General features: G+C 41.4%; 1 protein-coding gene, 1 long non-coding RNA gene, 1 other non-coding gene and 2 pseudogenes across 8 annotated transcripts; 3 read left to right on the forward strand and 2 right to left on the reverse strand.

Annotated features, from left to right (window-relative positions):
• Positions 1 to 6,481: 6,481 nt before the first annotated feature.
• On the reverse strand, positions 6,482 to 72,092 carry PRP4K (pre-mRNA processing factor kinase PRP4K). 6 transcript variants are annotated; one of them, XR_011470286.1, is made up of 16 exons: positions 71,937 to 72,092; positions 61,045 to 62,241; positions 57,690 to 57,866; positions 48,909 to 49,064; positions 47,855 to 47,936; positions 45,200 to 45,410; positions 37,139 to 37,212; positions 35,647 to 35,737; positions 21,502 to 21,649; positions 17,986 to 18,123; positions 16,504 to 16,657; positions 12,695 to 12,809; positions 11,963 to 12,114; positions 9,936 to 10,022; positions 7,506 to 7,783; positions 6,482 to 6,527 (listed from the first exon to the last, which is right to left on the reverse strand). XR_011470286.1 is itself a non-coding variant. In XM_070405794.1 (15 exons), exons 1-15 carry the CDS (start codon positions 72,065 to 72,067, stop codon positions 7,580 to 7,582), a joined length of 3,114 nt encoding a protein of 1,037 aa, XP_070261895.1. In that variant the 5' UTR covers positions 72,068 to 72,092; the 3' UTR covers positions 6,482 to 7,579. The 6 variants fall into 6 exon arrangements, 2 of the variants coding, with proteins under 2 accessions (XP_070261895.1, XP_070261894.1); XR_011470284.1 differs by having other exon boundaries at positions 6,482 to 7,175; XR_011470283.1 differs by having other exon boundaries at positions 6,482 to 7,175; positions 7,417 to 7,783.
• LOC139004600 (U6 spliceosomal RNA) lies at positions 58,135 to 58,233 on the forward strand (annotated as a pseudogene).
• A 5,954-nt stretch (positions 72,093 to 78,046) lies between the features above and the next one.
• On the forward strand, positions 78,047 to 84,645 carry LOC139003661 (uncharacterized). The gene is made up of 3 exons (XR_011470287.1): positions 78,047 to 78,857; positions 83,583 to 83,820; positions 83,965 to 84,645. It is a non-coding gene; the product is annotated as an uncharacterized lncRNA (long non-coding RNA).
• Positions 84,646 to 101,432: 16,787 nt separating this feature from the next.
• On the forward strand, positions 101,433 to 101,722 carry LOC139001969 (barrier-to-autointegration factor pseudogene; annotated as a pseudogene).
• A 25,680-nt stretch (positions 101,723 to 127,402) lies between these two features.
• LOC139004702 (U2 spliceosomal RNA) lies at positions 127,403 to 127,593 on the reverse strand. The gene has a single exon (XR_011470543.1). It is a non-coding gene; the product is annotated as a U2 spliceosomal RNA (small nuclear RNA).
• Positions 127,594 to 144,179: the final 16,586 nt, after the last annotated feature.

A 144,179-nucleotide genomic window follows, 5' to 3' on the forward strand; every position in this document is an offset into this window, starting at 1 on the left:
AGTGGATAGAGCGTCGGCCTGCGGACTGAAAGGTCCCGGGTTCGATTCCGGTCAACGGCATGTACCTGGGTTGCAGGCACATCCCCAGTGGGGAATGTGCAGGAGGCGGCTGATGGATGTTTCTCTCTCATCGATGTTTCTGACTCTCTCTCTCCCTTCCTCTCTGTAAAAAATCAATAAAATATATTTTTTAAAAAATGTTAAAATAAAGCCACATACGATTGAAACTCCAAACATTACCCCCCAAAGGTAAAAATGAAAAGTAAAAGTCCTCTCCCCATCCCCAAACCCCACACAAAGGCAGTCAGGGATTCTCACTCTCACACAAACACACACACACACACACACACACACACACGATGGAATATTTGTGGTAGAGATGAGATGAATAAAAGGATAATTCAAATAAATGTTGAGGAGAGCAACTATAGTTTAAATCCACTCTCTATAGAGAGAGTAGGGAGGCGCATTTTAGAGGCAGTGGTAATCAGGGACCAGTCTGTCAGGAGTTACATGAAGTTGATCATACACTAAAGGACTGCTTTGATTCTTTGGACTGTGTGTGCGTGCGTGTGCATGTTGGGGATGGGAAGGGAGGGAGGTGTACAGGGAAGATAAGGACAAATTTTTCTTTGGAAACAACCAGGCTACTTTATCTAGGACAGTGATGGCGAACCTATGACACACCTGTCAGAGGTGACACACGAACTCATTTTATTGGTTGATTTTTCTTTGTTAAATGGCATTTAAATATATAAAATAAATATCAAAAATATGTCTTTGTTTTACTATGGTTGCAAATATCAAAAAATTTCGATGTGACACGGCACCAGAGTTAAGTTAGGGTTTTTCAAAATGCTGACACGACGAGCTCTAAAGGTTTGCCATCACTGATCTAGGATGTCATTAGACCTAAATAAAAGGAGCTACTGCAATACCTTCCAGATCATTAAAATATATTAGCAGCATTGATGATTTCAATTATGAAGCAAAGAGACAAATAATTTTAATATCATGATCACTTGGTAAAAATATAGTCACCAGGAATCTTTTTTCCGTTCAAACTGAGCTCTAAAATGAGGCCAAGTTGTGTGTAGGAAGTGCATGTAGCCACCTCAAGTCCATTTTGTAGGGTGATAGGGGAAACAACTTGGTTCAAACAGGCAACACATACGACTTGGAGAAACTCACCATGGGTGATGGGATGAGGGGGATGTAGTTATAAACAAATTCAAATATTTGTCTATTTACCAGTCCTGTTGAGACACACTTTCATGATTATTTTTGAATAAATACTTGGAAAACTTTGTAACAGAGACATATAATAAATAATTCTGTTCAGGAAATGTAAAACTTGGCTTGCTCATAAATTCCCACGTTTAGATCTCCAGACCTAAACTTAACTTTTTGGATCTTAACAGAGAAATTCTTTTTCATCAATAACAGAAAGCACATGTAGAAAATGGCTTTTCTCTTGAAGGTTTGCAGCAATGTCCTCCCTAACCCAATAAATACTCTGTGAATTACTTTCCCTAATAAAAACAGTATCTCATGGCCTTTGTCAACCACTTTAGATAATTATACAGCTCTTAATCTTCTGCCAGCCCAAGGAGAAAACTACACTCGGGGCCTTTACAAGGCTAGCCAGAGCCACTGCCTTTTAGCCCATTTCTTTTAAAAATCAAAGCTCAACCAAACTAGTCTACTGGCCTCTCGGTGGCGGGTAGCTCATGGTGGTCAAGTATATTCTACAAAGCCAGACACCGGCCCTTCAACCTCCAATCCTGCTTTGCATGTGTTAAAGATGCACAGGACCTCATAAATATTTTATTTACTGTTTTAAAACATTGAAGACATTTTCTTTTCTTTTTTTTTTAAATATATTTTATTGATTTTTCACAGAGAGGAAAGGAGAGGGATAGAGAGTTAGAAACATCAATGAGAGAGCAACATCGATCAGCTGCCTCCTGCACACCTCCTACGGGGGATGTGCCCGCAACCAAGGTACATGCCCTTGGCCGGAATCGAACCTGGGACTCTTCAGTCTGCAGGCCGATGCTCTATCCACTGAGCCAAACCGGTTAGGGCAGAAGACATTTTCTTAAGAAAAGAAAATGAAGAGTAGACTGAGGATAAGCGTCAGGCATCCCCATCTGCAATAAAGTAATTTATTTAAATCATTACAGAAAGGGAGTTATCTCATTGCTTATTATGCTTCTATTACTAAGAAAGCCAAATTAAAAATACATGTAAAAGAAAATATGAACACAATTCCCTTTGGTGTACGTTCTGCACTTAGTTGCTTAGAAAATGTTTTGATGTCTGAAAAGCTGATCATACTAAATTGGCTGATTCCAAGCTGCAGGTTCGGTGAAAGGACAGATTCTGCAGAGTAGTTTGGTAAGCTTCTCTCCCACCTTTCCTCATCACTGAGACTCACATAGCACATCAGATGTCTTCTGAGAACTTTTAAAGTAAATATTTAACTTTAATTTAACCTGGCAGCTCCCAATCATATTTTAGCACAGAATAATTTTCAAAGCACATCTGTGACCAGCAGTGAAACAGCACCTAAGAAACATCAGGTAAGAAATGGTGTCTTTAATTTAAAACTTAACATAACCAAGCAAAGAAAAAAAATCAGGAGACAAGATAGTAACAAGTGGCATATTTTATTATATTTTCCCCAATATGTTGATTGGGAACATTGCTGCTAAAATGCATGTTACAATTCAAATGATACCACAAACAATTAGAATGCATACTGAGTATTTTCAGATTTCAGCTTCCATATCTTGATCACTAAATGGAAAGATTCTTCAGAAGAACAGTCCCTTACCCTACATATAGAAGGAAAAGAACAATTAAAGATGCCATGATGATATCTATCAAAATAACTGGAAAACATTTTAAAACTCAATTTAGTGTAAGTTATTGACATGTGAAAAGCACAGATGAATGTGTACTGAACATTTCTATAAGGAGGACCTTCTATCTAAGACAATGATACAATTCATGTTGAATATCTGAACTGAACTAGGATACTATGAAGAAACATTTTATGAAGCCCAATTTTAATAATGTTACTATAACTAAGGGAAGGAGGTTACACATTTGAATAACTGGCTTCTTTCTTATCTCCAACATTGAAAAGGGCATTCTGTAACTACTTGGCATAACTTTTCAGGTATGTGATTCCTTTGTTTCATTTCAGAGATTTTATTTCTACTTAGCCAGGTAAAGTTCTGCTACAAAATGATAGATTAAGTATAGTATTTGTTCTCAGTCATGGAACACATCTGAGAACATTACATTTCACTGCCTCTACCACATATCATAAAACATAGATTTTCATATTAGAAAAATGGCCTGAGTATTTGTTTTAGTTAGGGGGAAAAGTGGTGATTATAATGGTAAAAAATAAAAAAATTCTTTTAAAACATAAAATTATTTTTGAGAAAAAGTAGAGTGGAATGAGGCAGGCATTGTGGAATGAAACAGGATGCTAGCAATGAAGATTTAAGGGTAAATAAAAATACTGGATGGTTTTAAGATTTATGACAAGATACTTTATCCTTTCAAAGCCTCAAAATTCCAACCTACTTTCTGATAACCTTCAAGAATAAGGTCTACTTAGGACAGTGATGGTGAACTTATGACACGCGTGTAGAGGTGACACCCGAACTCATTTTATTGGTTGATTTTTCTTTGTTAAATGTCATTTAAATATGTAAAATAAATATCAAAAATACAAATCTTTGTTTTACTATGGCTGCAAATATCAAAAAATTTCTATATGTGACACGGCACCAGAGTTAAGTTAGGGTTTTTCAAAATGCTGACACGCCGAGCTCAAAAGGTTCGCCATCACTGACCTAGGACCTTATTTAGAACGGTGTCCAAAATGTATATGCTTCCTTAAAATCTCAACTATTCCTCCAACTACAGAAAGAACTATGACACCTTTGAGAGTTATGTCCTAAGAAGTACGAGCCCTGAAGTCTGACAATCACTTGATATACTTGATATCACTTTTGCCATACAGTGTGTAATAAAGCAAATCCTTCATGAGGTAATTATATTTGAAAACTATATAGCTACTCTGAAACATGAATGCAGGTTTTTAAAAGATTATTCACTAAATACCTCAATCCAACAGAGGTCTTAAAGTTCTAAATTTCTTCCTCAGCAATATTACAAATTCAAATAATGTCATTTATATAGACTGTTTACAGGGTTCCTGTTTAATAGATTAATCTAGGAATACTTTATTTGGGAATATAAAAGATCAAAATTATATCACCTCTCGTTTCCCTTAAGAAGAAAAACTGACAATGGCTCTAAATATTTTGCCTACTTTAAGACCATGTCTGGAGGAGCACCTGTTAAGAATAAAATTACTGTCCTGACCGGTTTGGCTCAGTGGATAGAGCGTCGGCCTGTGGACCCAAGGGTCCCAGGTTCGATTCCGGTCAAGGGCATGTACCTTGGTTGCAGGCGCATCCCCAGTGGGGAGTGTGCAGGGGGCAGCTGATCAATGTTTCTCTCTCATCGATCTTTCTAACTCTCTGTCCCTCTCCCTTCCTCTCTGTAAAAAATCAATAAACTATATTTTATTTAAAAAAAAGAATAAAATTACTAAAGGGCAAATTGGAGAATAGGGTATTATAGGAGTTGAATAGTGTTCTTAAAATTCCAGTTTCTATTCTTTTGCATTTGCCAAGGAGATAAGATACCCAAAGCTAAAGACTACGTTTTATGTAAACTATTTTGATGTTTGCTGTTTTCCTAGTAATCCTTAGGAACCAAACTTAAAAACCATGCTTATATAAGGCAGCTCACCATTCAAGAGTCATATATCACTAAATTTGACCACTATTTTTATTTTAGGAAAGGGAAGATGAGGGAGAGCCAGAGCATGATAAAACAAGCACTTTACAAATGAGCACAATAGCACTACTAATCTAAGTACCAAACATTAATGAGACCCAAATCATAATGCTGAAAACTAAAAAATTAGACAAAAATTAAATGGAGTATTTTTTTTAAATCTTTTATAGAACAGAAACCTTAGCTCATGTCTTCTGGTTGTCATCATCTTCCACTGAGCTGCACCTAAAACACAAAGAACAAGTAACAAGCAACTTTGTTTTTTAAGTAGTATGTAACAGTTTCGAAGGCATAAGATGAACTGTTTCTAGTAGAAGTTAACTTATTAAATAATTATATAAAATGAAGCCATGAAAATCACCAGAAGCATCAAAATGTTAACTATTTTGAGTGAAAATAACTACAAAAGACTTGAATATGCAGCATATTACTACCAAAATAAAGTAAGTAATGGTGGGAAATCTCTACCCATTCCATTAGGTAGAAAGCTGCACCTGTGATGCCTCATTTACAAGGCTCACTCTACCTGAAGATGAGCACCACCTTGTATTTAGTTTAGTTAGTCTAAACCGTGAAGAGATGGGGTGTAGATTCAAAGTTGGCTTATTATATCATCTATCGCTTTCCTGGCTGTAGTTCATGTCTTTAAGTGGAGCAAAACCCACCAGAAGAATGCTGCTATTCTGATTTTCCATTCTTGAATGCACCAAAATGTGCATGCTTGTTGTAATTAGTGCCTGGGTGAATAAAAAAATCCCATTTACAATTTAAAAATATTATTTAAGCCCATAAAATCTGATTATTTTCCATATTCCTCAGGGAGACAAGAATTAATCTTACCACCCAAAGGAAAAAGATTTCATAAATTTCTGAAAATTCTCTTCCACCATGCTAAAAATATAAATTCCTTTGTGTTGCAAAACCAAGCTGATTTACATGATTTTTGTTTTAAACTGTTGCTAAATGTTTATCTACACATGCTGTCAGAAATAACCTTGTTAAGAAGGTGAAGCTGGTGTCTCAGCAAATCAGACCCCCTGGAGAAGGCGTTGAATGGCCTGTGCCCCGTTTTCCTTTTTTCTCTTTCCGCACCATCAAAAGGAAAAGTGAGAAAATAGCAGAAACATTAGTTAAATCCTGATTTTATATCCCCTAACCTACAGGAATTATCTCACTACACTGAAAGCTGACAATATTTGTAGAATTTTTTGATGAAATAATTAGGATCCTAATTAGTAATAAAATAATAAACTTTGGCTAGGCTTACATCTTTAGCAAATAATTCTATTAAAGACTTTAAGGAAGAAACAAAGGTTGCTTTTAACTATTTATGGTTTACCTGACTTACCAGCACTGAAGACAAAAATTTTTAAAAATGGCTACAAATGCCTTGTTCACAAAAGACTTTATTATCTAGTGATGCATACTGAGAACATACAGAAATCTGCATGGCCACTTCACATGCAGTAGAACAATCTTCACTTTACAATAAGTGAGTGTCAACTGTTTTATGCAATAGACAACACTTTAAAGTCACATTCTTAAAGAAAAGCTTCATTTACAAAAGAAATAAAGGTAAAGAAGCAATTACCGCTTTTAAAAAGCAGCTGCTTTGTTCAAGAGTGGAAGGTTTATGCCTGTATTGAAAGACAACATGATCACAAATAATGAAAACAATGAACAAATGAAAAGCACTTTTACCATAAAGCAGTACACTTTCAAAATGACATACAAATAGTTAAAAATTTCATTAGGTTGTCTATGTAACTTTTAAATATGAGGACTTTCAGAATTATGCCTCAACATTTGTAATTTAGTAAATGAAAACTATGCATTGTTTCTATCTCACTAGGAACTGCATTTAACAAAATGTATATAAAGTCTATAGCAAGTTGATTTTTAAAAATTAAAGTTAATAAGAAACAGTACACTGAAGGCGCTCTATCCATCAAGCGCATACTCTTCCAATTTTAAATGTGATGAACAGAACAGAAATTGTAACTATGCCACAGTTGCAATGCCAAAAAATAAAACAAGATCAGGTATCACACATGCAGGGAATTCTGCCACAAAGCTAATATCCCTCATTTGTCAATTGTTCCAATAAAATAACATCTTAAAACACCAGTGATGTTGATGGTTTAGCTTACCTTCAGTGTACTGAATGTTGTACACAACCTGCTTTAAAAGAGGAGACCATCCCTGCAGGCAGGCTCAAGAAGGAACAGACCCCTTTCGGCAATGACTACACCAAGGGCATGCTGCTGTGGCCTGCACACACATACCTAGGAAAATGTGAATATAAACAGCATTTATGCTGGCCATTTTACCTGAAGACCAAAATGAAGCCAAGTCTGCTAAAAATAAATCAACCACCCAGCATTACTACTTATTTTATAACAAGATGCTTTTGTCTTTTATGTGAACTGCAACCATATACATTAGCACTATAATTTTGTGCAGTCTTGGCAGTTAAAACAGTTCTACAGTGAAATTTCACGTAAGACACAAAACAGATTAACTAACATTTCTAAAAGAAACATCACCCTTGGTGTTAATTCAAATATATCATGCTTCCTCAAATTTGATGGAGAAATATTTATAAGTTTATATACATTAATAAACTGCTGTGAAATTTCTTCAGTCTTTGTATTTAATTACTCAAACCATTGGAGCTTCTTCATCTCATTTAAATTTTTTCCTGGATAAAGGCATGCTGTAGGGCCTGGTTGATGCTAATCCGTTTAGCTGGGTCCAACATTAGGATCTGGTCCAACAAGTCCTTTAGCTGGTGTACTTTTTTACGTTGGTCTTCAGGAAGTCGCTGGCACCCAATCAAGTCAGCCAAAAGGTCCTTAGTTGGATTAATGGTGCTCATGACAGTAACTTTCTCCTAAAAATAATTTTTAAAATGCGTATCTCTAAATAAAGTTACTAAAAACATATAATACATCAGACTTTTGTCTACCAAAATATTAATTTATAAGAATAACCATCTACTCATTTAGAACTTTTTTTTTTCTTTTTAAATATATTTTATTGATTTTTTACAGAAAAGAAGGGAGAGGGATAGAGAGTTAGAAACATCGATGAGAGAGATCGATCAGCTGCCTCCTGCACGCCCCCCACTGGGGATGTGCCCGCAACCAAGGTACATGCCCTTGACCGGAATCGAACCTGGGACCCATGAGTTCGCAGGCCGACGCTCTATCCACTGAGCCAAACCTGTTCGGCCTCATTTAGAACTTTTACGTGACTTCCTATATCCTGTCTTTTCAAGAAGCAATAAGAAAGCATAAATGAAAAAGGTTAACCATAAGTTAGCTATGAGTTTTGTTTGTTTTAAATCATACTGTAATATAATTTTATAAAAATAACAAACTTGCCCTAACCGGTTTGGCTCAGTGGACAGAGCGTCGGCCTGCGGACTCAAGGGTCCCAGGTTCGATTCTGGTCAAGGGCATGTACCTTGGTTGCAGGCACATCCCCAGTTAGGGGGTGTGCAGGAGGCAGCTGATCGATGTTTCTCTCTCATCAATGTTTCTAACTGTCTATCCCTCTCCCCTCCTCTCTGTAAAAAATTAATAAAATATATTTAAAATAATAATAACAAACTCTAAAACTTAGTTAAGTACTTAAAATTTGAGAATTCAAAAATATTGTTAAGTAATTGAAAATAGCATGGTAAGTACTTGCTGTTAGAGAACTGTACTTTTCCTACTCTGAAGTGGAAACAGATAGACCTGTAGACGAGTTGATACCATGAAGTGGTAAGTGCTCTGACAAAGTTAGGGATATCCTATATAATAAAAGGTTAATATGCTAAGTGTCCAGCCATTCGTTCAACCAATCAAAGCATAATATGCTAATGTATGCTAAGGCCGCTCAACCGCTTGCTTTGACATGCACTGACCACCAGGGGGCAGACGGTTAACCAGTCACTATGACAGTGATGGCGAACCTATGACACTCATTTTTTTGGTTGATTTTTCTTTGTTAAATGGCATTTAAATATATAAAATAAATATCAAAAATATAAGTCTTTGTTTCACTATGGTTGCAAATATCAAAAAATTTCTATATGTGACACAGCACTAGAGTTAAGTTAGGGTTTTTCAAAATGCTGACACGCCGAGCTCAAAAGGTTCGCCATCACTGCACTATGACGTGCATTGACCACCAGGAGGAAGATGCTCTGACCAGTAGTTGCTGCTTGGGTCTGGCCAATCAGGACTGAACAAGATGGGCCGGGCATGCCCAGGACCCCTCGGGGGATGTTGGAGAGCCAGTTTCGGCCTGATCCCACAGGCCAGGCCGAATGACCCCACTGGTGCACAAATTCATGCACCAGGCCTCTAGTATAATATAACAGGGCCAAAATAAAGAAGTCGTTACTTCAACCTGGAGGTTTTGGAAAGGCTCACACAGAATGTATATTTCATATGAGGCTTGAAATAGAATAAATTGAATACATATTCTTTTTAGGGGATGAGGAAATACAGTAAACCAATAAGATGAGGATGTTCTGTGAACAGAGAGAGGTCTTAAAGGTCATGCCCTTTAGCTAATTGCCAAGTATGGAATGATAGGATTTACACAGTTCAGTGAAGAGAGGGCACACTGTTCATATCATAGAAGACTTAGTTTGTCATTCTGAGAAATTTAAATATATTATCGTCTAGGTAACAGAAAGCCAATGAAGGGTTTTTAAGCAAGGAGAGTAACATGATCAGATTTGTTTTCAAAAAAGATCACTATGACAGCAATATGGAAGGTAGGTAGATGGTGGGCCAGGCCAAGAGTGATCCGAAAGAAGAGATGAGAAGGTCCTAAATATGACCTATAATAAAAATAAACTCATACTATACAAACATTTTTAAATTTCTTCATCTTTTTCACAACTTGATGCATTTTATTCAGGAATCAGCCAACACCAAAAAGAAATTATTTTAATGTTTCAAAATATTCATAGCTCCTAGTATGACCCAGGTCTTTTGTTAACAATAAGATTATCATTTAATCTTGCACACTTAAAAGAGACTTACCCTCTCTGTTACTTTATCAACTTCTATGTACATGAAATTGAGGTTTTGATCAAAATGTTGGTCTTTGAATACACCTTTCCGAATCATCTGGAAATAAAATAAAAAACTTAATTTTTGAACTTATGCAACAGTCTGGCTTACTAACAATTTAATACATAACAAGTCACAGATATTTAGTCTCTCTGGGTTTACTTTCTCTTTTGAAAATGATCTCATATTTCTTGCTCTCAAGAGTTTAACTCTTTTATTTCATTTTTTAAAATTTTTTTTCTGATTTCAGAGAGGAAGGGAGAGGGAAAGAGAAATAGAAACATCAATGATGAGAGAGAATCGTTAATCGGCTGCCTCCTGCACACCCTCTACTAGGGATCAAGCGCACAACCGCATCCCCAGGCATGAGCCCTTGATTGGAATCAAACCCGGGACCCTTCAGTCTGCAGGCTGACACTCTATCCACTGAACCAAACCAGCTAGGGCAAGAGTTTAACTAAAAAGCAAATAAGTCCTAGTCAGTTGGTTCAGTGGACTGAAGGGTCCTGGATTTAATTCTGGTCAAGGGCACATGCTCGAGTTGAGGCTCAATCCCCACTAGGGGGTTAAGTAGGAGGCAGCCGATCAACGATTCTCTTTCGTCATTGATGTTTTTCTCTCTCTCCCTCTCCTTTCCTCTCTGAAATCAATAAATATATATTAAGAAAATAAAAAGCAAATATAATTGTCGTGCCTAAAACAACTTAATAATATGAAATTATTATTATTTTTTTAAATATATTTTATTGATTTTTTTACAGAGAGGAAGGGAGAGGGATAGAGAGTTAGAAACATCGATCAGCTGCCTCCTGCACACTCCCCACTGGGGATGTGCCCACAACCAAGGCACATGCCCCTGACCGGAATCGAACCCGGGACCCCTGAGTCCACAGGCCGACGCTCCATCCACTGAGCCAAACCGGTCAGGGCTATTATTATTCTTTTATATGAAATTATTACATTTCCCCTAGGCAGTGACTTAAACCAATTATGATATGAAGTTGTGCTTTCACTATTTCAAACTGAGGATTAAGCAAAGACTTAAAATCATTTGTTCTTAGATAGGAAAACGATTACACAATTTGGGCCTTTTCTATTGGCAGTTAAGTAACCTAATGACATTTTACAAATTATGCTCGAATAGCTCTAAAATGAAACGGATTAGATCTCAGTAAAATAAATACCAACAGCTAATTTCTGTGTTGTTTATTCTAAATAAATCCAACATAACATAAACTGAAACCACAAAAGTCTAAGATATGGCTCTCAGACATTTTTATAAATCTCTAAAGTTCTTGCTTTGTGTTAATCAAACAGGAATTGATATGATAGCTGAAGCACTACAAATAAGTTTTATGTCAGAAAGATGTCATTTCAAGTGAATTTTCTTGATACCTTCATTTCCCAACTAACTTCCAATCTTTAATAAACTGATGGCCATCAAGTTCCTCTTTCAATGTTTACCCTTTCCTCCCTGATGACTGAGTCCTTCCTTACATCTAACTTTTTTCATTTCAGCTCTCAAGCATGTTCATGCTGTTACCAATAAGGGTGTGTTCTTAAGTACACTGTTGTTTCTGGAAGAACAGACACATGAAAAAAAAAAAAATATATATATATATATATGTATATGTGTATATATATATATATATATATATATAGTGCTTAACAAATTTATGTTAATCAATTCTCTCTTCCTCAATTACAATTCTACCTTAAACTATAGGTCCCTACCATCTGCTTAATTCAAGAGGGTAGAGAAAAACATAAGACAGACTTTAGAGGGGAAAGGAAAAGAGTTCTATTCTCTTTTGATAGTTCTTGGCTCATTAGAACCACTAATGAGAAGGAACTAAAGGAATCAGAGTAGCCACATACCTGCCTCTCTCAAATCGTTTTATAGCCATTAGTGATGAGTTAAGGGTCAGCAATCGGCCAGTCTATGGGAAACTACTGCTGAGATCTTCAATAAATACAAGTTCAGATTAATGTCCTACCTTATTTGGCATCTTTCCTTTGAGATCCATGGCGAGCTTCAACATATGGTTGTTGGTTTTGCCGGGAAATAAAATTTTTCCAGTATAGAGTTCATATAAGGTACAACCTACAGACCACATATCTATTCCATAGTCATAGCTTTTACCTATAACTGAAAACAAAAAAGAAGTTAAATATAGGATTAAAAAAATCAACTACTATTTATTTCCATTAATGGGATATTAATTTTAGCTTGAACTACATAAGCACAATCTTAATGCCACTTATGGCATTAGTTTCATGTTCTTTCCCATTAGTTCTTAATAGAATCACAAACTTAAAACCTAAAAAAATGAGGACGTGGGGAAGGAATTGAGGGGCAGAGAAAAATGTGTATTTATTCTTTTATCATTTCACCTTTGGTGGAGGTGCTAATCAGCCTCTACCAAGGAGAAAAACCAAAGGTCCCACACAATTCATATATTTGATAATCAGACCTTGAGTACTCAAGAGCAGTCTTCTAAAGTCGAGGATTTTCCACAACTGTTTTTGCTACTCTTGCCAGACAAGACCAAGACTCCTGTCCCAACTACCATCATTCCACCTGAGGAGGATGAACTTGTTAAGGTTCCCTTCCTCGTGAATGACCTCGTGCAGCTGCTAAAGTGCGATGAAAACAGTACTTAGACATTAAATATGCTGTTTCCACCACATATGATGGCCCAGGTCAAAAACCATTTGAAGAAACTTACTGATTTCAGGAGCACGATAAAATCTACTGACAAGATAAGGAGTTATGTCATTATCCGCAACATGTGAAGCCGACCCAAAATCACAGAGCTTTAAAATAGTTTTTGATTCATTAACCTGAAAAACATTTTATCATGGAAGTTTAATTCATGCCAGGAATAATTAAGACAAGTAATCAGATAAAAATAATTGGCTTTGAGAAGTTATTTCCAATATTGAGAACAAAGTCACTCTTTTTAAAATTCCTTTTTAAATTATTTTAAACCTCAATTTCCTAATTATGAAAAATTAAGGGATACCAAATATTTGATTATCATTAGTAAAAGAACTTTTCTCAGTGAAGAAATTTGAAATAATACCAAGTAAAGTTAATTTTAACCAACACTATTTAGAAAAGGATGGGGTAGTAAGAGAAAAATCTAACTGACGCAAAGCATCTTCTAAAAATCCCCAGAACACCTGCATAAAGTCAAGTTACTATATAAAGGAACACGAAGACATTCATTAATAAGGGCTCAGACTTAGATCAACTTTCATTTGATTTAAGTTAACTTTCAGTTGCCAAAAAAGTATGATGGCAACAAAAGCAAAATGCTTCAGATTAAATTTGGACAAAAACAATAAAAATATTCATGGGAAGCTGCTAAGACCATCCCAAATTTAACAATCACTTCAAGTCTAAAAATTATTAAATCCCTTAAATATAAAGAAAGTTATTAGTCAAGAAAATGTTAAATATATTTGGCAAAACTGATAAACATGAACTCTATATTAGTCATTTGTTTCTTTTGTCCTTTGTAAATACTTCAACATACACAGTAACAGTGACATCTGCTGAGAAAGGCTGGAGCTGCTCCCATGACTGCTGCCACTCATGAGTCAGAAGCATGTTCAGGATTAACAAGTGAAGATAATTCATATTCCAGAGTCCCTACCCCCTTCAAAAGAGACACACACAAATTCCGAGTTGGGACTTGAACTTGGCCTACTGTTCCCACCCAAAAGAAACATAACGCTTTAAATAAATAACTCTAGTACTCTCTACTGGGATGTTGTAAAGCTTGATCAATGTAACAGACTGGTCCATTAAGATGATATCCATGGAATTAAACTAATGATAGAAATGATTAATTTTAACTGTCACATCCATATCTCTTCATCTGGGGGATCAGGAAAACAGGTATCTTCAAAAGGGAAAGTACTTTCAAAGCCTTTTAAAGTATAAACTGCATTTAGCTACTTAAGAATGCAGTTGCAATACCCAGAAATAAAACCAGGACCATTTTAAAATGAGAAATCTACCAGTGGAACTCTTGGTCTAGGTAAAATGCCTTAAATAGTAGCAGGCTATCCACATTTATGTGCCCTTTAGTTTGGCTACACAACTACTACCCCCTCATGAAGAATATGGTATTTCTACCACACTAGTTGTTTAAAGATTTGGATTTTCATTAAACAGCTCCATGTGGTCTCTGATCATCTATTTTTTCCTTCTTCAGGAAGAAGGGAAAATATATTCCATTTCAGAATCCATGTGAAATCTAGTTTAGCATTAACTCAAAGAAAAATGAAGTTTTAAAAGCAAGAGCTTCTAACATACTAGCACATATGTTATTCTTTAACCTCCATGGTGGTTACACAAATGTTCACAGTCTATCTTTAGACTGTTTATATTTTATACATTCTTTCATATGGATGATATATTTCACAATTTAAAAATGAGAAAGTTAAAAAACTGAGGTAAAAATCAACTATGAAGCTGACTAGGCAAGTCTATAATTCATTCATAATATACCTACTATTTCACTGTTATAACTCAGCTCCTCTAACCAAGTTATATTATATATGTAATACATTATAAACTCAGACTAAACATATCAAAATGGAATGCCTCATTATTAATGTGATAGTGTGAAAGGAAATACTCTAATCGGATCATAATTTTTCTAAAGTGTGGAACATGTGATTAGAAGATAAACTTGGAATTACCCACATTTTGCACATGCCCCAACTCTGAAAACCTTAGAACAGGGTGAAGAAATGGGGTCAGGGAGCGAAAGAGGTTGTGTGTGCATTAATCACTCCACTATGATGATATATATTTCGAAATTTCAAAAACATAAAATTATATTGTAAATTTGCATGCTACCACATCAGCAGTCTTAAGCTAAAAGAGGTCAAGACAGCCCTGACTCAGAGTTGCAGGTTCAATTCCGTCAAAGGCAAATACCTGAGTTGAGAGTTTGCTCCCCAACCCCTGCCTCCCATGCAACATGCGGGAGGCAACCAGTCTATGTGTTTCTCTTATTTGATGTTTCTCTCTCCCTCCTTCCTTCCCTCCCTTCTTCCACTCTCTCTGAAAAGCAATGGGAAAAATATCCTCAGGTGAGGATTTAAAAAAAAAAAGATGTAAAGACAGTTTTAGGAGAGTGAGCTTTACTGTGTTAGGGCTCCCAGAAGGCACTTTTTTTAAAAAATATATTTTATTGATTTTTTACAGAGAGGAAGGGAGAGAGATAGAGAGTTAGAAACATCGATGAGAGAGAACCATCGATCAGCTGCCTCTTGCACATCTCCTACGGGGGATGTGCCCGCAACCCAGGTACATGCCCTTGACCGGAATCGAACCTGGGACCTTTCAGTCCGCAGGCCGACGCTCTATCCACTGAGCCAAACCGGTTCGGCGGCACTGCTTCTAAAACAATCCTATACAATAAAAACCTAATATGCTAAGTGTCCGGTCGTCTGTTCAACCAATCAAAGCGTAATATGCTAATGATATGCGAAGGCCACGCAACCACTCACTATGGCGTGCAATGACCACCAGAGGGCAGAAGCTCCAACTGGTAAGTTAGCTTGCTGCAGGGGTACAGCCAATCAGGACTGAGCGAGACAGGCCGGACACAGCCTGGAGCCCTCCTATGGTCCCCAATCGTGCACCAGTGGGTTCCCTTGGCCTGGCCTGCGCCCTCTCACAATCCAGGACCCCTCAGGGGATGTCGGAGAGCTGGTTTTGGCCCAATCCTGCAGGCCAGGCCGAGGGACCCCACTGGTGCACGAATTTGTGCACTGGGCCTCTAGTAAAGAATAATGGAGCCCTAGCCGGTTTGGCTCAGTGGATAGAGCGTCGGCCTGCAGACCGAAGGGTCCCAGGTTCAATTCTAGTCAAGGGCATGTACCTAGGTTGCGGGCACATTCCCAGTAGGGAGTGTGCAGGAGGCAGCTGGTCGATATTTCTCTCTCATTGATGTTTCTAACTCTATCCCTCTCCCTACCTGTCTGTAAAAAATCAATAAAGTATATTTTTAAAAAAAGAATAAAGGAAAAAAGAATTACCCCTGGACACCTTTAAACTCAACTTCTTATATCTGCTTAAGGCAATTCTCTTAAATGTCCCAAATTCCATCAGTCTATAAAATTCCCTTAAATGTTCTTAACTCCATTAGCCTACAAAATTAAAGAACACAGAAGTGTAACACACCTTATTTCAAAACAGCAAAACATGCAGCATTTTTTATTCACTACCAGAGGAAACCCATCATTACTATATTAAAGCACTCTTGGGATTTGCATGTACTCTAAATTCACAATAAAAAGGAAAAATTTGAGACAGTGGCCTATCTCTTCTTTCTTCTTTCTTTATACTTTAAAATTTCATGGCTCAATTTCCAAAAAAGTAAAAATTGGTCATTTATAATGGGTAATAAATATATAATTTAAGATGTTATTTTTAAAATAATACAGTGGTAATCTCACATTACTGAAAAGAAAATACATGGATATACAATGCAGCCTTAACTGTTTCACTTACCAGGATATTGTCTGGCTTGATATCAGCATGTAGAATATTGCATCTTTTAAGGAGTTTCAATGCCAAGAACAACTGCTGACTATAGGATCTTACAGCTTTAATATGAAGACCAACATCCTTACCATATTTTTTTAACACCTCTCGTAAATTCATGCTTATAGGAGAGAAAAAAAAACTAAGGGTTAAAATACAAAATGGACATTTAAAAAACGCAAAAACATTTAAGCATAAAGTAAAATCAAGCCCAAAATACAAATTACAATTAAATATTCTGTTCAAGAATACCTCCTCATATATTTGATAAATTTTTCTACACTGAAATGAGAACATATGAAATTGTGTGTACATAACACAATTTTCCAATAAAACTCAATTTTTAAAATAAATTGAAGGAAAGCTATGCAATGGTAAAATCTGTATTGATTTTAGAACGGATTTATATTTGAAAGACTAACAATGAAGCTATACTTTAGAAGATCAAAACTGTATTTCTTCCACGATTCCCATTTCTTATCATTCTGGCTTAATCCTTCCTTGAAATATTTAATTTCCGGAGAATTTCTCTTGTTGAGCTGAAGGCTAAAAGCAAGTAGTAAACTGGTACATAGTATGCAGTCAATTAATGTTAATACATTAATAACTATCAAGAAACCAACTCTTAATACAAGGTTAAAAAACAAAAACCAAAACTAAATTAAGTCTATAATAATAAAACATAATATGCAAATCGACCAAATGGCTGAACAGTGGAACAACCGTCTGGATGACCACGCTGACATCCACTGGTGCTAGGCCAGCCAAGGCAGGTGCAATGCGACTGGTCAGGGGCCCAGCCATTGCACCATGATCACCCTGCAGAGGGAGGCCCAGGCCACCAGCTGGTGGGATGATCAATCGGGAGGTTCCATGATTCCCCACAGAGGGAGGCTCAGGCTACCTGGCAGCGGTGCTGCAGTGAGTGGGCAGGGCCTCCCTCTATGGGGGAGATCCATTGCAGAGCCCAGGCTGGGTAGGCAGGGCCTACCTCTTTGGGGCGATCAATTGCAAAGCACCGCGATTGATTGCCCCAAAGAGGGAGGCCCAGGATACCTGGCCAGCGGCACTGCAGTGGGTAGCCTGGGCCTCCCTCTGTGGGGGCAATCCATTGCGGAGCCTCGGCTGGGTGGGCAGGGCTTACCTCTTTGGGGTGATTGATCATGGAGCCCTGCAATCGACCGCCCCGCAGAGGGAGGCCAGGCTACCCAGCCGGCGGCGCTGCAGCGGGTGGGCGGGGCCTTCTTCTGTGGGGCAATCAATTACGGGGCTCCCAGACTGTGAGAGGGCACAGGCCAGGCTGAGGGACACCACCCCGCAAAATGCATGAATTTCGTGCGCTGGACCTCTAGTAAATAATTAAGTAAATAAAAATCAAACACCCAGAAAATCTGTCATTTCAATGAAGAAGCTAAATTTTCAGTTTATGTAGAGATTCTGACACTGTACCTGAGAGGCTCAAATACGAGACAGAGATGCTGTTTGTGATAAAAGTGTCTGAAGAGCCGCAAACAATGAAATTTGTCATCAGGATCAGCATCATTAAGTTTTTTCAAGAATTCTAGTTCTTTTAAACCAGTTTTCTGCCTGAAATAAAAAAGAAAATTAGGTCAAAATTAAATACATCCAGAATTTATAAAAACTTATATGATTTTCTGAAGTTAATTTCCAAAATAACCAATCAACAAAACAGAAACACTGAGGAATAAACTACCTTGCTTAAAGGGAAATCAATAATTTTATTCTCATTTTATTGAATAAATAAAATTTATTTATTTTATTGCACATTTTATTCTCAAGTCTTGATGTAAATACTATCTATCTATCATCTATCTATCTATCTATCATCTATCTGTGGTTCTCAACCTTCTGGCCCTTTAAATACGGTTCCTCATGTTGTGACCCCCCAACCATAAAATTATTTTCATTGCTATTTCATAACTGTAATGTTGCTACTGTTATAAATCTTAATGTAAATATCTGAAAGGCAGGATGGTCTTAGACGACCCCTGTGAAAGGGTCGTTCGAGCCCCAAAGGGGTCGCGACCCACAGGTTGAGAACCACTGATCGATCTATTTTATCTATCTATCTATCTATCTATCTAACTGTTTATCTATTCTATCTGATAAAAGAGAAACATGGTCATTAGCCGTACATCCGCTACCCTTCCCATTGGCTAATCAGGGCGATATGCAAATTAACTGCCAGCCAAGATGGCGGACGGCAGCCATGCACTAAAGCGAACAGGGAGGCTTGCTTGCTCCAGTGACTGCGGACTCTAACGTTCCCCACCTGACTTGCCGGCCTCTCAGCTGCAACTCTCAGCAACTATGTTGCAAATATAGAAGCTAAACAAAACCCCAGAAACCTGCTTTAGTCAGCCGGGCTTTAGCCAGCCGACCGCAACATTGTATCAAATAGAGAAGGTAAACAAAGGCCAGAAACTTGCTTTCAGCAGCCAAGGCCTCAGAGCTAAAGCTGGCCCAGAATAAAAAAAGAAAAAAGAAAAAAAGGAGCGGTTGGGAGCTTCAGTCACCCAGCAGCCTGAAAACGGCCCTCAGCCCCTCACCCAGACTGGCCAGGCATCCCAGTGGGGACCCCCACCCTGATTTAGGACACCCTTCATGGCACACCAGCCGGCCCCCACCCGTGCACCAGGCCTCTATCCTATATAGTAAAAGGGTAATATGCCTCCTGGCACCGGGATCAGCGTGACAGGGGGCAGCGCCCAAACCCCCTGATCGCCCTGCGGCTCTGTGACAGGGAGCGGGGCCACAACCTCCCTATCCGCCCTGCTCTGTTCGTGACAAGGGAAGGTACCCCAACCCCCTGATCAGCCCTGCTCTGTGCCTGATAGGGGGGAGCTCTCCAACCCCCTGATCGCCCTGCGGCTGTGTGTGTGACAGGGTGCAGTGCCCTAACCCCCTGATCGGCCCTGCTCTGTGTGTGACAGGGTGCAGCGCCCCAACCCCCTGATCGGCCCTGCTCTGTGTGCGACAGGGTGCAGCGCCCCAACCCCCTGATCGGCCCTGCTCTGTGGGTGATAGAGGGCGGCGTGCCATCCCACCCCCCACGGGCCCTGCTCTGTGTGTGACGGGGTAGGGCCATAACCTCCCCATTGGCCCTGCCCTGAGTGTGACAGTGGCCGCCCCCCAACCCCCTGATCGGCCCCACTCTGTGGATAGAGGGCAGCGCCCCAACCCCCTGATCCACCCTGCTCTGTGTGTGACAGGGGAGAGCTCCCCAACCCCCTGATGGGCCCTGCTGTGTGTGTGACCGGGTACGGAGCCCCAATCCCCCTGATGGGCCCTGCTCTGTGAGTGACAAGGGGCAAACCCCAACACCCTGATTGGCCCCGCTCTGTGCATGACAGGGGGTGGCGACGCAACCTCCCCATTGACCCTGCCTTGAGTGTGACAGGGGGTGGTGCCCCAACCACCCAATCGGCTGTACCCTGAGTGTGACTAGGGGTGGCATCACAACCTCCTGATCCGCCCTGTTCTGTGCATGACAAGGGGCAGCGCCCCAACTCCCCAATCGGCCCTGCTCTGAGCCCGACCAGGGGCTGCACCTAGGGATTGGGCCTGCCCTCTGTCACCCGGGAGCAGGCCTAAGCCAGCAGGTCATTATCTCCTGAGGGGTCCCAGACTGCGAGAGGGCACAGAACGGGCTGAGGGACCCCCTCTCCTACCCGAGTGCACAAATTTTTGTGCACCGGGCCTCTAGTCTATCTGAGGCTAAGCGATCCTCTGACTGATAGCTATGACGCACAATGACCACCAGGTGGCAGACAACACAGAGGCTGCAGAGCTGCAGTGACTTGGCAGTGGGGATTCTCGGATGATGCACCCCGGAACCAGAGAGGAGGGAGCCCGATTCGGAGATGTGTCACCCGAGAACTGCTCTCTCACAATCCGGGACCCCTTGGGGGATGTCGGAGATCCGGTTTCGGCCCGATCCCCACAGGCCTGGCCAGGGGACCCCACCTGCTAGAGGAACCCCACTCACTCCGCAGAGGCCCTTTGAGCCATGGCACTGTCCCAGGGGCAACCGGCTGGGGAGTGACCATAGGAGGTTGGCTCCAGGGCGTGTCTGGCCCGTCTTGCCCAGTCCTGCCCCACCGGCCACCTTCTAATTAATTTCCTTTCAATGTGCACGAATCTGTGCACCAGGGCACTTGTGTTTAATAAAAGTGGAACCACATTGTATACAGTTTTGGTTCCTTAAGGGTCTAAGTAGGAAATGTCTCACCAAATACTAATATTTGGTTATCCTCTAAAATGCTTGTTATAATTTGTCAATAAGCTACATTTTTTAAAAGTTTAGTGTCTATAAAACAGGGGTTGGGGATAACCATCAAAACAAAACAACAAAAAACTTTCTAAGCATGGGGCAGCTTAAGACTTTAGTATAAATCTACAACATTTCTTTCCAGTCGTTCAAAACCAATACTAAGTTGAGTTTAACACCAGCTCAGTGTGTGGTATAAATTATGCATTAAAACATGTATGTGACAATTAAGTAACCCTAGTCTATTAAGAAAAAGGCAACAGAAAGATACAAATAATTCGACAAACTGGCTGTCCTTTTTTTGTAGGCCACTTTATGCTAATCAGTGACAGCTAATTAATATAAACCTTTTATTCCTCACCTCTGGTCTTGAGTTTAAGATATTCACAGCAAAAGATGGCCATAAACAAACAGTAGAAAGAAGTAGTCTAAGTTAACATTACTGCACAGTAGGTACTGAAATGCACTGAAATGAATTAAATACAAATCAGCCTATATAGTTCTAGTACTTCACATATAACACATAGCTATAAATATCCAGTCAAAAAGGAATACTACAGTCATTTTATAGTTACAGCACTTATTTTTACAGAATGTTACTTTTTTTAAATGGCATTTAGAAATATTTTCATTTGAACAAAACATGTGTTAAAGGTTTCATCACATTGACTTACATGAGTTCATTGTTTCTGATGATCTTTACAGCCACTTCTTGGTTGGCTCTTGCATTATCTCTGGCTCGTACGACATTACTGAAAACACCTTGACCAGTGTAGCCATACACATTATAGCGCTTATCTAACACTTCACCTATGTTCACACCTAAAAGAGTAAATTAAAACATTAAAATTTTGAGTAAATTATCAAAACTATGATACACAGAATAAATTAAAAAGTAGGAAACACAGTGCAATCACTCAAAATGCATGTCAAATCCTACTTCATGCTTGATTTCCCAGACATCATAGAGAATCAAGCCCATGCCTCCACTGTCACTCTCTTCCATGTGGTTAATACTGCATGCCCACTTCCAATGATTACAAGGACAGTTTTTGCTGTCTTATCAAATGCTAATGATTTTAACATTGAATATGGGAGAAATGTGCTGGTTGAAGTGTTTCCAACTGCAGTCCTGTATGACTAGTACCCCAAGTTCCTTGTATGTTGTTTCTCTTGGTTTCAGATCAAGATGAGCAAGTGATGTACTAACCTCTTCCTTTTGGAGGATTATCTCATAGCTAAAAATAACTGAATAAAATTAGGTTGCAAATCAAGTCTTCACTTGAATTTGCAATGCTTCTGGGGCTGCCTACATAAATTCAGCAGCTGCTAGATGAGCCAAACTTTTTAGGTGATGGCACTATGAAGAAGCTTTTACAAAATGTTACAATGAACGCTAGAATTAATAAGAATTGTGAAGGAAGGGTAAAAACCATCTAGAGACTGCTAGGAAGGGTGCGGTCACAAGAGGGGCTGGCCCAGCTTCCAAAGGCAGCAGGCCAAGAGTGAGGAGAGAGTTCTCGGCTGCAGAGTGGGGTTTTCCCTGTGAAGATCAAGGCCTGGATCTTGATCCAGAGTCCAGAGCACCAGAGCCAAGAAAAGTAGCCCATGTAACATCCAGTTGTGAAAAGGTGGCGGGGTTTCTGGACCCTGGGGAGACTGGAACCAGTAAGAGATAAAGCCATCATTTTGGTGTGTTTTTTTAAAAATCACAGAGCAGCCTGGCTCGCATGGCTCCGTGGTTGAATGTCACCTATGAACCAGGAGGTTACAGTTTGATTCCAGGTCAGGGCACATGCCCAGGTTGCTGGCTCAATCCCCAGTGTGGGGTGTGCAGGAGGGAGCCGATCAATGATTCTCTCTCATCATTAATGTTTCTGTCTCTCCCTCTCCCTCTCCCTTCCTTTCAGAACTTAATAGCAAAATATGTATTTAAAAAATAGTAATAAAATTAAATTAAAAACCCAGAGCACAGGGTTTTCCTTTGCAGCCATTCACCTGAGGCTTTGGTGGAAAGAAGGCAGTGTGGGCTGGAATTACCTGAGGAGTGGCTAGGGTCGGAAGCATTGAGGGGAAACATGGAAAACTGGTGGCAGAGAGGCTTGAAATCAGTCATCCCATGGCCATACAGAAGGGGACATTGTTCCTGATAGTCACAGACCCCTCCCAGCAGCTACAGCTGGAGGGGAGGGGAAATGCAAATATCCTGCCCTAAGGGATACCACTGACCCCACACTCAGGAATCCCACTTGTCACACCCTACATCTTGACCCCTGCACAAGCTACAATAGCAGAGGCCAAACCTATGGGTCTGAACAATCTAAGAAGCATCACTGGCTGGCTTGGGGGTGGAGTCATCTACCCCACTGTCCTAGGAACCTAACTACTACTTCTTCCTCACAGGAGAGCGTATAGAAACTCCTGGATGCCCGGTGATCTCCCTGTACTCTATATGAGATCTATGCCCAACCAAGGGAAAATTTCTGGGGCACTCTCAGAGGAATAGCTATAGAATGGAGAAAAACACCCACCATTTTTCCTGAAATCTGAACATCCCTACTCATGGGAGACCCAAGGTCACATACGACCAATTCCACCAAAAGTCCTTTTGTAAACAGCCTTTTCAGTGATTAAGAGACAGCTGGCCAACAGGAGAAAGTGGGTGGAGGTGGAGACCAAGGAACAAGTTTGCTGACCTGAACCTGGGCCCTGTGGTGCTAACAAACTGGCCCTAGAGTGCAGCTTGGTCCCTTCTGCCCATAGCCAAGTCCTGTGAAGACAGACACAAACTGTGGATCACTTGAAACTTCGAACAGACTGCACAGAGCCAAACATGGACAGCTTCTGAACATGGCTAGCACCCAAGTACCTCCCAGGAGGCCCAGAAACACCAGACAAAACAGTCAACATCAGTCAACAGAAGACCAGAATACAGAGGCACTAACTTTGCTGAGATAAATAAATGTCACTTTTTTTCTTATTTTTTGCATTACCTTCTTTTTATTTATTGCTCTATTATTTTTGTCTCTCCTTTGTGTTGTATCTCTTATTTTTCTCTTCCCCATTCTTACTCTATTTTTCTCCTTTCTACTAGTATTTCTTTTTTCCTTTTTGTAATTTTTTAAATTAAATCTTCATTGTTCAAATTATTATATTTGTTCCTCTTTTTTCCCCCTATAACTCCCCTCCACCCAGTTCCCACCCCACCCTCCTCCCTCACTCCCCATCCACAGGTGCGCAATTTTTGTCCAGTCTCTTCCTGCATCCCCCTCACCCTTTTCCCCCCCAAAAATAGCCAGTCCACTCCCTTTCTATGCCCCTGATTCTATTATAATCACCAGTTCATTCTGTTCATCAGATTATTTATTCACTTGATTTTTAGATTCACTTGTTGATAGATGTGTATTTGTTGTTCATAATTTGTATCTTTACCTTTTTCTTCTTCCTCCTCTTCTTAAAGGATACCTTTCAGCATTTCGTATAATACTGGTTTGGTGGTGATGAACTCCTTTAGCTTTTCCTTATCTGTGAAGCTCTTTAACTGACCTCCAATTCTAAATGATAGCTTTGCTGGATAAAGTAATCTTGGTTGTAGGTTCTTGGTATTCAGCACTTTGAATATTTCTTGCCACTCCCTTCTGGCCTGCAAAGTTTCTGTTGAGAAATCAGCTGACATTTGTATGGGTATTCCCTTGTAGGTAATTGAGTCTCTTTCTCTTGCTGCTTTTAAGATTCTCTCTTTGTCTTTTGCTCTTGGCATTTTAACTATGATGTGTCTTGGTGTACTCCTCTTTGGATTCCTTTTGTTTGGGTTTCTCTGCGCTTCCCGGACTTGGAAGTCTATTTCTTTCACCAGGTAGGGGAAGTTTTCTGTCATTATTTCTTCAAATAGGTTTTCAATATCTTGCTCTCTCTCTTCTTCTGGCAGCCCTATAATTCGGATGTTGGTACGCTTGAAGCTGTCCCAGAGGCTCTTTACACTATCTTCGTATTTTTGGATTCTTTTTTCATTTTGCTTTTCCAGTTGGGTGTTTTTTGCTTCTTCCTATTTCAAATCGTTGACTTGATTCTTGCAATCCTCTAGTCTGCTATTGGGAGTCTGTATAATATTCTTTATTTTAGTCAGCGTATGCTTAATTTCTAGTTGGTCCTTTATCACAACATCGAGGGTTTCATTAGATTTCTTGTAGATCTCATTAAGTTTATCGGCAGTTTCTAGAAAATTCTTGAAAAACCTTAAAAGTGTGGTTTTGAACTCTATATCCAGTAGTTTGCTTTCCTCCATTTCTGTCATTTGTGTCTTTTTTCTTTATCTCCGCATTTTTTATGCTTCCCGTGTTGATAAAGTGGTTTTCTGTGCTGAGTGTCCTCTAGGGCCCAGTGGTTCAGCCTCCCCAATTACCTGAGGAGGACACTCTTGGTACACCCCCTTGTGGTCTTTGTGCACAGTCTTGTAGTAGTTAAGCCTTGATTGTGGTAGTTGTCACTGGGAGGAATTGACCTCCAGGCCAATTGGCTGTGAGAATCACTGTCTGCAGTGGGAGAACTACTGTGCTGGAGACACCCCTCTGGGGCAAGACTTGCTTCAATGGGGCTTTGGTGCTCACTGAGTCTGCCCCCTGAGTGTGTCCTTTATGGATCCGAGGAGCTGCAAACTGGATGGTCCCACTCTGACCTCTGGGTACACTGGCTCCTGGATCTCTAGGGAGGTGCTAATCTAGCCTTTGCCTGAGGCTATCCAGCAAAAGCCTCCCAGCAGGGCTTGGGCGGGGCGGTTCCCACGGGATCAACAGGGCAGGGCTAGCAGTTATGGTTGCTCTCAGCCCAGCCCTCAGAGGCTCTGCCTCTCAGCGTCCCGGTAACTGCTGCAAGCCCCTCGGAGAGAAAGCTGCCCCGAGTTCCGACCGATGCCAGACAGTCCCGCTTCTCACGTATGAGTCTGGGTCCCTAGAGACTCGCCAGGAACTGGAGCTCAGAGCCTGAGACTCCCTCCTGATTGAAAATGACAACCGCGCCCTCAGCCTCCAGCCCGCTCCACATGCACCTCCGCACCTTAGTATTTTACTTCAGCACTGCGCCTCCTCTGAGTCTTGGTATGCTTTTCTCTTTCCTTCTAGTTGTAGAATTTCCACTCAGCCAGCCTTCCTGTGGTTCTGGATGATGTCCATTCCGTCTTTTAGTTGTATTTTTGAAGTGGTTGTTCGAGGCAGCAAACTCCGGTGTTTACCTATGCTGCCATCTTGGTTTCTCCCTTTTTGTAATTTTTCTTCCTCTTCCCCTTTATACCATTTTCCTTCTCCTATCCTTTATTCTTATTTTCTTTCTGGGTTTCCCTTCTGCACTTTCAAGTTTTTTGCTCTCCCCCTTGCTCTTTTTCCTTCTCACATTTTTTTTTCTTTCATTATTCTTGCTCGCTCTTCTCTTTCCTAATTCTTTTTTCTTTTGTGGTATCTTTTGTTGTTCTTGTAGGAGTCATTTTTTTTATGTTTTTGTTTTGTTTTGTTCTGTCAGCACCTGCACAACAGCTTGCATGATGTGGTCGGGGTGAGCCTCATAGTCAACCAGCCTGTGAGGAGATCCCAACAACGAATGGGACAACAAATAATACCCAATTACAATGGCAGATTCCAAATAAGCCACACAAGGGACATGCCTAGAGCATCCAACTCAGGAAATAAGAAAATCTGCATTATTGGGCACCACAGAACACTTACTATATAAGGCCACCCAAAGAAGATTGGGAGGCATAGCAGTTTGATCTAATAACATAGAAACAAATACAAAGGGAAATAAAAAATGGAGAGACAAAGAAACAACCTCCAAATAAAAGAAAAGAAGTATGCTCTAGAAGAATAATATCTGATATCAAAAATACATGAGAAGGAATCAAAGGCAGAAGTTCCAATCAGTGATTTGGAAGATAAGGTAGAAAAAAACACCCAATTAGAGTGGGGAAAAAAATTAAAAAGCAGGAACTTTGGGACACCATGAAACATAATAACATTCACATCATAGGGGTAACAGAAGATAGTGAGCAAAGAATCGAGAACTTGTTATAAGAAAAACTGACATAAAACTTCCCTAACCTGGTGAAAAAAAAATCATACAAGTTCAGAAAGCACAGAAGATTAAGGATCCTGAACCAAGATTGCGGCATAGGTAAACACCGGAGACTGCTGCCGCAAACAACCACTTCAAAAATACAACTAAAAGACGGAACAGACATCACCCAGCACCACAGGAAGGCTGGCTGAGGAGAGACTCTTCAACTAGAAGTAAAGAGAACAGCATACCGAGGCTCAGAGGAGGCGCAGTGTGGAAAATTTAAAGGTGCGGAGGTGCACATGCAAAGCGGGCTGGTGGCTGAGGGCGCGGTTGTCGTTTTCAATCGGGAGGGAGTCTCAGACTCTGAGCTCCAGATTCGGGCGAGTCTCTAGGGACTCAGACTCAGACGGGAGAAGCGGGATTGTCTGGCATCAGTTGGAACGTGAGGGCAGCTTTCTCTCCGAGGTTTGCAGAGGTTGCCGGGGTTCTTAGAAGCAGAGCGCCTCTGGGAACGGGACTGAGAGCAGCCATAACTGCTCCCTCCACCCGCCCTGCTGATCCCGCCCCGCCCAAGCCCTGGGCAGAGCCATTTGCCAGATTGCCTCAGGCAAAGGCTAGATTAGCACCTCCCCAGAGGACAGAAGTTTTCCCACAGCTGATTCTCACAGCCAGTCGGCCTGGTGGTCAAATCCCTCTAGTATTAACTACAACAATCAAGGCTTAACTAGAACAAGACTGCGCACAAAGACCACAAAGGGGTGCACCAAGAAAGCATAAAAAATGCGGAGACAAAAAAACATGACAGAAATGGAGGATATAGAGCTAAAAAACGCAATTTTGAGGGCTTGCAATAAACTTGAGGAGAGCCTCACAAAAACTAATGAGACCCTCGATGCTATGAAAAGAAACAACTAGAAATTAAGCATACACGGACTGAAATAAAGAATATTATACCCAATAGCAGACCAGAGGAGCGAAAGAATCAAGCCAAAGATTTGAAATGCGAAGAAGCAAAAAACACCCAACTGGAAAAGCAAAATGAAAAAAGAATCCGAAAATACGAAGATAGTGTAAGGAGCCTCTGGGACAGCTTCAAGCGCACTAATATCAGAATTATAGGGGTGCCAGAAGATGAGAGACAGCAAGATACTGAAAACCTATTTGAAGAAATAATGACAGAAAACTTCCCCCACCTGGTGAAAGAAATGGATTTACAGGTCCAAGAAGCGCAGAGAACCGCAAACAAAAGGAATCCAAAGAGGACCACACCAAGACACATCATCATTAAAATGCCAAGAGCAAAAGACAAAGAGAGAATCTTAAAAGCAGCAAGAGAAAGAGACTCAATTACCTACAAGGGAATACCCATACCACTGTCAGCTGATTTCTCAACAGAAACTTTGCAGGCCAGAAGGGAATGGCAAGAAATATTCGAAGTGCTGAATACCAAGAACCTACAACCAAGATTACTTTATCCAGCAAAGCTATCATTCAGAATTGAAGGTCAGATAAAGAGCTTCACAGATAAGGAAAAGCTAAAGGAGTTCATCACCACCAAACCAGTATTATACGAAATGCTGAAAGGTATCCTTTAAGAAGAGGAGGAAGAAGAAAAAGGTAAAGATACAAATTGTGAACAACAAACATGCATCTATCAACAAGTGAATCTAAGAATCAAGTGAATAAATAATATGATGTACAGAATGAACTGGTGATTATAATGAATCAGGGACATAGAAAGGGAATGGACTGACTCTCTTCTTGGGGGGGAAAGGGGGATGGGAGATGCGGGAAGAGACTGGACAAAAATCGTGCACCTATGGATGAGGACAGTGGGTGGGGAGTGAGGGCGAAGGGTGGGGTGGGAACTGGGAGGAGGGGAGTTATGGGGGGGGGCGGGTGGAAGAGGAACAAATGTAATAATCTGAACAATAAAGATTTAATAAAAAAAAAAAAAAGTTCAGAAAGAACAGAATTCCAATCAAGATGGACCCAAAGAGACGCACTGCAAGACATATCATAATTAAAATGACAAATATTAAAGACAAAGAAAGAATCTTAAAGGCAGGAAGAGACAGAAAGTTACCTACAAAGGAATACCCTTTAGAATGTCAGCTGATTTCTCAACAGAAACACTTCAGGCCAGAAGGAATTGGCATGGAACATTCAAAGTAATGAAAAGCAAGGACTTGAACCCCAAGACTACTCTATTCAGCAAGGTTATCATCTTAAATTAAAGGTAAAATAAAAGGCTTCCAGGACAAAAAAAGACTAAAGGAGTACATTACCAACAAACCAGCACTGTAAGAAATGTTAAAGGGAGTGCTTTAAGAAGAAGAAATTGAGAGAGGGTAACATGGGTATAAAGAAAAAAATGTCAGTAAGAAGGTACCTATCTATCTATAATAATAAAAGCATAATATGCTAATTAGACCAAACATCCTTCCAGACAATGCCAGGACTGCGAGGGAATACCGGGTTCTGGGTGCCTGCCGGCGTCCAGAGGGAAGCCTGGGTACCTAGATGCCAGAGGGAAGCTGGTGACAGCAGCCAAGGGAAGGAAGGCCTACTCTTACATGAATTTTGGGCATCGGGCCTCTAATCAATAATAACCATAAATATAAAAGAACTAAAAGCTCCAGTCAAAAGACATGATAGCTGAATGGATAAGAAAACATGACCCATATAAATGCTGTTTAAGAGACTCATCTCAGAACAAAAGATACACACAAACTGAAAGTGAAGGGATGGTGAAAATATTCCACGTAAATGAAAATGAAAACAAAGCTGAGGTAGCAATACTCATATCTGACAAAACAAACTTCCAAATAAAGACCATAACAAGAAATAAAGAAAGATACTACATAATACTACATGATCCAATACGAGGATATACCAGGTAACCCTGGTAAACATATATGCACCCAATATAGGAGCACTTTACATATATATATATATATATATATGTATATATATATATATATATATATACACATATATATATATATATAAACACTCTTGGAAGAATTTAAGGGAGAGATCAATAGCAATACAGTCATAGTAGGGCAATTTAATACCCCACTAACATCATTGGATAGATCTTCCAGATAAAATATCAACAAGGAAACATCAGCCTTAAATGACACACTAGATCAGAGATGGATTTCACTGATTTTTAAAGAATATTTCATCCAAAAGCAGAATACACATGCTTCTCAAGTGCACATGGATCATTCTCAAAGATATACATGTTAGGATTCAAAACAAGTCTCTACAAGTTCAAGAAGAATGAAATCGTATCAAGCATATTCTCAATCACAATGGCATGAAATTAGATATCAACTACAGTAAAAATACTAAAAACATTCAAACACATGGCGCCTAAGTAGCATGGTATTAAACAATGAATGGGTTGCCAATGAGATGAAAGAAGATATCAAAAACTCCCAGGAAACAAATAAAAATATAAGCACAGCAACCCAAAACCTATGGGACTAGTGAAATGAATCCTGAGAGGGAAGTTCATAGCACTAGAGGCCTACCTCGAGAAACAAGAAACATTTCTAATAAATTATCTAACTGTACAACTTAAAGAATTAGAAAGATAAGAAAAGCCCAAAGTAGAAGGAAGGAAATAAAGATCAGAGTAGAAATAAATGAATATAAAGACTAAAAAACAATACAAAAGATTTTTTTAAAAATATGTTTTATTGATTTTTTTACAGAGAGGAAGGGAGAAAAATAGAGTTAGAAACATTGATGAGAGAGAAATATCGATCAGCTGACTTCTGCACACCTCCCACTGGGGATGTGCCCGCAACCAAGGTACATGCCCTTGGCCAGAATCGAACCTGGGACCATTCAGTCCACAGGCCAATGCTCTATCCACTGAGCCAAACCGGTTAGGGCCAAAAGACTTTTAAAAAACAAGAGCTAGTTCTTTGAAAAGAAAAGATAAATAAAATTGATTAACCTTTAGCCAGTCTCATCAAGAAACAGGACCCAGGCCCTAACCAGTTTGGCTCAGTGGATAGAGCATCGGCCTGCAGACTGAAAGGTCCCAGGTTCAATTCTGGTCAAGGGCATGTACCTTGGTTGCGGGCACATCCCCAGTAGGAGATGTGCAGGAGGCAGCTGATCGATGTTTCTCTCTCATCAATGTTTCTGACTCTCTATCCCTCTCCCTTCCTCTCTGTAAAAAATCAATATAATATATTTTTTTAAAAAAAGAAAGAAAGAAACAGGACCCAGTAACAACTGACCCCACAAAAATATAAAGGATTGCAAAAAAAAAAAATCATACACCATGACTGAGTGGTATTTATCAGTATTCCAGGGATGCAAGGCTGGTACAATATTCGCAAATCAATAAATGTGATACATCACATAAACAAACTCAAAGACAAAAATCACAGTATCATATCAATAGACGCAGAAAAGGCATTTGACAAAATACAACACCCATTTTTGATAAAAACTCTCAGCAAAATAAGATTAGAGGGAGCAATACCTCAACATAATAAAGGCCATATATGACAAACCTATAGCCAACAACAATGTGCAAAAACTAAAACCATTTCCCCTAGGAACAGGAACAAGACAGAGATGTCCGCTTTTACCACTTTTATTCAATGTAGTAATGGAAGTCCTAGCCACAGAGATCTGACAAGAAGAAATAAAAGGCTTCAAATTGGAAAGGAAGAAGTACAATTATCATTAATTGCAGATGACATGAAACTGTACATAGAAAACCCTAAAGACTCCACAAAAAAAACCCTAAATTTAATAAATAAATTTGGCGCCCTAGCTGGCTTGGCTCAGTGGATTGAGCATCGGCCTGCGGACTGAAAGGTCCCAGATTCGATTCTGGTCAGGGGCACATGCCCGGCTTCTGGGCTCAGTCCCCAGTAGGGGGAGTGTAGGAGGCAGCTGATCAATGATTCTCTCATTAGTGATGTTTCTCTCTCTCCCTCTCTGAAATCAATAAAAATACATTAAAAAAATAAAATAATAAATGAATTTGATGATGTAGCAGAATACAAAATTAACACCCAGAATCGATGGTATTTTTATACACCAATAATGCACTCTCAGAAAGAGAAACAAAAAAAAATATCCCATTTTCCACTGCAACAAAAGAGATACTTAGGAATAAACTTAAGCAAGATGGTAAAAGACGACCTGTACTCAGAATATGACAAGATGTTGAAAAAAGAGATAGAGGAAATTATAAACAAGTGGAAGAATATACTGTATTCATGAACTGGTAGAATCAACATCATTAAAATGTCCATACTACTCAAAGCAATTTATAGATTCAATGCAATGCCTATTAAAATACCAATGGCATATTTCACAGACCTAGAACAAACATTCCAAAAATTTATATGGAACCACAAAAGACCTCGAATAGCCACAGCAATCTTGAGAAAGAAGAACAAGGGCATGGGAAATATATTACCGGATATAAAGTTATGCTACAAAACCACTGTAATCAAAAGAGCCTGGTCTTGGCACAAGAACAGACATATACGTAGATCAATGAAACAGAACAGAGAACTCAGAAACTGACTAAAGCCATTTTGTGTAATTAATATTTGACAAAGGAAGCAAGAGCATACAAATGAGTAGAGTAAAGATAGTCTCCAATAAATGGTGTGGGAAAATTGGAGAGATACATGCAAAAAAATTGAAACTAGACCACCAACTTATACCATACACAAAAATAAACTCAAAATGTATAAAAGATTTAAATGTAAGCCGTGAACCAATAAAAATTTTAGAAGAAACTATAGGCAGCAAAATCTCAGACATTTCTCATAGAAACATGTTTATGGATACATCTCCTAGGGCAAGGGAAACTAAGGAGAAAATAAACAAATGGGACTACATCAAAATAAAAAGCTTCTGCACAGCAAAAGAAACCATCAACAAAACAACAAGAGCGCCCACTGCATGGGAGAACATATCTGCCAATGATATATCTGATAAGGGGTTAATTTCCAAAATAAACATACAAAGAACTCACACAAATCAAAAGACAAACAGACTACAGTAAGGAGAATCGAAGATGGCGGCATAGGTAAACACCGGAGACTGCCGCTGTGGACAACCACTTCAAAAATACAACTAAAAGTCGGAGCGGACATCAACCAGAACCACGGGAATGCTGGCTGAGGAGAGTCTCTTCAACTAGAAGCAAAAACAACAGCATTCCGACGCTCAGCGGAGGCGCAGTGTAGAAAATTTAAAGGTACGGCGGTGCGGTGGTGAGGGTGCGCACGCAAAGCGGGCTGGCGGCTGAGGGCGCGATTGTCGTTTTCAATCAGGAGCGAGTCTCAGACTCTGGGCTACAGATCCGGGCGAGTCTCTAGGGACCCAGACTCAAACGGGAGAAGCGGGACTGTCTGGCTACGGCCCCTCCGAGGTTTGCAGCGATTGCTGGGACAGAGAGGCAGAGCCCCTGGGGAAGGACTGAGAGCGGCCATAGCTGCTCCCTCCCCCCCCGCCCTGTTGAGCCCGCCCCGCCCAAACCCTGCGCACAGCCATTTGCCGATCGCCTCAGGCAAGGGCTGGACTAGCGCCTCCCCTGAGGACTGAAGTTTTCCCACAGCTGATTTCCACAGCCAGTCGGCCTGGTGGTCAAATCCCTCTAGTGTTAACTACAACAATTAAGGCTTGGCTAGAACAAGACTGCGCACAGAGACCACAAGGGGGTGCACCAAGAAAGCATAAAAGATGCGGAGACAAAAAAACATGACAGAAATGGAGGATATGGAGCTAAGAATCGCAATTTTGAGGGCTTGCCATAAATTTGTGCAGAGCCTCACGAAAACTAATGAGACCCTCGATGCTACGATAAAGAAATTAGAAAGTAAGCATACACGGACTGAAATAAAGAATATTATACCCAATAGCAGACCAGAGGAGCACAAGAATCAAACCAAAGATTCAACAAAAAACACCCAATTGGAAAAGCAAAATGAAAAAAGAATCCGAAAGTGTGAAGATAGTGTAAGGAGCCTCTGGGACAGCTTTAAGCGGACTAATATAAGAGTCATTGGAGTGCCAGAAGATGAGAGACAGCAAGATATTGAAAACCTATTTCAAGAAATAATGGCAGAAAACTTCCCCCATCTGGAGAAAGAAATGGACTTACAGGTCCAAGAAGCACAGAGAACCCCAAACAAAAGGAATCCAAAGAGGACCACACCAAGACACATCATCATTAAAATGCCAAGAGCAAAAGACAAAGAGAAAATCTTAAAAGCAGCAAGAGAAAGAGGCTCAATTACCTACAAGGGAATACCCATACGACTGTCAGCTGATTTCTCAACAGAAACTTTGCAGGCCAGAAGGGAATGGCAAGAAATATTCAAAGTGCTGAATACCAAGAACCTACAACCAAGATTACTTTATCCAGCAAAGCTATCATTCAGAATTGAAGGTCAGATAAAGAGCTTCACAGATAAGGAAAAACTAAAGGAGTTCATCACCGCCAAACCAGTATTATATGAAATGCTGAAAGGTATCCTTTAAGAGGAGGAAGAAGAAGAAAAAGGTAAAGATACAAATTATGAACAACAAATATGCATCTATCAACAAATGAATCTAAGAATCAAGTGAATAAATAACCTGATGTACAGAATGAACTGGTGACTATAATGAATCAGGGACATAGAAAGGGAATGGACTGACTATTCTTGGGGGAAAAGGGGTGTGGGAGATGCGGGAAGTGACTGGACAAAAATCATGCACCTATGGATGAACTCAGTGTGTGGGGAGTGAGGGTGGAGGGTGGGGTGGGAGCTGGAAGGAGGGGAGTTATGGGGGGAAAAAAGAGGAACAAATGTAATAATCTGAACAATAAAGATTTAAAAAAAAAAAATCAAAAGACAAACAAACAAATTAAAAATGGGCAAAGGATCTGAACAGACACTTCTCCAAAGAGGACATACAGATGGCCAAGAGACATTAAAAAATGCTCAATGCCTCTAATCATCAGATGAAAATTAAAACAATAAGGTTATTACTTCATACCTGTCACAATGGCTACTATCAATAAATCAACGAACAACAAGTGCTGTCGAGGATGTGGAGAAAAGGGAACCCTAATGGACTGCTGGTGGGAATGCAGACTAGTGCAGCCACTGTGGAAAACAATATGGAGGTTCCTCAAAAAATTTAAAATTGAACTGCCATTTCAACCAGTGATCCCTCTTCTCGGAATATATCCTAAGAACCCCAAAAAATCAATCAGAAAGAATATATATACCCCTATGTTCATAGCAGTGCTATTTAGAATTGCGAAGTCTGGAAACAGCCCAAGTGCCTATCAATTGATGAGTGGATAAAAGAGCTGTAATAACATTTACACAATGGAATATTATGCAGCTATATAAAGGAAGGAGCTCTTACCCCAGGAGACAGCATGGATGGACCTGGAGATTATTATGCTAAGCGAAATAAGGCAGTTAGAGAAGAATAAATATCATGTGGAATGTAATGAACAAAATAAACTGATGAACAAAATAGGTCCAGAGGTATGGATACATGGAACAGAATAACAGATCTCAGTGCAGGGAGAGGAAGAGATTAACAAAAGAGCATATATGTGTAACCCATACACAAAGACAACAGTATGGGGAAGGCCTGAGGTGGGGCAGGGGTTAGGGGAAGAGGGGCAGAAAGGGAGAAAATGAGAGACTCCTGTCAACAATAAATACATACATACATACATGCATACATAAAATTCATAAGAATTGTGCACTTACGATAATAGCCTTCTGCATCAGTCCAGTTATCCCTGAGGTTAGGATTCTCTTTGAAGTCTTTTCCAATGCCAGCAGCCCGAAGACGAGCACTCTAAAATTAAGGAGGCAATATTAGCTATTTACCCATTAAATCAGGTTGACATTTCAAGTACTTTCCTTAAACAAAAATGGGTGAACCAGCTATAATTTAATAAGACATTTGATGCTAAATTAAATAAACTCTTACTGTCACTCATGTAAATGTGACAAGAATGAAATATGAATACCAGAGTCTTCTGCATTATCATAATATCACTTAGGGGAAAAAAAGTAATGAAGTATCTTTAAAAACTTTTGGAAATATGATGAAGACATTATAAATAAAAATAAAAACTCAAACCAGATCTGATTTTCCTTAGCTATTGATAGAGGACAAAAATTACAGATTGGCACTCGGTTAACAGTAAGTGTACAACTCTCTCTCTACCAGTTTTCACATTTCTTTTACTGCCTTGTGCATATAACACCCCTTGCTTGTCTTCCCATATATGTATATGGAAGGTCACTGGCTGTACTAATTAAACCTGCAAGGGAAATTAGAGTATCGGGTACTTCTGAAGAGTCTATCACACATCATTCTCCAAGATATCCAGAAGATGCCTTAACATCAACCAGACAAATGATGGTTCAATAATAATTTTATCCTCTCTTAACCCATCTTTTTTTTTTGGGGGGGGGGGGGGGGGGGTAGGGGGATCCTTTTGCAAAACATGAATGTGATACATTACTTAAGCTAATTACCAATGTCTGCTGGGATCTGGGCACTGGCTGCTTATCCTATTCCATTTTAAAATTCTGTTATATGCTTATCCTTCCCACCTCCTCTTACCAAAGCTTCCTATTTCTCAAGTTTCCCTATTTTTGAGTATTAGTTTTAAAACGTTTTCAAGAAAAGGCACTGATAAAAATGACTAAAGGACCAAAATTTCTTAACCCATTCCTTATAACATTTTTAACTCTTCAATGAACTTTATTAGGCCCCAAATCCTTAAGTTCTCCATTATGTACAATATAAAAGCACAAAGTGAATTCTGTTTTAATAAAGGCCTGGAAATTATTGATATCATCTTGTCTCACCTAACTACCTCCCCCCACATACACACAGTTTGTAAATCTAAGAAAAAAGTTGTTTCAAAAAATTAAATATACCTTTAAGTAATTAGGCATTTAACTTTCATGAAGCTCTCAAACTATTCTGCTGTACCTGTTTTAAAATTGTAACTTAATTTCAGAATTAGAGAAAAGTTACAAAACTAGTACAAAGAGTTTCCAGGTACCCTTCACCTAGTTATCCAAATGCTAACACTTATTAATTTGCTCTACTCATCTCTTTATCTATCCCTGTCTCTGCACACACACGCGCACACACACACACACACACACACACACAAATACAAATTTGTTATCTATATTTTTTGGTTTAATAACTGTGTTATGATTTAAAATTACTTACATCAAAATATGCAGCAAACATATCATCAGATTCTGTAAACATATCAGGCGCCAACAGCTTTTTCTGAGCTGACCCTTAATGGAAATTAACATTAATATTTGAAAAATGAAGAGATACAAATTAAAGTACAAATAATGGAAAAACCCAATAGCAATTCAAACTTTTTTTCTTCTTGTACATGAGTTTTTCATTAATAATCAACTTAAAATCACTTTATAACACTTAAGATTTATAAAGCCATCCACTTTTTACTAAAAGGGAACCCTATATAAAAGAGAAACGTGCAAATTAGCTGTCCCTCTGCTACGCACAAGCCATGCCCACAAGCAAATCAGTGATTATGCAAATTAACCCAACAAAGATGGTGGTTAATTTGCATACGCAGGTGTCAGGCGCCCCAGGAGGCGATGGCAGCAGCCAGCTCCCAGGACCATTGCCAGCACGGGAGGCAAGGCCTACTGCGCCAAACCACGCCTGCGTGTTCCCAGGACTTTCCCCAGTCGGGGAGCCAAGGCCACCCACACCTAGACACGCCCAAGGGCTCCTGGAACCTTGCCGGTGGAGACTGGGAGGTTTGGAGGACTTGGCAGAGCAGGAGACCACTGGATGTGGAGTGGAGCAAGAGAGGGGGCAGCTTGGCGGGCGTGGCTCCCTCTGTCTCCCCAGCTTCCTCATCACAGCTGTGGAAACTGACAGCAGGGTGGAGGAAGTCCACCCCCACAGAATCAGCCAGAATCAGCCTTTGGTCAGACAGCTCTCAGTGGCCTCATAGCCAGGACTCTCATTCACCTGCCTCTGAGACCGTGACAATAGAGAGGTGGGACTGTGTCTAAAGAACAACTGTTGATATAATGTAGCTCTGCAGCCAAAAGATGCTGGCATTATCAACAGAAAGTGTCTGCAGAACAGCATGTGTCTGATCTTGAAAGAAGGTGGCGCCTGCAACAGAATGCGGCGCCTTCTCAGCAAAAATGGAGTACATGAGGATGCAATTCTCGAACATAGTTGTGGTGGAATGACTGTTCGATGTGAATTTTGCCTATCATTAAATTGCTCTGATGAAAAATCATCAGATGGGAAATTTACTCGATGTTGTAGCAAAGGGAAAGTTTGTCGAAATGATATACACTTTCCAGATTACCTGGCATATTTAAAAATATTAATGACAAATGAAGATTCTGACAGTAAAAATTTCATGGAAAATATTCATTCCATAAATAGTTCTTTTGCTTTTGCTTCCATGGGTGCAAATATTGCATCGCCATCAGGATATGGGCCATACTATTTTAGAATACACAGACAAGTTTATCACCACACTGGAATTTTACATCCTGTGGATGGTGTTTCTCGGAAGTTTGCTCAACTCTATATTTTGGATACAGCCAAAGCTACAAGTAAAAGTTTAGCAATGCCAGAAAATCAAGGCTCCTCAGAAAGACTCATGATCAACATCAACAACCTCATGCATGAAATAAATGAATTAACAAAATCGTACAAGATGCTACATGACGTAGAAAAGGAAGCTCAATCTGAAGCCGCAGCAAAAGGTATTGCTCCCACAGAAGTAACAATAGCGATTAAAACGAGTGTAACAGTGACCCGGGTAGATATAATTCTCCCCGTGTAACCGAGCTTGCTATCATAATCAGAAACGAAGATGGAGAACCTCCTTTTGAAAGGGACTTGCTCTTTCATTGTAAACCAGATCCCATAATCCAAATACCACTAAAATGAAACGAATCAATATCCTGTTTCCTACATTAGATGCAATAACATATCCTATTCTTTTCCACATGGTGAAAAAGGCTGGGGAACAAGTATTGCATTAAGACTCAGAGACAAGAGTGTAATCAACAATGATACTAGACAAAATGTAAGGACATGAGTCACACCAATGAAGTATTATGGATTTCATCTCTCTGTGCGGGACACGTTCAATCCTATTTTAAATGCAGGAAAATTAACTCAACAGTTTATCGTGGATTCATATTCAAAAATAGAGACCAGACCGAGAGAACCAAGATGGCAGCATAGGTTAACGCCGGAGTTTGCTGCCTCGAACAACCACTTCAAAAATACAACTAAAAGACGGAACGGACATCATCCAGAACCACAGGAAGGCTGGCTGAGTGGAAGTTCTACAACTAGGAGGAAAGAGGAAACCATACGAGACTCAGAGGAGGCGCAGTGCTGAAGTGAAATACTAAGGTGTGGAGTGCATGTGGAGCGAGCCGGCGGCGGCGGAGGGCGCGGTTGTTGTTTTCAATCGGGAGGGAGTTTCAGACTCTGAGCTCCAGATCCGGGCGAGTCTCTAGGGACCCAGACTCAAACTGGAGAAGCGGGAAGGCAGCTTTCTCTCCGAGGTCTGCAGCGGTTGCAGAGCCACTGGAAACGGAACTGAGAGCAGCCATAACTGCTCGCTCCGCCTGCCCTGTAGATCCCCTGGGGACCCGCCCCGCCCAAGCCCTGCACAGAGGCATTTGCCGGAGAGCCTCAGGCAAAGGCTAGATTAGCACCTCCCTAGAGATTCAGCACAGTAGCGCTCTCACTGCAGACACAGCTGACTCTCATAGCCAGTTAGCCTGGAGGTCAATTCACCCCCGTATTGCCGGAAAACAATCAAGGCTTAACTACAACAAGACTGCGCACAAAGACCACAAGGGGGTGCACCAAGAAAGCATAAAAAATGCGGAGACAAAAAAACATGACAAAAATGGAGGATATAGAGCTAAAAAACGCACTTTTAAAGGCTTTCAATAATTTGCTAGAAACTGCCGATAAACTTGATGAGAACCTCAAGAAAACTAATGAGACCCTCGATGTTGTGATAAAGAACCAACTAGAAATTAAGCATACACTGACTGAAATAAAGAATATTATACAGACACCCAACAGCAGACCAGAGGAGCGCAAGAATCAAGTCAAAGATTTGAAATTCGAAGAAGCAAAAAACACCCAACTGGAAAAGCAAAATGAAAAAAGAACCCAAAAATACGAAGATAGCGTAAGGAGCCTCTGGGACAGCTTCAAGCGCACTAATATCAGAATTATAGGGGTGCCAGAAGATGAGGGACAGCAAGATACTGAAACCTATTTGAAGAAATAATGACAGAAAACTTCCCCCACCTGGTGAAAGAAATGGACTTACAGGTCCAAGAAGCACAGAGAACCCCAAACAAAAGGAATGCAAAGAGGACCACACCAAGACACATCATAATTAAAATGCCAAGAGCAAAAGACAAAGAATCTTAAAAGCAGCAAGAGAAAGAGACTCAATTACCTACAAGGGAATACCCATACAACTGTCAGCTGATTTCTTAACAGAAACTTTGCAGGCCAGAAGGCAGTGGCAAGAAATATTCAAAGTGCTGAATACCAAGAACCTACAACCAAGATTACTTTATCCAGCAAAGCTATCATTCAGAGTTGAAGGTCAGATAAAGAGCTTCACAGATAAGGAAAAGCTAAAGGAGTTCATCACCACCAAACCAGTATTATATGAAATGCTGAAAGGTATCCTTTAAGAAGAGGAAGAAGATGCCGAAACCGGTTTGGCTCAGTGGATAGAGCGTCGGCCTGCGGACTGAAAGGTCCCAGGTTCGATTCTGGTCAAGGGCATGTACCTGGGTTGCGTGCACATCCCCAGTAGGAGATGTGCAGGAGGCAGCTGATCGATGTTTCTCTCTCATCGATGTTTCTGACTCTCTATCTCTCTCCCTTCCTCTCTGTAAAAAATCAATAAAATATATTAAAAAAAAAAAAAAAGAAGAGGAAGAAGAAAAAAGTAAAGATAAAAGTTATGAACAACAAACATGCATCGATCAACAAGTGAATCTAAGAATCAAGTGAATAAATAATATGATGTACAGAATGAACTGGTGATTATAATAGAACCAGGGACATAGAAAGGAAATGGACCGACTATTCTTGGGGGGGCGTGAGGGGGGAGGGAGTGGGAGATGCGGGAAGAGACTGGACAAAAATCGTGCACCTATGGATGAGGACAGTGGGTGGGGAGTGAGGGCGGAGGGTGGGTCAGGAACTGAGAGGAGGGGAGTTATGGGGGGAAAAAAGAGGAACAAATGTAGTAATCTGAACAATAAAGATTTAATTAAAAAAAAATAGAGACCAATGGGATAAATTTCATCAAAGCAAACCAATATAAGTTGAGAGTTGAAAAATATAGTGGTTTGATGGATTATCTCAAATCTAGATCTGAAAATGACAATGTGCCGTTTTATCAATGGTAAAATGATAATACTTCCATCATCTTCTGAGGGTAGTCCCAAAAATATGCAGCAGCGATATCAGGATGCTATGGCAATTGTAACATAGTATGGCAGGCCCGATTTATTCATAACCATGACATGCAACCCCAAATGGGCAGATATTGCAAACAATTTACAACACTGGCAAAAAGGAAAACAGACCTGACTTGGTAGCCAGAGTTTTTAATATTAAGCTGAATGCTCTTTTATTTATTTTATTTTATTTTTTTAAAAATATATTTTATTTATTTTTTACAGAGAGGAAGGGAGAGAGATAGTCAGAAACATCGATGAGAGAGAAACATCGATCAGCTGCCTTCCGCACACCCCCCACCAGGGATGTGCCCGCAACCCAGGCACATGCCCTTGACCGGAATCGAACCTGGGACCTTTCAGTCCGCAGGCCGACGCTCTATCCACTGAGCCAAACCGGTTTCGGCTATGCTCTTTTAAACGATATCTATAAAGTCCATTTATTTGGCAAAGTAATAGCTAAAATTCATTTCATTGAATTTCAGAAACGCCGACTGCCTCACAGTCACATATTATTGATATTAAGATAGTCCAAATTACGTGCCTCTAATTAATTCCCTTCCAATGTGCATGAATTTCATGCACCGGGCTAATGGTCTCTATATATAAAAGCCTAATATGCTAAGTGTCCGACTGATTGGTCGACCACTTGCTATTACACACACTGACAACCAGGGGGGACAGATGCTCTGACCAATAGGTTAGCTTGCTGCTGGGGTCCGGCTAATTGGGACTGTATGAGAGGGACCGGACACACCCTGGAGCCGTCCTGCAGTCCCTCCCCTGCTGGCCGGCCCCGATGGGGACTGGGCAAGACGGGCCAGACATGCCCTGGAGCCAACCTCCCACATTCCCTCCTCATCCTCTAAAATATTTCTTCTAATTAATTTCCTTTCAAAGTGCACAAATTCGTGCACCAAGCCTCTAGTATTTCATAAAGTTCTACTATATAATACCAATTCTTTCACCAACATGATTATGTATTAAAGTGAAAACTCCTCTTTAGAAATTGTATTTCTGCCCTGGCCAGTGTGGGCTCGGTTGGGCATCATCCCACATGCACAGAAAGGTTGCTGGTTCAATTCTTGGTCAGGGCACATGCCACAGTTGCAGGCTCATTCCCTGGTAGGAAGCATGCAGTAACACATTAATGTTTCTCTCTCTCTTCCTCTCTTTCTAAAACAGTTAGACATTGGTTGTGGATGGCAATTAACTGTACCTCCATTATATAGGGGAATTTAGAAATATACAGAAAAATTATATATTCATTCATTCTTCTGGCTCATCTATCCCATTTCTAGGAAACCATTTCAAAGGTACAGTGGCAAGCATAAAAAGAAAATGACTTAATGCACAACACTATTCTAACTAATTCTCCAATGAATAACCAAGTGGACACACCTCACATATACACCATTAGAAGACAGGTTAAATAAACTATGTCACATTCATTTCATTGGAATAGATCACAGTTATAAAAAGTAAAGATATTTTCATACAGATGAGTATATATAGTATACTTTTAAAAAATATTTATTTTTATTGATTTCAGAGAAGAAGGGAGAGGGGGAGAGAAAGAGAGAGAGAGAGAAACATCAATGATGAGAGAGAATCACTGATCGGCTGTCTCATGCATGCCCCTACTGGGGGTCAAGCCCGCAACCAGGGCACGTGCCCTAAGTGGAAATCGAACCCGGGACCCTTCCATCTTCAGGCTGACCTTCTATCCACTGAGCCAAACTGGCTAGGGCTTTGCTATAGTATGCTTTTGTTGTGCCTGTGTAGGTAGATTAAATAAACTATAGCACATTCATTACATTAGAATAAAATGCAGTTAAAAAAGAAGTCAAGTTATTTTCATAAAGATGAATGTGTATACTAGTGTGCTTTTCTTCGTGCCTGTGTAGGTAAAACACAAATAATACACTGAAAGATTTTTTAATAATTTTTAAAAACCCAGAAAATTATTAAAAAGCAAAAGCAAATAAATCTAAACCTATCAAATTGGCAGTACAACTTTAAAACTGTTGTGACTATATATCTTGGAATGCATTACAAGAACAAAAATAACTATTACATTTCAAATTGCATTCAGTACATTTTATATCAGTAGTCATACTGACAACTCTGTATATATGAAAGTTTGAAAATAAAAACCTGAGTTATCAGGTTATTGATACCAAGTTTTTCACATTAAAAGAGATAGAAATTGAAAATCAAATTATTTAATAAAAAGTCTATAATCTCAAATTTAATTGGCAATATCAGTATAAATTCCTCCTTTCCAAAAATGTATATATTTTTTAGCTTTGGCTGCAAAAAAGGTCCAGGAGTAATGAGCATCTCAAATTGCCCTATGATCTCTAAATATCTGCCTACTAAAGGAACCAGGAGCAATAGCTGATTCTGTTCTGGGTCAAGATATGCACAAGGTGAAATATCTTACTGTGATAGAACAGGAGTCAGAAAATAAAAGACTGGGCCAAATTTGGCCCCTGGCTTATTTTTGTATGGCCCATTTGTACATTTTTAAAGGTCTGGGGAAAAACATGAAGAATATTATGTGACATGTGAAAATTTTATAAAATTCAAATTTCGGTGTCCATACAGCTTTTTTAGGAACATAGCCATTCATGGTCATTCATTCGTTCTGGCTGTGGCTGCTTCTGTATTACAGCAGCAGGGTTCAGTAGTTGGGACAGAAAACAATAGTCTAAAATAATTTACTACCTGACCTTTTACAGCGTTTGCTGAACCTAACCTAGAAAATATTAAATACTGCAGGATTTAGGTCAAAAAACATCAGAAACCAACTTAAAAGGGCTCCTTCCCTACCTTAGGTCAAGAGAGAAAAATCTGAACTTCAAAAAGAAAACTGACACATGTATTGTAATACATGTACAAAATGATACCAACTAAAACGCAACAAAAATCTCATTGGTCATCTGTGGAAGCACGATGGCACCAGCTTTATTCAAAATTAAAAATTGTTCAATAAAGAAAAATAATCAAGCATTTATCCTGCCCTTTCCTGTACAAACTACACTTTGGGGTAACCAACGAATGGAAAACTTAAGACAACCACACACATCACTTGATGTAATGATGAAAGTACACACCACCACTTATGAAATATTTTTGCCAAAAAAATTAAACCTAAATCCATTTACCTCTCTAACACTAACCACTAGTTTTCAAGAAATACTGAGGACACAGGAAATGAAATAAAGGACATAAGAATGTGAACAAACAAAATCAGAATGGAAAAGTTTACAGAACACATGGCCCTGGTATCCTCCATAAGTAAATGGGGGGTGGGATGGGGTGGGGTAGGAAATGGAGGAAAAAAACAATTAAGAATAAGAAAGACTTAAGACATTAGAAATCAACTATTTATATACCCCAAATATATGTGCATCTTATTTGGGTTTTGATTCAAACCAGCCATTAAGTCTTTATCTAACAAAGATACAAACTGAAATATGTACAGATGAAGTGAAATCATGGCTAGGATTTGCTTTAAAACGCTCTATCTACCAAGTACACCACAAGGTTATGAATATGAGGGAATTCAATATACTGCTGAGGTTATACAAATAGAAAACATCACTGTGATACATTAATACTGCATTACTGTAAGTTTGGCAGGAGTAACATTCTTAAATCCTTTCACTTTCCCCATCCCAAAACAATCTCTCTCAATCACAGAGCTAAAAATTCAGAGAAAAGCATGGTCAAAACAAGAATCTAACTTACTCACCATTATTTTGTTCAACTGTCATTAGATTATGCTTGGCTTTTACTGAGGCCTCAAATGTATCAACATTTTCCCGTTCATACTCTTTAACATCAGCAGCTACCCTTTCCAGAATGTCGTCTGGAGAAGGTGACCGTGTACGAGTACTACTCTGGGGGCTGCTGGGTTCAGATGGCACAGACATATTGCTATCTTCGGCAAGATATTTATATTTCTGTAATAACAATACAGTATGTTATTTTCATAAAATCTGATGCTATCTAAACGTATCTGCTAAGAGGTGCTATATTACAAAGTCAATGTTAAAACTTTTAAAAGGTATTGATGCCTTCATTGAATCAGATCCACAATCCCTTACACAATTCCAAAATCCATTAAACTCTAAGATAGTTTTTTTTATGTATGGTGCACATTCATTAGGTGGCAAAGCTGATTAAAACAGTAATGACACTATTTATAGTCTTATTTATTTCTCCCAAAGTAAACATAATAAGCCTTACTGCAGAAATATTCATGTATTTGATGATGGAGTGCTGTTCTAGACCCATGGATGGGGCTAATGTACATAAATGCACCATATTATCTTTCTAAAATTCAAATATTTCTGAGTTCTGAAGCACATCTGGCCCCAAGGGCTGGAGATAAGGGATTGTGGACCTGGGCAAAACCAAAAAAAATTCAACCAAGTCTTTAGGAATATCAGTTCAATAACAACAATTTCATCAATGATCCACAAAAGGTACGTTTCCTCTGGAATTCCAGTTTTGCCCTACAGCCTCTGGTGATTTAAGTTATTTCCGTCACTCTAACATACCGTTACCTGATTTATGGTTTGCCATGTGTGTTTAGGTGAGCTGCCATGACTGTTCTTTACTTCTGTGTACTGTCCTTATAGTATAAAAAATATCTACTCCCTCTGTCCCGTAATAATAGTAGCAAGTAAATATTTAAACAGGAATTATTGGTGAATGTAGGTGTAAGTTATGTTGTAGCGCAAAATTGCGAAGCCTTCAAGCAAAATCAATGTTTCATGACATCTGTCATTTGTTTTGACACACCTTTCAATTTTTAGGTTAATCTAATTATTACGAATTATAACTATTTTTCTAATTTCATCCACTGATCAAAATCAGTTGTTTTATTTCAGTTTTACCCATTGTAAAAGTAAGATGAAAAAAAAGAGAGTTTTCAAGCAAAGATCGAGTTGCGATTGTCCAGTTCTTGATGCATCAAAAGAAAAAGTTGCAGAAAGATGCGATGACATTAGCTGCAAAACAATTTAAGTGCAACAGAATGACCATATCAAGAATTTGGAAACGTGCTTCCGAAAATAACTGTCAAGGAGAATCTTATGCTAATGTTGATTCTTTGAAAAAACAAAACTGTGGACGTAAATGCAAAGATTATGGAGAAAAACTTGAAAAACTTAGACATATTCCTCTTAGCAGAAGAGGCACCATATTAGCCTTTGATAATATTTCTCCCGAAATACTGGATAATATGTTTCTGTCACTTCAACAAGTTACGCTGGAAGCAATGAAGAAGGATGGCTCCAATAATTTTAACTCACGCATATAGAGAAAGCAAAGCTTCGCAGCCAAGGGATCCTACCTACAAGTTTAAAATGCAGTAACGAAATTATTGAAAAATCCAGAAACTATCAGAACACTCAAAATAAAAATTAGGAGTACTATTTTTAATTTATTGTTTAATTTAATCTAGTTTTTTGATAATAAATGTTGTGTTCTATATTTATTTTCTTTTGCTACTATTATTATGGGACAAATTACATTCATTAATTGCTACTATTATTATGGCACAGAAGGAGTATCATTTTTCATGTATTTCAGAATTCTTTCAACTTCTTCACTCACCTTCCCATCATTAGAAGAAAATTCTCCTAACGATGATGACAGAAGGCACTTTACATGGACCGATATCCACAAAGGATCTAGTGGCCATGGCTTTATCTTAGGATGGCCAAGGAAGAAGAGACAATCTTCCAAGGCAGCTCACCTTATCATTAAATTACTATATCAAGGACAATGTATAGCACTTTCCACTCATTTTTTAAAAAATATATTTTTATTGATTTCAGAGAGGAAGGAAGAGGGAGAGAGAGAAAAATATCAATGATGACAGAGAATCATTGACTGGCTGCCTCCTGCACGCCCCCTACTGGGAATCGAGCCCACAACCCGGGCATGTCCTCTTGAACGGAATCGAACCCGGGACCATTCAGTCTTCAGGCCAACGCTCTATCCACTGAGCCAACTGGCTAAGGCTTTACCCATTTTTTAAAATAACCTAGCTTTAAACTAGTCTTAAAATTATTTTTTAGATGTTCCATTTAAATAATCACATTTGGATTAGAAAATCTGTCATTTTATTAAACATTAAAGTTTTTTTTTCCTTTCAACTAGTAACAGGTATAATTTTTTGCTAAATGAAATTCCTCCAATTTATTTTATATTCATTTATGAGGGTTTTCGTATTCATTACTTTAAAAAGGGGTAACTATTTCAATTTTATTAAGAAACTTCCATTTTTTAAGACCTATTGAATTGCTACTATTGTCACTTTTTTAAGTAAAAAACCTTTATTTTACTAAAATATTATTTAAGGAGGATTGATCAAAACTGTACTAAAATCACATACCTGAACAATTGCTTGCCTTTGTATTCTTCTCTGCTCTATTAGGGCCTCTTCATCTTCTTCTTCTACATCAAAGTCTTCGAGGCTTAAAAAAATTACACATATATATATGTCATTAATTTTAAACATCCTTAGAGATTCCAAAACCATAATTTTATATGTTTTAAAAATAAAAACTGAAAAATCCTCCAGTACAAAAAACAGCCAGTCGGTCATTTGTAAATTTGAGCCTAAGTCTTAAGCTACCTTAGTCTCTTTGTTTCTAAACTGTCTTGTCTCGGTGCCTGGTTTGAAATCCTGGCAAGTAATTTAACCTTCTGTGTCTCCTTTTTCTCATTTGTTTCATGGCACCAAAATTGGGAACAAAAGAAAGATTCTTAAATTTAAAAAATGTCATCACTGGCTCTGCCATGACCTTAGTATTAGTAAAGTCATTTCACCCCTCTATCTTCAATGTTCACATCTATAAAACAAGAGGGCTAGGACAAATAAATAAATTGGTACCTTTTCTGGACCATAGAACCCTTTGAAAGCTATATATCTTTCCCCATCAAAATGCACATGCAAACATTTACATACAATCTGAAGGGGAATGTAGCCCTATCTCCAAACACTGACCCTGACTGATCCCGACTACCCACTAAAGAACTCCTACAATCTTTATCATCCCTTCCAGTGCAGCCTTTTCTACCATCTGTTAAATGTCCACTGCAGAAGAAGCAAACTGGACCCTGAAGGTGTTAAGATCTATGTGTAACACTTTTTTCCAATTCAATTTTCTCATCACCTAGTTCTAATCAGGGTTTCTTGACCTTAGCACTGTTGACATTTTGACAATTCATTATGGGGGCTGTTTTTTGTACTGGAGGATGTTGAAGAGTATCCCTGGCCTCTACCTACTGGATGGCCTAAAATGTTTTCAGACATTGCCAAATGGAGAGGCAAATAATTCAGAAGCAAATTAATGAACTCACTTACAATATTCAGGTAGAAAATAAAGATTAAAGTTAAACAGTGTTTCTCTAAAAAGATAATTATGGGAAAATTCCACTCTTACTTATCTTCAGATGAAGATTCTTGCTCAACTTTCATTCCTTCAGAAAGACTTCCTTTAAATTTATCTTCCTTTACTTTGCTTCTGCTCCTACGTCTACGACCACCCCGTGATCGAGACCGCCTTCTCAAACGTGATCTGCTTCTGCGACCTCTGTCCCTATTTGAGAGAAGATGACACATATATATTTTTTCAAAAGCTCAATTTTCCTGTGAATCTAAAACTGTTCTAAAAATAAAGTATTAAAAAAGTTGATTAACATTTAAAATAACATAGTATCAGAAAGACTGGAATAAACAGCTTAACTGAAAATAACTGAAACATAGCTACCCTACTTACTGACTACACCAGAGCACAGAGAACTACAGGGGTGATAGAAATGTTCTATATTTTGCCCTAGCTGGTTTGGCTCAGTGGATAGAGCCTCGGCCTGTGAACTCAAGGGTCCTAGGTTTGATTCCAGTCAAGGGCACATGCCCTGGTTGCGAGCTAGAAGTTAGAAGTCAGGGTCGTGCAGGAGGCAGCCAATCAAAATTCTCTCATCACTGATGCTTCTAACTCTCTCTCCCTCTACTTTTCTCTCTGAAATCAATAAAAATATATTTTAAAAAATGTTTACATCTTGATTATGGTGGTAATACAGCTCTTTGTCAAAACTCATAAACTGTACACCAAAAAGGGTGAATTTTATTTTATGTAAATGATGCTTCAATAAACCTGATTTTTAAAAAGAGTGCTGCTGATAAGGTATGGGAAGGATAAATATGATAAAATTCCAAGTTTAATTAATATAGCCCTCAGATATTTTTATAAATACCTAAAGGTAAAATGCCTCATATTAAACAAACAGAAACTATTATAGTTCAAACATTAAGGGTCTAATTTATGTTAGAAAGATGAGGCACTCCAAGCACAAAGGTGTGAGTCTCTATAAAGGATCAGCAAACTCCCTATTAATCACATCTAACCACCATGTTTATCTCAAATCTCTTCAGAAACCTCACCAAAAGGGCAGTAAAAGGAACAATTAAAAAGAAAATCTTCAGGCTAAGAAAATGTGAGAGACATGACAACCGAGATGCCAACTAAATTTTGAAATGTGCAAATCAAAAAGAGTAGTTAAAAAAAAAAAGTAGTTACAGATCAGATCTAAATATTAGTCCAATAGGAATGGACAAGGTAAAAAAGAAATAAGTCAATGTATGCCACAAAACCCCAGAAAGCCTCAAGAATTGGAGATACTATGTCCTCTGAAGGATAAAACTTGAGATAAAAGATAAAAATAAGCCGAAACCGGTTTGGCTCAGTGGATGGAGCATCGGCCTGTGGACTGAAGGGTCCCAGGTTCGATTCCGGTCAGGGGCATGTACCTGGGTTTCGGGCATATCCCCAGTGGGAGATGTGCAGGAGGCGGCTGATCGATGTTTCTCTCTCATCGATGTTTCTCTCTCATCGATGTTTCTAACTCTCTATCTCTCTCCCTTCCTCTCTGTAAAAAATCAATAAAATATATTTAAAAAAAAAAAGATAAAAATAATTGTTTGAAAGCCTTAATTCTGTCTAGTCCCCTTCCTGACTCAGCAGAAAATGCACTCCCCACTTCACATTCTGGCAGAATACTTAACATTTTTTTATTATAGAGGTGCTAAGACTTATTTTATAGAGCAGTGCTGGTTGTAAAAACTGGCCCAAGGTACAGGAGAGACACTCTACTGAAAATAGGATTAAAGGCAAGTTGACGTTATGAAGGACCAAAACTTCAGGGTAGCCACATCTATCCTCTTCAGCAGGAGATGAGAGGATTCTGGGAAACTCACACACCCAAAAGAAAAGATACATAGTTGTTGATATGATCAAGTCCCCACTTCATCACCCTCAAGTGATACCCACTAATCCACAAGTTGCACACTGTCAAAATGGAAGAAAGCTTCTGTTCAGCAGTGCCTAACTTTCAAATCAGAACAGGCAGCAAGGAAAGATCCAGCTATCTGAGCACATTGACTGGTTGCCTCCCTAATGTGCCCCTACCGGGGCTGGGGAACCTGCAACTGAGATATGTGCCCTGGATCAGAAATCAAAATTTCGAACTTAGGTCCAGAGGACAAGGCTCTAATCCAGTGATGGCGAACCTTTTGAGCTGGGCGTGTGAGCATTTTGAAAAACCCTAACTTAACTCTGGTGCCATGTCACATATAGAAATTTTTTGATATTTGCAACCATAGTAAAACAAAGACTTATATTTTTAATATTTATTTTATATATTTAAATGCCATTTAACAAAGAAAAATCAACCAAAAAATGAGTTCGTGTGTCACCTCTGACACGCATGTCATAGATTCACCATCACTGCTCTAACCACTGGGCAAATGGGCCAAGGCCAAAACATGTTTTAATCAACTGTTTATGTTATCGATGAGGCTTCCAGCCAAGAGTAGAATATTAGTAGTTAAGTTTTTGGAGAACAGAAATTTATACATGAATTATCTATGCCCCTAACACCCATGTTGATCAAGAGTCAACTGTATAGGTAAGAGAAGACTATAAAGAAAAAAAACTGCACAAAAATTCATTATTATCTTTGACATTAGAGGCACTATTTCCATAAAACAAAAGTAAAATGTTATATATAAAAAAATAAACAGCCAACAAAATCTTGGGAATATATATATATATGGGCTTGGTGGGGGGGATCAGTAGAAGGGTAAGAAGGCAGAATGAGAAAAATCTAGACTGAAAGTAGAACAAAACAAACAAAAAGAGATGAGTAAAAAGAAAAAAAAATAATGGAATAATACAGAAGGTCCAATGGGGGCTAGAGGAGAGAAAACAATGGGAAATGGGGAAAGAAAGCAAACAAAAACAAAAAAGAGAGAAAATTTCCCAAAATAGGAAACCATAATCATCCTGCATTAAAGGGCCTATCTAGTGCCCAGAAAAATCAATGGAAAGAAAAAGCACACACGAAGGCACATTATAGTGAAATTTCAGAACACAGGGCATATATATATATATATGCCTAAGCGACCGTCCAACCACCTGACCGTTGACCCGTAGCTATGATGTGCAATGACCACCAGGGGGCAGACTCTCCGACCAGTAGCTGTGACACACATTTGGCCACCAGGGGGTAGACACTCAACGCAGGAGCTGCTGAGCTGCAATGATTTGGTTCTTGGGTGACGCACCCAGAACCAAAGAGGAGGGAGCCCCATTCTGGGGTGCGTCACCTGAGAACCGCCCTCTCACAATCCGGGACCCCTCAGGGGATATCAGAGAGCAGATTCGGGCCCAATCCCTGCAGGCCAGGCTAAGAGACCCCACCAGTACACGAATCCATGCACCGCGCCTTTAGTTTATTATAAAAAGAGATGGAGAGGGGGAAGAAAACAAGTCCTGTAAAAACTAACATCAGAATAAGACCTAATAGCAATATTGGAAACTAGAAAACAGCAGAATAACAATTTCAAAATTCTTTTTTTTTCAGAGTAATAAAAAACAATATCAAAATTCTAAGAAAAAATGACATCAACCTAGAATACTATCCCTTGACATACCAGCAATGAGAATAAAGGACATTTTTTAGAGACATGGACCCCAAAATATAAGTCCTTTCCACATACTTTTCTCAGGAAGCTCCTGGGGATTCATTTCCAAAGCAAAGGGGTAAAACATGGGTGGACACTGGATATGGGAAATGGAATCACAACACAAAAAGAAAAACAAAGGAACACCAAAAGGAGAAGACAAATTCCATAATGATAACTGCATAAGGAGGCCTATCAGCAGTCAGTTTGGAGCCAGAAGGTTAGAAGCATTAGAATGAAGGTGCTCTCCTCCCCCAACTATTTGCTCCGCAAGGAACAATATGCTTATCTACACTAATAAAAGAGAAACATGGTAATGAGTGTACGACCGCTACCCTTCCCATTGGCTAATCAGCATATCCTTATGCAAATTAACTGTCAGCCAAGATGGCAGCCAGCAGCCAGGCAGCTGGAAGCGAACATGAGGCTTGCTTGCTCCAGTGACTGCAGACTCCAACTTTCCCTGCCTGACTTGCTGGCCTCTGAGCTGCAACTCTAAGAAACATTGTAACAAATATAGAAGCTAAACAAAACCCCAGAAACCAGCTTTCAGCCGGCCGGGATCTCAGAGCTGGAGTTATACATTGTTTCGATTATAGAATGCAAACAAACCAGATACCTGCTTTCAGCAGCGGAAGCCTCAGAGCTAGAGCCAGAGCTAAAGCTGGCTCAGAATAAAAAAGAAAAAAAAGAAAAAAAGGAGCGGTTGGGAGCTTCAGTCAACTGCCAACCTGAAAGCAGCCCTCAGCTCCTCAGCCAGACTGGCCAGGCACCCAGTGGGGACTCCCACCCTGAAGGGTGTGTGACCAGCTGCAAACAGCCATCATCCCCTCATCCAGGTTGGCCAGGCACCCCAGTGGGGACCCCCACCCTGATCCAGGACACCCTTCAGGGCAAACCAGCCGGCCCCCAGGCCTCTATCCTATATAGTAAAAGGGTAATATGCCTCCCAGCACCTGGATCAGCAGAGCCATGAGGCCTCCTGGCACCGGATCAGCGTGACAGGGGGAAGCGCCCAAACCCCCTGATCACCCTGCGGCTCTGTGTGTGACAGGGTGCGGCGCCCCAACCCGCCCCCCCCCACAGGCCCTGCTCTGTGTGTGACAGGGTAGAGCCATAACTTCCCCATCGGCCCTGCCCTGAGTGTGACAGTGGCGGTGCCCCAACCCCCTGATTGGCCCTGGTCTGTGGGTGATAGAGGGCGGTGCCCCAACCCCCGCCCCACACGGGCCCTGCTCTGTGTGTGATGGGGCAGAGCCATAAACTCCCCATCGGCCCTGCCCTGAGTGTGACAGTGGCGGCGCCCCAACCCCCTGATCAGCCCTGCTCTGTGGGTGATAGAGGGCGGCCCCAACCCCCTGATCCGCCCTGCTGTGTGTGTGACAGGGGGCGGTGCCCTAACTCCCCTATCGGCCTTACTCTGTGAGTGACAGGGGGGAGCTCCCCAACCCCCTGATTAGCCCTGCTCTGTGGGTGACAGGGTACAGAGCCCCAACCCCCCTGATGGGCCCTGCTCTGTGCGTGACAGAGGGAAGCACCCCAACCCCCTGATTGGCCCTGCTCTGTGCGTCACAGGGGGTGGTGCTGCAACCTCCCCATCAACCCTGTCTTGAGTGTGATAGGGGGCGGTGCCCCAACCCCCCAATCAGCCCTACCCTGAGCGTGACTGAGGGTGGCATCGCAACCTCCCAATCCGCCCTGCTCTGTGCATGACAGGGGGCGGTGCCCCAACTCCCCAATCGGCCCTGCTCTGAGCCCGACCAGGGGCTGCACCTAGGGATTGGGCCTGCCCTCTGCCACCCAGAAGCAGGCCTAAGCCAGCAGGTCGTTATCTCCCGAGGGGTCCCAGACTGCGAGAGGGCACAGGCCGGGCTGAGGGACCCCCCCCTTTCCCCCCGAGTGCACAAATTTTTGTGCACCGGGCCTCTAGTTATCATAATATTGATTATATCTGGAAGCATACAGAAAGGTGATGAAATTAGGCAGAAGAGAAACATGTGAGGTTAAAAACAAACTGTCCAAAGTAGGAAATCAATAGATAATATGGCAATAACTTAAAAAAGTGTAAACATACACATGCTTAGACAAAGCATTTCTACTTTAGGAATTTAGGATACAAAATACTCAGAGATATGTAAAGATATATCCAGTAGTTGCAATATAAGCTTCTGGTGCACTATCTCTTTAAATGTTATTCTTATATTAGTTCAATTAAAAATGTTAAAGATTAAATAGATCCAGAGACATAGAAACATGGAACAGCCTGTGGAATCTCAAAGGGAAGGTCGGGGAGGGTGGGTGGGTGGAGAGAGAACAACCAAAGAACTTGCATGCATATATGCTTAACCCATGGATGCAGACAACAGGGTGGTGATGGCTTGGGGTGGGGGTTGGGGGCTGGAGGTGGGCTAGAAAAGGTCAATGGGGGATAAAAGGGGACATTTGTAATACTTTCACCAATGAAGATTTTTTTTAAATGTTAAAAGATTGGCAAATGAACAATCATTTATGCTTTAGGTTAAAGTATTTAATGTATATGTGTTATTTTAAATGGATTCCCTGTTTTAAAAGCCAACCTTTTCGATTAAACAACTAACTACTGACTACATTGCTTCATATAAAATGATTTCTACTACGGTAAATTAAATAGGTTTTTGCCCAAAGAGTCTTTCATGCCTACTGAGAATATCATCTTGAGGCCATGTTCTTAAGGTGATCAAATACAAGTTAACAGAAAAATAAGTTCAGAACTGTAAGACAGACAGAAAACTGGGCTAACTATTTATTATTCTACTAGTAGCCCAGTGCACGAAATTCACGCATTGGGGTGGGGGGTGGGGTGGGGAGAAGGGGCCCCTCAGTCTGGCCTTCACCCTCTCCAATCTGAGACCTCTCAGGGAATGTCCAACTACCTGTTTGTGCCCACACTTTTAACAGATAACAGCTCCATTGTTGTTCCTTTCTTATGCTTAAAACCATTGGAATTAGTAGGTATTCAAAGTGTGTATACATTTTGGGGGGACACCCTGTATATCTCTAGTCAGTGGTGAAAGAAACCAACAGCAGATTTGGAACCCCCAGACAGGGAACCTTGCTCATTCCCCACATGTCTCCCCACTGCACTTTCCACCTTCGTGGGCAGCAGGAGAATCAACGTTCTCTCTCATTACTTCGGAAAAGCACGTCCTGTCAGCCGTTGCCTGGCAGGAGTGCGCTAGGCCCCAAGCAAGCAAGGCTCAGTCAGGGCAGCCTTCATTCATGGGTGCTGGCACCGAAAGTGCACATTCCTCCTCTACAGTCGCCCCGACTATCCCACTGTTTCACTGAGAGGACGGAATTCCTCTCTGCCTCTGGGCTCTTGATCTTGAACGCTGACCGAAGGCACCTCAGAGAGGACCGCCCACACCCACCAGGTGTGTCTGTCTGCACCTGCTCCTGCCTCAGCACCTGCATTAACTCCCCAGAGGTGATCTCGTAGCTGCACTGGCCGCCGTGGGAATAGGGCATCACCACTCCGCCCTCTCACTGTCATCTCACAGGCACCCACTCTCAGCACCCAGAACACCCAGACACTCTCCAAAGGACGTGAGCTCATGAGAGGGGATGTGTGCACATCCTGTGGGGGTGTTAGGCATGCCGGGTTGATGGAAGTGCGGTGGAGAGGCGGGGGGAACTTGTGCACGCCTTGGTTTGCAACTGTTGCAGGCGTGGGAGGTGACAGTGTGCTGGGAGATGTTCGCACGCCAGGGGATATGTGCACACCGGAGGCCACTGGCTTTGCAGATCCGCAAACCCCCGTGGTGCGGCCAGGAGGACATCAGTCTGGCCCACCACAGTGGCTGTCCCTGGGATCCTGCACCTTCTGGGCCAGGAGGCGGATCTTGCACAGTCACTCCTGGGCGCTGATGGCTGCCTCCCCACCGTGAAGGGTCACGGATCCAAGTCCTGGGACCGTGCACAGCCTGAAGCGTTGCCCCCCCACCTGGCAGGGTCACAGATCGGTGTCTTGGTCCCGTGGACAGCCTCAAGCACTGACCCCCACCCGGCAGGGTCACAGATTTGGGTCCCGGACTGCAGACAGCCTCCCGTGCTGCCCCCCTGCCCACCAGGTCACGGATCCGGGTCCCGGGACCACAGAGAGCCTCAAGCACTGCCCCCCACCCAGCAGGGTCACAGATCCGGGTCCCAGACCGCAGAGAGCCTTGCCTGCTGCCGCCTGCCTTCAGTATGCAAATTAGCCGCCATCTTTGTTGCTTCAGGGTGGGGGTCCCCACTGGGGTGCCTGGCCAGTCTGGGTGATGGGCTGAGGGCTGTTTTCAGGCTGGCAGGCGACTGAAGCTCCAAACCTCTCCTGTTTTTCTTTTTTTTTTATTCTGGCATTTATTTACCTTCTATGCCTATCACTGGAGCTGAGAGCTGGCTTTCTCTCTGAGGCTCGGCTGCTGAAAGCAGGTTTCTGGCCTTTGTTTACCTTCTGTATTTGAAACAATGTTGCGGTCTTGCTGGCTGAAGCCTGGCTGACTGAAAGGAGGTTTCTGGGGTTTGTTTAGCTTCTATATTTGTTACAATGTTTCAAACTGAAAGCTCAGAGGCCGGCAGCAGCAGGCGGGAACACTGGAGTCCTCCCTCACTGAAGCAAGCAAGCCTCCCTGTTCGCTTCAAGCTGCCTGGCTGCCGGCCGCCATCTTGGTTGGCAGTTAATTTGCATATCTCCCTGATTAGCCAATGGGAAGGGTAGCAGAGGTACGGCTAATTACCATGTTTCTCTTTTATTAGAGAGGATGATTTATCCTGCTAGTTAAAAAAACACACCTAAGCCTAGCTCATTTAATATTTATCTCTTAAAAAAAATAAAAAATGTCCTACTTTTAAAAGATTGAGTTTTTAAGGAACAGTGATTTATTTAAATTTAAAGGAAAACTATATTAAACATTCAGATCAGCGGTTCTCAACCTATGGGTCGCGACCCCTTTGAGGGTCGAATGGCTCTTCCACAGGGGTCACCTAAGACCATCGGAAAACACATATATAATTACATATCATTTTTGTGATTAATCACTATGCTTTAATTATGTTCAATTTGTGACAATGAAATTGGGGGTCACCACAACATGAGGAACTGTATTAAAGGGTCACGGCATTAGGAAGGTTGAGAACCACTGATTCAGAGTTTAAAGAAACAAAAGGGTAACATCTTTACCTTCTCCGAGGGGACCTGCTTCTTCTTCTAGGAGACCTGCTCCGCCTAAGTGGGGAGCGAGACCTCCTTCTAATGGGAGATCTACTTGCTCTTCTTCGGGTTGGAGACCACCTACTAATCGGGCTGGCATCTTTTGATCTCTCGCGTCTACTGAGGATATCGTCACGAGGTCGTGTTCTTAAGGGCACCAAATACAAGTAAATAGGAAAATGAATTAAGTCAAAATAAATGAATTTCATCTACATGTAATGGACATCTTTAAAAGGGCACGGTATTACAGTGACTTTTTTAAATCATTTTTTGTACTTTTAGGTATTATTCTAATTTTCTATAATTAATGTTTATATAACTTTTAGAATCATGCAAAAATATTATTGTGAAAAAAATTCTATCTTTCCAAAATGTTTATTAGAATGAAGACAACCTTTAAAAATAAATATTCACAGTGCTTGCTTTGGCAACACATACATTAAAACTGGAACTAAAATCAGCATGACCCCTACATAAGGATGACATGCAAATTCATAAAGTGTTCCATATTTTTTAATATAAATAAAAATAGATGCTCATAAACTTAAAAAGAAAAAGAAATGGCATACTTTACTAGAGATACTAAACAAAAATTAACATGTTTCGTAATAAAACTTAAATTCAAATGATAATGATATCTGGGTGTTATGATAGGCACACACAAAAAGACCATTTACTCTGGTCTCAGAATTTGAAGAATTATTAAAGATTATTCTTAAGGTTAAAGCCACTGACTCTAATTCCAGATAAATAATTCAAAACTTCCCCAAGTGAGTGATAATATTCCATTTCCTAAGTTTAAAGACTTGTATTTCTAAATTTTGACATTTTTGCAATTAAGAGTCTTATTTTTAATATATCAATTACATATAACAGCATCTTACAATCAACACCAACCTTAGAGCAAAGAAAATATAAAAAGGGCAGTCCATCTAGTCATGGAAGTATATATTGGTATAAATTTCCTACAAGGAAATTCAGCAATAATTTTCTAAAATGTATAAATGTACATAACCATAGACTTTGCAGTTTCATGTCTGTGAATTTATTCTACAAAGAAACCTCACACATAACCCATGGATATCTTTGCATACAATCATGAAAAACTGTAATCAACCTAAATTTTCATGAATATCAAGTGAAATGCATAAGTGGAACAACAAATCGTTTCTCCCTTTCTCTCTTGCTAAAGGAAAAAAATATCAACCAATTTAAAACATTTTAAAAGATCTGTATGTATTAACAGAGAAGTGTTTGATGAAAAAAGCAAATCACTGTTAACATGAATAGTATGACTCCATTTTTGTAAGAAAAAACATTAATATAATTGTATGGGCATAGAAAAAGGGCTAGAAAGATTCCTCTTAGGAGTAGCAATGGAAAAAGAAGAGAGAGGGAAAGAATTTATATGCTTCTGCATTTTTTGAATTTCTCTTTAATTAATATTTCTTCTGTAATTAAAAAAGTATTTGTTTTAAAAAAATTCAACTCTAGCCCTAACCGGTTTGGCTCAATGGATAGAGCGTCAGCCTGCAGACTGAAGGGTCCCAGGTTCAATCCGGTCAAGGGCATGTACCTTGGCTGGGGCACATTCCCAGTAGGGGGCGTGCAGGAGGCAGCTGGTCGATGTTTCTCGCTCATCGATGTTTCTAACTGTCTATCCCTCTCCCTTCCTCTCTGTAAAAAATCAATAAAATATATTTTTTTAAAAAATAAAAAATAAAAAATAAAAATAAAAAATTCAACTCTAGTCCTTAATAAATTCTTCAAAATAGCCTTCACAAACTGAAAGCAAATTGACAGAGACCAGGATCATTAACTTTACAAAACAAATCAGTAACACTAACAACTGCCTCAATGCAAGAAAGCTAATGGGGCCATTTCATTACAATGTAACTTAGAAGTAAAGAGTCAAGAGTATCTCTTTAAAATAGAGCTCTTTAGCTGAAACCGGTTTGGCTCAGTAGATAGAGCATCGGCCTGCGGACTGTGAGGTCCCAGGTTCGATTCCGGTCAAGGGCATGTACCTGGGTTGCGGGCACATCCCCAGAGGGAGATGTGCAGGAGGCAGCTGATCGATGTTTCTCTCTCATCGATGTTTCTAACTCTCTATCTCTCTCCCTTTTTCTCTGTAAAAAATAAATAAAATATAAAAAAAATAAAATAAAATAAAAATTAAGAAAATAGCCCTTGAGGCCTTTAAAAAAAAAGGACATTTAAAAAAATAAAAAATAAAATAAAGCTCTTTAAAAAAAGCATTATTGAAATTTCTTGAAAAATATGATAAACTGAGTCTAGCTTATTTATTTAAACCCATAGACTGTAAATGTTAATATGTAATAATAAATGAACAGGAATTCATATCCTTACACAGAATAAGCCAATATTCCCTTAAGTGAAACTTGGCCGATAATTTCACATGCCTAATCACTGAATATAAAGATAGCTAAAAATCTGTTTCTAAAGTACTTTAGAGTAGTCTAAACAATTCTCCAACCCCTCCCTTCCAAAATCCTTTCTGTGTCTTAACTATTTATTACTTCTATAATCCTAGTAAGTAGGATCAATCTATTTTTTTCCCTAGTAAATAGGATCAATCTATTTTTTCCATTTATAAATTAAGCATGACAGTCACTTTCCTGAGAGAATCACGAGAATTTGAGAAAAGAACTGATGGATCGAATGTATTATACAAATATGAATTATTTTCATTATTATTAGTAGTAAAAAATAGTTTCTTATACCATTCTTACTAAACTCAAGAGGTTGTTTTTTTTTTTTGCAACAGATTATAAATATTTAAATTAACAAAAAAAATTTCCACTTTCAATTTCATTGTGTTTGGGGGCCAAAAGCAATTATAGTTTCAATTAATATTGTTAGAACTCAAAATCATGCCAATTCAAGAGAATAGATCACAAACCTTAAAACTGATACCTCTTTTTTTAACTTTTTAAAGTTGAAAATTTCAGCCTATATTGTCCAATGAAGTAATAATCCCCTCTAGGAAATATACTCCCTCCCCATAAATGGGTATACAGAGCTGTCAATTTACTTGGATTTAAAGGAATGAGTCTGCAAGTTAGATACTAAATTAAGAATTTGAAAACATAAAGGTTTCTATCATCAAGTTCAGTATTTATAAACTGTCCACAACCAAGATACACAATGACAAAAGTACAAATGTAAATACAGTAAATGGAATGGATTATATCTAAAACTATAAAACTCATTACTATCTCATCTTTCATTGTCACGAGTTCTAGTTTCTCCTTTAAAATTTGGTGCATTGGTAAAAAGCACTAACATTTTGAAAACAAGTTACCTTGGGGAAGAAAGTCGTCTCCTTTCTGGTTCTCTTCGTTTTCTTTCCAAGGATCGGCTCTTAGCTCTTCTACCGGGAGACAGAGTTCGAGAAGGTGACTTGCTCTGCTTAGACCTTCTATCATTTAAAAGTGGAGATCTACTTCTTCTGGATTTATCACGTTGTTTTGGAGACAAACTTCTTCTTTTAGGACTACGACCAGGTCTTCTACTGGGTGACCTATTTTCTTTCCCAGAAGAAGCATCTTTAGAGGGAGATTTAATTGGCTTCTTTTCTTTATCAGTTTCAGACCGTTTTGATTTTCTCTCTTTGGACCGTGACCTTCTGTCTTTGGATTTACCTCTTAAGTCAACTGGGGATCTGGATTTTTTGCCTCGATCACGACTTCTTTCATTTATAACTGGGGATTTTTTTCTATCTTTTGACTTACTTTTATCTTCAATCTTAACCTTGTCATCAGTAGGAGATCTGGCCTTCCCAATTTTCTCTTGAGATCGCCTTCTAAGGGTAGGAGATTTTGATTTTCTTGCTTGATCTTGAGACTTACTTCTTTTGGATGGACTTTTAGACTTTTTCCTCTCCTTTGATTTGCTCCTAGTTGTCTTCTCTTTAACTATTTCAACACCTCCCTTACTTTTCTTTTTATCAGACCTATGTCTAGTCCGTTCTTTGGATCTGCTTTTACTTCGCTTTTTTGTACTATTTTTATTGTCCATAAGTTCAAGTTTCCCCTTGGTAGTGGAAGATCTAGTACTAGACCTATTTCCATTTCTTGCCTTTTCATGAATTTCCCCCTCTTCTTCAGAGCCAGATTCATAACCTTGTAATATGAGCCCCATCCCTGACTGGACCTTTCCTTCCATTAACTCATTATCAAGTTCAGCTTTAATCAAGGCTCTCTGTTTTTCCAAGTCTTCCAGCAACGCTAAATCATCAAGTTTAGTTCTTTTTGCTGGAGACAAACCTTCTTTGTCAGAAGCATCTATAACTTCTTTTCTTTTGTGTTTCTTATGTTTATGCTTATGTTTATGTTTTTTATCCTTGTCTTCTTCTAAGGAATGTTTATGTTTCTTATGTTTACTTCTGTGTTTATGCTTCTTTTTTTTGTGACGACTGTGCTTATTTTGAGATTGGTCTTCTGATACTTCTCCATTTTCTTCATGTATACTCTTTTCAGAATTATCAGCATCTTCCATCCTATAATGTATCAAACACAATTTAAAATCATGTAATTTATCAAGCATTCATGATCATAACCAAATAATGATAAAATACATTTCAATCGAATACACAAAGGAATGCCCCATTTTCTTTCATTAAACACACAGACCTATTTGGGAGACTAATCTCTTTTTCCACTTTAAATTCAGAAGCATACTTAAAAAAAAATCTCTGGGGCCAATATTGAGCATACCCAAAATAGCACTTCATCATGTGCACTGGTGGCTGATGTTGATAGTATAAATACACCTTCCAAGTGTTAAAACTTCATAGTAAACTAACCAGGAGTTACAGACTCTTGACCTGTAGCAGCCACTGAGAATCATGTCATTGAGCCATATCAAAGGGTCTTTTGCAGGTTAATAATAGTTCAAATCAATAATAGTTCAAAATCAGCAATTTCACATGGTCTAACCCAGTATTTGCTCAGCTAAGTTTCAAATGAAGAGATTATTTTCCAAAAATATGTTCAGTGGCTTTTGTACTTAATTGTTTGAGCTACGCTCAGTTAAAGAATTTATGATTCTAAATTATTTTGCTAAATCCATGCTGTTCAGTATTCCCAGGTAAAACACAGGCCACGACAACAATATTTAAATTTATCCTTTAAAGTCACTCCATACTGTATTATCACATCCTAGAATGAGATCAAAACAAGACTTTAATTTATCTGAATTAATGAACTCATACTATTTTTGGAGGAAAATATGAATTATTTTGTCAAAATCCTTCCAATTATACACTCCTGTACTTTCAGTAAGTTTATCAAATAGCTCCTTGCAAGTTATGAATAAATCTGTTCATTCAATCTCTTTTACCATTTTTTAAAGATCACCTATACTTAAATGTAGATATTAAGGTGGGTAGCAGGAAAACAAAGATGTACAAGACCAATACCTGCCTTCCTCAAGAAAATGATAGTCCAGAGGAAAACAAAGTGTAATGATAATTACACAAATAAGGGCATTATGGGATAATGACATGAATAAAGGAACACCTAAAATCATTTTGAAAATGGTCAAGGGAAGTATCTTGAATGAAATTACAGAAAAAAAGCCCAAGCTATTTGTTAAGCAGGTACTTTGGGTAGAATAAGAAATGTTTATCGGGAAGGTACATGAGTTGGAAGTAACAGTGTAACATTCTCCTAAAGAATGAGTAAAAAATTAACCGGAAGGAGAAAGAGGTACTTTAGGGTGAAAAAAAAAAGTGAAAAAGGTAAGTATATATAGTTATATATAGCCAACTGTAAGCAGATCAGTGCTGTCAGGGCATCAAACATGTGGAAATAAATGGTCTAATGAAAGTTAAGATCTCAGTGGACCAATTCCAGATGACAAGATATAGCACGAGATTCTGGGAGGGAGTGGCTGAGATACAGTTATAGGCTCACTGTAATAAAAGGCCTAGGAACTGCAAGGTAAGGTTGTTGGATAGATGGTCTGTAATGACATTGTCATTATGGCAGGGTTGAAGAAGAGTCTGACCTTCCAGCCAAGTCTGTGCTCAATAAAGGACACACTGGAGTTTGACTGAAAAGTTTTCAATTAACAATGAGGGGGGTGCAGAATATGGAGAACATAACTACCACATGGCAAGTACTTTGAATTTTTTAGGTGCCAGATTGCCAATATCCATTTCTGGTACTATAGACTCTGGGAAATAAAAAAAAATATTAAAATAGAGCTGCAGAGGAAGCTGTGTCTTCTAGTGAGAGTCAGGTTTTAGTTTGAGCTTACTTCTAATAGGGTATAAGAAGATAGAATAAATATAGTAGTGTTCTCTGGATCATCAAATGTTCTCAAAAGATTTGGAAAAAGATAGTGTAATATCTTTGTATTAAAACAAACAAACATAAAAACATAGCTTGATTGTGGAGGGAAAAATCACAAAACTAGAAAATAGGTTACACCTTTGTATAAGGCTATACCCTCCTATAGGCAATCCTTGCCCAGAAATCTTTCATGCCACAATCCATGTGAGATATATGAACCTTGACTCACAGGGAAAAAAGTCTGAGACAAATTGAATTAGGCTAATTCAAGATATGGGGGTAGGTACGGAGAACCTTTTAAAAGGTTGAGAATGATTTTCAGGTAAAACACTAAGTGCTCAAAGTATAAAATTCAGATCAAGCTACTAGTAATTGAAGACCCTTTAAGTAAAGAAGAATAGTTGGATGGTTAGGCAGTTTCCACAGACAAACTACCTGGATTCAAATCCTGGGTTCAACTTACTAGTTGTGCAGACTTAGGCAAGTTTAAGATTTCTCTGATCTGTAGGCACCTCATGTATAAAGTGGAAAAATTATAAAAATAATAGCATCTACCCCAAAGCTTGTTGTGAAGACTGCACAGGGCAATAGATGTTAAGGTTTACAACAATGCCTAGCACAAACCAAGTGCCAAAAAAGTAAGCTGTTATTATTGTTCAGATACTGGATAAAGAAATATATTTACTCATCATGACACTGGAGCTGGCAAGACTAATACTAAGAATGTTATTTTAAGGAATACTATCAAAGATCATGGATGCTCGAGTCAAGCTATCTTATTAAAATGTCATCTCCAACATGGCACACCTAGTATAACCTTAAGCAAGTTACTTCTGTGCCTCAGTTTCCTCAATTGTAAAAACTGGGGAAATAATAGTATTGACAAATCAGAGATTTGTCTTGGCAATGGTTCACACAAAGTACTCAAGAAATATTGTCTCTCCATATGTCTCCAAGACAGATGAGATATTAAAGTTCAAGAGACTTAAGGAATGTGCCTAAGGTCACACAGCAAGCTAACAAGAAGGCTGGTATTACATTCCAAAATTAGTCAAGAGCTCTTCCTTATGATGGATGCTTTTAAAATGAGAGCGTTATCACTACTCTGCATGACACTTGATTGTTGCCTCCTACTCCATTCAGAGTCAAAACTAAAATTCTTTACAAGGCCTCAAAAAATCTGCCCAACTTCAATATTTTGAACCTATTACTTTCCTCTCACACTCATCCACTTCAGCTACACTGCTCTCCTTGAACAGGTATATCTCAGGGCCCTGGTACTTGTACTTACTGTTTCTTCTGCCTAGAATGCTTTCTCCAGTTGTATATATTGCTGGTTCTTTTGCCAACCTCAATTCTTTGTGCAAATTATACTTCCTCAGTTAAGTTTCCCTGATCAATTCATTTTAATCGCAACACCCACCCTACCACACACATATTGCCTTTCTTTGCTTAATTTTTCTCCAAGTTGCCACAACCTAATATTTCTGTTGGTCTCTTCCTATTATAACACAAACCCTATGAGAGCAAAATTTTAATGTTTAATCCACTGCTCTATCCCTAAGACCTAAACAATCTGATGCGCACTAACCACCAGGGGGCAGACACTCAAGGCAGGAGCTGCCCCCTAGTGGTCAGTGCACTTCCACAGGGGGAGCGATGCTCAGCTAGAAGCTGGGCTCATGGTTGGCGAGTGCAGCGGTGGTGGCGTGAGCCTCTCCCGGGTCCCAGACTGCAAGGGGGCGCAGGCCAGGCTTAGGGACAGCCCTCCTACCCTAGTGCACAAATGTCATGCACTGGGCCTCTAGTTTATATAGAATAACATATAAAAACTGTATTCAATACACTGCAGATGGTTTATACTGGCTATACCAGTGATGGCGAACCTTTTGAGCTCAGCGTGTCAGCATTTTGAAAAACCCTAACTTAACTCTGGTGCCATGTCACCTAGTCCCATACAGAAATTTTTTGATATTTGCAACCATAGTAAAACAAAGATTTATATTTTTGATATTTATTTTATATATTTAAATGCCATTTAACAAAGAAAAATCAACCAAAAATAATGAGTTCGCGTGTCACCTCTGACACGTGTGTCATAGGTTCGCCATCACTGGGCTATACCATACTCTTACCTTTGACAGCAAACACTTTGTTCTTGCTCAGGTATATTTCCAGTGCTTCACAGTACACATACCTATTTCTTGAATGCAGTACCCTAAATGATTTAATCACCTCCCTCACCAAGAAAAACCTGCTCTTTGAACCTTTTTCTAAAGCTTTCTGTAATTTACAAGTCTGCCAAGTTTCATTCAAAATTCTTAAGAATTTACCAAAAGCTTTTCTAGCTCCTAATGCTTCTGAGAATCAGGATGTACATCATGATACCCAGTGTTTGAGAGTCATTCCCATGAGTGACACCGTTTCTATTGTAATTTAATGTTATCTCAAGAAATGATTAGGTTACTGATAAAAATGCTACAAGCATCTTAGGGTCAGCTAGGTTAACCTTAATAATCCTAGAGTTCTCCCACACTGGAATTAGGCATAGAGCAGACATTTACCCTCCTCAGTTGATCTCTAAGGCAAATTTCATAGAAAATAATAATTGCAGTCTGACAAGGTAAATCAGGAAAACTTGAACTCAACAAGTCAATGGCATATTACATGTAATGACCTTGTGCTAAGGCAGCTAATTTAGGATCATTAACAACTTTCTTCTAAAGCTTTAGGGAAAGGTTTCTTGTAAGGTAATAGTATCATCACAAGAAGGGTGAATACAGTAAGTAAAATATTCTGAGAGCTAGAGACCACACTCACATAACTTTTACTACAGTATATTGTTATAACTAGAGGCCTGGTGCATGAATTTGTGCATGGGTGGGGTCCGGCCAGCCCACCCCAATCAGGACTAATCTGACCTGGCTAGCTGGGAGGAGGGGACACAGGAGGTTGGCCGGCCCCACCCTCTGGCCAAACTCCTGGTTGAGGGGACAATTTGCATATTAGCCTTTTATTATAACGGGCTGTTCTTTTTTATTATTAGTTGTTATTGCTAATCTCAAGTTTTTCACAGATATGTATGTATAGGAAAAAACATAGTACAGGTATACCTTTGGAGATATTGCAAGTTTGGTTCCACATCACTAAAAGAAAGTGAATGTCACAATAAAGACAGTCACAATGCTTATAAAAGTTATGTTTTAGCCCTAACCAGTGGTTCTCAACCTTCCTAATGTCGCAACCCTTAAATACAGTTCCTCATGTTGTGGTGACCCCCAACCATAAAATTATTTTCGTTGCTACTTCATAACTGTAATTTTGCTACTGTTATGAATCGTAATGTAAATATCGGATATGCAGGATGTATTTTCATTGTTTGCGACCCACAGGTTGAGAACTGCTGCACTGGTTTGGCTCAGTGGATAGAGCATCAGCCTGCGGACTGAAAGGTCCCAGGTTCAATTCCAGCCAAGGGCATGTACCTTGGTTGTGGGCACATCCCCAGTAGGAGGTGTGCAAGAGGCAGCTGATCGATGTTTCTCTCTCATCAATGTTTCTAACTCTCTATCCCTCTTTCTTCCTCTCGGTGGAAAAAATCAATAAAAAATATATATTTTTAAAAAGTTATGTTTACACTATACTTTAGTCCAGGGGTCCTCAAACTACAGCCTGTGAGCCACATGCGGCCCGCCGAAAACATTTGTTTTTTTACTTCAAAATAAGATATGTGCAGTGTGCATAGGAATTTGTTCATAGTTTTTTTTAAACTATAGTCCGGCCCTCCAACGGTCTGAGGGATAGTGAACTGGCCCCCTGTTTAAAAAGTTTGAGGACCCCTGCTTTAGTCTATTAAGTATGCAATAACACTGTCTTTAAAAAACAATTCCTAAATTTAAAAATATTGCTAAAAATGCCATCCATCAGCTGAGCTGTACAGTACTAACATCAAAGATCGCTGATGACAGATTACCATAGTATAACAACAGTAACATTTGAAATAGTGTGAAAATGATCAAAATGTGACATAGAGACATGACATGAGCAAATACTGTTGGAAAAATGGCACAGACAGACTTGCTCAAGGCAGGGTTACTATAAACCTTAAACATGTAAAATGCAATATCTGTGAAGTGCAATAAAGTGAGGTATGCCTGTATATGTAGAATTTGATACTATCTGTGGTTATGGCATTCACTGGAGGTCTGGGAATGTATACCCTGTGAAAAAGAGGGACTACTATATATAAATTCCATATGTATAAATTTACATTTTGCAATTTAACACACATTAGCAGGTGTATAGGTCTATACCAACCTGGTCTACAACAGTTTTGTCATAAAACAATACTGACTGAGAGCTGATTAATGTCCTTCAAATCACATTATTTGGAAACAAAGCTAAGTTAAAAGTTCAGGCAATATGAAAGGGTTTAACAGTATTTGTTCATTTGTTTTGTCAAATGCAATGTACCAGTTTCACCCTTCAAACAACCCAGGTCTTGGGGCATTTGGCACAATAGCCGTGAACAATTTTAAAATAAAGTGACCAGTTACCAACCACAAGTGTTATTTTAACTTCCTTTTTCACACTGTTTCCCCCTCCTCCCCTAGAATATTCTTTTTGATATCTTTTTTGGGGGGCATTCAGTAAATGCTTTGGAGACAAATGGTTAGCAAAGGGAATGCAATTGCTTCTTTATAAGTAATTAAGCCTGTTTCTCTAACAAATTAAACTACTTTAATACAGAACTAATGGAGAAGTAAAAATAAGAATGAATCCCCAAAGACTTTCTTTTATGTGCATATGTACACATACACACACACACATATGCACTTTTACTGATTTCAGAGAGGAAGGGAGAGAGAAACACTGAGGAGAGAGAATCATCAATTGGCCACCCCCTGCATGCTCCCACTGGGGATTGAGCCCACAACCCAGGCATGTGCCCTGATCCAGAATTGAACTGAGACCTCCTGGTTCATGGGTCAATGCTCAACTACTGAATCTCACTGGCTAGGCAAGACCAACTATTCTTAAAACAATTTCCTTGACCCACTTCTTTTCTAAATCAGGTTTGGGATTATATTTCAAAGAATTAAAACTATCACATAAAAAGTGGATCTTTCTGGGACAATGGAAATAAATGAAAATTATTTCAAGCCTTAAAGGCTATTTTTAAAATGTATAGTGGCAGACCAGACTATACAATAGATAGGAGCTGGGTTCTAAAACCAGACTGCCTGGGTTTAAATCTTGGGTCTGTCACTTAGTACAACCTTGGCCAAGTTAACTTAATTTTTCTGTGCTTCAGTATCATCTGTAAAACATGGGAAATAACAGTATCTACCACCATCGGGCCATTATAAGGATTAAATGAGTTAATATTTGTTCAGTGCTTTGAGCAGTTCCTGGCTTGTTAAGTACAAACAAGTCAATGCATGTAAAAATGTAAATATTTAGCCCTGGCCAGTTTTGCTCAGTGATTATAGAGCATCAGCCTGTGGACTGAGAGTTCGATTCCGATCAAGGGCACTGACCAAAGGCACGTACCCCAGTCCCTGGCTCTGGTAGGGGCATGTGTGGGAGGCAACCAATGCGTATATCTCTCACATCGATGTTTTTTTCTCTCCTCCCCACCCCTCCACCATTCTCTCTCTAAAAAAGGGGGAAGGTAAATATTCTTGGGTGAGGGTTAATATATATATATATATATATATATATATATATATATACACACACACACACACACACACACACACATATAAATGTATTTTTTATATAACACACGCACAAATATATTTTTTAAAGTAAATGTTTAAAACCATCCAAAAGGCTGAGTTAGCTAATGAGCGACAAATGTAAAAGCCCTAGAAAGCCTTCAGGAAGCTTAAAACTGTTTTTTTAATATTTACTTTTTCTAAATTAGAACTTTGAATAGCATCCATATAAACTATTCAGTATCCTCTAAATAACTGTTCAGACACTACAGTATATCCAGCATTCAGTATGAGCAGCATACATAGTACTTGCTTTCATATCAAACCGTTTTGTTAAACATCTTCAAACAATTGAAAATGGAACACATTTAAACCAAATATTCCATTTATACCCAACGTTCTGTGGGGGAGGGGAAGTAAAATTAAAGACTACCTCAGTATCACTCACATTGCAAAGGCCTAAAAAAGTTACTTATTACTATCAAATCTAGTATTTGAATATGTAAATAAAATGTAGCTGAATGACTCCTCAATGTGAATCTGAACTGTTCCTGAAATAAAATGAACCATGATACTATAGGACTTTAATTTTTAAAAATGTTTTTATTGATTTGAGAGAGAAGGGAGAAAGAAACAGACACTGAGTGGCCAGATTACTATGACCACCCCATCAGTACAACGAAGTGAATTAGTTATGCAAATAATAATAATAATAAAACCTTGCGAGTATTTGCTTAGGAAGTTTTCAATATTCAGTATTTTTGGAAGTGTCAATGAAGTACTGATGGGGTGGTCATAATAATCTGGCCACTCAGTATGGATGAGTGCACAATCTGGGCTGGTGCCCTGAAGGGACTCAAACCCCGACCTCTCGTTCAACCACTGCACCGCGTAAGATGTGTACTGCACTGGCAAAAACACTGTACCGGTACCACACTGTGACCTCGCGGAGGCACAAAATGAGGCAAACTCTAGTTAAAACTTTAGACTCCATCTGCTGTCCTCTCTGAGTCAAATGTGAAGATAATAAAGCAGCTTTCAATAGTCCTTCATGAAAAACTTCACTGTCTAGCTGAGTAAAGCCCAGGACGGAGGCGTCCCACTGGTTGCACAGCAATGAAGTGCTGGGCCGTCTGGTGGCAAAGATTTCTCCTATCTCTCAATCCCAAGTTGCTGGGCTATATCTACCTCTTTTCTAAAATGGCTGGAAACAAGTCGGATAATGCTGATGCAAAAACGGGCGATACAGGACTATTGTTTTAAAATCCATTCTCTTTTATGTTCTTGTTTGAGATTTCCTCAACACACACACGAAAAACAAACATAGTGATTTCAGTTAAGCAATGGTTAGCCTCTGCAACACATACAGGTATGCATTCCTCTCGGCCGCATCCACTCTTATATTAGCTTAACTACAGGACAGTGCCCGGGTCCGAGGGAGCTGGCCATGTCCACTACCGCTTTCAGGGGTCCTCCCGAAGGAGCGCTACAGTCAGGCCCGAACGCCAGGCCTTAAACCCAAGGACTTGGTCTTACTTTGTCTCGCGTTTTCAAGTTGGCAAATAAGCTGCCAATAAAACATCGGGTGGGTGATGGAGTAAAGAAGAGTCCAGGGGTGGCGAGAGAAGTGCACAAACTACCGCTGTGGGAGGGCCAAAGGGTGACCCTAGCACCCCTGCTCCTCGCGGCTTTCTGGCTCTAAAGCTGACCCCGGAGCAGCACGACCCGCACTGCACGCGGAAGAAAGACACGTCTCCGGGCGAAGCCGGGTGCCGCTCGGCTCCTCGGACGCCCAGCACCGAGGCTGCGAGTGCGGCGGCCCGGGACCGCCGGGAGGACCCACCGGGAGGACTGGGAAGGCGCGACCGCACCGGGGCCGCAGCCGCCTGGCGCGCGGGACCTGTAGAGGCCGCTGGCGCCCACGCCTCCCAGAGGAGGACGCGCGGCAGGCCGCGGCCACCTCCGACTCAACAGACGCGGCCTCCGGGAGTGGAACTCGCAGGCCGGCCGCCCACCCGCGCCCCACGTTTCCCGCCCCACAACGTATCGGGCGGGGAAAGGCAAAGTTTGGCTCTCGCCGTTAGGCCTGAACTTTCCCGCCCGCCGGTGCAAGTCTCCACCGTCTGCCACCCCGCAGTCCCCAGGGCCCCGGCTTTCCGTACTGCTGAGAGACTTACTCCGACTGTTCCCGCAGACACGGAGCCTCGGCGGCGGCCATCTTGAACTTCCTGACTCGTCGGTGGCGGCGGCTGCCCGGGCGGTGGAGGCTGGTGTAAGGGGAGGAAGAGGGAGCAGAGCCGGCGCGCATGTGCTGAGCGCGCAGGGCACCGTGGAGCTCCGAGTCCGCTCTAAGAATCCAGATATAAAAGTGCATCCGGGGACAGGGCGAGCGAGCGTGATGACGCAACTTCCCCAGACGGGGGAGGGGCGCGAGGAGCGGCGGGCGGCGCCTGCTGAGGGTTCGAGGCCGAGGGACCCGCGTGCGCTCTGCGCGGGCCAACGTTAGAACCGAACTAGATCTGGGAACTTGCTGGAGGGGGAGGAGACGGGACTCGGTGGGGCGTCGGTCTCGGGTGTCACGGGGGCCCAGCAGTTGAGTTAAAGTTCTCAGACTACGGCAAACAAAATGATGGTTTTGCTTCTGAGCTGCGTTGGAGGCGTAGTGAATGCCTCTTGACTGGCTGGATGATTCAACCAGAAGTCGCATGAAGGGCAAGCTTGTAGAAAGGCATACTGAGAATACTGGAAAGTTAGAGTTGCACTTAGAACGTAAATGTATTTTAATATGTAACCGTTATTGATACATTTATTTAAAACATGAACTTTGTTTCCATTTTTGCCAAATCCAGGGGTAATGCCAGGAGTCGTTAGGGTCATTGGTTCTGTAAATTGAAGTTTTAAGTAATATTTGGGTTCAAATGATGTTTTTCTATAATAATGGACTACAGTAATGGGACTAGGTGAAATACTATATGAAAAAACATTTATTAGAAAAAAAAATAAAGAAAGAAAGAAAAAAAAAAACATTTATTGACTCTTGGAGAGCTTTCAGCACCGTGTGGGATTTTATGTCGCTCTCAGGGGAAAAAAAGGTACCATTCTCTGTTCTCCGGCACCTGGAAGCAGGGTGACCATTACTTTTATTCTTAAAAACAATTGAGTTTGGGTTTGTCCTGGAAGTTGAGCTCAGAATATCTGGGCTTCTTATATATCTTAAATTTTCAGAGGGGAAGAGTTACAAATATTCTTAAAAAGTAAGTACCTGTTTGGCTGAGTCCCAAACATGTTAAAATGTTAAGTGTTTTCCCCACATGGACTCTATTAATATGGAATACCAAATTAACCTGTGGATAATTATTGATTTTTGTGGATTCCCCATTGTAGCATTTCTTTATATCAGGGGTCCTCAAACTACGGCCTACGGGCCACATGCAAATACAAATATTGTATTTGTTCCCGTTTTGTTTTTTTACTTCAAAATAAGATATGTGCAGTGTGCATAGGAATTTGTTCATAGTTTTTTTTTAAACTATAGTCCGGCCCTCCAGCGGTCTGAGGGACAGTGAACTGGCCCCCTGTTTAAAAAGTTTGAGGACCCCTGCTTTATATAGTCCTTAATTATATTGTTTTCTTCATGAAGGATTTCTCTCTCCTTAACAATCAGGTTCAGGTATAATAACTTGAAAGACTTCTTTCAATGAATAAGTTTTCAGAGATATGTTAAAAATGGTTTATGTTTTAACCATATGCTTATTTATGTACTAATAGTGTATAAGTTGGGATTTCAGACTATTAGTTCTAACTATTCCTCCCTCATTCCTGTTTATCTTTTTAAAGTATTACTAATTCAGCCTTGTATGAACAGTTCATTGTATTAACTGCTCCCTGCCCTCATGAAGGCAAGGCAATGTGTCATTTTATCAATAGCGCTAATATGTTATTAAAATAACAAAAAATAATAAATTATATATATAAAATCCTAATATGCAAATAGGCCAAATGGCAGAACAGCTGAACAACCGGTCACTATGACGTATGCTGACCAACAGGGGGCGCACTCGGACCATGGTGGACGTTGGCCACAGCGGGATGATGGAGCAGGTGAGTGGAGCCTCCAGACCAAGGCGGGGCGCCAATTGCTGTCATGGGGTGAACCTCTGGTGCTTACTGAAAATTCTTTGCTCCCGTACATCGCAGTCCCACTGGGCACTCGCACCTGCTGCCAGCACTGGCCCCACTCACACCCGCTGCCAGTGCTGGCCCAAATCGCTCCGTGCCAGTCAGCGGGTGGGAGCGGAGCTGCTGGCAGACGGGACCAGGAGCTGTGGAAGGAGGTGCCAGGTGCGAGTGCTGAGGAAGGGTCGAGACCTGCCCCTGTGCCCACTGCAGCCTCATGGCCCACAGTTCCTTTCATGGCCCAATTCATGCACTGGGCCCCTAGTTTTTAAATAGTTTTAAAATTAAATAATCATAGCGTATGTAGTACAAACCTATTACAGATCACATTTTGGAAATAACTGCAACCCTATAGGGATCTTTACCTTGGATATACTGTAAAGTAGTATAATATACTAAAGGCAAAAAGTCTAGCAAACTTGTGTGAAAAGGTAAGGTAACTTGCTTGTGATGACTCAGTTTCTAAGTGGCAAGCCAGGATTTGAATTGAAATCGAACTTCCAAGTCTTTGCTCTTTCCTTCTTAACATGAAGCTTCCCACAGAAATGTCATTTGTTTAGCATCTTATTGAGTACCCACTAACACAGCTCTTTCATATTCAAATATTTTTTTAATTTTTTTTCCCTTTATTTTTTTTTCTAGTTTGATTTTTTTTTTATTTTTTGCTAAAAGCATTACAAAGGGTATTACATATGTGTCCTTCCCCCCCCCCCCCCCCCCGCCCTTGACAATCCCCTGCCCTCCCTTACCCCCCAGTGTCTTATGTCCATTAGTTATGCTTATATGCATGCATACAAGTCCTTTGGTTGATCTCTTACCCCCCTCCCTTCTGCCCCCCAACCCTCCCTGGTCTTCCCACTGCAGTTTGACAATCAGTTTGAGGCAGCTCTGCCTCTGTATTATTGTTCAAAAGTTTGTAATGGTCTTTATTATCCATGAATGAGTGAGATCATGTGGTATTTTTCCTTCATTGACTGGCTTGTTTCACTTAGCATAATGCTCTCCAGTTCCATCCATGCTGTTGCAAATGGTAAGAGTTCCTTCTTTTTTATAGCAGCATAATATTCCATCATGTAGATGTACCACAGTTTTCTAATCCATTCATCTACTGATGGGCACTTAGGCTGTTTCCAGATCTTAGCTATGGTGAATTGTGCTGCTATGAACATATGGGTGCACATATCCTTTCTGTTTGGTGTTTCTGGTTTCTTGGGATATATTCCTAGAAGTGGGATCACAGGGTCAAATGGGAGTTCCATTTCCAGTTTTTTAAGGAAACTCCATACTGTCTTCCATAGTGGCTGCACCAGTCTGCATTCCCACCAGCAGTGCACAAGTGTTCCTTTTTCTCCACATCCACTCCAGCACTTGTCGTTTGTTGATTTGTTGATGATAGCCATTCTGACAGGTGTGAGATGGTACCTCATTGTTGTTTTGATTTGCATCTCTCGGATGATTAGTGACTTTGAGCATGTTTTCATATGTCTCTTGGCTTTCCGAATGCCCTCTTATTCAAATATTTTTTTTAAGTAAAAGGGAAAGATCACTGTACTGATGTCCAGAAATACTTATTTTCCCAAGGTCCAGAGGCCGTAATCTCTTTCTTGTTGCTGATTAGTGGAGAGCTCATAGGCCTATCTCAGTTTCCTTAATCATATTATATTCCCTGGTCCCCTTTGGCTCCATAATTCTTGGCAGTATGCTTTATGTGAGGATTAAACTAAGCACACTGAGCCCTAGCTGGTTTGGCTCAATGGATAGAGTGTCAGCCTCTGGACCAGAGATTCCCGGGTTCCATTCCAGTCAAGGGCATGTAACTCAGTTGCAGGCTCCTCCCCGGCCCAGACCCTGGTCAGGGTGTTTGCAGGAAGCAACCAATCGATGTGTTTCTCTCACATGGATATTTCTGTCTTTCCCTCTCCCTTCCACTCTCTCTTAAAATCAATGGAAAAATATCCTCGGGAGAGAATTAAAATAAACAAACAAACTAAGCACACTGAGTAGGGGGAAGATGAATGGGGAAAGTAGGCACTAAGGATGTTCAGGTTTGAAGCCAGATTATGACTGGCTAAAGTTTAGATTTGGATAAACCATTCAAGTTTGTAAAAAAGAGCATAGCAGCCCAGCCGGCAAGGCTCAGTGGTTGAGTGTCAACCTATGAATAGGTCACAGTTCTATTCCTGGTCAGGGCACATGCCCGGGTTGCAGGCTGGATCCCCAGTGTGGGGTGTGCAGGATGCAGCCGATCAATGATTCTCTCTCAACATTGATGTTTCTATCTCCTCTTCTCCTTCCTCTCTTGACATTGATAAAAATATATTTTTTAAAAAGAGCATAGCAAAAATAAAGTTTAAGAAAATGATGCTAGCAAAATACTTCCTTTAAAATTTTCTCACCAAGGTACTAACAGTATGCAGTGTATACTAGGAAGGGGATTTGTCAAGGACTCCCTCAAAACTGAACAACCTGAATGGTCAGAAAGACAAACAGGTGGGTCCTAGAGCCCACCTCTAATTATCTGGTTATTAAATTAAGCCTGAAACATACATCACTCGAGGCAAAAATGACAAAACTGAAGCTATTTGTACATTGGGCACATCATGAAAAGGCGGTTCCTTTGGAAAAGACAATAATGCTGAAAAAATAAAAGGCAGCAGGAAGAGGAAGACCAAATATGAGATGGATTGACTCTACACAGAAGCCATGGACATGAGTCTACAGGACCCAAGCAGGGCCATGGAGGACAGGACTTTTGTGGACATCACTCAGTCTCGGGTAGTAGGAGCCAAATCAACTGCAGGTAACACACACACACACATCCTTATGTTGCTGTTGTAGTTTTAGAAGATGGTTTTTTAATGGTAGAGTTAAAATGGAAGTAAACATCCACCTACTCCTTTAATCATTGTTATAGGTCCCTCTCACAGACACCAGAGAGGTGTAATCAGACAGCCCTGAGTCAGAAGGAGAGGGCTGTCTCTACCCCAGTTCTTGTCTTCTCATATATATCAATTTAAATGAAAGAAGCTGATTGCATTGTGATAAAGCCAATTTTATTAAAGCAATTAAAGCAAACACATTTATTAAAGAAGCAAGGCAAGCAAATCTATCACCAGGTATAACGTGCACAGATGGGCTCTTAGCTAATCTGGAGAGTGATGAATTGGGTGGGGTTTGAGGCGTTAGATACCCTCCTGTCTATAGGTTTCAGAATTCCTCTGGGGAATGTCTTGGTACAGATTAATTCTCAGGTCACTTTTTACTTTGTTGTGGCCTTCCCAGAATTCATGAAACGCACCTAGCAATTTTATCTTGCCAAGCCTTGAGACTTCTGGCTTTTGTGTTTAGGGAGCAAAAAATAAAATTGCCTTCCCTGCATTCTCTCCTTAGGGAGGCTTTTAACCACTTGCTCTCAAGAATTCTGGGCTGGGGAAGATAATTGCTTGTTATTTACAAGCTGGCTTCAAATTGCCCCCAGTGTTTGGCCTTATTTTTAATATATTTTATTGATTTTTTACAGAGGGATAGAGAGTTAGAAACATCGATCAGCTGCCTCCTGCACACTCCCCACCGGGGATGTGCCTGCAACCAAGGTACATGCCCTTGACCTGAATCAAACCTGGGACCCTTGAGTCCCCAAGCCTACGCTCTATCCACTGAGCCAAACCGGTTAGGGCTGGCCTTGTTTTAACTTTCCTACTTCAGATTCCTCTTGCCCTGGAGTTTTCCCAGCTTTTACTGCTCTGTAACAGTTCAGCAAGTGTTTATGAAGCGACAAACTTTCCATTTTCAAACTAAAACCCCAACTTTTCATTCTTGCTGTTCTTCCTCCGCCGATTCAGGAACTTTTGCTCTGGAAAGCTGCCCAGCAGGAACCATTTCATAGCAAGCCCCGCAGAAAAGCAGCTTAGGAATGGAACTCACCCGGATAAATCCCCAGAGGGGCGGGGCCTCAGCGAGCTGGCGCTTCCCGGTGGGTGGGCTCCCGACCTGCGCCCCGCCCCGGAAGTCGCGTGAGTGCGTAGCAGGAAAAGGTGGGCGGGTCTGCAGTCCTTTGCAGTTCCGGCCCTGGCGCTACGGACCTAGGCAGAGCTTCCTGCTTCTGGTCGGAGCCTTCGCGTTCCCTCCGGGCTGGCGTTTGCTCCGTGGAGCCGAGCCAGCTCCTCAGTCACTGTCAGGCTCCGCACTGTTGCCGCCATTACAGTCGGGCGGTTTCCCGGCTCCAGCCCTGGCGGAGGCCCACCTACCGGAGAATCCCGCGTCCCTAGGACCTCGCGGCGGCCGCATTCACTAAAGCGGGGATTGTTTTGCTGAAGAGATCGTGAAAGCTAAGCGCTTGGCGTCCCCCACCTCCGACCCCGAAACAGTACCGAACAGGTTTGCGGGTCCGGAGACGGCGTTTTGGGGACAAACATGCATTTTTGAACATTTCGACTTGTTCTTGCCATCATTTCTTTCAAGTATTATTACTTTCATGCAAGATATACATTCCCGAAATAGTGTGATAATGCCTTTGAATACCTTCCTCCCGTCGAAAAGTGTAAACTAAGCTACACTGGCATCGCCAGTCGCGTTAGGCTCATTGTAACGTAGGCTGCACCATGAAGAGCTCTATAAAACCCCTTGCAGGAAACTGGTCTGTGAAAGACTGCCCAGATCGCCTTGCGGATAATACTTAAGTTTTTATCTAGTTTAAATCTAGATTTGGAATTTGTAGCCTTTTGGGAACATACTGGGCTGTTCTTTATTACAGAACAAAAACTTTTCCCTTTGTTTCATGAAAATTAATTTAGCTTTTTTGTTGTTTGTTTTAAAGCAGTTCTGATGCGTTCATGAAAATCTAGAATATACAAAGCAAAAGAAAACAAAATAAAAACCACCCGGAGTTCCATTGTCCAAACTGGACCAACATTAACATATCGGTGTGTTTTGGCCTATTTCCATATGAAATATTAACTTTGCTTGTGCTCGTGTATGAAATGCGATATTTTCCCTTTTCATGTAATATGCCCGTCAGTTTTTACATAGTTCTAGTTTAGTAAACACTTTTGTAACTACATGATGTCCCTTTCCTTTGTTACTGGTTGTCTCAGTCCTTTCAGTTTGCACTATTGCACATGAGTGTGATGCGGCAGAATGTAGAATTGCATTTAGAACATGACCATTCAAGCCAGAGAGACCTGGGCTTCACCACTTGCTCTGCAACTTCAAACAATGTATTTACTAGTAACCTTTTTGGGCCTCATTTTGCACGAGTAACACAAAAATAATATTTCTCATCACACAGAGTTATTACAAGAATTAAATGAAACAATGAATGAAAGTGCCTGGAACATATATTAGTAAATACAAGCTTTGTCTGTAGGCAACGTTTGTTTTGGGTTTTAATTTGTTTCTCTTTTTCTGTAAACCCCATGGTTTATTTCCAGATTTCATATATAGTTAAATGCTATCACCACTGGATGTGGGGATTTTATACACAGCTCTTTATACAATTTATTACATAGTAATACATAAAAGCATAAATACTACATACATTAAAAATCTTTTTTGCAATAAGAAAAAATGAAAAATGTCTATAATCCTACTACCTATAAATAATTTTTATTCACGTTGTATAATAGGGCTTATCCTTTCTCACTTTTTTATACACTTACACATATATTAATGATATTTTTTAAATAGGGTTGTATAATAAATTCAGGTTAATAACTTGCTGAGGACAACAAAGAAGTCCAGTGTAAAGAGAATGTAGTGGTTAAAAAAGTAGAAAATAAAGCTGGAAAGGATTTGGATTTCATTTAAAATTTGACATTTAATTTGTTATAGAAGGTTCACTTTGCTGTTGTGTGAAGATAGATAACAGGGTTCATGGTGGAAAAGTGGAATCCAGGTAGTGTAATTCAGTAATCCCGTAATTGACGGTGGACTAGAAAAAGTGATTGGATTCTGGATATGTTTTGAGGACGGGCTGTAGAATTCACATATTGATTGGATGTGGGATGTGAGAGTCAGAAACTTAAGTTTTTGCCTGAGCAATTATATGGTTGTAATTGCCACTTACAGAGGAAATGAAGGATCAGATTTTTAACCCTTTGAGTGCCAACCAATATCCTAGGAACTATGCTAAAATTGCCACGGCATTTTGAGTTAAGGTTTTTAAAATTTTTTGCCCCACATAAAGAGTGAACTACTAGCAACTAATAGTGACACTGCAGGAGGAGCATGATAGCACTCCTAGCACTTTTGGCAAAAGACAGGAGGGAAGCACTTGCGCTCCCTGGCACTTTAGGGGTTAAAGGTGGGGGGGCCGGGAGTGGGGGGGTGGGGGGAGGGGAGGATGAAGAGTTCTGTTTTAGTCCTTATAATTCAGAGTCTATTAGATGTCTGCTGAATGTGGAGTCGTAAAGACTTCAATTATTGTTGAGTTTTCCATTTCTACCTTCATTTTTGTGAGTTTTTGCTACACTTTTTTTTGGTTCTCTGTTATTAGATACATACATGTTTATAAATGTTACAGTTTCCTGTTGGATTGACATTTATTAGAAAATGTCCTTATTTTTTCATTTAAAATAATTTATTTGCTTGGCATTACAACTTTCTTATGGCTGCTACTTACATGATTTGTACCATTAAATCTAAAGTGTGTCTCCTCTAGACAGCATACAGTTTTATCTTGGGTTTTTTTAGCCTAATCTAGTGATCTACCTTTTGAATAGATTATTTTCTCTGTTTATTTATTTTAAAAATGTTTTTATTGATTTTTAGGGGGAGAGAGAGAGAGAAAGAGAGAGAGAAATATTGATGTTCACATCAATATTTGAGCCCAAAACCTGGGCATGAGCCCTGACGGGGAATCAAATCAGCAACCTTTGGGTTCACAGGACAATGCTCAACTAACTGAGCTGCTGGGGTCCAACCCCAGCAGGTCCAGGGGTCCCCAAAGGTGTGGACGGAGTAGGCGAAGAATGAAGGACATGGAGGCTGCATTCAGTTGATCAGCATAGCAAGGTTCTCCCACCAGATTCTGTAGCCATGTTCTGTCACTAGGTTCTCCAGGTTCTCCAGCCAGGTTTGGTCGCCAGGTTCTTTAGCCAGGTTCTCCAGGTTCTATCCAGGTTCTCCTGCCATGTTCTGTCTAAGTTCTCCAGCCAAGATCTGTAGCCAGGTTCTGTCCAGGATCTTTTGCCATGTTCTCTCACTAGGTTCTGTCTCTAGGTTCTCTGTCTAGGTTCTGTGTCCTGTTGTCTTGTTACATCTGTATTTATACCAGTTGATTCCAATCCTATCAATCTCTATTCCAAAGGTTAGGGCGTTTCTTATCTCCATTCCAGCGAGTAAAGATTATGTAGCTTAAGCGTGATTGTTTGTAGTTAAAGTGATTAACTACCCGCCTGGCACTTAGTTAAGGGATTTTATTCCCTCCCTAACTTCAGGGAAAAATCCCTACCTGGGGAAACAACCTTTCTCAGAGAGGTGACCTTGGTTAAAACACATAACACCAAGAAGGGGAGCAAACATATTAAGAACAATATGCCATCTATGCCAGATCCCTTGAAACATATGCTGGGCAGATGTTTCTTCCCTGCAGCGACTGTGTCAAGCAGCAAGGATGGACTGGCTCCCTGCACTGAGCCACATCAGGTAGGGCTGTATACTCCATTGATGTTCAATGTTATTGATATAGTTGAGTTATGCCTCCCATTTTTACTTTTTGTTTTCTGTATGTCTCATATCTTTTGTGTTCCTCTATCCCTTCTTTACTGCTTTCTATTGCATTCAGTGAATATTTACTCCTGCAGCAGTTTAATTTTTTAATTGATTTCACTTTTTAAAAAGTTAATTCCTTAGTGGTTGCTCTAGGACTTGCCATATACGTCTTAGAGCAGTGATGGCGAACCTATGACACACATGTCAGAGGTGACACGCGAACTCATTTTTTTGGTTGATTTTTCTTTGTTAAATGGCATTTAAATATATAAAATAAATATCCAAAATATAAATCTTTGTTTTACTATGGTTGCAAATATCAAAAAATGTCTATATGTGACACGGCACCAGAGTTAAGTTAGGGTTTTTCAAAATGCTGACACGCTGAGCTCAAAAGGTTCGCCATCACTGTCTTAGAGTCAGCATCAGATTTACAACAACTTAATTCCAATGAGATTGAAAAATCTTACCCCAACATAGTTTTGTTTCCCTGCTTTTTGTGATATAATTATTATACATACTAGAGGCCCAGTGCACAAAAATTTGTGCACTAGGGGGGGTCCCTCAGCCCAGCCTGTGCCCTCTCACAGTCTGGGACCCCTCGGGGGATGACCACCTGCTGGCTTAGGCCCACTCCCTGGGGGGTTGGGCGCCTAAGCTGGCAGTCAGACATCTCTCTGGCAGCCCGGGAGCCCTCGGGGGATGTCCACTTGCCAGCGGGGAGAAGGCCTATGCTGCAGTCAGACATCCTTAGCACTGCAGAGGAGGCGTGAGAGGCTCCCACCACCACCGCTGTACTGGCAGCCGTCAGCCTGGCTTGTGGCTGAGCAGAGCTCCCCCTGTGGGAGTGCACTTACCACCAAGGGGCAGCTCCTGCATTGAGCATCTGTCCCCTGGTGGTCAGTGTGTGTCATAGTGACCAGTCATTCCCAGTCATTCTGCTGTTAGGGTCAATTTGCATATTAACCTTTTATTATATAGGAGTGCCTGGCCATCCTGCGTGAGGGGCTGATGGCTGTTTGCAGGCTGGCCACAGCCCCTTCAGGGTGGGGTCCCCCCTGGGATGCCTGGCCAGCCTGGGTGAGAGGCTGATGGCTGTTTGCAGGCTGGCCACAGCCCCTTCAGTATGGGGGGGTCCTGCTGGGGTGCCTGGCCAGTCTGGGTGAGGGGCTGAGGGCTGTTTGCAGGCTGGCCACTGCCCCCAGCCACCCCAGCTCCCAGTGGAGGCTGGCTGGAAGCAGGTATCTGGGATTTGTTTGTCTTCTATAATTGAAACTTTGTTGCTATGAGCAGAGGCCACAGCTGGCTCAGGGCAGGCAGGAAGCTTGGCTTCCTCCATCACCCGGGCAACCAAGCCTCCTGCTTGCTCCAGCTCCTTGGCTGCCGGCCGCCATCTTAGTTGGATTAATTTGCATATAGTCACTCTGTTTGGCTGGTGGGCGTGGCTTGGGGCTTAGCGAAGGTACTGTCAATTAGCATCTTTGTCTTTTATTAGTGTAGATTGTATCTATAAATGTTACAAACCTAACAATTTATTGTTATAGTGGTTATATCTTTTTTAAAAAATATATTTCTATTGATTTCAGAGAGGAAGGGAGAGGGAGAGAGAGAATCATTGCTCGGCTGCCTCCTGCATGTCCCCCACTGGAGACTGAGCCCGAAACCTGGGCATGTGCCCTGACCGGGAATCCAACTATGACCAACCACTAAACCACACCGACTGGGCTAATGGTTATATCTTTTAAAGAAGCTGGAAGAAGAAAGGAGAAGTTCATATTTATAGCTTTTGTTATAGTGACCTTATTGATCATTTCTGGTTGTCTTTATTTCTTGTTCTTGTTGATTCAAGTTACCATCTGGAATGATTTCTTTAGCCTAGAACAGCTTTGCTCCTACTGACTTCTGCTGTACTTTATTAACAAATATTTCTATACTAGAGGCCTGATGCATGAAGATTCGTGCAAGAATGAGCCTTCCTTCCCCTGGCTGCCAGCACTGTCTTTGTTCTGGCCCAGAGCCGCCTTTCTGCCTTCTCACATTGCCCAGAGGCCCGAGCAGCTGGGGTGGTGTGTCCCGCCCTGCCCCCAGCCGCTTGGCGCCTGCGTATGCAAGTCAACCTGTCATCTTTGTTGGGTTAATTTGCATACTCCTGATTGGCTGGTGGGCATTGTGAAGGTACGGTCAATTTGCATCCTTCTCTTTTATTAGTGTAAATGGTACATTTTTATATGTTATAGGCTTCGTGATACATATATTGTTTGGTGCAATTGCTTTGTTTCATGTGTGCATTTAATATATATATTTTATTATTGATTTCAGAGAGGAAGGAAGAGAGAGAGAGACAAATGGAAACATCAACGATGACAGAATCACCAATCAGCTGTTTTTTTCATGTCCCCTACCAGGGACCGAGCCCGCAACCTGGGCATGTGCCCCAGCTGGGAATTGAACCATGACCTCCTGGTTTATATGTAGCGGTCAAGCGGAAAGAAGTTAACTAGAAGAGGACGCTCTGCTGGGAGAAGGCGTGAGCCTGCAAGCAGGCCGCGTCAGAACAAAGTCTTGCACGCGAGACTTATTGTTCCGAGGCAGAACTTTCCTTGACGTGATGAATAGTCCATGAAGGCATAGAAAGTTCAGGGGAGGGTGCACTGCTGCAGGTGGAAAGAATCTTTATATAATATAGGAAATTAATAGTGTAATGTATAACTTAGCTTTGATGATTTCTTAAAGCATGTTTATTAATCATTGTCACTTGCTGTACCCCATTGTTAATCATTGTCACTTGCTGTACTCCATTGTTATTTGCTGTGCTCACACCCAATAAAAGCCATGAGGGATCAGAGGATCTTGGCTATTCGCCTGAGCGAGCGGTAGCCCTCTGCTTCTCCGTATCCTGTCGTCCGACTCATCTCTGCACCTCCGTTCACCAAGAACATCAATATTTATAGGTCGATGTCCAACCACTGAACCATGCTGTCCAGGCTGATAGTGGTTTCTTTGCTTCTTTTCCTCACATACCCAGATGTTAAACTCCACCAATTTCTGGCTGATTGATAGCCTCTTTTCAACATTATCCTATGGTATATATTGCTCCCCAGACCAAACCAATCATATTCAGGCTCATTTTAAAGGATCGTTTCTGATATCACTGTTTAAGATGTAGTATGACTCCAGGTGGGTTTCTACCTGCAGTCTCTTTTCTTGGTTCTCGCCAAAAAAGTATATCTCTCAACTTTACATTTTGTTTCAAAGTACTCTACTTGATATACTCCAGACTTTTTACTATTCACTTTAGGTCTTTATATCACCAATGAAACTAGAATTTTGATGTGATGTCATTTTTCATTGACTTTTAGAAGCTTTTTGAAGTTTAAGGAAAGATTATTTACTTTTCTAGTTAAAATTAATCTGCCTACAAGTCAGAGCACTTTGTATTGAAATTCTTTTAATTGCCGTTGAAAACAGCAATTTGTGAAGAAACCTCAGTACAGTGGGGCCTTGACTTACGAGTTTAATTTGTTCTGTGACGGAGCTCATAACTCAAATTACTCGGATGTCAAATCAATTTTCACCATTACAATGAATTGAATGCTGGGCTTATGTTGTGGCGTTCACTGTGACGTTCGCTGCGCCAACTAGTGGTGGGGTATCTGAAGCTGGCTCATAACCTGAATTTTAGCTCGCAACTCAAAGCAAAAAATCGGCTGAGAGACGGCTCGTATCTTGAAAAACTCGTTAGTTGGGACACTCGTAAGTCAAGGCCCCACTGTATGCTGTGTTCTTCAATCATTATATTCTTTATTAGGTGAATGGATAAACAAACTGTATATCCATACACTGGAATACTATCTTCTATCCTATATAATAAAGAGGTAATATGCAAATTGACCATCACTCCAACACACAAGAAGGCTGCCCCCATGTGGTCAAAGATGGCCTGCCGGGGAGGGCCAATGGGGGCGACCAGGCCTGCAAGGGTGGGCAGTTAGGGGCAGTTAGATTATTTTAAAATTTGTATGCCTTATAGTGAAGAGTTAACACCAGTTCTTTTGATGTTAATTATATCAATAAAACTGAAGATAAAATGATTTAACAATCCTTTAAAATGCCTTTTCATACATTATTTTTTCTGATTTTTCCCGTTAGGTCCGCATTATTATATTAATGAATTTAAATGGAAATTCCACTAATACATTTAGCTGAGCACTTTTAGCTGTTATTTTATGCTAAATTTTTAGTGTACAACCTCTGAACCTTAGTAGAATTAGGTATCCAAAGTAGTTTCAAAATAAAGAATTGATAAAAGACAGAAAAGAAGGAAGAAATGACAGTAGAGCTCACTTAAGCTGTGATGAAAGAAGCCTTTTATATAGCATGATATCTTAGACCAAAGTTGTACTTAAATTATAAATTGTAAATGTCAAAAAAAGATATTTTGGATTTAGTGTCTATTTTAATTGAGATAGGGCTGTGTAGAACTTAATGAATAAGCCCTAATATTTCGCAAGCTAGTAAAAGTAATCTTTACTGCTTGATATGGAAAAGGTTTTCTTGACCCAAGGTGATTGGGGGCAGGGAAACAGGACCAGTCATTAAGGAAAGAATCAGTCATAGTGTTTTTTTAGTGTCCAAAATGTTTGGCTTTCTGTGAAGCTGAACATGTAAGAAATCTCAGGAGACTTCCCATTATGTTAAGACTAGAGGCTCAGTGCACAACATTCGTGCACTTGGTGGGGGGCTCCCCTCAGCCTGGCCTGTGCCCTTTAGCAGTCTGGGAGCCCTCGGGGAATGTCTGACTGTGGCTTAGGACTGCTCCCCGTCAGTGGGACATCCTTAGCATGGTCGCGGAGTGGGAGAGGCTCCCACCACTGCCACTGCTGCTGCGCTCGCCAGCTGTGAGCCTGGCTTCTGGCTGAGAGGTGCTCCACCTGTGGGAGCGCACTGACCACCAGGGGGCAGCTACTGCGTTGAGCGTCTGTCCCCTGGTGGTCAGTGTATGTCATAGCAACCAATTGTTCCAACATTCCATCGATTTGCATATTAGCCTTTTATTATATAGGATAACTTATTTAAGACTCTTCATGGTATCACTTAGAGGATACTAGTAAGTTTACAGCATTTCTTTTTTGTTGTTCTGCTTCTTATTCACTCAAATGAAATTCATCAAATTGTATTTTGGGTGTAATAGTTGTGGTACCTGTGTTTATTTTTTTCTTGGTGCACCTCATAGAGCCTCATAGAGCAGTGACGGCGAACCTATGACACGCGTGTCAGAGGTGACATGTGAACTCATTTTTTTGGTTGATTTTTCTTTGTTAAATGTCATTTAAATATATAAAATAAATATCAGAAATATAAATCTTTGTTCTACTATGGTTGCAAATATCAAAAAATTTCTATATGTGACACGGTACCAGAATTGTTAGGGTTTTTCAAAATGCTGACATGCCGAGCTCAAAAGGTTCGCCATCACTGTCATAGAGCTTGGATAATTTCAAGTACTTGATATAATTAGGTGTACTCAAAGTATGTGAGAATAAAAATTGATTTTCTAGTAAATGCATTGGTGGACAAAAAAAGGCCACATACTAAACCTGACAAGCTCAGGGAAGGCCTGTGTGGTGGCCTTACAAACTCAGAGACCTAAAGTAACAACAAAGGATGTTCTGAAATTAAAACTTTTGAACTAAAAGCAGTTTATGATAGTCATGTCCTAGGCCAGGATCTTCCCTGACAAAGGCCAATTTTTACCTTAATTGAGCCTGTCGTCTTTTTGCATCTACGATTACATATCTTTGTAATGTCAAAGTAATTTTCCTTTTTCTGGACCTCTCAAAGAAAAGGTACCACTCTGTGGAGACCACAACAAATCCCCTCATTGTGATTATAATGTATAAAATAAGGTACAAAACTGCCATTATCTAAAGCATTATCTCAATCCTTTGAGATTTTGCTTCCTGGCAAATTGTTGACAGTTTGACTCAAACTCACAAAAATTCTTCACAGGTTTGAATGTTTCTTATGTTGCCACATTACATTACATTGTCTCTTAATCTATGTTTGCATATATGTCCATAATTTTGAAGAGTTAAAAATTTTCTGCATATCTTGATATGCCTGCAGTCAGTTTACCATTCAGTGCCTAGTGGTAAATAATACAAGAACTGCTCTTAGCATTTGGTACCATTGCCTTGACTTATACTAAGGTTCCAGCAGTTTTAACACCTTTGATTTTGCACCATTAGTACAATGTCAACACAGCCAGTAAGGCAAACAGCATGTTAGTGTTATTATGAAAGTAGTTTAAACATTATAAACCCCATGAAAGGGTTTTTTCGAACCCTTGATGAATATGGACCACACTTTGAGGACTGCTATGGTAGTTAGATAAATTAGCCAAATAGACAAAATAGGAAGGGATTGGTTTGCCATTATTGTTAAGCAAACTACTGTACACTGGTTCACAGTGCTGGGAAGGACTTCAACTACATGGACTATAGCAAAGTTCATCACTATGCCAACCACCAGGGATAGAAGTCCAAACACTTCTGCCCACTGCATCCTACTATTGGAGTCACCAACAACAGGTAAGAACCGGATGGAACAACTCTTTTGCTGAGAGAAGAGACACAGCAAGATCAGCCCCAATAGTGTATGATGGTCTCCTGTGGCCAATAGGGCTACCCCCCAACTCTTCTACCACCCTGCTCTCTGGGCAACTGATGCTAGACAAATGGTCTGCACACACCCGTCTTGTAATGCAGCAGAAGGACCAGACCCTTTCCCTGAGGAGCCAGAAATACTGAATAATGGGGGGGGGGGGGGGGGGGCGGTATCTGAGGGCCATGGAGCCACCCACTTAAGCAGAACAAAGGAGTTCATATTGAGCCTGAAACAGAGATTTTCCCAACAAAGTGATAAGCTCTACACCACCTATGTTCGCTCTTCATTTGGTAAGGAGGTATTCCAGGCCCAAAGCCCTTCTTATGTGGCTGAGTGGGATGGAAGACTGGGCATGAGACTGCCTTTCCTGACAATTATGTATGATATGCTGACACAACAGTCTTACCTACTGCTTCTCTTTACCTAACCTAGTATAGTTACTTTGCTTTCAATTTTTAAAAAAAATAATATTTTTATTTATTTCAGAGAGAAAGGAAGTGAGAGAGAGAGAGAGAGAAACATCAATGATGAGTGATCATTGATTGTCTTCCTCCTGCACGCCCCCACTAGGGATCATGTCCACAACCTGGGCATGTTCCCTGACTGGGAATCGAACTGTGACCTCCTGGTTCATAGGTCGATGCTCAACCACTGAGCCATGCCGATCAGGCACTTTTAATTTTTTAAATATATACTAGAGGCGCAGTGCATGAAATTTGTGCACTCCAGAGGGGTCCCTCAGCCCGGCCTGCACCCTCTTGCAGTTTGGGAGCCCTTGGGAGCTGTCTGACTGCTGGCGGCGAGCGGGCCTAAGCCATCAGTCGGACATCCTTAGTGCTGCCACAGAGGCAGGAGAGGCTCCCGCCACCGCCGCTGTGCTTGCCAGCTGTGAGCCCAGCTTCTGGCGCACTGATCACCAGGGGACATCTCCTGTGTTGGGCATCTGCCCCCTGGTGGTCAGTAAGTGTCATTGCGACCAGTCATTCCGCCATTTGGTCAATTTGCATATTAGCCTTTTATTATATAGGATACTTTTTTACTGATTTTAGAAAGGAAGGGAGAGAGAGGGAGAGAAACATCAATGATGAGAGAGAATCATTGATCGGCTGCCCCCTACAACCCCCTACTGGGGATCAAACCCACAACCCTGGCATGTGCCCTAACTGGGAATCAAACTGTGATGTCCTTGTTCATAGGTCAATGCTCAACCACTGAGCCACACCAGCAGGGCTTTACTTTCATTTTTGTTAAATTATTTTGCCCTAATGTATTGTGTAATGTTTTCTTGTTGAAAATGATTATAAAATTTAATTGTTAGATGTTTGCTTTTGAAATTAATAGGGGAGGGAATTAGGCACAATTTAAGAATTATAACCTAACACCAGTGAATTCAAAGTAGTAAATAAATGCTGGATAGCAATGCATTACAAATGTCCTCAAGACCAAAGAAAGCATAAAATCAAAACTTTCAAGACATATACCATTTTTTATTGTTAATTTTCACCTAAGGATATTATTTCTATTCATTTTTTAAAGTGTAGAGGGAGGGAGAAGTAGAGAGAGACCGAGAGACAGGGAAAAATTGATGTGAGAGAGACACATCAATTGGTTGCCTCCCACATGTGCCCTGACCAGGGCCTGGGATCAAACTTGCAATCCAGGTACGTGCCCTTTGGTGTATGGGCCAATGTTCTAATCCCTGAGCACACCTGCCAGGGAAGGACATATGCCATCCTATCTAATAAAAGAGAAACATGGTAATTAGCCATACATCCGCTACCCTTCCCATTGCCTAATCAGGGAGATATGCAAATTAACTGCCAACCAAGATGGCGGCCAACAGCCAGGCAGCTGATGCGAACAGGGAGGCTTGCTTGCTTCAGTGACGGAGGAAGCCAAGCTTCCCTGCCTGCTGCTGCCGGCCTCTGAGCTGCAACTCTAAGAAACATTGTAACAAATATAGAAGCTAAACTAAACCCCAGAAACCTGCTTTAGTCAGCCAGGCTTCAGCCAGCAGGACCACAACATTGTTTGAAATACAGAAGGTAAACAAAGGCCAGAAACCTGCTTTCAGCAGCCTAGGCCTCATAGCTGGAGCTGAGCCTCAGAGCTAAAGCTGGCCCAGAATTAAAAAAAAAAAGAAAAAAAGGAGCGGTTGGGAGCTTCAGTCACCTGCCAGCCTGAAAACCGCCCTCAGCCCCTCACCCAGACTGGCCAGGCACCCCAGTGGGGACCCCCACCCTGAAGGGGGTGTGACCAGATGCAAACAGCCATCATCCCCTCACCCAGGCTGGCCAGGCACCCAGCGGGACCCCCACCCTGATCCAGGACACCCTTCAGGGCAAACCAGCTGGCTCCCACCAGTGCACCAGGCCTCTATCCTATATAGTAAAAGGGTAATATGCCTCCCAGCACCGGGATCAGCGGAGCCGTGAGGCCTCCTGGCCCCTGGAGCAGCGTGACAGGGGGCAGCGCCCAAACCCCCTGATCGCCCTGCAGCTCTGTGTGTGACAGGGGGCGGGGCCACAACCTCCCTATCCACCCTGCTCTGTTCGTGACGGGAAGGCGCCCCAACCCCCTGATCAGCCCTGCTCTGTCCCTGATAGGGGGGAGCTCCCCAACCCCCTGATCGCCCTGCGGCTCTGTGTGTGACAGGGTGCAGTGCCCCAACCCCCCCCCCCCCACTGGCCCTGCTCCCCATAACCTCCCCATTGGCCCTTCCCTGAGTGTGAGAGTGGCAGCGCCCCAACCCCCTGATCGGCCCTGCTCTGTGGGTGATAGAGGGTGGCGCCCCAACCCCCTGATCCGCCCTGCTCTGTGTGTGACGGGGCGGTGCCCCAACTCCCCTTTGGCCCTACTCTGTGCGTGACAGGGGGGAGCTCCCCAACCCCCTGATCGGCCCTGCTCTGTGCGTGACAGGGGGGAGCTCCTCAACCCCCTGATCGGCCCTGCTCTGTGTGTGACAGGGTACGGAGCCCCAAACCCCCTGATGGGCCCTGCTCTGTGAGTGACAAGGGGCAGCACCCCAACCCCCCGATCGGCCCTGCTCTGTGCGTGACGGGGGTGGCACCGCAACCTCCCTATCGACCCTGCCTTGAGTGTGACGGGGGCAGTACCCCAATCCCCCAATCGGCCCTACCCTGAGCGTGACTAGGGGTGGCATCGCAACCTTCTGATCCACCCTGCTCTGTGCATGACAGAGGGTGGTGCCCCAACTCCCCAATCGGCCCTGCTCTGAGCCCGATCAGGGGCTGCACCTAGGGATTGGGCCTGCCCTCTGCCACCTGGGAGCAGGCCTAAGCCAGCAGGTCATTATCTCCCGAGGGGTCCCAGACTGCGAGAGGGCACAGCCTGGGCTGAGGGATCCCCTCTTCCCCCTCCCCCCACCCGAGTGCACAAATTTTTGTGCACCGGGCCTCTAGTTCTTATACATTGGGGAAACATGTTGTCAGTTTGTCATTGCTTCCTCAAGTTATTTTGTGCCTACTTAGATCCTCTGCCATGTCTACAAACTATATGGGATAAATAATGCTGAATAGTGCCTACTTTTGGTGCTTACTAAAGTAATGACTTCTTGTAGATATGATTATGAAATGAGAATATAAGAGGCAGAGAGATCAGCTACAAAATTGCATTATTTATCATTTTTACATGGGAAGTATTTCTGTATGTTTCTTGTCTCTTGAAAGAGATAATGGCTACTTGTCCCTTTTCATTTTAGGGGAAGGATGCTCTTCTCTCTTGATAGCAACTTTGGTGTACCCTGCTATCAGGAAGTCACCTTTATTTTCCTTAAAACTGCCCCAAGTTTTAATTCCTAGGTAGTATTTTTGGAGAAATTGGAATTGCGTTGGATTAAATGTCCTGATGTATAATAATGGCTTGTAAACTCTGAAATGCTATACAGTAGAAAGGTGCTTCTTAATTTTTAAGTACACATAAGTTCATTCATTTTGCTGGAAACAATTTTTAGATGTCAGGTTATAGATATTACTGCTACAAAGAATCATCTATAGACTATCTGAAACACTTTAGACAATAATACTGCATTACTAGTCTTATTTGGATAATGTGAGCAGTTGCCCTTAATTACACAGTTTCACATGAAAAGTACTTTGTAACGTAAAAGGGTATGTATAAATATTAGTTCTTGGAACTTAGTAAAGTAAAAAAAAGAGATGAGAGCAAGGGTAAAACACCAAAAAAAAGGAGGCTATGTACAGCAGAAATATGAGGTCCATATGAATATGCAACTGATTTTTTATATATGAGACAATATTTCCATCTTTCAGTATTGCTCCCTTTTATAAACTGTAACTTTGTTCTTATGCTTTTATATCCATTCAGGACTTGGTATGATACACTGACATTATGATGTCAGTGTGTATTGATCTATAAATACAGGTTTGAATTATATCTGTACTAATTCATATAATTAAAATATTTCTGAATGGTCTTCATAATCATTTTGAAGATTATATATCATTGTAACTTTATATGTTCTTGTGTTTTTTAAGACAGATAATTTGCCTGAGATTCACAAGTATCTCAATGCCCATGCCCACAATTCCTGTTCACATTTGTACACTGAATGTGAAAACAACAAAATAGCAACAGCAACAAAACTACATCAGTATGGAAGTGACTTGCTATTAGTAGATAATCTAGGAAATATGGAAAACTATAAAATGAAAAATATTATCTATATTATGAGCAAGAAATAGTCCCTATTAATATTTTTATATATTTCCTTCCAGTCCTCTTTTCTCTGGATTTTAACTTTAAAAAAATTTTTTTTATTTAATATGATACTTATTGTTTTTAGTCATTTAAAATTTACATAAACTGACTTTTGGCCAAAGGGGCTGCATAAGGAAACTTGGTATTCACTTCTTCCCACAACCACATCAAAATTACAACTAAACTACAGAACAACCATCATTCAGAACTGCCTGAAATTGAGCTGAATGGAAGTCCTACAATTACAAAATTTAAGAAGAAACCACATCAAGACTAGTAGGAGGATGTAGAGATGCAGAAGGGCTGGTCCCACACCCATGTGTTACTGAAAAAAAATTGGGAGGGGTATCTTGGCTGCAGAGATCCCCCTTGAGGAGTGAGGGGTCCTAATCCCACACCAGGCCCCCAGCTCAGAGTTCCAGTGCCAGGAAAAGAAGTCCCCATAACTTCTGGCTTTAAAAACCAGCAGGAAGGGAGGCTGAGACTGCTGGAGTCCCAGATAGTTCCTCTTAAAGGGCCCATGCATGGACTTACATGGACTCACCCCATCTGAGCTCCAGCCCAGGGACAGCAGCTTGAGGAGACATATGGGAGGAACTGAATTGTTTGGCATCAGGGCAAGAGTTGGAGGGGCAGCTTTCTCCCAGACAGAAAGAAGTACTGGCAGAAGCTGTTCTTTTGATGAATCCCCCGCCTCCCAGAGTCAGCTCAGGTGCCATATCTGAGATTTCATCAATCTGGCTCACACTGTTTGCCCCACCCTGGTGATTCCCTGAGGCCCTGCCCCACCCAACTTTTGGGCCCACCCAAGCTGTTTTCAGTGGCTTTATCATAAATATGAGCCTATCCTGGCTCATATTTCAGGTTTTCCTAGAATCTCTCAAGCAGCATCTGGCCTCAGCAAGCCCCGTACCCAAGTGGCCAAAGGTCCAGCACTGGCAGAAGCCTGCATTGGTTCACAGCTTGGTCTTGCCTAGAGCATCTCCAAGCCCAGCACAAGAAGCAGCCATCTGCAGATCACTTTGTAGCTTATACTTGGCGGCTGTGAGCAGAACACAGGCAGTGGCTGACCTGGGCCTACATGTCTCTGGAGGCCCAGAGCCAGTGAACCCATTAGACAGCTTCAGAATACATCAAAGCACCATCACCCAACCACCTCCACAAGCAACACACTCAAGAGGTGGACTCAGTGGGTACCAGAGCCCTGGTAAAGTAAGTCCTGCTGTGTGGCCCTGCACAGCTAATTCTCCAAAGTGGTTGGAGGTTCGTGGTCAGTGGTCACAGCCAGTCCTTGCAGGTGATCAGTCTGGATAAATCTCTCCCATTGATGTGCCAACAGCAATCAAGACTCAATTATAACAGAAGGATGTACAGCCCACACAGGGGTGTACCTCAAGTGCCCAGGCTAGATGATCAGGGAGGCTGTGCCACTGGACCCTACAGTACATCTACATTAGGCCATGCTACCAAGCCTAGGAGACATAGCAGCTCTACCTAATACATAGAAACAAACACAGGCAAGTGGCCAAATGAGGAGACAAAGAGCATAGCCCAAATGGAAGAACAGAACAAAACTCCAGAAAAAGAACTAAACAAAATGTTGACACTGATCATATCCCAAATATACCAAGTGGGTATGGAAAAATTTATTCACATAATGAGACTTTCTGAAGAGAGCAGGATTGGCTCCTAATCTGGTCTGAAAATGGCTTGAAAAAACAGGCAAAGGAGACTGACTTGGGGTTTTTCTGGTGGTTAGGGGGTGGGGTTGCCATATCCTGGCTGTGCTTATGTGGTTTGAACTTGGACCCAAAGTAGAGAATATTTGGACTTTCCTATCTGCATGCTCACATGTGAGGCAAGGGGTACAGAAAGAATGGAGGACTTGAAAGCTGTCAGTAGTCAAACATAATGATTAAAATCAAACTCTAATCTACCTTTCTAACCACTTTGGATACATAATTTCAAAAAAATCTTTCCCCCCCAGATTAAAAATGGTGGCAAAGTAAGAGGATGTTACACTGACACACTCCCAGGAACAAACTGAAATTACAACTAACATACATACATACATACATACATACATACATACACATCCTGATTAATCAACTGAAGACAAGCTGGAGAGAACCCTGATAACCAAGGATAGAGAGTGGAGACTGCATAGGGATAGGTAGGAAGCAGGGAGGTGGGAAAGGGATGACCGGGCTCCCAGCAACTGAAGTTCCAGAGACATATCTCAGCTGTGGGGGGTTGCCACTGAGAATTCTGGGGGTATAAACCCCAAGCTGGGCACCCCAACAGAGGGTACCATAATTGAGAAAGGTGCCCACATAACATCTGGCTGTGAAAAGCAGCAAGGTTGCTGTCTGCCAGGGAGAGATGGCTAGAAATGCAGGAACCCTCTTAAAGGGCCAATGCACAAACTTTCATGTGCAGCCACTTACCTTAGACTCTGGCAGAGGGAGGTCTGAGTGGACTGGAGCTGTGTGAGCAGAAGCCAGGGTTGGGGGCTCTGGGATTAGAGCTTGGAAGGCAGACACGCCAGTTCCCTCAGGCTACAGAGGTCATCTTTCTCACACAGATCTTTGCTATCCAGGTGGTTTATGCCTGGGGTAAGGTAGTTGCCCCAACCTGTGGAGTTTCTGAGGCTCACCAAGAGACTAAGAATAACAATCAGCCTCCAGGCAGAAGCAATTGCCCTACTTTCTTGGAAAACCTCTAAACCCACCTGTGGACAATTGCCTGAGGCTACACAAGACTGAATCCAATCAGTCTGCAGGCAGAGGCAGGTCTCTGGAGGCTTTGAGTCTTTGCCTTATCTAATTAGTCAGAAACAGCATTTGACACTGTCCTGCATGTTTAGCAGATCTACCTAATACATAGTCACAAACCCAAACAGGCAGCCAAAATGGGCAAACAAAAACAAATCAAAACAAAAAAACAAGCCCCAAACTAAAGAACAAGATAATCCTCCAGAAGAACAGCTAAATGAAATAAAAATAAGAAATTTATCAGACATAGAGTTCAGAATAATGATGGTAAAGATGCTCAACAGCATAAGAAAAGATATAGTAACTATGAAGAAGGACATAGCACTAATAACACAGTGGACATAATATACAGCAGATTAGGGGAAGCCAAGGATCAGATAAGTGAATTAGAAGATAGGGTAGAAAAAAATCAGTTAATCAAATCAGAGGAAAAAAAAAGAAAAAACAATTAAAAAACAGGAGAACAGTTTAAGGGAGCTATGGGACAATATGTTTCCCAATTTTTCCCCCATTAACCCCTTCTAGCCCATCCCTTTCCCCTGCCCCAGGCCTTCACCACCCTATTGTCTGTATCACATGGGTTATGCATAAATGCATAAAAGTTCTTTGGTTCATCTCTTCTGACCCACACACCCAGCTCCACCTTACCTCTGAGATTCCAGTCTGTTCCATGCTTCTATGTCTCTGGATCTATTTTGTTCAACAGATTATTTTGTACATTAGATCCCACATATGAATGAGATCATGTGATACTTGTCTTTCTCTGACTGGCTGATTTTGCTTAGCATAATACTCTCCAGGTCCCTTCGTGCTGTCTTAAAGGTTAAGAGATCATTCTTTTTACTGCTGCATAGTGTTCCATGGTGTAAATGTACAACAGCTTTTTTTATCCACTCATCTACTGATGGGAACTTGGGCTGCTTCCAAATCTTAACCTATTATAAATTGTGCTGCTATGAACATAGGGGTGCATACATTCTTTCTGATTGGTGTTTCCAGTCTTTTAGGATATATTCCTAGAAGTGGGATCACTGGGTCAAACAGAAGTTCCATATTTAATTTTTGGAGGAAACTCCATACCGTTTTTCATAATGGCTGCACCAGCCTGCACTCCCACCAGCAGTATACTAGGGTTCTCTTCTCCACATCCTTGCCAGCACTTGTCATTTATTGATGGTAGCCATTCTGACAGGTGTGAGGTGATACCTCATTGTCATTTTAATTTGCATCTCTCTGATGATCAATGACTTTGAGCATTTTTTCGTATGTTTCTTGGCCATCTGTATGTCCACTTTGAAGAAGTGTCTAGATCCTTGTCCCATTTTTTAATTGGATGGTTTGTCTTTGTTTTGTTAAGTTGTATGAGTTCTAATATATTTTGGATATTAACCCTTTATCAGATGTATCATTGCCAAGTACATTCTCCCATACAGTTGGCTCCGTTTACATTTTGCTGATTTTTTTTTCCTGTACAGAAGCTTTTTATTTTAATGTAGTCCCATTGTTTATTTTCTCCTTCATTTCCTTTGCTCGAGGACAGTGGTCAGCAAACTCATTAGTCAACAGAGCCAAATATCAACAGTACAACGATTGAAATTTCTTTTGAGAACCAAATTTTTTAAACTTAAACTATATAGGGAGGTACATTCAACTTTAAATTCACGTTTTTTGTCTTCCATTTTTCTTTGCTTCTTTTTTGTAGCCATCTCAAACAAGGCACTTAAAAAATGTTTCATTTTATAATAATAAAGCCACCAACACAAAAGAATTACAATTCTTAAATTGATGAAAAAAATAGCTGTATGATTTGCAGCTGGTTGGAAAAATACAGGTAACTTTATGCTTTGAGTAGGTACTTTTGTCACTCGCGTGCAACTTGCGGACGCGACTAGCACTAACCACTGCACAATGAGATTGCTGACTGACTGGCTCACTCAACTCGTGCATGAATCACACGCGCCTCCCCCACACTGTGTATCCCATGGCCGGCCTGCACCGCGTCTTCTGTCGCCCAACTGACCGACTGACTGACACCCCCCACTTCTTCTAATGCCACTTCTTCAAAATAGACTCGCCCAGGCCGAAAACCGACTTCTGCGCATGGGCCACGAAGTTTCAATCTCACTGTACGTGCGCGCCCGCACATGGTATTTTGTGGAAGAGCCACACTCAAGGGGCCAAAGAGCCGCATGTGGCTCACGAGCAGCAGTTTGCCAACCACTGCCCTAGGAGATATATCTGTAAACATATTGCTATGAGAGATGTCTGAGATTTTGTTGCCTATGTTTCTTCTAGAATTTTTATAGTTTTGTGTCTTACATGTAAGTTTTTTATCCATTTTAAATTTATTCTTGTGTATGGTGTAAGTTGGTGGTCTAGTTTCATTTTTTTGCATGTATCTGTCTAATTTTCCCAACACCATTTATTGAAGAGACTGTCTTGGCCCCATTGTATGCTCTTTCCTTCTTTGTCAAATATTAATTGAGTGTAATGGCTTGGGTCGATTTCTGAGGTCTCTGTTCTATTCCATTGCTATATATGACTGTAATGTTGCCAGTACCAGGCTGTTTTGATTACTGTGGCTGTTGTGGACGTGCTGACTGAACATGACAAAATACAACAAAATAAAACACTATACAGGTGACACAAAACAAGAATGTAGCGGTTCCGGACCAAGATGGCGGCATAGGTAAACACTGGAGACTACTGCCACAAACAACCACTTCAAAAATACAACTAAAAGACGGAACAGACATCACCCAGAACCACAGGAAGGCTGGCTGAGGAGAGACTCTTCAACTAGAAGGAAAGAGAACAGCATACTGAAGCTCAGAAGAGGCGCAGTGTGGAAAATATAAAGGTACCGAGGTGCGTGTGCAAAGCAGGCTGGTGGCTGAGGGCGCGGTTGTCGTTTTCAATCAGGAGGGAGTCTCAGACTCTGGGCTCCAGATCCGGGCGAGTCTCTAGGGACTCAGACTCAGACGGGAGAAGCGGGATTGTCCGGCATCAGTTGGAATCTGAGGGCAGCCTTCTCTCCGAGGTTTGCAGTGGCGGCCGGGGTTCTGAGAAGCAGAGCCTCTAGGACCGGGACTGAGAGCAGCCATAACTGCTCCCTCCACCCGCCCTGCTGATCCCGCCCCGCCCAAGCCCTGCGCAGAGCCATTTGCTGGATCGCCTCAAGCAAAGGCTAGATTAGCACCTCCCCAGAGGACAGAAGTTTTCCACACAGCTGATTCTCACAGCCAGTTAGCCTGGTGGTCAAATCCCTCTAGTATTAACTACAACAATCAGGGCTTAACTACAACAAGACTGCGCACAAAGACTACTAGGGGGTGTACCAAGAAAGCGTAAAAAATGCGGAGACAAAGAAACAGGACAAAACTATCAAGGGAGGATATTGAGTTCAGAACCACACTTTTGAGGTCTCTCAAGAGGCTTCTAGAGTCTGTCGATAAACTTGATGAGATGTACAGGAAACCTAATGAGAACCTCGATGGTGTGATAAAGGACCATCTAGAAAGTAAGCATACACTGACTGAAATAAAGAATATTATACAGACTCCCAACAGCAGACCAGAGGAGGGCAAGAATCAAGTCAAAGATTTGAAATGCGAAGAAGCGAGAAACACCCAACCAGAAAAGCAAAATGAAAAAAGAACCCAAAAATACGAAGATAGTGTAAGGAGCCTCTGGGACAGCTTCAAGCGTACCAACATCCGAATTATAGGGCTGCCAGAAGAAGAGAGAGAGCAAGATATTGAAAACCTATTTGAAGAAATAATGGCAGAAAACTTCCCCCACCTGGTGAAAGAAATAGACTTACAAGTCTAGGAAGCTCAGAGAACCCCAAACAAAAGGAATCCAAAGAGGACCACACCAAGACACATCATAATTAAAATGCCAAGAGCAAAAGACAAAGAGAGAATCTTAAAAGCAGCAAGAGAAAGAAACTCAGTTACCTACAAGGGAATACCCATACGACTGTCAGAAACTCAACAGAAACTCAACAGAAACTATGCAGGCCAGAAGGGAGTGGCAAGAAATATTCAAAGTGATGAATAGCAAGAACTTACAACCAAGATTACTTTACCCAGCAAAGCTATCATTCAGAATTGAAGGTCAGATAAAGAGCTTCACAGATAAGGAAAAGCTAAAGGAGTTCATCACCACTAAACCAGTATTATACAAAATGCTGAAAGGTATCCTTTAAGAAGAGGAAGAAGAAAAAGGTAAAGATACAAATTGTGAACAACAAACATGCATCTATCAACAAGTGAATCTAAGAATCAAGTGAATAAATAATCTGATGTACAGAATGAACTGGTGACTATAATGAATCAGGGACATAGAAAGGGAATGGACAGACTATCCTTGGGGGGGAAAGGGGAATGGGAGATGCGGGAAGAGACTGGACAAAAATCGTGCACCTATGGATGAGGACAGTGGGTGGGGAGTGAGGGCGGAGGGTTGGGCGGGAACTGGGAGGAGGGGAGTTATGGGGGGGGGGGAAAGAGGAACAAATGTAATCTGAACAATAAAGATTAAAAAAAAACAAAAAACAAGAATGTACACAAGACCCCTATAGCACCATAACAAATGTGACCGCCAGAGAAGAGAGAATTAGAAAAGAGATAAGAGAGCAAGAATGACAGAAAAAAAAGAAAGACAAAATATGGGGAGAAAAAAAAATTAAACAAATAAACAAATAAAAAAGCATAAACAAAAAAAAAACAAGAAAAAGGGGGAGACTGAATATGTAGATGCAGAGCTTAAACAGAAAATAAGAATAAAGAGTTAGAGGAATAGGGGAAGGAAAACAGTTTAGAATAAAGGAGGGAGAGGAGAAATGCAAAGACAAGAAGAAAAATTTTTTAAAAAGATAGAGGAGAAAGCATATAGACTTAAATTGAGGAAGAAAAAAAGATAAGTCAGCAGAAAAAGAAAAAAGAGAAAAAAATTGGGTAGTGAGAAAAAGAAAAGAGAAAGGGAAATTAGGGGAAGGGAAACAGAAAATTAGGTATATGAACGAAACCACAGAGACTAGAATAATATCTAATAAATAAAGCAGATAAAGAATATAACTTTAAAAGGGGGAAAAAGAAAGAAAAGTGGAAAACTAAAAAGGAGAAAAATGGGAGGGGAAAAAGAGAAGATAGGGAAAAAAAGAGGTGGGGGAAAAAAGTTCAGTGGCGTTTTGTTTCAGCTGAGTTTAATGCCCCCTGGGAGCTTCTTTAGGACTCCACTCTTCTGTCTGCCAATTCTGATCTTCCTGTTAGGTTTTAGGTGCTAACCACTGTCCTGCACTGTCTTCTGGCTTTTAGCAACCTGCTTGAAGCTCCAGGCGATCCACTGATTCACCACTTGTGTCTGTCTCCACGCCTGTGGCTGCAGGCAGGAGGGGGTCAATCTGCCCTCTAAAGTAGAATTAGCCACACAGGGCCCAGGGCTGGTTTAGCAAAGTTCCCCTGGCTCCCAGCTTTTACCTCCGCCCGCCTTTGCCTGTCCACCAGCTGTCAATCTTACTCGCTCAAAAGTCTATTTCTGAGCCGGCAGCAGCGGGGGGTGGGAGGGGGGGGGGGCCGTTACCGGAGCTGGAACTGCCAATTAATCCTGATCAAGATGACAACCTCCCAAAAGCACCGAGACTTCGAGACTTCGTGGCAAAGCCCATGGGGGAAAAGCCAGTGGGGAGTCTGGCCGGGATCGGCAAAGTCCTGGGCAAGAAGCTGGAGGAAAAGGGCTTTGACAAGGCTTATGTGGTCCTTGGCTAGTTTCTGGTGCTAAAGAAAGACGAAGACCTCTTCTGGGAATGGCTAAAGGACACATGTGGTGCCAATGCCAAGCAGTCCCGGGACTGCTTTGGGTGCCTTCGAGAGTGGTGTGACGCCTTCTTGTGATGCTCTCTGGGGAGCCCCCCCCCCCCCCCCCCCCCCCCCGTCCCTAACACCAGCCTTGAGTCTTCAGAGTTTGCAGCTGAGTGGGGGCTACTCCCTTGTCCTCTACCACCCATGTCCGGGTCTCTGGGGGAGTTCTCTCCCCTCACCATTTCAACTTTTTTGGAATTCTCACTCTTGCATGCATCTCCCTTCTCTTTCTCCTGGCAGTTTTGGGTCAATAATCAGCTTTTCTGAGTGGATTTCTGGCCCCTACCCTCACTCCTGGTCTGTTTAATGACATTTGGCTTTTCTTTTGGCAAAAGTCACTGTCCATATAAAGTTTTTTAAATCAATAAAGTCAGTGGCCTTCCAAAAAAAAAAAAGTCTATTTCTGACAGGGCTTTATGTGGAGGAGGTGCTGTTTAGCTTTCAGGGAATATGGTGGGTGTGTTTTCCAGCCCCCAGAGTACTCCTCTGCTAGTGTTCCAAGATATTACTCTACCTTTGTCTGGACAGAGATCCTTTATGGAGACCAATGGGGTCGGCTGGGGAACTGGAGTTTTTATCATGCCGGTTCCCAGAATAGCGGAGCGGATGGCCCTCCTCCAATCCAGTCACCGAGGGCTTCTTGAGACTTTTGCGGCCCATAAGCTTGGCCTCTGCCTTGGTTTCCTCTGTAAAGCTCAACATGCAGGTTGTGGCAGGCTGTATCACCTAGGGTGGGGTTCTGTTCCTTGCCTGCCCTCTGGCTTTCGGGGTAGCTAGCTCCTCTCTGGAGAAATGGCTATTTTGGTTTGGAAGAGTATGAATGTCCCAGTGCAGCACTTCCAGCTACTGCTTTTCCAGGTCTCCCTTCCCTGCTTCCCTCCCTCACCTCTCCTCAGGCACCTCAAGTCCTCAGGCACCTCAAGTCCTCAGGCACCTCCAGGCGCCTCCCTCCTTGTACCAAAGCCTCAGGTGAGTGGTTGCAACTGAAAACTCCTGTGCTCTGGGTTTAGAGATTTAATAAAAGCAACAACGAAACTGGCTTTATCTCCCTCTGGTGCTGCATCGCTTTTCCCTGTGGCGGTGCCGTCTTTTGCAGCTGGGGTATCAGGTCCGGACTCCCCAGCAGTCAGCAGCCCTGTGGCTTTTCCTTTTCGCAGTTGGATGTTATGCCTGCCGCTGCAGGTAGCGGGTCTGGTGCTCAGCCTGGGCTAGGCTTCTATTTTTCTGAAAGAACAGATTCTCCCATAGTGTAGTGCTCCCTCTCTCTCTTGGCTCCCCTGCCATCCCTAGGGGTTGGGTCCACTCCTCTTGCGACCTCGCCCTTCCTACCAGTCTCCAGGTGTTTTCTGTTCTTCCTTGCTGTAAGTCACCTCTGCAGCTGGGCCTCAGTAGGTAATTGCGGGTGAATGTTCTCCAATTTAGTTGTATTTCCCTGGGACGAGGTGCAAAACAGGTGTGCCTATTTGGCCGCCATTTTCTCTCTTCTCTCTTTATGTCTTCTTTCATTTCTTTTATCAAAGTCTTATAGACTTCAGTATATAGGTATTTCATCTCCTGAGTTCAATTTATTTTTATGTATTTTATTATTTTTGATGATATTATAAATGGGGTTGTTTCTAAAACACTTTTTGGATCGTGTGTTGTTAGTGTATAGAAATGCAGCTGTTTTTGTATATTATTTTTATATCCTGAAACTTTACTGAGTTTATTAGTTCTAACAATTTTTTAAAATTTAAATATATTTTCATTGATTTTGTTTTTTAGAGAGAGAAAGGAAGGGAGAGGGCTAGAGAGATAGCAATATCAATGAGAGAGAAACATCATAGATCAGCAGCCTCCTGCACGTCCCTAATAGGGGATGGAGCCCACAACCTGGGCATGTGCCCTGACAGGGAATCAAACAAGGGGCCTCCTGGTTCTTACGTTGATGCTCAACCGCTGAGCCATACTGGCCGGGCTCTACCAGTTCTTTGGATGGAGTTTTTATGGTTTTCTATATATAAGATCATGTCATCTACAGAGACAAATTCTTTGTTTCAAATTTGGATGCTCTTTATTTATTTTTATTGCCTGACTACTTTGGCTAGGACTTCCAGTATTATGTTGAATAGAAGTAGTGAGAGTGAGCACCCCATTTTATTCCCTATCTTAGAGGTAGAGCTTTCAGCTTTTCACCATTGTCAGGAGAATGGATTTTAAAAATTTGGTGGTGGTGGTGGTGGTGGAGGTGGTGTGTGTGTGTGTGTGATGTGGAATATTATTCAACCATAAAAAGAAGAAAATCTTGCAATTTGTGACAACATAGATGAACCTGGAGGACATTATGCTTAGTGAAATAAGTCAGACACAGAAAGGCCAATGTTATATGATCTCACTTATATATGGAATTTAAAAAAGTCATATTCATAGAACCAGAGAGTAGAGTAGCGGTTGCCAGGCAAGGAAGGGTGGGAAAATGGGGAGATATTGGTCAAAGGGTACAAACTTTCAGTTACAAGATGAGTAAGTTCTGGGGATCTAATGCATAGCATGGTGTTTATAGTTAACTAGAGGCCCGATGCACAAAATTTGTGCAAGTGTAGGCCTTCCTTCACATAGCTGCTGGCACTGGCTTCCCCTCCAACACCCGGGCTTCCCTCAGGCCGCCAGCAGGCACCCGGGACCTGGGCTTCTCTCACAGGCCTGGCTTTGTCCAGAAGAACATCTGGTCTAATTAGCATATTATGCTTTTATTATTACAGATAATACTGTATTGTATATTTGAAATTTGCTAAGGCAAAACATCTTAATTGTTCTCACCAATATAAAAATATAGCTTTCTAATCTAATAAAAGAGAAACATGCAGCCCTGACCAGTTTGGCTCAGTGGATAGAGCGCCAGCCTATGGACTCAGGGATCCCAGGTTCGATGCCGGCCAAGGGCACGTACCTTGGTTGCGGGCACATCCCCAGTAGGGAGTGTGCAGGAGGCAGCTGATCGATGTTTCTCTCTCATCGATGTTTCTAACTCTCTATCCCTCTCCCTTCCTCTCTGTGAAAAATCAATAAAAATATGTTAAAAAAAAAGAAATATGCAAATTGACTATACCTTTGCTATGCCCCAAACCACGCCCACCAGCCAATCAGATTGACTATATACAAATTAACCCAACCAAGATGGCGGCCAGCAGCCACGGAGCTGGAGCAAGCAGGAGGCTTGGTTGCCGCAGTAATGGAGGAAGCCAAGCTTCCAGCCTGCCCCGGCTGGCTGTTGCCTCTGCTAAAGGCAACAAAGTTTCAATTATAGAAGATAAATAAATCCCAGATACCTGCTTCCAGCCAGCCTCCACTGGGAGCTTGGGTGGCTGGGGGCCATGGCCAGCCTGCAAACAGCCATCAGCCCCTCACCCAGACTGGCCACACCCTCAAGGGTGTGAGAGTCCCTGCTGGGAGGCTTGACCAGCCTGCAAACTGCCCTCAGCCCCTCACCTTGGCTGGCCAGGCACCCCAGCAGGGACCCCCTCCCTGAAGGGGGTGTGGCCAACCTGAAAACGGCCCTCAGCCCTTTACCCAGGCTGGCCAGGCACCCCAGCGGGACCCCCACCCTGAACCGGGACACCCTTCAGGGCAAACCAGCTGGCCCCCACCCATGCACCAGGCATACAATAAAAGGGTAATATGCAAATTGACCCTAACAGCAGAACGACTGGTAATGACTGGTCACTATGACAAACACTGACCACCAGGGGGCAGACACTCAATGCAGGAGCTGCCCCCTGGTGGTCAGTGCACTCCCACAGGGGGAGCTCTGTTCAGCCACAAGCCAGGCTGATGGCTGCCAGCACAGCAGTGATGGCGGGAGCCTCTCCCGCCTCCTCAGCAGCACTAAGGATGTCCGACTGCAGCTTAGGCCTGGTTCCCGCTGGCAAGTGGACATCCCCCAGAGGGCTCCTGGGCTGCCAAAGGGATGTCTGACTGCCAGCTTAGGCCCGATCCCCTGTGGAGCGGGCCTAAGCCAGCAGGTGGACATCCCCCGAGGGTTCCAGACTGCGAGAGGGCACAGGCTGGGCTAAGGGAACCCCTCCTGAGTGCACAAATTTTTGTGGACTGGGCCTCTAGTTCTATATAATAAAAGGCTAATATACAAATCGACCTAACAGTGGAACGACCTGTTGCTATGATGCGCACTGACCACCAGGGGGCAGATGCTCAATGCAGGAGCTGCCCTCTGGTGGTCAGTGAGGTCCCACAGGGAGTGCGCAGCTCAGCCAGAAGCCAGGCTCATGGCTGGTGGTCACAGCCGTGGTGGCGGGAACCTCTCCCGCCTCCGCAGCAGCACTAAGGACTCCTCGGGGATGTCTGCCTGCCGGCTTAGGCCCACTCCCCTAAGCCAGCAGGTGGACATCCCCTGAGGGGTCCCAGAGTGCGAGAGGGTGCAGGCCGGGCTGAGGGATTCCCCTCCCCCCCCCTCCTGCAGTGCATGTATGTCATGCACTGGGCCTCTAGTAAAGGTTATATAAATTTGGTTGTGGTAATCATTTCACATGCATGCATATATTAAATCATCATGTTATATACATTTAAAATAGTTATGTTGTACAACTTAAATATATAATATTTTATTTGTCAATCATAATTCAATAAAACTGGGAAAAAATAAGAAATCTCAGAAATGTGTTCATCCTCCTTATATTTTTTTCTATGGTTTAATATTGTTTTATTTTGAATATATATGGTTGGGAAAGCACCATCAATCTTTAGGGCTACTAATGTTCTTATCCATATTATCTCATACTTGGTTCTTTCCCTTTATAGTCATCCTACTAAATTAGGCATTTATACTCACAAAACAATCCTCCTAATATTTTTTCCTGTTTTCAGTCTCTCTTTGAACTTATGACAGCGGTTCTTAAACATTTTGGTCTAAGAAACCTTTTATATCCTTAAAAATTATTAAAAAGATTTACTTATGTTGGTTATATTTTTGGTAATTGTTGTAATAGAGAATAAGTTTGAGAAAATTTAAAGTGTTTATTGATTAATTAATTTAAAATAATCATTAATAAGCTGATTTTATTTTTATATAGTTTGCATTTTTAATGACAATAACTTTATTTCTCACTGTACACTTCTGCATTCTGAAAATACATAGTACAATGTCCAGAATAGATTATGCATTTAGGAAATGTTTTCTGAATAAATGTATACCAATTTTTAAAAATTGGAAATATATATACACATGGTTGCTAACAATATTCACATAGTTGCAAATTTCACTTTTAGTAGAATTTTCTTTGGGAATAATTTGTGTATTGCTAATTAAGTGATACCTCAATTAGTAATTCATCTATTACAAAACTCTTTTAATGAAGTTTAGCCTTTGGTTACCCTTGGCATAGCAAGGATTGGAAAGCATTTAGGGCTTTTTGGCATTATAAAGAATCAGTGGCTTAGTTTAATGTTTTATTTTTATTTTTTTCTTAGTTTAATATTTAGGTGTCATAAGTAGGCCAGGATTGGGCCCTAAGAAATACTAGGGTTACTCATTATGAGAGGAAGTGCTATGGCCAAGTGTGGCCTCAGGGAAGCAAGTAGAAGGAGTGCAATATGAAAGCTCAGTAGAGTCCTCATAACTAGAATAAAGCTAAGATTCCAATAATAGATTAAAAATTCTAGAATACATACTTTTAAATAATGAAAGCATATCTTTATTAATATATTTTTGAAACCATAAATAGCAATGATTTCTGAAACTTACTGGAAGATTATTATATACTAGAGGCCCAATGCATGAAATTCGTGCACAGGTAGGGTCCCTATCAGCTGCTGGCTGCTGATTGGGGCCTCCCTTCGTTCTGCACCCTCTCCTGGTGGTCAGGGCACATCATAGCGATCTATCAAACTCCTGGTCAGTCCAACTTCTGAGGAGACACTTTGCATATTAGGCTTTTATATATACAGATTTATTTTATTTATTCCATATATTAATGAAGTATCTACTCTGTTTTAATCACTGTTATAGGCATTGGGAAAATGATGGTGAACTCAAGATATATAGGATCCTTGCTCTCATGTAAATTACATTCCAGTTGGGTGAAAACATTAACAAAAAGTGCTGTGAAAAAAATAAAGCAGAATGATGGGGTAGGAGAAAACTACTTTAGGGATGGTCATCAAATGCTTCTTTGAGGAAGTGACATTTGAACTGAGACTTGCATGATATGAAGGGGGAGCTATTAGGAGAAAGAGTGTCCCAAATCCTAAGATGGGAATATATTCAAAGTATTCAAAAGACAGGAAGAAGGCCATGTTCTCACTGAAAACAATTTACTTTATTTTATGGTGAGATTATAATAATTCTAGGAGGCAAACGTTGAAAATATGGTGGTGTTGTGCATTTAATTTTTCTTTTTAAAGTATTTTATTTTGCCAAACCGGTTTGGCTCAGTGGATAGAGCGTCAGCCTGTGGACTGAAGGGTCCCAGGTTCGATTCCGGTCAAGGGCATCTACCTTGGTTGCAGGCACATCCTCAGTGGGAGGTGTGCAGGAGGCAGCTGGTCGATGTTTCTCTCTCATCGATGTTTCTGACTCTCTATCCCTCTCCCTTCCTCTCTGTGAAAAATCAATAAAATATATTTTAAAAAAAAAGAAAGTATTTTATTTATTTTTTAAATTAAATGTATTGGTCAACGTGAACATAGAAGTTTCAGGTGTGGGTTTCTATGTTACAAGATCTGTATAGTGCACCATGTGCTCACTACCCAAAATCAAATCTGTCACCATACATTAGTGACCCCCTTCCCTCTGGCAACCACCACACTGCTGTTTGTCTTCATAAGTTTCAGTTTTCTATCCCACAAATGAGTGAAATCATATGGTTCTTAGCTTTTTCTGACTGACTTATTTCACTTAGCATAATGTTCTCAGGTCCGTTCATGTTGTTGCAAATGGTGCTATTTCATCCTTTCTTATGGCCAAGTAGTATTACATTGTGTATATGTACTTCTTTATCAAGTCCTCTATTGCAGGACACTTTAGTTGTTTCCATGTCTTGGCCACTGTGAATAATGCTGCAATGAACACAGGGGTGCATATATATTTACAAATACATGATTTTGAGGTTTTTGGGTATATTACCAGGAGAGGGATTGCTGGGTCATATGGTAGCTTTCTTCTGAATTTTTTGAGGAATCACCAGACTGCTTTTCATAGTTGTTGTACCAGTCTATATTCCCACCAGCAGTGAATGAGGGTTCTCTTTTTTCCACAACCTCTCCAACACTTTTTATTGCTTGTCTTGTTGATAATGGCCACTGTAACAGGTGTGAAGTGGTATTGTTGTTTTGATTTGCATTTCCCTAACTGCCAGTGAGGGGAACATCTTTTCTTATATCTGCTGACTGTTGGTATGTCTTCTTGAGAGAGGTGTATTTTCATGTCCTCTGTCCACTTTTTCAAATTTATTTTTTATTTTTAAACAATTTTTTTATCTTTCATTTACACTTAACATATAATATTATATTCGTTTCAGGTGTACAATCCAGTGATTAGACATTTATATAACTTACAAAATGATCATCCCAATTAATCTAGTACCCATCTGACACCATACATACTTATTACAATACTAGAGGCCCAGTGCATGAAATTTTTGCACAGTATTGACTATTTTCCCTATGGTGAACTTTCCATCCCCATGACTATTTTGTAACTACTAATTGTACTTTTTTTTTTAAATGAAATCTTTATTGTTCAGATTATTACAGTTCCTCTCCCCGCCCCCCCCCATAGCTCCCCTCCACCCGTTTCCCACCCCACCCTCTGCCCTTACTGCCCCCCGCCACTGTCCTCATCCATAGGTGTATGATTTTTGTCCAGTCTCTTCCCGCACTCCCCCCCCCCCCCCGAGAATTGTCAGTCCACTCCCTTTCTATGCCCCTGATTCTATTATATATATATATATATTTTTTAAGTTGTTTGATCTCTTTTTATTGTTTTAGAAATTTTGACATTATTAAATGATTTTAAAATATTTTATTATATTTCTTTTTTTTTTATCACAAATTTTTTTATTTTTTTTATTTTTCGCTTAAAGTATTACAAAGGGTATTACATAAGTGTCCTTTTTTCCCCCCCACCCTTGACAAACCCCTACCCTCCCTTACCCCCCAGTGTCTTATGTCCATTAGTTATGCTTATATGCATGCATACAAGTCCTTCGGTTGATCTCTTACTCCCCTCCCTCCTGCCCCCCAACTCTCTCTGGCCTTCCCACTGCAGTTTGACAATCAGTTTGAGGCAGCTCTGCCTCTGTATCTATTATTGTTCAAAAGTTTGTAATGGTCTTTATTATCCATGAATGAGTGAGATCATGTGGTATTTTTCCTTCATTGACTGGCTTGTTTCACTTAGCATAATGCTCTCCAGTTCCATCCATGATGTTGCAAATGGTAGGAGTTCCTTCTTTTTAACAGCAGCATAGTATTCCATCGTGTAGATGTACCACAGTTTTCTAATCCATTCATCTACTGATGGGCACTTAGGCTGTTTCCAGATCTTAGCTATGGTGAATTGTGCTGCTATGAACATCTGGGTGCATATATCCTTTCTGATTGGTGTTTCTGGTTTCTTGGGATATATTCCTAGAAGTGGGATCACAGGGTCAAATGGGAGTTCCATTTCCAATTTTTTGAGGAACCTCCATACTGCCTTCCATAGTGGCTGCACCAGTCTGCATTCCCACCAGCAGTGCACAAGTGTTCCTTTTTCTCCACATCCTCTCCAGCACTTGTCGTTTGTTGATTTGTTGATGATGGCCATTCTGACAGGTGTGAGATGGTACCTCATTGTTGTTTTGATTTGCATCTCTCGGATGATTAGTGACTTTGAGCATGTTTTCATATGTCTCTTGGCTTTCTGAATGTCCTCTTTTGAAAGGTGTCTATTTAGATCCTTTGCCCATTTTTTGATTGGATTGTTTATCTTCTTTTTGTTAAGTTGTATGAGTTCCCTATAAATTTTGGAGATTAAGCCCTTATCAGATATGACGTTGGCAAATATGTTTTCCCAAGAGGTGGGTTTTCTTGTTGTTTTGTTGATGGTTTCTTTTGCTGTGCAGAAGCTTTTTATTTTGATGTAGTCCCATTTGTTCAGTTTCTCTTTAGTTTCAACTGCCCTAGGAGCTGTATCAGTGAAGAAATTGTTTTGGCATATGTCTGAGATTTTGTTGCCTTTGTATTCTTCTAGAATTTTTATGGTTTCCTGTCGTACATTTAAGTCCTTTATCCATTTTGAGTTTATTCTTGTGTATGGTGTAAGTTGGTGGTCTAGTTTCATTTTCTTGCATATGTCTGTCCAATTTTCCCAACACCATTTATTGAAGAGACTATCTTGGCTCCATTGTATGTTCATGCCTCCTTTGTCAAAAATTAATTGAGCATATTGGTTCGGGCTAATTTCTGGACTCTCTATTCTATTCCACTGATCTATATGTCTGTTCTTGTGCCAGTACCAGGCAGTTTTGAGAACAGTGGCTTTGTAATACAGCTTGATATCTGGCATTGAGATCCCACCTACTTTGTTCTTTCTCAGGATCGTTGCAGCTATTCGGGGTCTTTTTTTATTCCAGATGAATTTTTGGAGAGTTCGTTCTAGATCTTTGAAGAAGGCCATTGGTATTTTAATGGGAAGTGCGTTGAATGTATAGATTGCTTTAGGTAGTATGGACATTTTAATGATGTTGATTCTACCAATCCAAGAACATGGTATGTTCTTCCATCTGTTTATGTCTTCCTCTATCTCTTTTTTCAACGTCCTGTAGTTTTCTGAGTAGAGGTCTTTAACCTCTTTAGTTAAGTTTATTCCTAGGTATCTTAATTTTTTTGGTGCGATGGTAAATGGGATTGTTTTTCTGATCTCCCTTTCTGAAAGTTCACTATTGGTGTATAGAAATGCCTCAGATTTCTTGGGGTTAATTTTGTATCCTGCTACATTGCCAAATTCATGTATTAAGTCTAGTAGCTTTTTGATGGAGTCTCTAGGGTTTTGTATGTATAATATCATGTCATCTGCAAATAAGGACAGTTTTACTTCCTCTTTTCCAATTTGGATGCCTTTTATTTCTTCTTCTTGCCTAATTGCAATGGCTAATACTTCCAGGACTATGTTGAACAGGAGTGGTGAGAGTGGGCATCCCTGTCTTGTTCCTTTTCTTAGGGGAAATGGTGTTAGTTTTTGTCCATTGAGTATGATGTTGGCTGTGGGCCTGTCATATATGGCTTTTATTATGTTGAGGTATGATCCTTCTATTCCCACCTTTCTGAGAGTTTTTATCAAAAATGGGTGTTGGATTTTGTCGAATGCTTTTTCTGCATCAATTGATATGACCATGTGGTTTTTTTCTTTCAATTTGTTTATGTGATGTATCACATTTATTGATTTACGGATGTTGTACCATCCTTGCATCTCTGGGATAAATCCTACTTGGTCATGGTGTATGATCCTTCTGATGTACTGCTGGATCCGATTTCCCAAGATTTTGTTGAGGATTTTGGCATCTATGTTCATGAGGGATATTGGCCTGTAATTCTCTTTCATTGTGATGTCTTTACCTGGTTTTGGTATTAGGGTGATGCTGGCTTCATAGAATGAGCTTGGAAGCGTTCCTTCCTCTTGAATTTTTTGTAGTAGTCTGAGGAGGGTAGGTTTTAGTTCTTCCTTGAATGTTTGGTAGAACTCCCCTGTGAAGCCGTCTGGCCCTGGGCTTTTGTTTGCTGGAAGCTTTCTGATGACTGCTTCAATTTCTTCCATAGTTATTGGCCTATTGAGGTTTTTAGATTCTTCCTGATTGAGTTTTGGAATGTTGTATTTTTCTAGGAATTTGTCCATTTCCTCCAGGTTGTCTAGTTTGTTGGAGTAGAGTTGCCCGTAGTATTGTTTAACAATCATTTGTATTTCTGTGGGGTCTGTTGTTATTTCGCCTCTATCATTTCTGATTTGGTTTATTTGGGACCTCTCTCTTTGCTTCTTGGTGAGCCTGGCTAGGGGTTTGTCAATCTTGTTTATCCTTTCAAAGAACCAGCTCTTGGTTTCATTGATTTTCTGTATTGTTTTTTTGGTCACTATTTCATTGATTTCTGCTCTAATCTTTATTATCTCCTTCCTTCTGCTCACTCTGGGGTTTTCTTGTTGCTCTCTTTCTAATTCTTTGAGTTGTAGAGTTAGATGATTGAGTACCATTTTTTCTTGTTTTTTGAGATAGGCCTGTAGAGCTATAAACTTTCCTCTCAGGACTGCTTTCATTGTGTCCCAGAGGTTTTGGATTGTTGTGTTTTCATTGTCATTAGTGTCCAGGATGTTTTTAATTTCGTCTTTGATGTCATCGGTAACCCAATCAATATTTAATAACATGCTATTCAGCTTCCAAGTGTTTGAGTATTTTGGGTTGTTTTTATTGTAGTTTATTTCTAACTTTATGCCATCGTGGTCTGCGAAGAAGCTTTTTATGATTTCAATCTTCTTGAATTTGTGGAGACTTTGCTTGTGACCCAATATGTGGTCTATTTTTGAATATGTCCCATGAGCACCTGAGAGGAATGTATATTCCGCAGCTGTGGGGTGAAGTGTTCTGAAGATGTCAATTAAGTCCATCTGATCTAGTGAGTCATTTAGGATTGCTGTTTCTTTGCTGAGTTTTTGTCTAGCGGATTTATCCAGTGATGTCAGTGGTGTATTAAAGTCCCCTACTATGATTGTATTGTTGTCGATCTCTCCCCTGATATCTTCCAGAAGTTTTCTTATGTATGTGGGTGCTCCTGCATTGGGTGCATATATGTTTACCAGGGTTATATCTTCTTGTTGTATTGATCCCTTTAGTATTATGAAGTGGCCTTCCTTATCTCTGGTTATGGCCTTCACTTTGAGATGTATTTTGTCAGATATAAGTATTGCTACCCCAGCTTTCTTTTCCTTTCCATTTGCGTGAAAGATATTTTTCCATCCCTTCACTTTCAGTCTGTGTGAGTCCCTTCTAATGAGGTGGGTCTCTTGTAGACAGCAGATGTATGGGTCATGTTTTTTTATCCATTCAGCCACTCGATGTCTTTTGGTTGGAGCATTTAGTCCATTTACATTTAAAGTTATTATTGAAAGGTACTTGTTTGTAGCCATTTCTTTTTTTGTGTGTGTGTGTGGCTGTTTTCTTTCTGAGCTTGATATTTCTTCTTTTTACACCAGTCCCTTTAGCATTTCTTGCATGGCTGGCTTGGTGGTGATAAACTCCCTTAGCCCTTTTTTGTCTGTGAAGCTTCTTATTTCCCCTTCAATTTTGAATGATAGCCTTGCTGGATAGAGTATTCTTGGATTCAGTCCTTTGCTTTGCATCACTTTGTAGATTTCCGTCCATTCTTTTCTGGCCTGATGTGTTTCTGTTGAGAAATCATTTGATAATCTAATGGGAGATCCCTTGTATGTTACTTTCCGTCTCTCTCTTGCAGCCTGTAAGATTCTCTCTTTATCCTGAACATTTGCCATGGTAATTATGATGTGTCTTGGTGTGGGTCTTTTCGGGTTCACCTTGTTTGGGACTCTCTGGGCTTGTGTGACTTTTTTCTTCCCCACCTCAGGGAAGTTTTCTGATATTATTTCTTCGAATAGGTTTTCTAATCCATGTTCATCTTTCTGCTGTTCTGGCACCCCTATTATTCGTATGTTGTTTCGTTTCATGTTGTCCCAAAGCTCCCTTAGGCTCTCCTCCTGTCTTTTAAGTTTTTTCTCCATTTGCCGTACAGTTTGAGTGTGTTTTGCTTCCTTGTCTTCTAATTCACTAATTCGGTCCTCCGCTTCTCCCAGTCTACTGTTGATACTTTCAATGGAGTTTTTTATTGAAGCTATGTCGCTCTTCATTTCTTCTTGGGACTTACTTAACTTGTTGATTTTTTCATCTGTTTCTTCTAGCTTCTTGCATAAGTAGTTGAGTTTTTCATCTGTTTCTTCTTGCTTCTTGAACATCTGGTGCATGTACTCTAGGAACCTTATTCTGAATTCTTTTTCCGTCATGTTGCATATCTCTGTCTCACTTAGCTGCTTTTCTGGCGAGTCCTCCTTTTCTTTCCTTTGGGGGTTTCTTTGCCTACCCATGTTTGATCTCGCTGACATATGTAGATGTTGAGATGTTCAGTGGCTGCTCCCTGGGTGGCAGGGGCTCCTTGGGTTGTGGTTGCTGCTCAGACGGTTGCGGTAGCAGCTGCTTTCCAGTTGGCAGCAGCTCCTCTGGTGGGTGTTGTTCACAGCTGTGTTGGCTCTTCTGGCTGGTGGGGGGAGGCTTCACGTACAGCTGCTGTTCCACAGACAGAGGGTGTGGTGATCAGGAGGCTGTGGTGATCAGGAGGCGGTCTGGGAAACGCTTCTCTCTTACCAGCACTGCATGGTCTGGGAAACGCTCCTCTCTTATGGGCACTGCATGGTCTGATCAGTTCCTCAGGATGCCCCCTTTAGTCTCAGTTCTCCGCAATCACAAAATCCAAATCTCAAATCTCCTGGCGCCAGTAAACCTGCGGAACTCCTTACCCTGGTCAGGGTCTGTGTCTGTCCCAAGAGACACGGCTGTCTGCCATGCGGTCTCCCTCCGACCCTCTGGGCTCAGCTCTGGCAAACTTTCCTGCCCAGATCCCTGGTTTTTAACCTTTCCAGGGGAGGTCTGCCCTTCCCGGCTGCAAACCGTCTCACCAGCTGAGTAAATTTGCCAATTCGGGGTGGGTGTTATTAGTTTCAGCTGCTTACTCCGTTTGCTCCGGGACAAGACCTGGGATGCGTCTGCCTATATCGCCGCCATCTTGCTTCTCCTGATTCTATTATATTCACCAGTTTATTCTGTTCATCAGATTATTTATTCACTTGATTTTTAGATTCACTTGTTGATAGATGTGTATTTGTTGTTCATAATTTGTATCTTTACCTTTTTCTTCTTCTTCCTCTTCTTAAAGGATACCTTTCAGCATTTCATATAATACTGGTTTGGTGATGATGAACTCCTTTAGCTTTTTCTTATCTGTGAAGCTCTTTATCTGACCTTCAATTCTGAATGATAGCTTTGCTGGGTAAAGTAATCTTGGTTGTAGGTTCTTGCTATTCATCACTTTGAATATTTCTTGCCACTCCCTTCTGGCCTGCATAGTTTCTGTTGAGAAATCAGCTGACAGTCGTATGGGTATTCCCTTGTAGGTAACTGAGTTTCTTTCTCTTGCTGCTTTTAAGATTCTCTCTTTGTCTTTTGCTCTTGGCATTTTAATTATGATGTGTCTTGGTGCGGTCCTCTTTGGATTCCTTTTGTTTGGGGTTCTCTGCGCTTCCTGGACTTGGAAGTCTATTTCTTTCACCAGGTAGGGGAAGTTTTCTGTCATTATTTCTTCAAATAGGTTTTCAATATCTTGCTCTCTCTCTTCTTTGGCACCCCCATAATTTGGATGTTGGTACCCTTGAAGTTGTCCTAGAGGCTCCTTACACTATCTTCATATTTTTGGATTCTTTTTTCTTTTTGTTTTTCCGGTTGTGTGTTTTTTGCTCCTTCCCATTTCAAATCTTTGACTTGATTCTTGTGATCCTCTAGTCTGCTGTTGGAACTCTGTACAATATTCTTTATTTCAGTCAGTGTATGCTTAATTTTTAGTTGGTCCCTTTTCATATCCTCCAGGGTATCACTAGATTTCTTGAGGGTTTCACTAAATTTATCAGCGGTTTCTAGAAAATTCTTGAAAAACCTTATAAGTGTGGTTTTTAAAATATATATATTTTATTGATTTTTTACAGAGAGGAAGGGAGAGGGATAGAGTTAGAAACATTGATCAGCTGCCTCCTGCATACCCCCCACTGGGGATGTACCCGCAACCAAGGTACATGCCCTTGACCGGAATCGAACCTGGGACCTTTGAGTCCGCAGGCTGACACTCTATCCGCTGAGCCAAACTGGTTAGGGCATAAGTGTGGTTTTGAACTCTATATCCAGTAGTTTGCTTTCCTCCATTTCTGTCATTTGTGACCTGTTTCTTTGTCTCTGTGTTTTTTATGCTTCCCTGTGTTGATAGAGTGGCTTTCCGTGCTAGGTGTGCTATAGTGCCCAGTGGCTCAGCCTCCCCAATTACCTGAGGTGGACACTCTTGGTGCACCCCTTTGTGGGCTTTGTGCACAGTCTTGTTGTAGTTAAGCCTTGATTGTTGTAGGTATCACTGGGAGGAATTGACCTCAAGGTCAATTGTCTGTGAGAATCAGCTGTGTCTACAGTGGGAGAACTTCTGTGCTGAAGACACCCTTATGGGGCAAGACTTGCTTCAGTGGGGCTTTGGTGCTCACTGAATCTGCCCCCTGAGTGTGTCCCTTATAGATCTGAGGAGTTGTAATCTGGATGGTCCCACTCTGACCACTGGGTACACTGGCTCTTAGATCTCTAAGGAGGTGCTAATTTAGCCTCTGCCTGAGGCTACCCAGCAGGAGCTATGGAGAGATATGCAGATTCCTCTTCTTTGTTTGGGGTTTGGAGGTGCCCAGATGAGGCCCAGCTGTGAAGCAATGCAAGCTGCTGTGGGGCCTTGGGACTTCTTTTGGATGTTCTGTGTCTTTCTGACCCAGCTGCAGTTTGTTAGGTAATTTTCAGATTGCAAAGGGCCAGCCCATTCATATGCAAAAGCCTCTGTGCACAGCTTGGGTGGGGCGGGGTCTCAGAGGATCAACAGGGTGGAGCAAACATCTATGGCTGATCCTCAGTCCTACCCTAAGAGGCCCCACATCTCAGTGTCCTGGTAATCGCTGCAAGCACCTCTCAGAAAAAGCCGCCCTCGAGTTCCGACCAATGTCAGACAGTCCAATTTCTCCCAGTATGAGTCTTGGTCCCCAGAGACTCGCCCGGAACTGGAGTTCAGAGCAGTCGGGAGCTTGAGACTCCCTCCCGATTGAAAAAGACAACTGTGTCCTCAGCTGCCAGCCCTTCCCACGTGCGCCTCCATACCTCTGCACTTTACTTCTGTATCTCCTCTGAGTCTCAGTGTGCTTTTCTCTTTCCTTCTAGTTGTGAATTTCCACTCAGCCAGCCTTCCTGTGGTTCTGAATGATGTTGTTTTGTCTTTTAGTTGTATTTTTGAAGTGGTTGTGCAAGGCAGCAATTTCTGGTGTTTACCTATGCCGCCATCTTGGTTTCTTGTAATTTGTCTCTGTCCACTTTTTGATTGGTTGTTTGTTTGCTTGGTGCTGTGTGAATATTTCTCTCTTTTCTGCATCCAGCTTGGCTAGAGAGGATCCACTTCCTAAGTAGGGGCGGCTGGGGATTGAGAAAATGAAAGAGACAGACACAGAGGTGGAAGGAAAATGCTGGGGCCGGGTGGGACCACTGTCTTCTGATGGAGACACAGGGACAGGGACCCAGAGTGGATACAGTGTGTTTATTTTATACAGGAAAAAACAGGAAGTTTTACTAAAAGTAAAGACAATGGAGATTATGCACATTCTTGGGTGGGCCTGAGTAGTATTCATTCCTGGTGCTTGGCTGGATTTAAATAACAAAACCCACTCCCTGGCACCTGGGCTGAAGGTTAAGCTGACAATAATCCTGCCTTTTGACAAAGCCTGTTTCCAGGAAGTGGCTTTGCCAATGCCACTGGATTCAGCTGACAATAATTAAAGAAAATGCCCATGTGCCTTCTCAGGCGCTCTCTACAGTGCTGAGGTTTTTTGTTTTGTTTTGGTGCTGAGTTTTATAAGTTCTTTATATATTTTGGGAATTAAATCTTTGTCAGAGCTACTGTTTGCAAATATCATCTCCCATCTGGTTGCTGCCTCTTTGTTTTGTTGTTAGTTTCTTTTGCTGTACAGAATGTTTTACTTTGATATAGTCATTTATTTTTGCCTTTACTTCCCTTGCCTTTGGGGTCAAGTTCACAAAATGTTCTCTATGTCCAAGGTCCATAAGTTTGGTACCTATACATACTTCTATATAACTTATTGTTTAGGGTCTTATATTTAGATTTTTGAACCATTTTGAATCAATTTTTGTACATGGGGACAAAGTGTAATTCAGTTTCATTCATTTGCATGTGGCTTTCCAGTTTTCCTAGCACTATTTTTTGAAGAGACTGTCTTCACTCCATTGTGTGTTTCTGGCTCATTTGTCAAAAATTATCTGTCCATATACATGTGGTTTTATAGCTGGGCTCTCTATCCTGTTCCATTAATCTGTGTGTCTGTTTCTCTGCCAACACCAAGCTGTTTTGATTATCATAGCTTTGTAATATAATATGAAGTCAGGTAGCATGATACCTCGTTCTTTTTTCTCAGGATTGCCTTGGCTATTTGGGGTCTTTTGTGGTTCCATAAAAATCTGATTATTTATCAGTCTATTTATTTAAAAAGTGTCATTGAGATTTTTAAAAATTTAAGTTCTTTATTATTTAATGCCCCCACCCCCACGCCTTCCTTCATAGGTTGGACAGTCTACTTGATGCTTCTGTGACTCTGGTTCTGTTTTTGTTCATCAGTTTATGTTGTTCATTATATTCCACAAATGAGGGAGATCATGTGATACTTATCTTTCTCTGACTGGCTTTTTCCACTTAGCATAATACTGTCCAGGTCTATCAATGCTGTCGCAAATGGTAAGAGTTCTTTCTTTTTTATAGCTATGTAATATACCATTGTGCAGATGTACCACAGTTTTCTAATCCACTCATCTGCTGATAGGCACTTAAGCTGTTTCCAAATCTTAGGTATTGTAAATTGTGCTGCTATGAACATAGGGATGCATATATCCTTTCTGATTGGTGTTTCTGTTTTCTTGGGGTATATTCCTAGGAGTGGGATTACTGGGTCAAGTGGCAGTTCCATTTTTAATTTTTCGAAGAAACTCCATACTGTTCTCCACAGTGGCTGCACCAGTCTGCATTCCCACCAGCAATGCAGAGGGTTCCTTTTTCTCTGCATCTTTGCCAGCGCTTGTCATTTGTTGATTTGTTAATGATAGCCATTCTGACAGGTGTGAGATGGTACCTTATTGCTGTTTTGATTTGCATCTCTCAGATGGTTAGTGACTTTGAGCATGTTTTCATATTTCTATATGTCTGTTCCTGTGCCAGTACCAGGCAGTTTTGAGAACAGTGGCTTTGTAATACAGCTTGATATCTGGTATTGAGATCCCTCCTACTTTGTTCTTCTTTCTCACCATTGCTGCAGCTATCCGGGTCTTTTTTTATTCCAGATGAATTTTTGGAGAGTTCAGTCTAGGTCTGTGAAATATGCTGTTGGTATTTTAATGGGGAGTGCATTGAATCTATAGATTGCTTTGGATAGTATGGACATTTTAATGATGTTGATTCTACCAATCTATGAACACAATATGTTCTTCCATTTGTTTATGTCTTCCTCTATCTCTTTTTTCAATGTCCTATAGTTTTCTGAGTACAGGTCTTTTAACTCCTTAGTTAAGTTTATTCCTAGGTATCTTGATTTTTTTTGTTGCAATGGTAAGTGGGATTGTTTTTTTAATCTTTCTTTCTGTAAGTTCACTATTGGTTTATAAAAATGCCATAGATTTCTTGACGTTAATTTTGTATCCTGCTACATTGTCAAATTCATTTATTAAGTCTAACAATTTTTTGATGGAGTCTTTAGCGTATTCTATGTACAGTATCATGTTATCTGTGAATAATGACAATTTGCGCCTTCTTTTCCAATTTTGATAACTTTTATTTCTTCTTCTTGTCTAATTGCTATGGCTAGCACTTCCAGTACTATGGCGAACAGGAGTGGTGAAAGTGGGCATCCCTGTCTCATTCCTGTTCTTAGGTGAAATGGTTTTAGTTTTAGCCCATTGAGTGTGATGTTGGCTGTAGGTTTGTCATATAAGGCTTGTATTATGTTGAGGTATGATCCCTCTACTCCCACTTTGCTGAGGGTTTTTATTAAGAAAGGGTGTTGGATTTTGTCAAATGCTTTTTCTGGATCAGTTGATATGAGTATGTGATTTTTATATCTCAATTTGTTTATGTGATGTATCACGTTTAGTGATTTGCAGATATTGAACCATCCTTGCATCTCCAGCATAAATCCTACTTGGTCATGGTGTATGATCTTTCTGATGTAGTGCTGGATCTGATTTGCTAGAATTTTGATGAGGATTTTGGCATCTATGTTCATGAGGAATTTTCTTTCTTTCTTTTTTTTTTAAAATATATTTTATTGATTTTTTACAGAGAGGAAGGGAGAGAGATAGAGAGTTAGAAACATCGATGAGAGAGAAACATCGATCAGCTGCCTCCTGCACATCCCCCACTGGGGATGTGCCCGCAACCCAGGTACATGCCCTTGACTGGAATCGAACCTGGGACCCTTCAGTCTGCAGGCCGACGCTCTATCCACCGAGCCAAACCGGTTTTGGCAAGCAATTTTCTTTCTTTGTGTTGCCTTTATCTGCTTTTCATATTAGGGTAATGTTGAGTTCATAGAATTAGATTGGAAGTCTTGCTTCCTCTTCAATTTTTTGGAATAGTCTGAGAAGAATAGGTTTTAGTTCTTTGAATGTTTGATAAAACTCCCCTGTGATGCCATCTCGCCCTGGGGTTTTGTTTGCTGGAATTTTTTTGATGACTGCTTCAATTTCCTCCATAGTTATTAGCCTATTGAGATTTTTAGAATCTTCCTGATTGAGTTTTAGAAGATTGCATTTTTCTAGGAATATATCCATTTCCTCTAGGTTGTCTAGTTTGTTGGAATAGAGTTGTTCATAGTATTTTTAAAAATATATTTTTTATTGATTTCAGAGAGGAAGGTAGAGAGATAGAAACATCAATGATGAGAGAAAATCATTGATTGGCTGCCTCCTACACATTCCCTACTGGGGGTTGGGGGGGGATAGACCCTGCAATCTGGGTGTGTGCTCTTGACTGGAATCAAACCTGGCACCCTTTAGTCCACAGGCTGATGCTCTATCCACTGAGCTAAACTGGCTAGGGTTGTTCATAATATTTTTTAGAAATTCTTTGTATTTCTGTGGGGTCTGTTATTTTGTCTCTTTCATTTCTGATTTTGTTTATATGTGTCCTCTCTCTTTGCTTCTTGGTGAGCCTGGGTAGAGGTTCATCAATCTTGTTTATCCTTTCAAAGAACCAGCTCTTGGTTTCCATTGATCTTGTCTTTTTTTCTATGTCATTTATTTCTGATCTGATCTTTATTATCTCCTTCCTACTGCTCACTCTAAGCTTTTCTTGTTGCTCTCTTTCTAATTCTTTAAGTTGTAGTGTTAGATAATTTATTACAAAATTTTCTTTTTTTTTTTTTTTTGAGGTAGGTGTGTAGAGCTATATACTTCCCTCTCATGACTGTTTTTACTGTGTCCCATAGATTTTGGATTGTTGTGTTTTCATTGTCTTTATTTCCAGGATGTTTTTAATTTCTTTTTTGATCTCTTTGGTAACCTAATCATTGTTTAATAGCATGTTATTCAGCTTCCAAGTGTTTGAATTTTTTTGATTGTTTTTATTGTAGTTTATTTATAATATTATGCTATTGTGATCTGAGAAGATACCTGATATGATTTCAATTTTCTTGAATTTGGAGAGACTTTGCCTGTGACCCACTATATGGTCTATCTTTGAAAATATCCCATGTGAACTTGAGAAGAACGTATACTCCGTGGGTTTGGGGTGAAATGTTCTGAAGATGTCAATTAAGTCCATCTGATCTAGTGAGTCATTTAGGATTACTGTTTCTTTGGTGATTTTTTGTCTAGACGATTTATCCAGTAATGTCAATGGGGTATTAAAGTCCCCTACTGTGATTGTATTGTTTTCAATCTCTCCATTGATGTCTTCTAGGAGTTTTTTAAAAATGTTTTTGGGTACTCCTGCATTGGGTGCATATATGTTTACCAGGGTTATATCCTCTCGTTGTATCGATCCCTTTAGTATTATGAAGTGGCCTTCCTTATCTCTTGTTATGGCCTTCACTTTGAGGTCTATTTTGTCAGATATAAGTATTGCTACCACAGCTTTTTTTCTTTTTTTTTGATTTCCATTTGCCTGGAAGATATTTTTCCATCCCTTCACTTTCAGTCTGTGTGAGTCCCTTGTTCTAAGGTGGGTCTCTTGTAGACAGCATATATATGGGTTATGTTTTTTTATCTATTCAGCCACTCAGTGTCTTTTGATTGGATCATTTAGTCCATTTACGTTTAACGTTATTATTGATAGGTACTTGTTTGTAGCCATTTTTATTTTTTGTGTGCCTGTGTTCCTTCTTCCCTTTTTATTTCTTCTTTTTACACCAGTCCCTTTAGCATATCTTGCATTGCTGGCTTAGTGGTGATAAACTCCCTTAGCCTTTTTTTTTTTTTTGTCTGTGAAGCTCCTTATTTCCCTTTCAATTATGAATGATAGTCTTGCTGGATAGAGTATTCTTGGTCCCTTGCTTTGCATCACTTTGTAAACTTCCTTCCATTCCTTTCTGGCCTGATGGGTTTCTGTTGAGAAATAAGTTCACAATCTAATGGGAGATTCCTTGTACATAACTTTCTCTCTCCTTTGAAAGCTTTAAGATTCTCTCTTTGTCCTGAACATTTGACAATGTAATTAAGATGTGTCTTGGTTTGGGTCTCTTCAGGTTCATCTAGTTTGGGACTTTCTGTGCTTGTGTTACATTTTATTCCACATATCAGGGAAGTTTTCTGACATTATTTCTTCAAATAGGTTTTATAACCCTTTTTCCTCTTCCTGTCATTCTGGCATCCCTATTATTTGTATATTGCTTTGCTTCATGTTGTCCCAAAGCTCCCTTAGATTCTCCTCCTGTCTTTTAATTTCTCTAATTGCAGTTCAGTTTGGGTGTGTTTTGCTTCCTTGTTTTTTAATTCGCTAATTCGGTCCTCCGCTTCTCCTAGTCTACTGTTGAAAATTTCTATAGTGTTTTTTTTATTGCAGGCTATACAACTCTTTATTTCTTCTTGATTCTTACATAAGTTGTTGATTTTTTCATCCACCAGGTTTATGAACTGTATAACCCTTATTCTGAATTCTTTTTCTGACATATTGCATGCCTCTGTTTCACTTAGCTCCTTTTCTGGTGATACTTCCTCTTCTTTCCTGTGGGTGTTTATTTGTCTCCCCATTTTTGCTCTCACTGAAGGATCTAGGTGTTGAGTCATGCAGGGGCTGCTCCTTGGGTGGCAGTTGCTCTTCAAGTGGGGGCGGGCTGCTCATGCTGCTGCTGCTCATGTGGTCATGGTGTCCTGGGCTAAAGTATTGGGCCGGCCAGAGGGAAGCGTGCTTCAGAACTCACAGGAGTCTGTGGCCAGGGTGGCTGGAGTCTTGGTGATCGTGGGACCACAACCAAGGCAGCAGGTCCCTGGTGGGGGTGGCTGTAAAGTCCCGGTGGTGTCTGAGGGCACCCTGGGTGGAGGTGAGGCTGGGTTTCCAGTCACAGCAGCTCTCCCCTTCAAGAAAGTGTGACCTCTGTGGTAGAACCAGCTGCCCAGGACTGTCTGAAATGGTAGCAGAGGCTGCCCCCAAAGGTCCTGAGGGATCTAACTGTCCCTCACTCATGTCCACACACACACACACACCACATGTCCACACACTCCCCTTTCGCTCTCTCACTCACTTACACTCTCTCCCTCACTGCCGCCATCTTCCTGTATCTGTAGTTGGGTCTGAAGCAGTGATGGCGAACCTATGACACACGTGTCAGAGGTGACACACGAACTCATTTTTTTTGGTTGATATTTCTTTGTTAAATGGCATTTAAGTATATAAAATAAATATCAAAAATATGTCTTTGTTTTACTATGGTTGCAAATATCAAAAAAATTTCTATATGTGACATGGCACCAGAGTTAAGTTAGGGTTTTTCAAAATGCTGACACGCCGAGCTCAAAAGGTTCGCCATCACTGGTCTGGAGTGTTATTGACCTGTTCGTGGATGGAGTCTCTTCTCCAGGTGTCTGGTTATGTGGCTCACTCTCAAACACATTGACCAAACAGGACAAAATGCAACTCGACAAGACATGACACAAAGGGAACAAAACACAAATGTACTCATGACACCCATAACCCCAATATAAGTGACCACCAGAGAAAGAATTAGGGGAGAGAAAAGAGGGCACAAATGATATCAAGGAGAGAAAAAATCGTAAGAGAAAAAAAAGAAGAAAAAGTGATAAAAAGGAAAAAATATATATATGGGTAGAAACACCACATAACAAACAGATAAACCAAAAAAAGTAAATACCAAACACCCAGAAATGAGGGTGGGGGCAGAATCTTTAGAGGCTGAGCTTATATATAAAAAGTAGGTTAAGGAATTGGATGAATATTGGTAGGACCTCAGTTCAGTATAGAGGAAATAAAAAGAGGATGAATGGATAAGAAGAAAGAGAAAGAGAAAGAAGAAAAAACATTTTAAAAATATTTTATTGATTTTTACAGAGAAGAAGGGAGAGGGATAGAGAGTTAGAAACATCGTTGAGAGAGAAACATCAATCAGCTGCCTCCTGCACACTCCGTACTGGGTGTGTGCCCACAACCAAGGTACATGCCCTTGGCTGGAATCGAACCTGGGACCCTTCAGTTCACAGGCTGACGCTCTATCCACTGAACCAAACTGGTTAGGGCAAAAAATTTTTTTTAATTAATTAAAAATAGGATAAAATTAAAAGTAAAACTAAAAATAGAAAAAATAGAAATAGAATGATGAAAAATAATGCAAGAAGAAATAAAAGTAAAGAAACAAACAAAAAAAGGAAATACAGAAAAAAGAGAAATAACAAAATAATCTATATATATAAACCCTAATATGCAAATAGACTGAACGGCAGAACAACCAAACAACCAGTTGCTATGCCATGTGCTGACCACCAGGGGATGTGTGGAACATGGTGGGCATCAGTGGGGTCATCGGCATCAGGTGGCAGAGCAAGTGATGGCTGTGACGGGATGGTAAAGCAGGTGAGTGGGGGTGCCAGACCAAGACAGGGCACTGCTCACTGTCATCAGGGCAAGCTTCTGGTGATTACTGAAAATTCTTGCTCTTGCATGCTGCAGTCCTGATTGGCACTTGCACCCACTGCTGGCGCTGGCCCCTCTCACACTTGCTGCTGACGCTGGCCCCAATTGCTCTTTGCCATCAGTGGGTGCGAGCAGCAGCAGTGGGAGCTGGGCTGCTGGCAGATAGGGGACCCTGGGCCACAGTGGGAAGGGCCGAGTGAGGGCGCAGAGGATGGGTCAAGACCTGCCCCTGTGCCCACTGCAGCCTCGCGGCCCACAGTTTTTTTCAAGGTGCACGAATTCATGCACTGGGCCCCTAGGAATAAAATAAAAAATAAAATAAAATAAAATAAATATGAAAAAGTGAAGTGTCTGCCAAGTTTTAATGTCACATGGGGGCTGGTTTAAGATCCCATTCTTCTGTACTGTCTGCCACTTCTCAGTTTTCTGTTAGATTGTTGAAGTTCCAAGTGGTCCACTGCTCTGCTGTTTGTGTCAATCTCCACAGCCTTGACTTCCAGCTGGTGGGACCAGTCTTCCCACAGCCTGACTTCTGCTTTCAATATTAATCTCTCAAGCAGCTGTTTCTGACAAGGCTATAGTTGGGGAGGTTGCCATATGGCTTCCCAGGACTGAAAGGCCCCTCTTCAGGCCAGTCCCTCAGGACTCTCAGGACTATTCAGATTTTTTGTATCCTTTATAGCACTCTGGGTGTAGTCTGGGTGTGGCTGTACTGGTCCCCTGGAGACTGCAGGGAAGGGCTATCTCTTCAAAAGAAAATGGCTGCCCAGGTCCAGCCTGTCAGGTATGTCTCAGTGCCAGACTCCTAGCCACTTCTCCCTGAGCTGCTCTTCTCCCCAGCCTCTCCCCAGACTCCACAAATCTGCACCTCAGCCACAGGTGAGTGCTTTTGTTTGAGAGGTCCTATGAACTGGGCTTAGCGAATAAAAGCAAAGACCAAAGAGGGAAAAGAGCTGCACCACTGCGAACCCCTCTCCCGCCAGTGTGGCGTGGCTTGGGCAGGTGTTCAGGCTGCCTTCTCTGGGCTCAGCCTCTCGTGGCTGTGGCCTTAGATCTAGAATCCCTGCCGGCAGTAGCCCTGTGGACTCCTTTTCCACAGTCAGATGTTACGCCTGTCCCAAGGGACACAGCCTTGGTGCCGTGCGGCTTCCTTCTGACCCTCTGGGCTTTGAGGTCTCGAAATTCTCTGCAGCGCAGATCCCTGATTTTACCATTCTCCATGCGCCCTTTGCCCTTCCTGGCTGCGAATTGTCCCACCAGCAGTGTCTACTTTGCCAATTTGGGGTGGATGTCATTCGATCTAGTTGCTCCCTCTATCTGCTCCGGGACAAATCTTGGGACACATCTGCCTATTCAGCCACCATTTTGTCCATATTATGCTTTGATTGGTTCAATGACCGACTGGTTGACTGGACACTTAGCATATTAGGCTTTTATTATATAGGACTATATCAATAGATGAGATACCTTCCTTCATCAGTTGCTCAAACTAGTCTACATCTAGTCCATCATCAATTTCTATTAATTATATTAAACATATAAATTCACCTATTTTCTTTCTAATTTTCATGCCACCACCCTAACATAAACCTCTATATTGTTGGAACTCCTGTTGTCTCCTATATGATTTCTCTAATTCTGCTTTTGCTATGCTCAAATCATTCTCTACTCAGAAACTATAGTAAGGTTTGATTTTATTTCTTCCCATGCACCGTTTCTGGAAGTACTGAAATACTAGGTCAATGCTCAGAGTGGATGGAGCAAGCTCCTGTTCCACCTCCCTGCTTCAAAAATCCATGTAATATATTGTCCTTGGGTAAAAGATATATCAGATATTAAACTGATAAGAACAGCTATTACACTTGACCATAGCCAAAAGGCTGAGAAGCGATGTGTAGTAAGCTTTTAAAGCATGAATTAGGTCATATATCACTTTCCTGCTTAAAACTATTTAATTTTACAATGGTATTTTGAATGAAATAAAACTTCTTAATGTGGCCTGTAAAGCCCTGATAATTTAGGCTCTATATTCCAATCTCTTTTCTCAGCCACACTGGCCTTATGTTAATCCTAAAATATGCCATGTCTTTTCTTATCTTAAGGCTGAGGATTTGTGCTGGTTCTTTTGCCTTGATAACTACAGTTCATTCTTCAAATATTGGCTTAAGTGTCAGTTCTGGAGAGAACCCTTCTCCAAATGGCAGCATTTCCTCTGTCCCTATATAAATTAGGACCTATCTTTCCTATCACTCTTTCTTAAAACATCCTATTATTTTCCCTAATCACACCTTATCAAATTATCTGTCATTATTTTTATTTGTATGTTTTCTCTTTTCAAACTGCAAGTTACATAAGCTAAGACCACGTCTCTCTTGTTTATCATTTTGTACATAGCTCCCAAGACAGTGCTTGCATATAGTGCTCAAGAAATACGTTATTTGATTAATGAATGTAAGAATATAAGCTTGAACTAGTATAACATTGTGAATAGGAAGGCAGATATGAATAGCAAAGGCCTTGAAGAACTTGCAGTAGGTTGTTGTGATAGTTACTGGAGAGATCGGAAAATATTTTGGGTGAGTACACTAGCAATTATTCTGTTTGTTTTTTAATTTGTGGTAGCTACCCACTATGTAGGAATGCTATATATCACACAATTCAGTGATGTGCATAGCCTTTCCCAGTATTTGTGAAGAGGGCCAATTCTAAGGATTTAAACACTTCATTCTGGTAGAAATCGTGGAGAATTTCCTTTGTATAAGATCATCCAGGACTTTGGAAGACCACTCATTTATGAATTAGTGAAACAACCACTTTTACCGTTGAGTTACAAAAATCCCTCACTGTTTTGAAGTCACAAGATTATGGGCTTAAATGCTTAGTACAATCATAAGTTCTTTATAAATTTGAGGAAAAAGTTAGGGAAATAACTATTTATCTACATTAAAACTTCAAGCAAAAGAAGAACAAAGTTGGAGGAATCACAATACCAGATATCAAATTATACTACAAAGCCACTGTACTCAAAATAGCCTAATACTGGCATAAGAACAGGCATGTAGATCAATGGAATAAAACAAAGAGCCCAGAAATTGACCCACGCCATTATGCTCAATTAATATTTGACAAAGGAGGCAAGAACCTACAATGGAGTCAAAATAGTCTCTTCAATAAATGGTGTTGGGGAAACTGAACGGGCACATGCAAAAAAAATGAAACTCGACCACAAACTTACACCATACACAAGAATAAAGTCAAATGGATAAGAGACTTAAATGTAAGATGTGATATCATAAAAAATCTTAGAAGAAACCATAGACAACAAAATCTCAGACATCTCTCATAGTAATATGTTTACCAATACATCTCCTAGGGCAGTGCTTGACAAACTGCGGCTCGCGAGCCACATGCGGCTCTTTGGTCCCTTGAGTGTGGCTCTTCCACAAAATACCCACTTCTGCGCATGGGCCATGAAGTTTCAATCGCACTGTACGCACGCGCCCCCACGTGGTATTTTGTGGAAGAGCCATAATCAAGGGGCCAAAGAGCCGCATGTGGCTCTCGAGCCGCAGTTTGCTGACCACGGTCCTAGGGTAAAGGAAACTAAGGTGAAAATAAACAAATGGGACTACATGAAAATAAAAAGCTTCTGAACAACAGAAGAAACCATCAACAAAACAAATAGTGAGTCCACTGCATGGGAGAACATATTTGCTAATGATACATCCTATAAGCGGTTAATTTCCAAAATATACAGGGAACTCATACAACTTAATAAAATGAAGAAAAACAATTCAATTAAAAAGTGGGCAAAGGACCTAAACAGACAGTTCTCCAAAGTGGACATACAGATAGCCGAAAGACATATGAAAAAATGCTCAAAGTCACCAATCATCAAAGAGATTCAAATGAAAAAGACAATGAGGTATCACCTTACACCTGTCAGAATGGCTATCATTAACAAATCAACAAATGATAAGTGCTGGGAAGGATGTAGAGAAAAGGGAATCCTAGTACACTGTTGGTGGGAATGCAGACTGGTGCAGCCACTGTGGAAAACAGTATGGAGTTTCCTCAGAAAATTAAAAATGGAACCCCCATTTGACCCAGTAATCCCACTTCTAAGAAAATATCCCAAGAAATCAGAAACACCAATCAGAAAGGATATATGCACCCTTATGTTCATAGCAGCACAATTTACAATAACTTAGATTTGGAAATAGCCTAAGTGACCATCAGTAGATGAGTGGATTAGAAAGCAGTGGTACATGTACACAATGGAATACTACACTGCTGTAAAAAAGAAAGAACTCTTACCATTTGTAACAGCATGGATGGAACTGGAGAGCATTATGCTAAGTGAAATAAGCCAGTCAGAGAAAGATAAATATCACATGATCTCACTCATTTGTGGAATATAATGAACAACATAAATTGATGAACAAAAATAGATACAGAGACAGAGAAGCACTGAACAGACGGTCAAACTTCAGAGGGAAGGCAGGGGAAGGAGGGGGAGTAAGAGATCAATCAACGGACATGTATGCATTCATATAAACATAACCAATGGACACAGATACTAGGGGTGTGAGGGAATGTGCTGGGGGGTGGAGGTGGCTGGGGAGAGGTCAATGGGGGAAAAGGAGACATGTAATACTATATGAATCCTATATAATAAAAACCTAATATGCAAATCAACTGAACGGCGGAATGACATGCACTGACCAAGGGGCAGATGCTCAATCCAGGAGCTGCCCCAAGCCTGCAGGCCCCAGGCCAGCCAAGACAGGTGCCAGCGGGGGTCCCCCAATTGCCCCACTGGTTGCCCTGCAGAGGGCAGTGACCAGCAGCAGTGGCGGGGGGCAGGGCTGGCTGGCAAGTGGGCGGTGCCACCCCTCAATCGCCCCGCAGGTTGCCTCCAAGGAGGGTTCCAGTGGAGGCCACCTGATTGCCCTGCCGGTCACCCCACAGATCGGCCCTGATCTCCAGCCAGGCCTAGGGACCCTACCTATGCACGAATTTCATGCACTGGGCCTCTAGTCCTATCCAATAAAAGAGAAGCATGCAAATTGACCATAACCCCGACACCCTTCCCATTGGCTAATCAGCATATCCTTATGCAAATTAACTGCCAACAAGATGGCGGCCAGCAGCCAGGCACTGAAGCGAACAGGAGGCTTGCTTGCTCCAGTGATGGAGGAAGCCAAGGTTCCCCACCTGCCACTGCCGGCCTCTGAGTTTGCACTCTAAGAAACAATGTTGCAAGTATAGAAGCTAAACAAACTCTAGAAACCTGCTTTCAGCCAGCAGGGCTTCAGCCAGCAGGACCGCAACAGTGTTTCAATTATAGAACCCAAACAAACCCAGTACCTGCTTTCAGCAGCCAAGGTCTCAGAGCTGCAGCCAAGCCTCAGAATTAAAGCCGGCTCTCCGCTCCAGTGACAGCCATAGAAGGTAAATAAATCCCAGAATAAAAGGAAAAAAGGAGAGGTTGGGAGCTTCAGTTGCCTGCCAGCCTGAAAACAGCCCTCAGCCCCTCACCCAGACTGGCCAGGCACCCCAGTGGGGACCCCCACCATGAAGCAACAAGATGGCAGCTAATTTGCATACTGAAGGCCGGCGGCAGTGGGCAAGGCTGTCCGAAGTCCGGGACCTGGATCTGTGACCCTGCCGGGCGGGGGGCAGTGCTTGAGGCTGTCCGTGGTCTGGGACCCAGATCCGTGACCCTGCCGGGTGGGGGGCACCACAGGAGGCTGTCCACGGTCTAGGACCCAGATCTGTGACCTGGCATGCGGGGGGCACCACAGGAGGCTGTCCGCGGTCCTGGGACTTGGCTCTGTGACCCTGCCGGGCGGGAGGCAGTGCTTGAGGCTGTCCGTGGTCTGGGACCCAGATCCGTGACCCTGCCGGGTGAGGGGCACCACGGGAGGCTGTCCGCTGTCCCAGGACCCCGATCTGTGACTCTGCTGGGTGGGGGGGGGGGGGGGGGGCGCGCGCGCAGCGCTTGAGGCTGTCGGCAGTCTGGGACCCGGATCTGTGACCTGGTGGGCGGGGCGGCAGCGCTTGAGGCTGTCCGCGGTCCCGGGACCTGGATCCGTGACCCTTCCCGGCGGGGGCAGCAGCTCGCACAGGGGCGGATCGGCTGGGGTTGGGCAGGGCAGGATGCCTGGCTTCTGCCCAGCCCCAGTCACTCTGGGCAGGTGAGCAGCGCAGAGAGCCTCTGGACAGGGGAGGCAGGCGGTGGAGGGCGCCTGTACTCCCACATGGCCGTGGTGACAGCTGTGAGCACACCAAGCGGAACCTGCAGGTTGAGCTGAAGTAGTGCCTGCAGGCCATCAGCTCCCAGGAGTGGCTGCACAAGATCCCCCTCCTGGCCCAGAAGATGCAGGATCGCAGGGACAGCCACCGTGGCGGGCCAGACTGATGTCCTCCTGGCCGCATCATGGGGGTTTGTGGATCTGCAAAGCCAGTGGCCTCTGGTGTGCACATCCCCTCCTGGCGTGCGAACATCCCCCAGCACAGTGTCACCCTCCCACGCTTGCAACAGTTGCAAACCAAGGCGTGCACAAGTTCCCCCTGCCTCTCCACCGCACTTCCATCAACCAGGCATGCCTAACACCCCCACAGGATGTGCACACATCCCCTCTGATGCGCTCACGTCCTTTGGAGAGTGTCTGAGTGTTCTGGGTGCTGAGGGTGGGCGCCTGTGAGATGACAGTGAGAGGGCGGAGTGGTGATGCCCTGTTCCCACGGAGGCCAGTGCAGCTACGAGATCACCTCTGGGGGGTTAATGCAGGTGCTGAGGAGGAGCAGGTGCAGACACACCTGGTGGGCGTGGGCAGTCCTCTCTGAGGTGACTTCGGTCAGCGTTCAAGATCAAGAACCCAGAGGTGGAGAGGAGTTCCGTCTCTCAGTGAAACAGTGGGATACTCAGGGCGACTGTAGAGGAGGAATGTGCACTTTGGATGCCAGCACCCATGAGCGAAGGCTGCCCTGACTGAGCCTCGCTCAGTGGGACCTAGCTCACTCCTGCCGGGCAGTGGGTGACAGGATGTGCTTTTCCGAATTAATGAGAGAGAACGTTGATTCTCCTGCTGCCCATGAAGGTGGAAAGTGAAGTGGGGAGACATGTGGGGAGTGAGCGAGGTTCCCTGTCTGGGGGTTCCAAATCTGCTGTTGGTTTCTTTCACCGCTGACTAGAGATATACAGGGTGTCCCCCCAAAATGTATACACACTTTGAATACTTACTAATTTCAATGGTTTTAAGCATAAGAAAGAAACAACAATGGAGCTGTTATCTGTTAAAAGCGTGGGCACAAACAGGTAGTTGGACATTCTCTGAGGGGTCTCAGATTGGAGAGGGTGAAGGCCAGACTGAGGGGACCCTTTCCCCCCTACCCCAGTGTACGAATTTCGTGCACCGGGCTACTAGTTTATATAATAAAAGCCCAGCCACCGTTACCGTGGAATGACCAGAATGACCAGTCGCTATGATGCCCACTGACCACCAGGGGGAAGATTCTCAATACAGGAATTGCCCCCTAGTAGTGCACTCCCACAACTGGAGCACCGCTCAGCCAGAAACTGGGCTCATGGCTGGCAAGTGCAGCGGTGGTGGTAGGAACCTCTCCTGCCTCCGCGGCAGTGCTAAGGAATGGTGAGCCAAGCAGTAAGGAGTGAGCGGGCGGGCGGTTAGGAGTGAGGGGTCCTGGATTGCGAGCGGGCACAGCCCCCCCGCCACACACACACAACAATTTCATGCATCGGGCCTCTAGTACTTCAAATAATAAAGAATTTTAAAAAAAGAAATCAGAAACACTGATCAGAAAGAATATATGCACCCCTATGTTCATAGCAGCACAATTTATAATAGCTAAGATTTTGAAACAGCCCACATGCCCATCAATAGATGAGTGGATAAAAAAGCTGTGGTACATTTACACAACAGAATGCTATGTAACTGTAAAAAGGAAAGCACTCCTACCATTTGCATCAGCATTCATGGACCTGGAGAGTATTATGCTAAGTGAAATAAGCCAGTCAGAGAAAGGTATCACATGATCTCACTCATATGTGAACTCTAATGACTAAAATAAACTGATGAACAAAATAGATCCAGAGACACAGAAACATGGAACAGACTTTCGAACCTCAGAGGAAAGGCTGGGGGTGGGTGTGGGGTGGGTAGGAAGAGATCAACCAAAGAAATTGTATGCATATATGGATAACCCATGGACACAGACAATAGGGTGGTGAAGGCCTGGAGCCTGGCTAGAAGAGGTCAATGGGGGGAAAAAGGACATATATAATACTTTCAATGATAAAGATTAGAAAAAATAATCAAGCAATACTGTTCTTCATACATTTTCTTGAGCATTGACCAGGCCTGTCTATTGCAGAGTTCAAAACAGTCTCTCTTGAGATAGATTCTGGTCACAACCAACAAAGACTAAACAAAGAGCAGAAAATGAGGAGAAACTTGAACCCTTCACTTTGACTGTTTGTTAAATTTGGGCTTTCAAAAGAAGCATAGGTGCTTGAAATAAGTGATTCAACAAAGTTTTAGATTATTTTTATTTATTTTTTAATATTAATTTGTCAATAAATTTGCTACATGGTGCAATTTTATAATTTTAAATAAACATGATATATGCCAATCTGTAGACCACAAAGATTAAATTGGAAGATTTTAGTCATTTAACTAAATAAATCATTTATCACAATTCTTATAAAATCAAGCTCCTAGTACATATTGGAGATTCAGTGATTAAAGCTTTCCATTTAATTCTGTGAACATTCATCAAGTACCTCTTATGTACTAGCCACATTGTTCTAGAAACTCATCTATCACTTAAAGCTAGGAACACCTGTAATAGTTTAGTTATGACAAAGTGAGACTGCAGTTACTGATGGGATTTTTGTGTGTTTATGTACATCTTCCATAAGAGGGCAGCAAAGGACAAGCATGATTTTGTTCTTAAGCATGTACTCTTACACCAGAGATTGGCTCACTTTGCAAACTTAATACATAGCAACCTCCCAAGAGTAAGGGAAAGTAGAGGGCATGGTTATAGTTTTACTTAGTTTCTAGGTTGTCTTTGATATGGTATAATATGGTTTTTGTGCTGCATAGTAAATTATCTCACACGGTCAGTTAAAATTTTTTTGTTTGTTTGTTTTTTAATTAAATCTTTATTGTTCAGATTATTACAGTGGTTCCTCTTTTTTCCTCCCCATAGCTCCCCTCCACCAGATTCCCACCCCACCCTCTGCCCGAACTGCGCCCCCCCTCGACACTCCACTGTCCTCATGCATAGATGTATGATTTTTGTTCAGTCTCTTCCCCCACCCCCCACATCCTTCCCCCGTCCCCGCTCCAGAGTAGTCAGTCCACTCCCTTTCTATGCCCCTGATTCTGTTATATTCACCAGTTTATTCTGTTCATCAGATTATTTATTCACTTGATTTTTAGATTCACTTGTTGATAGATGTGTATTTGTTGTTTATAATTTGTATCTTTACCTTTTTCTTCTTCTTCCTCTTCTTAAAGGATACCTTTCAGCATTTCATATAATACTGGTTTGGTGGTGATGAACCCCTTTAGCTTTTTCTTATCTGTGAAGCTCTTTATCTGACCTTCAATTCTGAATGATAGCTTTGCTGGGTACAGTAATCTTGGTTGTAGGTTCTTGCTATTCATCACTTTGAATATTTCTTGCCACTCCCTTCTGGCCTGCATAGTTTCTGTTGAGAAATCAGCTGACAGTCGTATGGGTATTCCCTTGTAGGTAACTGAGTTTCTTTATCTTGCTGCTTTTAAGATTCTCTCTTTGTCTTTTGCTCTTGGCATTTTAATTATGATGTGTCTTGGTGTGGTCCTCTTTGGATTCCTTTTGTTTGGGGTTCTCTGCGCTTCCTGGACTTGGAAGTCTATTTCTTTCACCAGGTAGGGGAAGTTTTCTGTCATTATTTCTTCAAATAGGTTTTCAATATCTTGCTCTCTCTCTTCTTCTGGCACCCCCATAATTTAGATGTTGGTATGTTTGAAGTTGTCCCAGAGGCTCCTTACACTATCTTCATATTTTTGGATTCTTTTTTCTTTTATCGTTTCCGGTTGGGTGTTTTTTACTTTTTCGTATTTCAAATCTTTGACTCGATTCTTGGGATCCTCTTGTCTACTGTTGGATCTCTGTATATTATTCTTTATTTCAGTCAGTGTATGCTTAATTTCTAGTTGGTTCTTTTTCATATCCTCGAGGGTCTCTCTAAATTTATCAGGGATTTTTAGAAAATTCTTGAAAAACCTTATAACCGTGATTTTGAACTTTATATCCAGTAGTTTGCTTTCCTCCATTTCTGTCATTTGTGACCTGTTTCTTTGTCTCCGCATTTTTTATGCTTCCCTGTGTTGATAGAGTGGCTTTCTGTGCTAGGTGTCCTATAGGGCCCAGTGGCTCAGCCTCCCCAATTACCTGAGGTGGACACTCTTGGTGCACCCCTTTGTGAGCTTTGTGCACAGTCTTGTTGTAGTTAAGCCTTCATTGTTGTAGGTATCACTGGGAGAAATTGACCTCCAGGCCAATTGTCTGTGAGAATCAGCTGTGTCTACAGTGGGAGAACTTCTGTGCTGAAGACACCCTTATGGGGCAAGACTTGCTTCAGTGGGGCTTTGGTGCTCACTGAGTCTGCCCCCTGAGTGTGTCCCTTATGGATCTGAGGAGTTATAATCTGGATGGTCCCACTCTGACCACTGGGTACACTGGCTCTTGGATCTCTAAGGAGGTGCTAATTTAGCCTCTGTCTGAGGCTACCTAGCAGGAGCTATGGAGAAATCTTCAGATTTCTCTTCTTTGTTTGGGGTTTGGAGGTGCCCAGATGAGGCCCAGCTGTGAAGCAATGTAAGCTGCTGTGGGGCCTTGGGCCTTCTTTTGGAAGTTCTGGGTCTCTCTGACCCAGCTGCAGTTTGTTAGGTAATTTTCAGATTGCAAAGGGCCAGCCCATTCATATGCAAAAGCCTCTGTGCACAGCTTGGGTGGCTCGGGGTCTCAGGGAATTAACAGGGCGGAGCAAACAGCCATGGCTGATCCTCAGTCCTGCCCTAAGAGGCCCCCGGGTCTCAGTGTCCTGGTAATCGCTGCAAGCACCTCTGAGAGAAAGCTGCCCTCGAGTTCCGTCCACTGCCAGACAGTCCAGTTTCTCCCCATATGAGTCTTGGTCCCCAGAGACTCGCCCAGAACTGGAGTCAGGGCCATCGGGAGCTTGTGCCTCCCTCCCAATTGCAAAAGACACCGGCGTCCTCTGTTGCCAGCCCCTTTCCACGCGCACTCGAGCCTCCGTACCTCTGCACTTTACTTCCGCAGCTCCTCTGAGTCTCAGTGTGCTTTTCTCTTTCCTTCAGTTGTAGAATCCGAAGCATAATTTTGAAAGGCATTTGGGAGTCAGAGGAGCTTAGCTTAAAGGAAACTAAGATCTAATTTCTCCTCGTCTCAGGACCCCAGGCTTTTTATTAACACAACTTGTCCTGAGGCGAGGCAGAGATATACACTTTAAAGGGTATACACAAGCATTGTCAGAATGGGGGAATTAGCCTACAGCTGTTCAGGTGTTTGGCCAGTAGGAGGCGATAACGTGTAGATTAAGATGCCCTGAGCTGTCTGGCAGCCAGTAATCATCCCCTTTCAGGTTTGGGGAAATGCCATCAGCCATTCCCAACAGGTGACAACATATGTGACTCAACTCTGTTGAGTACCCAAGTTCCATCAATCTTTTGATAAAATTCTTGCAATTATGACATGCTAGAATTGGCTTCCAGCACACTTGGAATAAAAAAAAAGAAAATCTTGTTTAGGACTGAAAAACAAAAGTATATGCCTTTACAGAGGTAGCTATTTATTAATTTTAAATCAATTAGCATACATATATATGTACTGAATAATTAAGATAATTTACTCATGTAATTTCTAAAGCCAGTTAAATGCATGTGAACACTATCTGATATAATAAAGAGGTAATATGCAATTTGACCATCACTCCAACACACACGATGGCCACCCTCAAGTGGACACAAGATGGCCACCACAAGATGGCCAGCAGGGGAGGGCAGTTGGAGTGGACCAGGCCTGCAGGGGAGGGCAGTTGGGGGTAATCAGGTCAGAAGGGGAGGGCAGTTAGGGGCAATTGGGCTGGCAGGGGAGGAGTTAGGCATCAATCAGGCTGGCAGGGGGGTGGTTAGGGGTTGATCAGGCTGGCAGGCAGAAGCAGTTAGGGACAATCAGGCAGGCAGGCAGGCGAGCGGTTGGGAGGCAGCAGTCCTGGGTTGTGAGAGGAATGTCCGACTGCCCGTTTAGACATCCCTCGAGGGGTCCCAGATTGGAGAGGGTACAGGCTGGGCTGAGGGACACCACCACCCCCGTGCACAAATTTCGTGCACCTGGACTCTAGTATTGAAATATTTTACTATCTCAAATGACATATCTTAATTTGTTCACTCCAATTTTTTTTGGGAGGGGGTGGGGGGTGAATAAATAAATAATATTTGAGGCACTCACTTGTTTCATCCTCAATTTAATTCTCACTAATTTATTGTGATTATTGCTTATTCTTATTTCTGATATTTTTTTGTTTTTCATTTGTTAAGCTTTCTTGATTATTTGTTTTTTCCTTTTGCCTATAACCTGCATTGATTATGCTTTCATGTTTTAATTTCTTGTACTTAAATTTTTACTAGCCACATTTGAAATATCAATGTTTAAAAATTAATTCTATTAACTCATATAAATAAATAAATAAAAATTAATCAGTGTCTAACCTCCAACTATCAAATAAGGTAAGATATTTAGCTAGACTTATTTTTCTATTCCTCCCTATGACATGACTATATTTCAAGAAATAATCTAAAATTTTAGTCTGAGATTATTATTTTTTATTTTTCAATTACAGTTTACATTCAATATTGTTTTGTATTAGTTACAGGTGTACAGCATAGTGGTAGGACAAGCATATACTTCATAAAGTATTTCCCCCAATATTTACAGTATCCATCTGGCACCATACATGCTGTATAATAAAAGCCTAATATGCTAAGTGTCCAGTCGTCCAGTTATCTGTTCAACCAATCATAGTGTAATATGTTAATGATATGCTAAGGCTGCTCAACCGTTCGCTATGATGTGCACTGAGCACCAGGGGGCAGACGCTCTGACTGGTAGGTTAGCTTGCTGCTGGGTTCTGACCAATTGGAACTGAGCAAGATGGGTTGGACATGCCCTGGAGCCCTCCCTGGCTAGCCAACCTCCTGAGTTCCTCCCTGGCCCCGACCATGCACCGGTGAGGTCCCTTGGCCTGGCCTGTGCCCTCTTGCAATCCAGGACCCCTTGGGGGGTGTTGGAAAGCTGGTTTTGGCCCAACCCCATGGGCCAGGCCAAGGGACCCCACTGGTACATGAATTGCTGCACTGGGCTTCTAGTAGTTATTATAATAGTACTAGTGGCCCCGTGCATGGACTCGGGCACATTGAAAGGAAAATAATTAGAAGAAATATTTTTATACTAGAGTGCACGAATTCGTGCATGGGTGGGGTCCTTCAGCTTGGCCAGCAATTGGGGCTGATTTGGGCCACGGGAGGTTGGCCGGGTGGAGGGGCTGCAGGAGGTTGGCTGGCCACCCTGATCAGGGCCATTGGGGCTGGCCAACTGGGGGGAGGGGCCGCGGAGGTTGGCTGCTGGGGGGAGGGGCTGCAGGAGGTCGGTCAACTGCAGGAGATTGGCTGTGGGAGCACACTGACCACCAGGGTGCAGCTCCTGCATTGAGCACCTGCAAGGTGGTCAGTGCAAGTCATAGCGACAGGTTGACCGGTGGTTCAGTCAGTCAATCATTTAGGCTTTTATATATATAGATTGGTATTTGCCCTTTCTCTCTCAGTGCCTGGGAGACAGGCGGTGGCCCTGCCCCTGGCTGCCGCCACTGGTTGCCATCTGCAGGGCGATTGGCAGGGTGATCAGGCCCTGCTCGCACCTGCCTTGGCCTGTCATTGTGCACTCACCTGCTCCACCATCCCACCATGGTCCCGCTCTTTTCGGGGCCCATTGGGCCTCCACTGCCAGTGTCACGTCACCGACACCTGCCATGTTTCGCACAGCCCCCTGGTGGTCAGCACAAGTCACAGCGAGCAGTCGAACTCTTGGTCTCCTGGTCGAACTCCTGGTTGAACAACCACCTGAGGGGACAATTTGCATATTAGGCTTTTATTATATAGGATTAACTGTATTCTCTACATTGTACTTTATATCCCCATGACTATATTGTAGCTACCAATCTGTACTTCTCAATCCCTTCACCCTTTTTACTCAGTTCTCCAACACCTCTCCCCTCTGGCAATCATTAGTCTGTTCTCTGTATCCATCATCTGTTTCTGTTTTGTTTGTTCATTTATATTGTTCTTTAGATTCCACATGAATGAATCATATGGTAATTGTCTCTCTCTGACTTATTTCACTTATCATCATACCCTATAGTTCCATCCATGTCATTGCAAATGGTAAGATTTCATCCTATTTTATGGCAGTGTAATACTCAATTGTATATCCATAGCTCAGCATTTTGTTCATTATTGCTTCCATATCTTGACTATTGTAAATAACACAGCAAAGAAAAAAGGTGCATATATTTTTTTGAAAATATTTTGCATTTCTTTAGATATATACTCAGAAATGGAATTGCTTGGTCATAAAGTTAATTTGTTGAAGACTCTCTATACTGTTCACCATAGTGTCTGTACTAATCTACATTGTCACCAACAGTGCACAAGAGTTCCCTTTTCTTCACTTCTTAGCCTCACTTGTTGTTTGCTGATTTATTAATGATAGCCATTCTGACATGAGTAAGGAGATATCTCATTGTGGTTTTAATTTGCACTATAGGTAAAATTTTATGAACTGATGTCACCCCAATAAATTCAATTAAAAATAAAATAAAATTGATCTAAAAAATATGAATAATAAAATGATAATAAATACATATCTGTCAACAATTGCTTTAAATGCAAATGGATTAAATGTTCTAATCTAAAAACACAGGGTGACTGAATGTATAACAAAACAAGACTCTTACATATGCTGTTTATAAGAGACTCACTTCAGATCAAAACACACACATGCAAAGTGAAAGTAAAGGGATGGAAAAAAATATTTAATGAAAATCAAAATAAAAAAAAAAGCAGGAGTAGTAATACTATTTTATCTGGCAGCCATAGTATCGGACAAAATATACTTTGGAAAAAAGGTTTTAACAAGAGACAAAGAAGGACCCAGCAATTCCACTTCTGGGTATTTATCCAAACAGACCCAAAACACAAAATTGAAAAGACATATGCATCCATATGTTTATTGAAGTATCATTTATAATAACCAAGATATAAACATAATCTTAGTGTCCATCAATAAATGAATGGATAAAGAAGATGTGGTACATATATATAATGGAATATGACATAGCCATAAAAAAAAAAAGAAGAAATCTTGCCATCCATCTGCAACAACATGGATGGACCTAGAGGATGTTATGCTAAGTGAAGTAAGTCAGAGAAAGACAAATGCCATATGATTTCACTTATAAGTGGAATCTGAAAAACAAAATAAATAAGCAGAACAGAAATAGAGTAGATATAGAGAACATTTTGATGGTTGCCAGGTAGGAGGGGGGCATCGAGGGACTGGGTTAAAAAGGTGAAGGGGTTAGAATTACAAATTAGTAGTTTGAGAATAGTCATGGGGATGTAAGTACAGCATAGGCAATAATATTATAATAACTATGTATGGTGTCAGATGAGTACTCGTAAGTTATATAAATGTCTAATTGCTAAGTTGTACACCTGAAACTGATATAATACTGTATGTGAACTGTAATTGAAACATTAAAAATTATTATAAAATAAAGTAGATTTCTTGCAGACAGCATATATTTAGGCCATATTTTTGGTCCCCTTTGGCAATCTGTTTTTTAATTGGTGCATTTAACATTGATATGGGCCTGTGATTTTGATGAAGCTCTGGCAGATCTCAATAGCAAATAGTCCTACTTGGATATGTTTTAATGATAGGTGAGATAAGGCAAATAGTACATCTAGTAAAGTGTCTAAGATGTAATAAGCACCCAATAAACATTAGGCATCATTGTTAGGATTATGATTTTTCACTTGCCAGCTTCAAAATTTATTTACTCTTTGGTTGTCTTTCATGGTGTCTCAGTGTGACTGAAGAGATTGCTGTTTATTTGCCCATCTTGTTCGACTCATATATTGTGACTTCCAAATTCCTTTTCAAATCACATCAAAGTGAGCATTCATCTAGCTGACAACCTATAACCTATAACATCATTTCCACATAAACCAAACCAGTTTATAGTCATTGCCAATAGCTCTTTTTTGAAGGACAGGCCATTTTCCTTAGTTGATTGCAAAGAACAGTGACTAATTCAGCTCATCCACCTGCAGCAGCAAATACTAAAAAGGGTTTCATTGTGCGCAGCCCTTCAGTCTCTTAAAACACACATTTCTGAATTTCCTGAGCCTAGACTAGATTTCCAGAGGCCACTTAATCTACCCTTTTGCCTCCTATACTATTTTGAGGGATCTCTAACTAAAAATAGGGCTTGTTTCCCCTTGGCAATGGTAAATCAGAAGAGGTGAATTTGGCAGCATCTGTGTTTCAGGATTCTATGGACATTACTATTTTTTTAAAAAAATATTTTTATTAATTTCAGAGAGGAAGGGAGAGGAGTAAGAGATAGAAACGTCAATGATGAGAGAGAATCATTGATCAGCTGCCTCCTGCACACCCCACACTGGGGATTGAGCCCACAACCTAAGCATGTGCTCTGACCGGGAATTAAATCATGACCTCCTGGTTCATAGGTTGACGCTCAATCACTGAGCCACGCTGGCCGGGCAGGAATCTGTGGACATTAGAAAGGGGGCCCACCTTAAAAAGTGACTTGCCAGTGCCTCATGGGGACAACGTCTGAAGCTACAATTATAGGACATGTTTAAGGAGCACAGGGTGGGACTTTCCCCTTCCTTGCATGAGAGGAGGCGTGTGGTAAGATGCAGTTGAGAGAGAAAGTTTGTCAGAATAATACCCAAAGGAGTTTTGCTATAAGCCTATCAGTGTAGATAGAAGGACAACATTCAGTGCTCCTATTCCCAATGCTGTTCTGTGAAGAAAGAATTTGAGAGCCATATTCAATATGACCTCCAGATCTTGCTGAGTGGGTAGAAAAGACCCAGGAGAACATAGAGGAAGGAGGGATTGAGAGCAAGATCAGAGAGATAGGGACTTTCAACCACTAAGCCCTCTGGAACGGATGTCAATTAGATGGGACGGGACAAATGTTGAACCATGTCCTGGACTCTGTGGTCATTCTATTTCCAGGGTATTTCCTTCTAGTAGCAGACCTATTCTCTGGACCAGACATTGTGGACATTGCTGAGTAGCTTCCAGGACTTTCCTCTTCCCTTTGCAGGCCAAACTTAGACTGAAGCATGTGAGCCAATGCGCAGAGCAGGAGCCACAAGAAAGGGAGAGACTGGAGTTGTCCAAGGGAGATTTATGCCCTTTCTCATGCGCCCTGTAGTCTTTTCAGCAACCTGCCGCTTAAGCATGGCTGCCCCTAGCTGTGGACTCAGGGACTGCGCCCCATTGTTAAGAAAGGTCTTGCCTTCAATTGGTTGTGCAGTTGGCGGGGTGGTGGGCGGTGATGGGGGTGGTGGTGACACAGACTACTGATCCCCTGTATTTTGGCCCATGAGAAGAATGTAGAAAGTGAACTTGTTTCCTGTCATTGGTGTTCCAGCAATTGGTTCTAGTCTGAGTTGTGCTTAAACTTTTTGTTATGCTCTTTTATTTGTCTTAAACTCATATATCTTCATTTTTTCCCTTCTTTATTTCTCTATAAATTGACAAGATTTTTGCCACTTCCTTCCCCTAGTCCTCTGCACACCTAGTCAATAGTTTTGTATCTTTTATGTACCAATTTCTGCAAGCTAGTTATTATTTATGGAGACTATATTAACAGGTAGATAAAAATCACAGTTGTCAGTTTGTTAAATTCATCAGAAGAACAGGTGACATCTTTCTGGCCAAGTTTCATAGTTTAGTAATATGCTAATATTTCAGTTTTGGAGTGTCTAAGGTGGTCTCCCATACCTGTTTTCATAGATTTTTTACTCATTGACCTCTCTGAAGAAGGCATTTTTAGGGTCCCCATTTTACAGGCACACAAACGATGGCACAGAGAAACCATCAGCTTGTTCCTGGTGGGGAGCAGGGCCTGTGACCCCACGTCTCATGCTCATGATGTTCCTGTAGAACACACTCCGAAGGAGGACAGAGTCCCCTTGTCCCGAGGAGACATATTCCATTTGCGTTGGTTAAACTCGGATATTCCAAACAGCCGTCGTTTTCTGCAGAGCTGGTCCAGATG

This window comes from Myotis yumanensis, unplaced genomic scaffold (genome assembly GCF_028538775.1).
Source record: "Myotis yumanensis isolate MYYU_CA2020_CCGP unplaced genomic scaffold, mMyoYum1.0.hap1 SCAF_2, whole genome shotgun sequence".
Lineage (NCBI taxonomy): Eukaryota > Metazoa > Chordata > Mammalia > Chiroptera > Vespertilionidae > Myotis > Myotis yumanensis.

Excerpts from the sequence above, each read along its gene's own strand:
- PRP4K (XM_070405793.1), bottom strand. The coding sequence starts at position 72,067 with ATGCGCGCCGGCTCTGCTCCCTCTTCCTCCCCTTACACCAGCCTCCAC. Across the intron at positions 49,065-57,689 it reads AGCAGGTCCCCTCGGAGAAG|GGACAGAGGTCGCAGAAGCA; the intron begins GTAAAGATGTTA and ends TCTCTCAAATAG. Across the intron at positions 47,937-48,908 it reads GAATCTTCATCTGAAGATAA|CCTCGAAGACTTTGATGTAG; the intron begins GTAAGAGTGGAA and ends AATTTTTTTAAG.